The sequence below is a fragment of the Ambystoma mexicanum genome, chromosome 8, assembly GCF_040938575.1.
Source record: "Ambystoma mexicanum isolate Mex_15411 chromosome 8, UKY_AmexF1_1, whole genome shotgun sequence".
Taxonomy (NCBI): Eukaryota; Metazoa; Chordata; class Amphibia; order Caudata; family Ambystomatidae; genus Ambystoma; species Ambystoma mexicanum.
In genome coordinates, this window is record NC_090929.1 from 367,970,941 (window position 1) to 368,085,691 (window position 114,751).

The 114,751-nt window shown below is 47.4% G+C and overlaps 2 long non-coding RNA genes across 2 annotated transcripts; both read left to right on the top strand.

Annotated features, from left to right (window-relative positions):
• Window positions 1-24,890: 24,890 nt before the first annotated feature.
• LOC138473592 (uncharacterized) lies at window positions 24,891-77,334 on the top strand. Its single transcript, XR_011268801.1, has 3 exons — window positions 24,891-24,982; window positions 76,244-76,452; window positions 77,068-77,334. It is a non-coding gene; the product is annotated as an uncharacterized lncRNA (long non-coding RNA).
• Window positions 77,335-85,163: 7,829 nt separating this feature from the next.
• LOC138473593 (uncharacterized) lies at window positions 85,164-89,492 on the top strand. The gene is made up of 3 exons (XR_011268802.1): window positions 85,164-85,302; window positions 86,546-86,651; window positions 87,565-89,492. It is a non-coding gene; the product is annotated as an uncharacterized lncRNA (long non-coding RNA).
• The last annotated feature ends 25,259 nt before the right edge of the window (window positions 89,493-114,751 follow it).

The window sequence follows — 114,751 nt, forward strand, 5'->3', positions numbered from 1 at the left end:
AGTTCTATCACAAAAGGACCCAGTAACCAATCAGTTGCATCCCGTGGCATTTTGGTCCCGCAAATTCTCGCCTCCTGAAATCAATTACACTATTACTGATAAGGAACTTCTAGCTATCAAGTCCGCCTTTAAGGCTTGGCGGCATTATCTTCTGGGGGCCCGACACACCGTTACTGTGATTACAGATCACCGAAACCTGCAATATTTGAAAACCGCAAAAGCTCAATCCTCTAGGCAACTCCGTTGGGCACTATTCTTTGCCGAGTTTGACTTCATAATTACCTATCAACCTGGTACAAAAAACGGTAAAGCTGATGCCCTTTCTCGGATGGGAGTGGAAGAACATTTGATCAATCCTAAACCTGTACCTATCATTCCCGAACAAAGAATTCTAGGTGTAATCGCCACACAATCCATAGAGGAAGTTAAGGATAAAGCCAGGCTACTGGTAACTCCAGCAGACATACAGAATTGGCATCTGCAGGGAAAGGACTTTACGGTGAAGGACAACCTATTATATTTCCAAGAACGGTTATACCTGCCCAGCACAGATTTACAGAAAAAGGTAATCTCTTGTTATCACGATTCTTTAATGGAAGGACATGCCGGTATGACCAAGACCTCGGAAAAGATCAAGCGCTACTTCTGGTGGCCGTCTTGGAAAAAAGATATCAGAGACTTTATAATGTCCTGTGGAGTATGCGCCCAAAACAAGAGTCAAAAGGAAAAACCAGCCGGCCTCTTACGCCCTATTGACATCCCGCCTCGCCCTTGGCATACGCTTTCTATGGACTTCATCACCGATCTACCTCCATGCTGCGGATACAATACGATCCTAGTAATCGTGGACCTATTCTCCAAGATGGCGCATTTCATTCCACTCAAAGGCTTACCAACAGCAGCAACTCTGGCCCGAGAATTTCTCGAAAACATCGTCCGACTGCACGGTTTTCCTTCAGTTCTAATTTCGTATCGAGGTAGTCAATTTATTTCTCATTTTTGGCGAAGCTGCTGTCGGTCGGCTCAAATTGATGTGAGACTTTCGACCAGCCACCACCCTCAAACCGACGGACAAACCGAGAGGACCAATCAAACTCTGGAACAGTATTTGCGCTGCATGCTACAACAAACTGAAAAAACTTGGAAAGATATCCTTTGGATAGCCGAATATGCCTACAATAACTCTGTCCACTCGGGAACTGGGAAGACCCCGTTTTTTTCTTTTATACGGTAGTCACCCTCGAACCTCGGAGTTGGATCCACTCCAAGATCTTGGAACACCAGCAGTAGACCACCTGCATTCTACAATCACCCAAGCCTTTAAGGAAGCCGTTTCTCACCTTCAAAGGGCTAAAGAACAATACAAGAAAGGAGCAGACCAACATCGGAAGGAAGCCCCCCAATATCAAGTAGGAGATCAAGTCTGGTTATCCACCAAATATCTACCTCTATAAGGACCACGCACATTCAACCCAAGATACCTTGGTCCCTATTCCATCACTACCATAGTAAATCCAGTAGCGGTCAAGTTGGACTTGCCCCCTCACATGAAGATACATCCGGTCTTCCACGTCTCTCTATTAAAAACCCGTGCAACCTCAAACCCGACTAACTACATCTCCAAAACCTATTCTAGTTGATGGAGAACTCGAGTTTGAAGTCAAAAGCATCCTGGATTCCAAGATCTCCAAATCTAAACTATTTTACCTGATTGACTGGAAAGGCTACGGTCCCCAAGAAAGATCCTGGGAACCTGCAGAATATGTCCACGCGCCTCGTCTAATCAAAAGATTTCATCGAACATTTCCTAACGAGCCCAAACCCCCGGAGAAGCCCGGTTTGGGAGGGGCCTTGAGGGGGGGTGCTGTCATGATCTCTGCTTCCAAAAGATCAGGACTTGCCCGACTCCCTTGGAAGCAGACCCATAACCCCGGTTCCGAGTGCCAGCCAGTCCCAATTGGGACCTTTTGGACCCTGTCCTGGCGCCAGTGGCACCAGGCTCGTAAAGATGCCCAGTCCCAGCGCTGGAAGCGCCGGGCTCATAATGCTTGGGTGGACTTACCTGCAGCAGACCATGCTGCTTACTTACCTGCCAGTTGAACCCCTGATCCTCTTCTGTTTGGGACTACTTTTCCTGTTGGGTGGGGCAGGAGCCACTCCCTAGGTTCAGAACACTGGAACTCTTCTGGAAAGCAGGAACTCTTTTCTTACCTAGGCGTGGCTGTGGAAGGAGGGACCTAAGCACTACAGGAGGCTATTTAAACCACACCCGATGGATGAATCTTGTTTTGCGTTATTCTGCATTCTCTGCAGCAGAACGCTCATCGTGTCTTCTGCTTCTGATCCTGGGCCTAAGGGAACAAAGGCTTACCATCCTGGAATCCAGTCTTCAGCAGCACCTGTAAAGACAAAGAAAGAACAGGTTAGCACTACGGTCTTAAGTGGCAGCGCATCTCTTACCTGGTCCATCGGCTGTCACCAACGCCTCGCGCTGCATTCCGGCATCTGAAAGACAAAGGCTTACCTACTCTTCGCATGCTCCGGAGGTCTTCGCACTGCATTCCGGCATCTGAAAGACAAAAGCTTACCAGCTCTTCGCACGCTGCGGAGGCCTTCGGCGCTGCATCCCGCATCTGAAAGACAAAAGAAGGTGCGTTTAAAGACATTGGGCAACTTTATTACTCACGTGCCATTACTCCTTCCCACGCCGAATCCAGTGGGTATTCCAGCACCCTTCAGCTTCTCTAAAGCTCCGAACTTGTACCTGCAAGATAAAAGGGACAGTTAGTGCGCATCGTGAAGCAGGCTACAAGCGCTTACTTACGTGCTTCCAGGCGCTTCTATTCCTCACGCGGGTTCGATCCTCAACTCTCATCAGCCCGCCATCCGCCATCGCCGGAACCCTGCGAAACAAGAGATAGCATTACAAAAGACTTTTAAGACATTTGAAGTGCCCAGAATTTACCGTTCGTGCAGTTAACGACGGACAGCAGTCCTCTGAGGTCAAGAGGCCTGCACCCTTATCCAGTGAAGAAACTGGTTACGGCACCCTGCCCCGAGGCAGATGGAGAGCTCGGCGTTCACTTACCTAAGGTGAGGGTGCTAACCTTTGGGGTTCTACAGGAGAAGAGAAAGGGAAGAGGAGAGAGGCACCCAATAACCTCAGTTCATTAATCCCATATTTTCTATCTGCAGACATCTTACTCTTCGAGTCAGACATACAGTGCACAGAGGTCCAGCCCAAAGAGCCAACCGTGTGTTACACATCACCATTGAAGATACGGCATTCACCCAGTCAAGACCGGCGCCTCTGCGGGAATCAGGTGAGCGTTACAATCTTTCCCCATTTTGCAAATTTCATTTTTTTGTACATCTTCACCAGGCTTTCCATCAATGGAAGTTTGTCTGAGTCCAATTCAACAGGAATCAGGTCACAGCATTCCCCAGAATTGCTCTATGCTTTGTGATAATTATTGTTTAAAGCAAATCCAAGAGTAGAACCAATATTGCCACAACCTATATTGTAATAGTGGCTCGAACCCTGTCATATCACGATGGCATATGAAGGCAACACCCTTGTTAAAATGTGGTTGGTATCTGAAATATTCTTGCCTGCTTCAGTACGTATTTGCTATTGTAATGAGGCAGATGAATATGCAGTTAATACCCACTGCCCCTACTCAGATAAGTATGCAAGTACTGAGTCCAATCCCTGCCCCTTGCTAGTATCGTCCATGTGAGAAACGATGGATTGGGGTTGAAAGCCTGAGCCAGAAATGTTCAAGGGAGAAAAGACCTAAGATTCTTTTCCGAAATAACCTTCAGTTTTTTCATCCCGGGAACATTTCTCACTTAGCTCCCACCCCCCACCAGACCCCGCAACACACCACATCGCCACCACACCCCCACTCTCCTACCTAACTTACTGCTGACTCGCTGTGTCCCTGCAACATGTGTTCCCTTTCACTTCTGTGATCAGGAACCGGCACCGCAGGGTCATTTCCTTTTTTTTTCAGGAATGGCTGCGGGGGACACCCCACAAGCCCCTGCTCACAATATAGTGAGAAATGGTTCAGGGGACACTCTCGCAGTCCCCATCATGGAATGCAAGATTCGGTTGAACTATTCGGCCATTTGGGATTTTCGAACAGCCAAAATTCAGCTAAATCACGCATTCAGGCTTTTGAACTCAGTCACTTTGGACGATTCCAGAAACGATACCAGCTGAGATATCCCTACCATACTAAGAGTTTAGGGGTGGAATATGGAACCAACTGAGATCATACAGTTGTTGTTATGAATAGAATAGATGGTGTAACAAGTAGGGTGACAAGTAGTTGGTATTATACATATATAAAAAGATAGAGAATAACTTGATGACTATACACATACACACACAGTACACATAGCAGACATAAGTAAGTATAGAAATGAAGAGCCCATAGAGATGGAGAATACTCACATATAGACATGAAGGACATATACACCCACTGTCAACGATTATACTTTGTTGGACATAAATGAAATTTGCTCCAGGTGAACAAATAAGGAAAACAGAAAATCACCTACCTGAACTGAGTTAACGGAGAGCAATGTCCCCTGGACTGGTGATATCCAGTAATGAATCTCTCTGTGACCTTCCCTGCAGTAATTAGGAATTCCCCTGAAAACCCCTCCGGAGTCCGGCACAAAGGCTTCATCCCCGGGAGGTCCCCAGGGAAACCCTCACGGGGAATAAAACCCTGCGGAGAGCTGCTAGGGAGCGTTGTCTCCCCTAGATGTTCTTGCGCGGGATGTGATTCCGCCTTCTGGTGTTCAAGCCTTCTTAGCGAACGTAACTAAGGACTGGATATGAAGGTAAAGATTAGAGTAGGTTAGAGTAGGATAAGATTCCTTTCAAGCTGTCAGACCTCCAGTAATATTCTATTCTATATCTTACCCCCAGTTTGAAGAAAGTAAGGCGTCTTGGGTAATAGATGTGAAGGAAGGGGGAGGCTGCCTGGCGTTCCCAAGAATACTGGATAGATGGGCTAAGGAGAACAGTATAAATATAAACACGGTAGATGAGGAAAAGTTGATAAAACAATAGCAACAATCCAAAGGAGCAACAAAGAACGAAATACAAACACCTACCACTTTGTGAACAAGGGAAGCCACCCGGAGACTGCTCACGGGGGAGTGGCTGTAAGCCTGGAGTGTCGTGGTAGAAAGATTGCGCTAGAAGGAAAGCATGAAAAACGGAACAACAGATTACGGAGTACCCTAGAATTCAAATGGAAGGAGGATCAAGATGGGGCGTAATGTAATACCTTGTGAAGAGTGAGGATCCGAATACCGAACCAAAGTGAGACTGGGCTGAAACCGCGCTCCTAAAGGGCGTGGTTTTAATTGTCTGAGATCAGGTAACAATTTCTCTCAAACTGCCGTAGCGGTCTGCGGATCAAGAATAGAAGGAAGAGTTAGCAAGGTTATGAAGAGCGTCAGAAAGGGAGTCAAGAGTAAGGAAGTAAGGATAGGTAAATCACAAACAAACTGACTCACGTAGCGCTTGTATACTCCTATGAGAGTAGCAACGTACTGGGCTCTTGGAAGATTCTGTTGATAAGCTGTTTGGGAGGATGTGACATCAGTGAGTTGCAGTGTGTTCTGGGATAGAACATCTAGACTGTTGCGTTTGCAATGATCGCCAGATAGGGCGGCCATGTTGGAATACTTCCCGGAATAAGAATCTGCCATACAGAACATGACACCCACACATGAAGGATATTTGCATGTAGACATGAAAAACATACACATGTATATATGGAGCACAGAAAATTATTAACATGTATGAGATCAAGGCATGAAATGGAATAGGATGAGCCAAAGCGCAGCCATTTTCCTAACCGCAGAAGCCATAGCAGACCTAAAAGCCAACAAGGCATCAGACCAGATGCTGAATTCATTAAAGGTATTTATTGGGATGCTCAGATCTGTTTAGACAGTAGCTTGCAGCAAGCCCTAAAGATGGAATAGAATAGGGAGTAATAAATTAATGGAATGCAGGCACGAGATAACGGTTCCCATGACAAGCAGCAGTAGACTTTCCAGTTATTCATTTCTAATGAGTGCACAAATTACCATTGATGTCCAGGTTTACAAGAGTAGTAAGCCAACATACCTAAAATAAAGTAACTGATAAGCGCCATGAGTGGCCACAAAGAACAGAACATGCGCAGTAGAATTAGCTAAAACATCAATAAATATAAGGAAATCCACTCTCAAGCACGGTATCCTAACGCGTGACCTAGATATGGAAAACACTAGCCATTCATTACAAGCCAAACACAGATAGGACACGTGCAGAACTCCCTCTGCATACACACAGACACCAGACGGCACACATGGTTAAGTTCAAAGCACAGGGAAGGCCTCATCGCCTCTGGATGATTAGGAGTAGTCATTAATTGGAAATATGGCAGTCTACAGAGGTCTCTCCCCCCACTATGTCTCACTCATATCGTGATGTTTCATCAAAGTGCCCAAGGTAGGCAGGCCGGGTGCCAACTAAAGAGAAGTTCCCTTGCCATACTGTCTATGATAGATAGCGTTGAACAATTATCTGCCCTTATACTGTTGAAATAGAAATAGTGCTTGTTGTCGGATGTGCCCAGGTGGAGCCATCAGATAAGTACCCACCAATGGAGTGACTAACCCCTATGTATCCTATAGATAGTCTGAGCAATTAACCAACCCCATTGCCCTGTATGCTTTGTAAACTGATATTGTAATGTGGCATCATTTTTGATGTAATTGTGTAAGACAACTCGCTTGCAATTGCTTGAAATGTGAGAGCTATGAGATATGTTCCAGCTTTAATTAGTTGTTTGAATAAAGCTGGGTTTTGACATGTTGACTGATTGTGTGATACTGAGCACCACCTTTACACTATTTTAAAATATTTACGTTTTTGTACTTTTTTTAATACGCCAACAACCCTCTTCCGGTAATGTCAACAGTGTTAAAGAGGAACTGATGCCATCTGGGTCAAACTTCAAGTGACACCACTCCCTGCAATGTCATCAGGTCTGTGATGTTACTTCCCCTACCCTTGGCATTTTGGTGGCTTGACGTCCCTGGTTATTATTGTTTTAAAACAATTATGAAATGTTGGTGGGCATTAGTAAACAATGCCTAGCTCTATTCAATGTAACCCACACTTATCCTTCTCGCCATTTGGTTTTATCTTACATTTCCTTTCCAAATCCTCAAGTGCTTGAATAACTCTCTCCGCTTTCACGCACTGCACCACAGCCACAGCCGTAAGGTAGTGCCGTGTCGTGAAAGGCTTGTGTGTTTTGGTTGCCGTAGGCATTCCTAATCTACTTTTTTTGATAAATTCAAGCATTTGATCTCACTAGTGTGAAAGAAATTGTAGGAGTATTGCAGGGGTATAATAGACCCATTAAACTGTAAAAGAATAGGCCTTCAGAACTAATTACAATTCCCATAAATCTCCCTATTTTCTCCATAAATATGTAAAATGTTTTACAAATACTACAAAGTGTTTATTTTTACAAGAGAAATAAAACCATCCATGCTTTTCACAGCAGTGCGGTGTGTTACCTTCTGCAAATGAAATAGTGTGTGAAAGAAGGAACAGGCATTGGCAGCTTAAAGCAGGGAAATCTACTAAATAATTGAAATATTCCTTTTTTCGTTATGTCAGCGTTAAGCAAATGGGGAGGTAACTTTAGCTGAAGAAAAAATATATATTTTTGTTATTGATTTTCATTAGAATATGATGGGTATATAGTCATTACAGCAGTCGCTTGTTAAGGAAGAAAAAGGACATATTTCCTGAATACTATTTAGCGATGTTATAGAGAACTCTGCTCGTTACCATTCGAACAGTGGGGAAAGAGTAAAACAAGGCTGGGAAATGTATCAAATTCTTGATACCAAAAATCGAAAGCTGATTTCACTCAAAAATATATCAAATAATTCTGGAAATCACTTGTGTGAAGTAATTTATCAATAATACCCACGGCAGCTGGTTGATTGGCCACAATCAACAAGGGGACCACGTTACAGGCTCGAACAAAGAAAATACTTATGTGCAATTACCAGCCGTTCAATCCCACCACAATGGGTATTATTGCTTTCCGTACCCGGGGCAATAGAGTTTAATACAAAAAGAAACAGGTTTGGGCAGCATGGGATGGTAGCTTGAATTTGGTTGCCATGGGAATGAAATGAAAATGGAAGCAGTGTCTGAGTGCAGCCCCTCTTCTATTTCCATGGCATATGTGGGTTGATCTGGTGAAGGGCAGGACGCAGAGATCAGAGGAGAGTCACTGGGGTCTGAGAAGAAGGTGAAGTGGAAAAGAAAGTTATGTGAAGGGTGAGAGTGTGCGACAGGAGGTAGCAGGGTGATCAGAAAGGTGGCAGGGGCAGGAGAGGCAAAGGAGGTGAAAGGTGGCCAGTGTTGTGTACTTCTCTTACACAACTCTAATTATGATGTCATCATTAAATAATACCAGAAGACAGTCTGCATGTCTATAATTCTTTATTCATCCATAATAACTGTCCCTCCTCCTCTTTTCCCCATTCCATTCCACTTTCCAGTTCTACTCCCACTACATTCCACGTTCTACCATCCACAACATCCCCATCCTTGATTATCATATAAGTTCACCCTCCATCTGTCCAGCAGGATCACCTCTACATTTGCTCAATCAGACCTAAGGGCTTAGGAATAGTTTTTTGAGTCTGAATATTGGCCACCCCTTGAACTTCCTCATCAGTCACATAAGGTGGGGAATATCCACAGTCTTTAAGTGACATGAGACCAACAGGTTCTTCCTTTCCCCACCCCTCATGTGGTTCTTCATTCTGCCTTTTCTCATGTGTTTCTCTTCCATCTGAATCATCCTGGAACATTGCATGAGAGTACAAAGCATCCCCAGTTCCTTCACCACCCTCCCTCATGACAGTGACCATAGCCATGGGCCTTTTAACAGCCGTCACAGTTAGGGGTTCTGACTCGTCACTAGAGCCCATCTTCCTTAGCTGCCTCTGAAATAACAGTATACTCTCATCTACCCGCATCTGATGTTCTTCAGCTCTCCTCTTGCGAGCTGTCCAAACTTCGTCCTTCTTTCTTACTTCACTTTCCTTTTCACCAATGGCTTCACGGTCATAACCTTCATGTCATGAAATGTGGTCCTTCAGCTGATATTTGATCACTCTTTCCCTGGGAGCACACCCCATCACCTCATGGGTAATCTTCGATAACATTTTAGGATTTGTGAATTGTCCTGCAGCTCTTCCCGAGGCAGCCAACTTCTGTCTTGCAGCTCTTCCCGAGGCAGCCAAATTCTTCTTCCACGCATTAGTCTTTGATCAGTTGCGGCCACATCATTTTGCTCTCTCATTAGTGTGGTATGTATTGACCCACTCCGCTATACTATGTGGCCTCACTCTGCTATCTGTGGTGTGAGAAACAGTAAAATGTCGACAAAACCCTTGTGCGTGCCAAAACCGCATTTTTCACACACAAAAAGATTGCTGCACAACCTGCCACCCATGGTGCATGTGGGGTGGAACAGAGCACACACTGCAGAAAAAGTGCCACATGGGCTCCATGACAAGTAAACCTAGAGTGCAGAGGGATAAGCAGCGCTTTGCAAGTGAAACTCCAAAATTTGCCTGTAAATGACATGTACTTTCCTGCTGAAACTTCAAAATGCCTGTACATAACACTTTCCAACACTCAAAATCTGGCTTGGCTCTAAAATTCATTTGATCTTAGGAAGCACTGTGAATTTATAAGGTCCTGAAATGTCAGAGAAAAACACCTTCTCAACAAAACTAGATTGCATGTGAATGACAACTCCTGTCAAACATCTTTGTGCAGCCACACTGGGCTACCTGTCAGTGACAGCCTCTGTCAAATGGGCTCCCCTGATTAAACTTTAAGGTAGTCTAAACTAAAGGTATGCCAGATTAGCAAATATAAAAGGACTGGTGCTGAAAGGAACACGGATCACAGTTCTTTAGATCCTACAGGTTTAAATCAAGAATGTAAATTATATATGTTATCTGATGCAACAAGTCTTTTTTATGCTGGATTTCAGGTCAAGAAATTAAGAATTAACCTGGGCTGGCTGGGCCTACAAGGGGTTGGAAAACAGGTTTCCACCCAAGGGGAGGGCATTGCTCTCAGCAGATGCTCACTGACACATGATAATTGTGGGATATGCCAGACTTGGGTCTGCTGCCAGGGACTGAACAATTGCAGATTCTCCAGGCCAGGAAATGGATGTGTGAAGAGGTCATAAACTAGGCTTGCAAAAGGAAATCCCAAAGGTGGGGTCTGCTCCTTGCCTCCAGAGACAGACAAAAGGCTGACCAGTGCTGCTAAAGAATACATAATGAACATTTTTAGAGATTTGTAACTCGATATCAGAAGTGGTCAAAAATATAACGGGCAGATCTGTTCATCTAATTTTTGGCCCTACATTTGAAAAGTTGGTAGAACTGTGTAGCATATTCTGAACAGGAATGGCAATATATGTGGTTTATGGGAGCTGTATTTGGAGACATTTTGGAAAATATTTCATCGCGAAATGGACAAAATGCTGCAGAAAGGCGAAACAAGGTCTCACAGCTGTGGGATGTTGATGAACAGATACTCCATAAAATATGTAATCCTTGTATGTGATTTTTGTAGAGGTTACAAATGTATAAATATGTTTTTAGGACAAAATTACATTTTGATACTAGTGGCTAGGGGAGGTTTCTAAGTATTGTAAAAATCAAACCATAAACCTGACATCATCTGTCTTTGATCCAATCACCTGAATTCAAGGCAGAGATGAGGCTCTAATCCAATCCCATTTCACAGGGGCAAGTTTAGTTAAGCCGGCCCATACACCCATTTGGTGACGTTATTTGACAGGATAAATAGGGACATCTGACAACACATACACACTCTCTCTTCTGATTCCAGTGAAGCATTTTGATCCAGAATTCAACATCCAGTCTTCCACATCCCTCTAGATTCAGATGCCAACCACCAGGCCAAGCGGTAGCTGAACCATTTTCAGCTAGGCATCATCCCTCAATTAATCCTCACAACCCTGTGAAGAGCTGTGGTGGGGGGAAGACTCCTGAAACTATCTGGCTTGCTACCATAAAATGCTTGCCTGCTGAACTCGCCATCCCGCTGATCTGAAATATCCAGAGACAAGAAGGGCAGATCCCATGCAGTTCGGGTGACTGGCCTAGCTGATCTGCTGTCCTTCCCTGATAAACCCGATCCAATTGACCAGAACTTTGACGGTCCAAAAATTTTAAATCCCATTGGATTGTGAGTGTTAACAGGATGCTAGAGAACTATTGTACACCTTGCCTTACCTTGTTCCACCCTAATCTCTGAATTATCCTTACTTTCATAACCAGTAACAGTTTCAAAATCTTTAGTGCTATCCTATACTGTCTATTTGCTAAAGCGTCAATTTCATAGACATTTTTCTTTGTGTAACCTTTATCCATAGATCCCACTTTGAGTGTTTGGACTGGTTCCACCAGAGAAGGCGCTGGGGATCTGTTACTGAAGTCATGAATCAGTCTCAGAGCTTACTTTGTCCCAACCTGGTTGTCTAGTTTGAATGCTCTAGTCTTGAGTAAAAGCATAATCCATATGTTCTGGTTTTAAACTGAAGTCCTTGTCCAAATTCGTGTCTTTATTTTCAAAAAACACCTCTCACTAAAACCTCTATAACTCCATCTCAGTTTTAAAGATAGAAATGAAATTTCAACTCTCACTGTTACCTAACATCCTTAGCTATCTCCACAAATAAATCTGCATCGCGGAACAATGTATCTGACCCGTTTTTCTTCAATATCACATAGTAAAAGTTTGCCGCAAATTTGCAATTTCAGCCAAAGTACACATGTCTTTTGCCCATTTCAAAGTGCTTTTTCCATCCCATCATGATCTGAAGTGTATATTGTGGTTCATATTATAGTCCATGCATGTTAGGACCTAATTTGTGTTGCTTTCTTTAGAATTTGTCTCCATTTTAGTATTTTTACCATTTTGCAGTATTTCATCTAGCCATTTCATCTGTCATTTGCCAAAAAAGGTTTTCTCTCTAGTGTGGGAGGGAGGATTGCCTATAACTCTAGACATTGGCCCTCATCATGAGTCTGGCGGTAACCCTTAAATGCGGTGGTAGCGCTATTACCGCCGCATCTAAGGGTTCGCCAGATCATGGCTTTGGCGGATTTCCCCCCAGCTCTAATCTGGGGATAAAATCCGCTGCAAAATTGCAGATTTTCGGTGCGATTACCGCCGGCGGGAAATCCACCGGCGGTAATAGCACACATTTTCCCCATTGGGCCCAATGGGGAATGAGGAATTCCGTAATGGGCCCAATGGGGAATGGGCAATAACCCTTCGGCCAAACCCGTGATCCGGCGCTAATAGCGCCGGGGGGTTGGCGGTAGGGCTATTAGCGCAGGCGCTAATAGCGCCGGCGTTACCACCCAACTCGTGATGAGGCCCATTGTATTTAATTCCTGAAAACCTGATGTTTACTCACATTGGTGTAGGATTGCTCATTTGTATGTAAACAAAACTTTGCAGGGGGAACATTAACCTACACGCTGTGGAAACATAGAAATTGACATGAGGCCGGGAAGCCCAAAAGGAAACACACCAACACAGGTTACAAAGGACATACAAAGCGCTTTATTTCAAAGTTACAAAGTTACCAAAGTCAATTGACAAGCGAATAGCTATTCGGCCCTCTGACTAACACACGAACCTTCAACGTTAGGTTCGCACTGAAAGTGGGAGAGACCGATCATCGGGATGCTTGGGTTTTTATACATTTAGTACTGCATTGGCCAGCCCTCTTACGAGTTAACCATTTCTGGAACCATGGCTAGGGTTCGTAGCCAGGTTGAACACACAATTTCCATATATTAGATCAGTTCCGCTGATATGGTTACATATTTACACATAGGTTAAACAGAGGACAGGGTCTTAGTTCATGACCCTAACAAGTAGCCTGCAGACATATTATTCATTCACGTGTGCGGAGGTCACCATGGCCGAAGTCTTACTCGAAATGTCATTCGGCCTCCATTTTGTGATTCAGGGTGACTTCCACACTGCAAGAGTACCTAAAATGGCGGCTAGATTCAAGATGGCGGCTTACACAATTACATTAAGGTCAAGACCTTGCCGCGGAACCTATATACATAGTATCCTTTAGACAGCTTGGCGTAGGCCAACATACATTTAAACGATGCGATTGGGGTCATAATATTATATCGATTTCCACAGACCCTCCTTTTGGCCTATGCCAAGTGCTAAAACATTATTTCCTAATACTTGAAGGCATCAGCATCCATAGGTTCCACGTCATTGTCTGAAATATCAATAGCCATAAAGTTGTTCATAAGAACTTCTTGCAACATGAATTCTTTAGATGCTGTCTTCGGGGTATATATTCTACGCCCTATTGCGCTCATAACTTGGGCACAACATCCCCCTATCATTCCGCATATACTCGGGAGGCATTGAAAACAGCAACAAAGGAATAACAGAGTCCCTAAAATACCTAAAATAACAGAAAGCACCTTCCAGCCCCAAGATCGTAGAAAATCCCAAAACCAAGTACTAAGGCTCCAGTCTCCTACAGGGATATGGACTTCAGAACTAAGAGTGTGTAAATTCTGAATTGCTTTGAATATTGTCGGTGAAGAATCTGGTACGAAAACACAGCAAGCGGACCCCACTAATTTACATACTCCACCTCGTTCAGCTAAAATGACATCTAATGCCATTCGATTTTGAAGTGCTACCAATCTTATCGCCTTTTGCTCTAAGGTCATATTGTAAAGTATGTCCGTGGTCCGGTTGATTGTTTTCTCCAACACCCTCGCTAATCCCCTGATGTTTTCTGAATTTGCTATTTGTCCCCAGAAGGGAACTACTGATTTGGCTATATCCCCGAACACTTGTCCAGGGGTATCTCCATCATTATCCCGTCGCGGGCGAGCCTTAGATACCTCTAAGGTACTGGCTATAAATACACCTGGTAACAATATCCCTAAATAACAAGTCCCCTGCCAATCCTTGGGCAACCAGGGAAAAGCTAAACTACCACACACAAAATAAACCGGTCCCCCTACATACAAAGGCCTATTTTCCCCAGTCAAATTTACAATATTTATACAAGGCTCGAAATCTCCCATTGGCCTAGTGCCGTTTCTTTGTACACAGAAAGGGACAGAATCAGGACTATGATTTACAGAATAAGAAGGAGGCATGGCATCCTTATTGCCTATCGGAGCCATCTTGAAAGAAACTAGATTTTGAAAAGGAAAAGAAAGTTTATCAGACGGCCTAATAGAGGCAATATTAGGTCTACTCCTATTTGCGAAAAGCGAGCATCCCAGGGGAGTCAATTCACGTTTTTCAAATTCATTCAAATTAGTCCCATCGAAGTTCCCTGAGATGCTATCATTCCATCGGCCAAAAAAGAGTGCTCTAAGAGAGGCATAGCAAAAGGTTGTTAGAGGTAAGGGATGTATATACCATCCCAGTCCCTTGTTCCAATGTTGTGGTAAGTGCGTGCAGACCCAACAATTACTCCTATTAAAAATAGCATGCGTAGCATTCATCACTATCATCAAAGTGTTATTATAATATTTCTGTCTATGCCGAGAGTCCCTAGGGGACAGAGTGTGAAGGTGTACAGAGGGAGTCAAAACAGTTGGTACAATTTTGGTCGGTAACAGAGGCTTCAAAGGATAAATTTCTTCAAAGTACCAAAGTCCCACGGCAGCAGTTGCAAAACTAATAATAATCAAAACGAGAACACAACAGTACATTTTCGGGGCCCAGGCACATTGTCCATTGTTCGAATTGGTCACCTCTTTATCTAATAGTTCAATACGAGGAGCAGCGGTGAAGGCGGCAGGCATCATGGTTATCCCGATCGACGGCCCCAATGTTCGTTGCTGGCGGCACTTCGGCCGCGCGACTTCTTAGTCCTTCCCAACCCTAGCCAACAGAACCCTCCTTTTCTGTGTTCCAAAAAAGGGGAAGACAATAGTATTTCAATCACTCCTTTTTCTCCCAGATGCACGATACTCGTGCGGCAAGTCTATTTTCGTGGACGAAGGTTGTACCTGATGGTACCCAAGTATGTTGAATCCAAAAGCAAAGTATCGTCGCTCCCTGAGGGGAGCGTCGTATCAGTAGCGACGGAAGTCGCAGAGCTCGAAACAAAGTTTTCCGGAAGTGATTGATCACGGGAGTGCGGAGACAAAATGGACGGCTCCCCGAGCTCCTCAGGCTCAGAGAACTTCTCCGACGCACTCACAACGCTGCCTGCTACTCCGAGATCAGAGAGTGTAGCACCAGCGAGGGGTTCTGTTTCTTCTGTAACGTGTGGCGTCGGGTGAGGGATCTTCTTGATATGTGTTGCATGTATCCAGTTCTTCTTTCCTGCCACCCGCACTGCCGTCCTGGTGACCAATAAAACCTGGTAGGGTCCCCGCCAGCGAGGCGCGAGACAGGAAGACCTTTCGTAGGCCTTCACCAGGACCCAGCTGCCGGGCAATATATCGTGTCCTGGGCCCGTAAACCGAACAGGTAAGGCGGCATTCACCTGGTGGTAAATGAAATACAGATTTTTAGTCAATTGATTACAATAATCTATGAGCAATACATTCTCCACATCCCTTAGGGCTTTAGGTTTAGGGAGACCCCAAATATTAGCAGGCCTTCCCATTACTACCTCGAATGGAGAGAGCCCAGTTCTAGTCTGGGGTGTGGTGCGCATAGCTAACAATACAATAGGTAAATCATCTGGCCATTTTAATTTAGTGTCGGCACATGTTTTTGCAAGTTTGTTTTTCAAAATACCATTGTGTCTTTCTACCAACCCCGCACTTTGAGGGTGCCTAGCTGAATGAAAACGTTTCTCTATCCCTAAGGCAACACATATTTGCAACATTACGGCTGCGATGAAGTGGGGGCCGTTGTCCGACCAAATTATCCTCGGGAGCCCAAATCGAGGAAAGTAGTCTTTTACCAAGATCTTTGCGGTGGTCATGGCGGTAGCATCTTTGACGGGGAAAGCCTCGACCCATTTGCTAAAAGCACAAATGATAACAAGAACATATTTCAAGTTATTACATCGCTCCATTTCAATAAAATCAAGGTGAATGGTTTCAAAGGGGACAGAGGGGGGCCCGAAACTTCCCCTTGGAGTCACTGTCCCTTTACCCACATTGTGCTGCAGGCAAATCATGCAGTTTTTAACGTGTCGTTTTGCAGTTTCCAAAATTTTATCATTCACCCAAACCTGCTGTAATATCTTCGCAATTTGCTGGGCACACACATGTGTTGGACCGTGTGCCATCGTAACCATTGCTAATACATAAGAATCAGGAAGCAACCATTTCCCGTCAGATGCGTCCACCCAACACCCTTCGTCATCCAATTTCCCCATGCCTTCAGCCCATTTCCTAGATTCTTCAACAGAGGCATCAGTCTGAATATCTCGCACAGACCCAATGCCTTCATCTATTATACAACCCTCTCTCACTTCCCTCGAGGTGTACATGTCTGTGCTAAGGTCTGTAGCTGTTTGTCTAGCTATCAAATCTGCAAAAGCATTTCCTCTTCCCACATTGTCTATGACCTTGCGATGTGCTGCACATTTCATGATTGCTAATTGTTCAGGGAGTGAGAGCGCTAAAAGTAGTTGCACTATTAAGGGACCATGCTGAATCTTGGTCCCGTGTGAGGTCAGAAACCCTCTTTCCGACCACAGTTTTCCGAAATTGTGAGCCACCCCAAAGGCGTACTGACTATCCGTATAAATATTAACTCTATGCCCTTGGGAGAGCTCACAAGCGCGGGTCAACGCTATAATCTCTGCGGCCTGCGCGGAGTTATGCGGAATCCTTTTAGTTTCTACGATCTTGTTCAAAGTAGTAACTGCATAAGCAGCTGTAGATGTGCCATTCGGAAGTTTAAAACAGGAGCCATCACAAAACAGCTCCCCTTCCGCATTCTCCAAAGGAGTATCTGAGAGGTCTATTCTGCCCTTTGTTTCTTGTTCGGTGGCATACAGGCAGTCATGTGATCCGTCATCGCCGCAAGCAGTAGTTTGCGGGAGAGGCAAAAGTTCAGCCGGATTGAGAACACAACACCTTTTAATTTGGATATGAGGAGCAAATAGAACTAATTCGTATCTGGTCAACCGGGCAGAAGTAAGGTGTTGTGTTTGAGTTTTATTCAATAGAATATCAACAGAGTGAGGTACCATCAAAATTAAATCATGGCCTAGGACCATCCCCTCACTCTGTTTTACAGACGCAGCGGCAGCAGCAACAGCGCGCAGACATCGCGGCAAAGCGCATGCAACAGGATCGAGGGCGGAGGAATAATAGCCGCACGGCCTATTCTTCCCTCCATGTTCCTGTGTTAACACAGACAAAGCACATCCATTACATTCATGCACAAACAACACAAAGGCCTTATCGTAATTTGGTGTACCCAGAACCGGTGCTGAACACAGCGCGGCTTTGAGAAGCTCAAATGATCGTTGATGTTCCGATTCCCATGGCAATGGCAGAGAAATGCCCTTCTTCGTCAAAGCCAACATCGGTTTTACCACTAGGGCAAAGTTCGGGATCCACAGTCTACAGTAGGACGCCATCCCTATCAGGGCTCTGACTTCCTTCTGTGTTTTTGGGACAGACATGCCAGAAATGTGTTTTATTCGTTCAGGTGTCAATCTTCTCCCCTCCTTTGACAGGAGGTAGCCTAGATAGGCAACCTCCTGACAACAATATTGAAATTTCTTAAGTGAAGCTTTGTGACCATTTTCAGCTAAATGAACAAGCAACAACATAGTGCCCTTTTTACAAGCTTTCTCAGAGTCTGCAGCCAGGAGCAAATCGTCTACATATTGAAGCAGCGTGCAAGTAGGTGGTAATTCAAGGGTGTCGAGCTGCTCTTTTAAGGCTCTACTATAGATACTAGGACTTTCGGTATACCCTTGAGGTGCCCTTGTGAATGTGAACGAGCGTCCCCCCAAGGTGAACGCAAACAAATACCTGCTCTCCTCATGTATCGGAATACTAAAGAAGGCGTTTTTTAAATCTACGACACTAAAGTGTGTAGCCGTAGCAGGGATCATTGTTAAGATAGTTGTTACATCAGGCACGATTGGAAATTGTGGGGCTACCACCCGGTTAATAGCACGAAGATCTATTATAAACCGGTACGGAATTGCATTGTCGCCTTTCTTATATACCGGCAAGATCGGGCTATTACATAAGCTACCTGTAATCTCTTCGATCACTCCACGATGTACAAAATCGGAGACAATGCATTTCAGAGCGCGCTCTCCTTCAATTGAAATTTTATATTGCGGAATGCGCGGTAGCTTAACCCCATGTTTCAATATTATCTTAACAGGATCAATGTGCAATATCCCGACATCATTATCGTCTATTGCCCACAAACATTCTGGGACAATGTCAAATTCGGGAGGTAGAGGTCGGGTCAAGTATTGGGAGTTAAAGGGTTGCTGTGGTGAAACTGTTAATCTTATTCTGTCAGGGGAACAATGAATCACTGCATTCAGTTTCTTCAACAAATTCAACCCCAGCAAATTTTCTCCACAGTTTGAAGTAAGAAGAAAAGGGCACTGGTCTGTAAAAGGACCCAAAGAAACGGATACCGGCGCAGAAACCGGACAAACAGTTGGTATGCCAGAGAACCCTATAGAGACGTTTGTTTGCCCTGACAGTGGGATGTTTGGAACCCTTGAATGGTCGATGGAGCACTTTTGTGCTCCAGTGTCGATCAAGAACTGATGTTTCCTATTCCCCACCAATAATTCAACATAGGGGCCCTTCTGTATAACGGGAATAGGTAAAGGTTCCAAACACTGCTTCGGGCAATCCTAGTAAGGCAGAACTTCATCAAAGGGAAGTTCCTCAGAAAGATAGGCGGCGGAAGGGTGATCAAATATATTTCTCGAGTCCATACTCGGAGTCTGATTTTCCCGTGAAAAAGGTTGCTGGGGATCTTGTAGAAGCTGACCCCTATCAGGGCCCCCTGCTCCGGGGCGGCCCCTTGGTCGCCTACCCATACCTCCAAATGTGCCTCCTGACCTCTGACGAAGGGCAGGGCACTGTGCTCGCCAGTGACCTTCCTGGCGGCAATAAGCACACTGATTAATATTTATCGAATTTGGAGGAGTATTTCCTCTTGGAATATACTGACCTCTAGTCTGCGTCATACCTCCTCTGGGGTTTCTGACAATTTGCTGCAACAATACCTTAGTCTTTAGGTCACCCCTTCTTTTTTCGATTTTCTCTTTTTCATTATTAACCCGATTCTCATAATACTGAGCCATATGCAAAACCTCTGACTGAGATTTTGCCTGCCAAGCGCTCTCTGAGGACATAATTTGTGACTGGATGTCGGGCAACAATCCACGCACAAATTTGTCCACAAACAACCTCTTCCCTGACTCTGTACCTAAATCCTGTCCACTGAAGTCGGAGAACACCTGTTCGAATCTATTAAAGAATTCAGTAGTACCTTCAGTTTTCCCTTGGACGCAGGCCGTAAACTTGTCCCAAATAATCCTTTTTTCTGGGATTATAGTTTTTAATTTAGCAACTATTCTATCGGGTAAGGTAAGTATTACCTGGGGTGGTTTCTCACCAGCTAATCGTTCCCCATCTATTCTAATTAAGTTTACCCATGTATCCCCTAACCCCGGCACATCATCTATTGTTCGTACCTGTTTCCATACATAAACAGGTAAAAGCACCGGAAACAATAAATCCATGTCACTTAAGGTGAACACAGAAGATTGCAAAACGGATTCTATTTCTTTGTAAAACCCTGTCGGGTTCTTTCTGATATCAGGGACTGATTGTCTAATCGTGTTCACTTCCTGTCGAGAGAACGGGACGTGAACAAACTGCGATACGTAATGTGCAGGGATATCCACCGCGGCAGCACCAGTCGCCGCGTTGGCGGGGATTTCTACTTTTGGGACAAAGGTCGGAGGGACCTCTCTCATAGGCAACTGAGATATAGGGACCTCCAACCGCTTACTGAGTAATAGGGCCAAATCGAGCGCTAAAGCAGCTGTAGAAGTGTCGGGCGAAAAAGCTCTTTTACAAATACCCAATAACTCTATGGGGCAACCAACCTTCTTCCTTATACATTCCTCCTGTAAGTGCTGTACCATCACTTGGATTACCTTCCTTTGCATCTCTACCGTGTATTGACTATATGTGTCATACACCTCATCTGGCGGTATCGATGAATCCGAGATCCATCGAATCGCATCTCTAGTACAAATCTGTACTTCCTCAGGTGCTGATCTTTGGCACGAAAGGAACCGTTTCTGCATATATATCCTATCGTCCTCATCATCCTCGTTTTGTAACCTTTCAAAATCCCTCCTAAACTCAAACAATCTGTCAACATGTCCATATACTTTCTGCTCTGTATCCCTCGAAAGTGCCAAGGCATTCAGATCTCTCACCCCTTGTGGGAGATCCGAAGTCTGCAATCTACCCCACATTACACCTAAATGAATCCCCAGTCCTTCAATAAAAACGTTTTTCTCGGGAAAATCATGCAAATTAGATAATGTTGAAAGTACATCAGTTTGATCACCTTGTTCCATACAATGTTTAGCCCAAGCAAATAGTTCCTGTTTCCTGCCCGCAGGAACAGTACTACGAGTCACAATTTTCGACCCTGCACCGGGATCTGATTTAGTGAACACGGGACTCCCCAAAATCGGAGGTGTAGGTGAACCTAACAAGGGTGCAGGGGAAAGAGGTGATGTAATAGACGAAATAGACAGAGGAGCGACAACCAAAGAACTAGGGGCAGTAGGCTGCGCAGGAGGAGTAGGAATAACGATAGGAGCAATAGCAGGAACGGGCAAGGTGGCCACAACGGGAGCATACGGAGGTGGCGCTGAAGAATCAGGCCTCCGTTCGTTTAATATTTTCTCAATAAACTCCTCGGAAACATGGAAATCTTTAGAGGGGTAAATTTTCTGGACCCCGAGCGAGAAGGCTCTATCCATCTTCTGAGTTTCATCTAATCGTTTTTCCTTGTCATACAACAATGCCTTTTCGGCATTCGTTTTATGACGTCGTGCATGTTTATCCCTACTTTTAAGCTGCTGTAATGCTTCCTTTTTCCAATTTTGTAACACATCAAAGGCTGCTGGCCTAGCCTTCTTTTTAAGCAAAATCGACTCTAAGTATTCAATACGGGGGATCTCAAAGCTACCATTGATTGGCCACTGAAATTCGGAGGCATTTCTGGCCTGTCTGTGCCAAATGTCATTAAATACAATACTACCAATGCCATACTTACAGTACATAGCACACGCCGGCGACCCCTCCTGTGGTGCCGGACGGCTAAATTCCAAAGATTGTCGATCGCTGCGGAACAGAACCCTAAAGCAGCTAGACAATTTCCCAGGCATTTCTCAAAAAATTGGTGTTACCTGGTCCAATAATTGTGTCTGCAGATACAATACGCCAAATTCAAATTGTCAGGGTTAAATTAAGAGCCGGGTCACGACTGCACCTGACCAAACCTAAGGAGGACCGTACGGTTTACAAAGGACTTCAACTAACAAATTTTACCTGCGTTCGGTGGTTTCGGCAAATCTGCCCGCCTCGGAATTGGACCCTCGTCAAGATGCCGTGTCAGACCGCACGACTATCGCCCAAGGATCGGATCGTGCAGCGCTGCCGAGGTATCGCGTCTCGATCGGTCGGGCCCGCAGAATCACACCGTCCGATCCCGAATCGATAGTCTGCGTCAACCTTCAATGATCCGGCATCAATCTTGAGGGTCCCTATTCGGGCGCCAACTGTGGAAACATAGAAATTGACATGAGGCCGGGAAGCCCAAAAGGAAACACACCAACACAGGTTACAAAGGACATACAAAGCGCTTTATTTCAAAGTTACAAAGTTACCAAAGTCAATTGACAAGCGAATAGCTATTCGGCCCTCTGACTAACACACGAACCTTCAACGTTAGGTTCGCACTGAAAGTGGGAGAGACCGATCATCGGGATGCTTGGGTTTTTATACATTTAGTACTGCATTGGCCAGCCCTCTTACGAGTTAACCATTTCTGGAACCATGGCTAGGGTTCGTAGCCAGGTTGAACACACAATTTCCATATATTAGATCAGTTCCGCTGATATGGTTACATATTTACACATAGGTTAAACAGAGGACAGGGTCTTAGTTCATGACCCTAACAAGTAGCCTGCAGACATATTATTCATTCACGTGTGCGGAGGTCACCATGGCCGAAGTCTTACTCGAAATGTCATTCGGCCTCCATTTTGTGATTCAGGGTGACTTCCACACTGCAAGAGTACCTAAAATGGCGGCTAGATTCAAGATGGCGGCTTACACAATTACATTAAGGTCAAGACCTTGCCGCGGAACCTATATACATAGTATCCTTTAGACAGCTTGGCGTAGGCCAACATACATTTAAACGATGCGATTGGGGTCATAATATTATATCGATTTCCACAACGCTATCTGTGTGCAAAACAAGACTGTTCTTTTCCCTGTGTTTTCTATGCTGCCTCCTTATAAGTGAATTCAATTGCTTGACTTATATTTTTGAATTGTATTTTCACCCTTTGGGTGATTGCTGCCCCATATACATATCTATAGTAAACCTATGTGTGATTTGAATATTAAAATAAATAAATACATATTTACCTTTGCAAACCAGCCTGATTCCTGGTTCAGTGTGACCTGGGGGGTGTTTTGAGAAGGGTGTGATATGAGTGGTGTATCATTCAGAATGTAAATTTATAGACAAAAATAAATAAGGGTTTTATTTGCGCACTACATGCTAGGCGAGACTTGGGTGTGTGCCTGATTGAAATCCCTTACATTAACCTCTTCAAATCCCTCCGGCTCACCTCCCTGTTCTCTAAGTGTTCCGTAGTTATGCACTGCCCTCCATTCGATATTAACAGTGCATTGGATCTGTAGGTTGGTAATAAAGAGGCTCTCTCTCTGCACATGACCCAGAAGTGATTTCTAAGACCACATCTCATACACATTCGACCAATAGCCGGACACCGATCTTTGTGTTGAAACCCAAATCCACATCTATAACACAATCTTCCCGGTCGACTTCTGCTGATACCATTCCATGTGCATTGACGGAGTAATAAGCATGAGTATCGGGACTACCTTTGTACGTTAGCTCTGATCTCCGCTATTGTATCAAGCTCCCTCTTGTTCCATATTGGCCACTTGTTTCTCAATTCTTTCATACATTCTCGCTAATTCCAGAATATCTTTCAACAGGAGGGGTACTCTTAGAAGATGTTTCCGGAACTCTGACTATGTGCAGCTCTCAATTATTCTTAGCCTAATTGCCTCTTCATTACTAAAGTTTGCAAATTCACAGTATGTTGCTTTTTCTTGCAATCGCAACACAAACTGTGCAATTGTCTCCTGTGGCCCTTCAGTGCACTGGTTAAATGTGTAGCATTCATAATCTCTATTTAGAGGAACTATTAATCATTCACTTATGGCAGCAATAAGAAGCTGGTAGGATGTTCTCTCTTCAGTTGTCATTGCCTTGATGACATTCTTAATTACTTTTCCTACCAGATTTATAAATATGTCTAATTTGTTTAGAACATTTTTATTCCCCACTGCTCTTAGAAATTCCTCAAATTCCTCCACCCATTCTTGCCACCATCGTCCCTGGTCATCATGCGGCTCAAGGCTGAATGGGTTTGGGCGTCGTAGATAGCTGACCAGGTTTGTGGATATGGATGCTCCAAACATGCCTTAAAATGGGTTCACGTCTCCACTTGCATTGTCGAGAGACATGCTTGTTTATATTTCACTGTTCTGAAAATGTTATGCTTTATGTAATAAGTTCGTAGGAATGTTGTTTCAAAGCAATTGTCTTCCATGTATTTTCCTTGTGCTTTGCTTTGTATTTTGTACTTCCTTTCTTGTACTTTGTACTTACTTTGTACTTTGCTTTGTTTGAGTTTTGGGCCAGCAGGAACACTGTATTAATAAATTTACCACATTGAGATTCCTCTTAGTCATGTATATGTTCCATTTCCTTGTCCTCCAGCTTTAAGGTTGCCGTGTGCATTCATCCTTTACAGTACAGTGTTTACTTGATAATTCAACTATCCTGACTGTGGTATGCTAGTATCACTTGTCATTTCAAATTGGCTATTTTTCTTTTATTTAACTGTGGACGTTTCAGTGTTTTGACCTTGATTTGCTAGATGCCACACTGGATGACGCTATCCACTTGAGTGTTCACTGAGATCAGATGTACAGTTATAGTATTTTATTGTTCTTGCAGTGCGATTGCACTAGTTCATCTCTTTCGGTTTCATTTGCTCTACTTAACTCAGTTGCCATTCACTTCAGTTAGTCAATGTATTTCTAACTCTCCATCAAATTGTCATAATTATTATTACTTCTTCTTGTTCGTGTTAAATTATATGCTTCATGAAACCTCGTGTCACGAATGCTCTTTGTTGTTTTTCAACATAGCACTTCACTATTATTCCTTTCCTCCCACAGCCGACAGCGTGATTCACAGATTTGCATTTTGTCTTTTGTATGTTATTGTAACATTGCAATGTCTTTCAATCCCTTTTTTTATTTGATTCTCAACACTGCAACTATTGCGAAGTAATAGCAGGAATTAGTTTGAGTGCCGACTTCCTTGCTTTCACTGCGTTGCTATAACAACTTAATAATTCACTCCAGTCACAGCAAAAATGGCTGCACGTTTCTTCACGTTATCAGGTCCTTTCTTTTAACCTACAATATTAGGCGGCAGCTTTGTTACTTGGACTGCTGCCGCTCGAGCTTTTCTTTCGTAAGTCACCGTTTCATTACTGTTTCATAAAATGCTTTCCTGCATAGTTTCTGAACCTATATTTTAACCCACTTTTTTAAGGGAGTTTCAAAGTTGTGATTATCCAAATAATCTCTACGCAGCTTATACCGCTACTACCAAATCTTGCCTGCTTTCCGGCAGCGTTTTAGTGCTTTCATTTCGATTTCCATCCGGCTCCTTGTGCCTGCATTACGACCCCTTTCTCCAGTTATTCATCCGTCCCTCTAGTTTACTTTGTTTGCTTCTTATCCTGTACTCTTGTCCCCTTCTGCTTCCACTTCTGCTTCCATGCAGCCACCTCCTTATGCTGTCTTCTCAGCCTCACTTGCGGGATATCTGTAGCTTCCACTGCTATGGGTGGCTCGTCTCCTCGTCGCCAAATGTTGTGTACTTCTCTTACACAACTCTAACTACGGTGTCATCATTAAAAAATACCATAAAGCAGTCTGCACATCTATAATTCTTTATTGATCCATATTAACTGCCCCTCTTTTCCTTTTCCCCATTCCATTCCTCCTTCCAGTTCTATTCCCACTAAATTCCACGTTCTACCAGCTACAACAGGCAGGTGCCGGCAGCCCCAAGGTTGCCTCAAACGCAGACTTGGAGCAACCCAATTGGCTATTGCACTTGCCCAGTGTTCTAATATAGTCACGGTGACAGAGAGAAGGGTCCTTACCATGGGATAATGATCTTCAACCAGGATCACAATTATGAAAATGGTCATTATCGCTAGAGATAATGACCCTTTCCAAGGTTGATAAGTCAGTTAGCACATAGTGGTAAATGCAATATAGGTTTTGGCGAAGTTGTGGTGATTTAAATAAATGCAAGCAATAGTACAGAGTAAAGAAAAAAAATAACAAATGGGCTAGTAAATTTAAGAAAAATATGTTTATTTTGTACTATTTAAATAAGAAGGTTATCTTTATAAGGTAAGCAATTTAATTGTAAGCTTGGTTGAACTGGAACATATGAGACTGCATTTGTTGTACTGTAGAAGTAAATGATTTTCCACAGGCAATTTTAGCTTTCACTTTAGTATGTTAAACTGGATGTTGAGTCTCACGAGAGTAGAGTGAAAAAAGACCCTCCTTGAGAGAGAGGGTCTCATTATGAATCTGACAGTTTTTCCTGTGGATATATAGCCAAACTCAAGCACCGTTACCACATGCATTAAGCATGCAAGTAATTGGAAAGGCCTGCATGATGTAGAGGCATCCACGTCCTTCAGTTATTAATTTTTGGGAGTCCCATTTGACCCCCATTGTGGAAATGAGATTATACTTCATGCGCTAATACCACACGGGTAATGAACAATTTTAAAGAATGGGTTGCAAAACCCAAAACGTGCGGTACATGAAAATACTTCTTGCTTTGCCCGCTGTGCTGTTGTTTTACCAAAGTAAGTTATTCTTTTGTAATTTACTTCGACAGCAGAGAGAAATAGAACAATAATTAGAAGCAAGAGAAGTTTGTCTTGATATTTCTACCCCCTACTCAAAACATGTTGCATTTATTATGGTGTGCACATATGCGTTGCTTCTGGCTGTAAGTTTTGTAATATTCAGTTGGTTGCCATGCATATGTGTTGCTTCTTATCAATGTAATATGGCTCTATTCCATTAATCCTAACATACTTTTTCTAAACAAAAACACACGTGTTTTTTGTGAATAGGGGAAATAGTATTAAGTTTCAGAGGAATAGGGGAAAATACCTATATGAAAAGAATGTAAAGGAGAAACTAGATAGAGAAAGAAAGGGCAAACAAGGGGAATAAGAATCGAGAGCCGTAGCGGCTGTTGGGTGAGCATGCTGAGGCCAAGAACTAAGAGAAGTTCCGCAGAGAGTGGTGGCACTGGAAAAGGATGTCAGCACAGCAGGAGGAAGAAGAGGTGGGAAAAAGAGGCAGATGGAAGTGAAGAAGTGTAAAGTGAGAGGCAAAGTCAGAGGCAGAAAGAGAATTCAAGGATAAGTCGCGAGGACGGGGAGCCTAATATTGTTAAGATAGGAGAATAAAGGGCAAGGATGCAGGGAAAGAGAGGCATTGAGAGATTGGTAGTACAGTGTCTCAGCATGAACTAGCTCAAGGTTGCTGGTGGTGTGTTAAGAGAACAGACCAGCAAGATCAGAGCGAGGATGCGATTGCTCCCAGCGACATTCCGGTTTCGGCAAAGATTTGCAAGAGGATTGAATAAAGGGGTTCCAATAGGGTTGGGAAGGTTTTCGAGCAGCAGGAGGGAAAGAGGAACAGGGCGAGGGAGAGTCAAGTTGGCATAACAGAAGAAAGAAGAACAGAAGAAGCGTTCGGGTAAGGAAGAGAGAGATCAGAGAGGAATGGAAGGAGTGAATAGACCTTAGTACAAAATCAAGAGTAATAAAAGCTACGAAGGTTGCAATATAACACGTGGTAAAGGGGTGGGGGTGATGGGGAGAAGGAACAGCGGGAAAGAAACAGGTGGTAAGCAAAGGGGAAGGCAGGGATCGAAGAGTCAAAGAAATGATTAGCAAAATATGATCGAGAGATCTAGTAATCTGAGAGGCAGTGTGAGAAGTTAAAACAGGTAAACGGAGTCAGTATTGATATGATATGATCCTTTATTTATATAGCGCCTATACACAATGTGTTGCAAAGCACTTCAAGGCAAGGGAGGGAACACAGGAAAATACAACCACATTCTTACAGGCCATGGACAGTAAGGGTGTGAAATTAACTATCGTACTCAGCCTGAGAACATTTCAGATAGTGCAAGAGCTAAGACATAGATAAGGAAGGGAGGGGGAGAATGGGAAGGAAATGGAAACCGACAGGCGACTACCGTACTAGGCCTGACGACATTTCTGGTAGAGCCAGGGAAAAACAAAAGGTGAAGGAGATGGGTGCAGAAAGAGAGGGATGGAACAAAACAAGCGACTATCGTACTAGGCCTGACGACATTTCAGATAGTGCTGGAGAGGTGGTGGGGAGGGAAAAAAACAGTAATGGGAGGGTGGCGGAAACAGACGAGGTTGCTATCATATTAGGTCCAGCAACAATTCTGATAGAGTAAGTGCATAGAAGAAAGTAAGGGGAGGGGATAGGAAAAAGGGAGAGGAGAGCAAAGAGAGTAAGCAGTCAAAAAGAGTGGAGAAGCAAGAGTGGAGAGTGAATACAATTGCAGAAGCAGAAGGGACAAGACGCGTGAGTGGAGGGGAGCTGCAGATTAGAGTGCCCTAACAAAAAGAAACCGAATTCACACGGAAACAGAGAGGATACAGCATCGCTACCATCACTGAAAGAACAAAGGGACCAGGAGGGTGAACACGAATTAGAACGGAAAGTCAGGCGAGGTTTACCAAAGGGAGGAGGATGGCATTTCATGTATTGCCCAAAAACGTTTATCATTTCCTTGAACAAAGATAAAGGACTCGCTTTTTATGCGAGATGTCCAGAATGATTGCATCCATAGTTTGGCAACAGTCTTCTTAACCAGCAACCTATTACTAATACTTGAATGTATGCCTGTTTGGGCAAAGTGCAGACTTTAAAGATCTTCCGACCTAAGCAGGTCTCCAAGGAGTTTTTATGTTTTTTGAACGCTTATTTTTCCCCTACCCATTGTTTACATTCAGAGCTAAAAATAGGTTTTCAAACATTTAAACTATGCATTTAGCTGGGATGTGTTTACATTGCAATCACCGTGTTTAGATTTAAACTAATGTAGTCCTGCAGTGTTATAATCTGTCCATCAGCGTCCTGAGGGCTAAACATCCCATCAGCAAGGGCCACTCTTTGCATTCACGGAGGCACTGAGAGGAACTGAAGACATGTGAACACAGAGGGTTAGTGTGCAAATACTGTACATGTTCGCGCCCTGTTGCACTAACTGCGGGAGTGGGCGGAGCCTACAATGCTTCCTTATGGGAATGCAGGGTGAACATACACACCCTTAGCACTTACGGGTTTGGTGGTGTGTTTCTCGAGGTAATGCTAAGCAAGCATGCATCTGCCCCATCTGTGTACCTAGTTTCTTGTAATTGTTGGCATTGAAAACGCGCCATTACAGTGTAGTCAATTCGAAGTGAGACTTTTTCTAATAGTGTACACTCCGAAGTGAATCACATCACGGGTCTCCCAATGTTTGTCAGATAATGCACAGTGACATTAATAAACGTGATTTGCTCAGGACGTCACGCTTTGGGAAAGTGGCGGTGCTGAGTTTTGAACCCATTCTGCAAAGATGGCTCCTGACCATATATAATGCGAGCGTCTGTGGTATGTATATTTATTAGTCTTGGGATGCAGGCACTAAAATAACACTCGGTTTGATAAAGATTACATGAAATCTCTGCAAACCACATAATAAACTACTCTGATCATATATATATCTACTAAGAAGTTGTGAACAAAAATGTGATTGTAGCTTCACTGTCTCTATCCTGAATGGAATACTGTAAGTACCAGGTTACAAATATCATGAGCGTAAAAAAAGAAAAGAAAAAAACATCTCTCCTCTGGGTTTTACAGCTGAACTTTCAAAACTTCAAGAAACACTATGAAAGAAAGTGCATGAACATTTCACCTGCTTGAGGGCCTTGTTTCACACAGCCTTCAACGCGTTATACATCCCTCTCCATTCTAATCAACAAACATTGACACATCTAAGAGAAGAGTCCACACACCTCACTCTCAGTTATTTAATCACTGCTGTGTCTGTGGCCATCTACCAAGACGTTCATCCCATTGTTATTGCTGTGCTATGCACAGAATTCAGTGCAACACACTGCACTACCCTGTTTTTTTGTGTTTTAAATGCAAAACAAAAAAGGCAAACACGAGCATATCTCGTACAGTCCAAACTCAGATGTTGATCTGCGAGCACTGGAAACAGCGGATTCTGGGATATCAAAGCATCAACACCATAAGAAGCCTTTAATTCTGCTTTCCCCAAGAAAGGTTTTGGCATACATAATAATAACAATTCATGTCCTTATGTAGTGCTTAATGTTGGATTGCTCCCACTTCTAAGCACCACAAACGCTGTTAGTAGGACAATCTCTGGTGGTACTCAAGTTATCCATTTTAGAAGCATGAAAGGCTAAGGGCCTCATTACATGGAAGGCGGTGAACCATGGCGCTATTAGCGCCATGGTTCATGCCGGTAAAATACCGGCACCGCCTTGGTGGAAAGGGGAATTACCGCCCCATTCCAAGGTTGGCGGGGCGGTAATTCCCCCTTCCACCATTGCCCTTCCCCATTCCCATTTTTGCCCCATAGGGCTCTATGGGAATGGGGAAGGCGCTAATTACGGTACCGCAAATTGCGTTACCGTAATTAGCTCCACTGGTCCCTTTGCGGGTTGGTTTTTAACGCCTGCAAAAAGCAGGTGTTAAATTCCCCAACCTGCAAAGGGACCTCGTAGTAAGGCGGTAAGGATTTATCGGTACCGGTAAAATACCGGTACCGGTAAACCCTTACCGCCTACCGTGTAATGAGGCCCTAAGTCTATCCTATTGCGAGATTCGAGCTGGCAAAGTGCAGGTTGGCCGGATGTCAAAGACTGTGGGCCTCATTACACGGAAGGCGGTAAGGGTTAACGGTCATCGGCAATGCTACCGGTGACCGTTAACCCTTACCGCCTTACTACAAGGTCCCTTTGCGGGACCCGACAATAACGGCTGGTGTAGACCAGCCATTAAAGTAGGGACCCGCAAAGGGACCTTGGTGCTAATTACGGTACCGCAATTTGCGGTACCGTAATTAGCGCTTTCCCCATTCACATTATGCCCTATGGGTTAAAAATGGGAATGGGGAAGGGCCATGGCGGCATGGGGAATTACCGCTCCGCCAACCTCGGAATGGGGTGGTAATTCCCCATTCCGCTATGGTTGAATCGGTAAATTACCGGCATGAACCATGGTGCTAATAGCACCATGGTTTAGCACCTACCGTGTAATGAGGCCCTATCACTTTAAATTGTCATCTCTTTGCAGAGACATACCCATAAAATCAACCACATTGTCTTCAAAAAGAATCTTTTGCACTGGGATCTTGCGTCCCAGAAAGGGAAAAGGGAAAAAACCAATAAGTGGTGACAACTCTAACTTCTAAACATTATTTCAGCTCAGGCCAGTTTTTCTGTCATGGGCAGCACTTCTAAATTGAATGATTGAGCGAGGGACTGGGCACAGCTCCACTATGAAGCAGCCCAGCGCACGGCCCTTGTGATGAATCAAATTCCGGGGCACCAGTGGTGCACGGCTGAATATCGGTTTCTAACCTATCAATAAAACCCACATTTTCTAATACACAAGAATGAATCCAAACAGATTTGATTAAGCAAGCATACAATTAAAATGATAAACCTTTTTGTCCAGTTTTTGTAACTTGGACAAAACGGCAAGCTTACATCTTCTAAAGGCTGTGGATCGTTGGTTAATTGCAACACAGTGAAAATACAAGTATTACCCAGTGATAAAACGAGTGTCCAGTCAAGGTTGTATACAAATATCTACTTTATTATCACAACAGACAATCTAATAACACTACTAAATACAACCCACACAATGAAAGGAATGCAGAAAACAGACAGTTTCAGAGAAGGAAAAGGGATGCACTCTGGATACTGACAGGAGGGTAGTTGGTATTGTTAATAACCACCCTCGTTTTATTAAAGGGGACAGAACCTCTTGCTGTGTAGTGCTTGGTGCTCGACAGCGTTGAGTCAACTTCAGGGCAATTTTATTGCTTCTGCAACAGATTTCCAGACAGAAGTCAGTGGTGGTTATCAGGCTGCAAGATGGTTCAGCGAACACAGCGTGGTGAACGGATGCAGGCTGGCCTTCACGGGAACTCGGGGTCAGGAATCGTGGTCTCAGTGCTGATATGTGATTCTGAAGCACTGGTCAAGACTTCTCAAGTTCCTTCAGCGACTGCGGCTTGACACAGTAGCTCACAACTTGACGGCGGTGAACATTGCAGGTGGTTGCGCATTGAGGAAATAGACTGGCTCGAGAATGTCCTTTTAGGCAGTCAGTGGCAGGTGCTTGTCAATGGACTTCTCGCTGCCTCGTCAATGGGCTTGTGTTATCCTTCAACACTGGCGGCCTAGGGCTAGGGAGTGATTTGCAGGCAGCTGCCTTGTCCTTGGTTTTAGGTTTAGAGTCTTTCTGGCACTCCCTGTCCAGGGAACTTGCTGGAGATCCTAGCATGGCACACTGTTTGCAGGCTGGGTACAGGTTCTGAAGCGGCTGGAGGATCTTCTGAGATTCCTGGCAGAAATTAAGGGGAGAGATCTTGCTTCCCTCTTTGGATGATTCTGTCCTGCCTTCATTGGCAGTAGCTGTTAGCTAGGGTCCAAGGATGAGTTATTCTTCATGCTTCAAGGGAAGTCTTCAGATGATCTTCCTTTAAGAGTGGCTCCAGCCTTCTCTTAAAGCCAAGTGAGCCACAGTGATTGGTGTATGCTGAGCCCGTCTTAGTGAACAATCCTGGGGTCCCTAATAACAATTTTCTGTATGTTTGAGGTCATATCCAGAGTGGTTTGTAAGCATGTGCAGGTAAGGGTGTTCTACAGGATCAAGGGGTGTCCCCAGAACCAATATGTCTGAACCCTTCTCTCAACAGAAAGAGTTCTGGGCTCACTCACCTGTGATACTAGGTCCCACCCACCTTCTTGTCTGCTGTGATCAAAGAGCCTCCGATTAATGGTTCTCCCTGGGTGTTTACTTTTTAAAGTGGCAGATCTCAGTTGAAGATGCTGAGAGACCAGACTATCTGACTTCTGTAAACCATATTCTTGTATTTTATGAACGAGATCCCCTCGGTAGGGGTTACCTACTGCAAAAATAGACTCAGACATGTCAGTTCACTGTCATTGATATTGAGGGGCAGACGTGGCTTCAGTTTCACACAATGAAAGGTTTGTTGTGTGTCCAGTGTCCTTTGTTATCCTCTGCAGCCAGGTTGGGGGCCTGTCAGAAGTACACTCTATTGGAATGTTAATCCCCGCCACCAGCTGCAGGGCTAACAAAAGAGCCCTTGTCAGTTAATCAGGCTGTCCATGGCAGGGTTAAGCTCCCCCCTGCCTCCTTGGGATGAGGTTGTGCTCTCCTCTTCTGTCATATTCCAACTAACTATGACCGGGGTGGACTATACCTATAGACTGTGTCCAGGTCGTAGTACACACGTCTAAACATTTGTTGTGGTGTGTGCATAGGAAAAGGTCTGTGGATTAGCACCACACATTTTCCTGAGGCAAGTCTACCATCATCCTTCTGCTTACAAAAAAAAATCTAAAAGCCCAGGCGAGGCCACGCAAAACATGCTGATGGTCGAATTCCTCTCATGCCCCCAGCCTCAACATGTGAACCACCACCCTGCTGAGGTTCTAGTACATCCTCTCGGTGAAAGTACAGATCAAATTATTGTTTAAGCTTCTTTTTCTATGATGTCCCGGTTCTTTTCCTTTTTTGTCAATTGCCTGCTTACGTAGGTGACTGGTGCGCCACCCCTTGAGAGTTCAGCTGTGTTAAACCTGCTCCAATTCCAAAGTCGCAGGCGTCTGTCTGTATAATGAATTCCTGATCATAGTCTGGCACTTTCAAAACCTGGGCTGCAATTCCTGAAAGGAGGTTTGACAGGTGGGGGTCCAAGTTACCTTTCCTGGCATCTTTTTTTATGTTACATCATTCAGGGGAATTGGCAATGGTCACATACCTCTTGATGAATAACCAGTAGTACCCAGTGCAGCCTTGGAAGGCTCTCACCTGTGTATGTGTGGTGGGGATGTCCCAATCCCTCACAGCATGTTCGTTGGCTTCAAGAGGTTGTTTCTTACCTCCCCCAATCAGGTGGCCGAGGTAAGTCACTGTGCCCTGCGCAATCTGACACTTCATGGTCTTGATAGTCAGACCTGTATTCTGCAGAGCCTGAAGCACTTGTTTCAGGAGAGATATGTGGTCCTTCCAGGTGTGGCTGAACACAGCAATGTCATATAAACAGGCGAAACTGAAGTTTTCCAGGTGAGACAAAACCTGGTCAACCATCCTCTGAAAGATGGCAGGGGCATTCTTCAACCCAAAGGGCATAACGTGAACTGATAATGTCCTACTGGGGGTGTAAATGCATACCTCTCTCTTGCTCTGTTTGTCAAGCCGACTTTCCAATATCGTGCTATGAGATCAAAGGTACTCATGTAATGAGCTTGTCTGCATGAGGAATGGGTTGAGCAGCTGCCTCGTTGACAGAATGGAACACCCTGTAGTGCACACAAAAGCAGACTTCAGTAGTCCCACCACTGGTTTATTTAGAGACCAGTATCACTGGGCTAATCCAGGGGCTGTGGGGTGGCTCTATCACTCCTAGAGACAACATCTTGGGATCGTAGTTCTTTGATGGTGTCCCTGACCTTACTATCTCCAGTGTCCACATCATGGGAGGACCAATCTGCGTGACCTGGAGTCAGCGAAAACAGACTGGCAAACGGACCCAGTAAACAGTGGCAGTCTGTCAGTTGCTTTTCTGACAGATCAGCTTCAAGGTTGAACTCTTCAACTGACCCATCTGTGACTTTAGTGTGAAGGAGGTCTGGGAGGGGATCGGTCTCCTCCTCAGTCTCTCCATCAGTCACTAATGCCATGACCAAGTCATCCTGGCTATAATGGGGTTTTAGCCGGTTGATGTGAAAGACCCTGCACATCTGTTTAGGCCCTTTCACATCGATGAGACAATTTACCTCACTGACCTTTTCAAAAACACAGTAAGTCCCAGTCCACTTGTCCTGAAGGGCACTGGGTTTGACAGGTTCCATAGTCAACACCCACTGGCCTTGGAAATAAAATTTCAGTGTGGCCTTCGTGTCATACCAGTGCTTCATCAGATCCTGACTTGCCTTTAGATGTTTTGTAAAGTGTCCACGTACTTTGCCATTCTAGACCAAAGGTCAAGTACATAGTCCACCACATCTCGAGTTGGGGAGGAGAGGCTGCCCTCCCATCCCTCTCTCACCAGACTGAGGGCACCTCTTACAAGCTGTTCAAACAGAAGTTCAAAGGGGCTAAACCCTACTCCATTCTGTGGTGCCTCCCTGTAGGCATACAGTATGCATGGCAGGAGAATATCTCATCTTCTTCTCAGGTGCAAGCCACCTATCAGGCCTTTCAGGGTCTTGTTGAACCGCTTAACAAGCTTGTTGCTTTGTGGATGTAAGGCTATGGAGAACTGGTAGGTTTCTAAACATTCTTCCCACATAGTCTTCATATACGTTGATATGAAGTTTGTTCCCCATTCAGATACATCTTCCTTGGGGAAATCAGCACAGGATAACAACCCAATCAGATCCTTCACAACCGCAGGGACTTTGATGCTCCATAGAGGGACAGCCTCAGGGCACCTAGTGGTGAGGTCTAACACCACCAATATGTATCTGTTCCCTGAGCTGTTTTGGGGATCCAAAGGACCCACAATGTCCATGCCTATTCTCTCAAAAGGCCATCCAACCATGGTAGTGGAATTAAGGGGGCCTTTGTGGATCTGCTTGACTTGATAAAAGCTTTACAAGTCAGGCAGAACCAGACACATTCTTTAACATTTACGCCAAACTAGGGCCAGTAAAAGTATGCAGACAACCTGTCTGATGTCTTAGTCACTCCCAAGTGACCCGATAAAGGAATCTGGTTAGCCAAATCCAAAAGGAACTTTCTGTGCCATTGGGGAATCACCATCCTTCTGGTGCCCCCTATCTCAGTCTTTTGCCTCACTGAAGAGGAGACCATTGCCATCAGCCTGTTCCGTGCCTGATTCTGCAGGCCTAGCAGAGTGGGACACTCTTTCTGGGCCTTAAATAAGTCAGTCTGATCTGGGCCCCCAGCTGATGTAAACTCATCCACCTTGGGCAGGCCCTTTAGGTCTGAAACTACATGGTCCTCCACCTCAGGTTGCTGTGCTGCTCCAGGCAATGGTGAAGACACTGAGTCCCCTGATATCAAAGTTGGGTTCTCAGTGGCTGCTGGGCCCTCTCGCACAGGGGTAGGTGACCCAGAAGTCTATGGAAGTGGACCAGGAGCTATTGTCCGAGCCAGCCACTCGCACCAGCATTCTGGAAGCACTCCAGGCCCTAAGGCTCTGAGAGTTTACGATCTGGCAGGTTCTTTGGCCTTCCATATGGTGACTGGCGCAACTATCTCAGGGTAAGGAAGATCATTGCCCAACAGCCATAGGATACAGAGTGAGTTTTTCACTGCTGCACAGTGCTGGGCAGTTGCACTCCACCAACTGAACTCAACTATTGCCAAGGGGCACTTACTCTTTCTGTCAAACCCATTGACTCAATCACACCCAGAAACATACTGTCCTAGATGTACCCACTGCCGTGTGACAGCAGTGATGCTAGCTGCAGTGTCTCTGACAGCAGACTTTTGGATCCATTGATATATACTTGTTCTAAGAACAGTTGAGTATTGTTGGGAACTGGAACCTCTACTGCAGATCCGGGTACCGTTACCACTCAGTGCACACAGTCCACATTTAGCCTCTCCTTGGCCTAGTGGGAAGTCCTCTTCTAGGAGGCCCACACTAATGATTGCATCCTCCATGAGTCCAACATTCACTATGGCTTGCTTGGGTTAGCCCTTGCAAGCAGGATCCCCTTTCCAATGGCTCAGCTCCTTACACAAGAAACAACATTTAGGTTGTGAGAACGCAGATTTTCCCGTGCTAGGGGTGCCCTCACTCTTCTTTTTTGGGTGCACGACTGAACTAAAGTTGTGGGGTTTCCCTTCATGCTTTTGGGACATGCCTTAGAAGAGGAGCGGGTTGGACCTTTGTCCTTCAGATGATTTATCTTCTGGTTTGTGTGTGCTTGCATGAGGTTTTTTCTGAACGTGAGTACTGACAAACCTATTGGCAGCTTTGGCATTGACCACAAGATGCTGGTGTAAATCGGCCTTGCAATTCTTCAAGACATGCTCACGCGCAATCAAATTGTACATCCCTTTAAATGTTTCAACTTTGTTACCAGACACCCACTCACTCAAAAATTTCAATGACAAGTGTGGGACCGCTTCAAATGTCTGCCCACGTTTGTTTCTGAGCTCTCTGAAACTCCTGCAATACTGTATTGGGGCTTTACAGAGAAGGGCCGCCTTCATGCTCTCATAAATGGGTCTTTCTTCAGGAGTTAACTGAAGAATTGCATCAGTCTCCTCTGTCGTTAAGCGACTCATCAGAGCTGAAACCCACAGTACCTCCTCCACCTGCTGTAGCTGAAAAGCAGGCTTGAGTGCTTCAAACCAATCAAAAATGTCCTTACCCACTTCTTAAGTCTGCACTAACTCTTTGGGAATATGGCACCTGGGATTGTCCAAGGCACCTTGGTTTGAACCACTACTGTTGCCCTCGCTAGAGGTGGATCTGTTGACCTCCTTTTTCTCTTTGAGTCCCAGCTTGCGCAGCTCCATGGTGACCTTGTCCCACTGTTTTTGTTCCTCCAGCTCTAGTCTCCTCTCCTCCAACAGGAGCTTTCTAGCGGCTACATTGTATACAGCAGGAACAATTACTTGGCCACTTAGAGGATGTGCCAAGGCCTGGGACCTGTGGGATACCACACTAGTCCCTGACTTTGCTGAAACACTGGAGTGTTGAGAAACCAAACTTGCCTCCCTGAGGGGTAGTTACTGAGAAACACCACACATGTTGTCTTCCTCGCTATCTTCCACCACCACTTGTGGAAGGTCTTCTCCATTTGGGTACTCTAGGCCTAGCCCGTCCCCCTGTGTTTCTTCCCCAGCCACCCTATATTCTACCCAAGCGTGGAGGCTAATCAACAGCTCAGGTTTATTAAACCTAATGCTGTGGGGAAGTCCACTCTCTTGACAAAGGACACACCGGACATCTTTGCTCATGCCTTTCACAGTCTCTAAGTCAAGATGCATGTTTACTAAAAAATACCTGGCAGTATTCTAAATGTTAACTGCAACAGTACTTTTAACGTTGGTGGACTAAGCTGTGCGCCAGGCTCCAACTACATCTGACCGTCTGCCACCATTGTGCCAAATCAACTTCTGCGGTTCCAGTGGTCCAGGGATGAATATCAGTTTCTATACCATCATTCAGCTCCACACCTCTAATACACCAGAATGGATCCGAACAGATTTGATGAAAAAAGAATACAATTAAAATGATAAACCTCCTTGTCCAATTTTGGTAACGTAGACGAAACAGCAGGTTTCTCTCCTGTAAGGGTTGGGGATCAATGGTTATTTGCAACACAGCAAAAATGCAATTATTACCCAATGATAAAAGGAGTGTCCAGCAAGGTTGTATACAAATATCTTCTTTATTATTATCACAACAAACAATCTGATAACACTACAAAATACAACCCACCCTGTCTAGGAATACAGAGGACAGTTTCTAGCAAGCAAAAGGGATGCACTCTGGATAATGACAGGAGGGTAGTTGGTATGCTTAACAACGACAATAGTTGTTTAAAAGGCTTCTTGGCTTCAGCAAAAAGCAGGAAAGGTTATTGAAATGTTGCTAGGGGCCTTCTAGGAAGGACCAGGGGGACTGAACCACAATGTACCTATTGCTGTAGTTGTTCTTGGTGCTTGACAGCATGGAGTCAGCCTGAGGGCGCTTTTCAGACTTCTGCAACAGAATTCAGGATGTGAGTCAAAGATGGGTAGCAGGCGGCAAGACAGTTTGGCGAGCAAAGCTTAGTCTCAGGTTCCTTCAGCGATGTGGCTTGACACATTACATCAAGGTTTGCTGGCGGTTAGCATTGCAGGGAGTTGCGGATTGAGGAACTCGACTGGCTCAAGAATGTCCTTTAAGGACGATAGCGGCAGGTACTTGTCACTGCACTTCTCCCTGCCTCCTCAATGGGCTTGCGTTATCCTTTAAGTTGAATGGTGAAGGGGTAGGGAGCATGATGCAGGTAGCTGCTTTGTCATTGGTTTTAGGATTAGAGGCCTTCAGGTACTTGTTTCAGAGCCTAGCAGGGCATGCTGTGTGCTGGCTGGGTACCAGTTCTGAAGTGGCTGGAGGGTCCTCTGTGTTCTTTTCCCCCTCTGTTCTCTGGGAAAAATTAAGAGGAGAGATCTTGCTGCCTTCTATGGATGTTCCTGGCCTTCCCTCACTGGGAGAAGATGTGAGGCAGAATGTACCTTCAGCCAGGGTACACGGATTAGTTCCGCTTCATGCCTCAAGTGAAGTCTTCAGGTGATCTGCCTGAAAGAGTTGCTCCAGCCCTTTCTTAAAGCCACGTGGGCCACGTGGGCCACAGTGATTGATGCAGGCTGAGCCTACCTTAGTGAACCATTTTCTGTATGTGTGAGATCATAACCAGAGTGCTTTGCAACAGGAAAAGGTAAGGGGGTCCTACAGAAACAAGGGGTGTCACAAAACCAATATGGCTGTTCCCTTCTCTCAGGAGAAAGAGTTATGGGCTCTCTCCCCTTGTGATACTAGGTGCCAACCACCTTCTTTTCTGCTGTGATCATAGAATATCTGTTCAACCTGGGTGGTTACTTTGTAAAGTGGCAGATCTCCCTTGAAGATGCCCGAGAGACCACACTGTCTGTCTTCTGCAAACCACATTCTTGCATTTTATGAATGGGGTCCTTGTCTAATGCAAAAACTAGACTCTGACCTGCCAGTTCACTGTCTTTGATACTGAGGGGTGGGAGCTGGCTTCAGGTTGACACAGTTACATATGAAAGGTTTGTTGGGTTTCCTGCCTCCTTTGTTATCCTCCTCAGCCAGGCCTCATGGGGGCCTGTTTGGGGTACCCTCTATTGGTATGTTAATCACTGCCACCAGCGGTAGGGATAACAAAAGAGCAGGGTGGTTCCATGGAGCCATTGTCAGTTAATCAGGCTGTCCATGGCAGGGGAGAAGCTCACCCCACCCCTTGGATGATATCATGCTCTCCTCTCCTGTCATATGCAACTAAATTTGACAGGGTGGACTTTACATGTAGGCTGTGTCCATGCCGGAGTACACAGGTCCATTTATTTGTTGTGGTGTGAGCATAGGAAATTGCATGTGGATTAACCCCACACCTTTTCCAGAGTTGGGGCTACCATCATCCATTTACTTAGAAATTTCAAAAAAGCCCAGGCGAGCCTATGGTACAAGCCAATCATTTCAATGTTGGCCCATTATAGAGGACCCAAATGATACTTAATACGTCCAGCACAGTATTCCACACTTAAACATGCCACCACATTGGGTGAAGTATGAATGCCTGCTACATTGAATTAAATGGAGGTCCATATACATAGTTGATATGCAATATCTTGGAGGTATGAATGTAAATATCTTGGAGGGATGTGTTATGTGGGTTTTTTGTATGTTCTTCACTGGCTGACAATGTCATGTTTTGAAGAGACAGTGTATTCGGAGTGTAAGGTTATTCTCAGCTTTTGCTTAGTTGGTCTCTGTCAAGGTTTTAGAACAGGGCACACTCCAGCCAGGGACTCCTTCCCCTGACAATGAATGTGGTGCACAATAAAATGTTTTTTTATCTTGAATACCCCACAGGTTCTTTTATTTGAGCAGGCCTCCAACCCTTCTTGCACCCACCTTTACAAACACCCTGTGTCACTATGGAGTAGGAACCAGGCCGGTGTGAATCAATAAGATATTTATTAATTTATTATTTAATTAAAAAACAAAATCAAACAATTTGACAACAGCCACCAATGTTGTGGCACACAATACAATGTTTCCTACAGAACAATTGGTTCAGAAATCCTACCACAGTTCACATTATTAATAAATAGCAAACAGGAATAATAGAATTAAAGCATGTGATAGTACTAAGGTTATGCACTCCCTCTGCAACACTCACCCCAAAACATCAGCTAAATGAATTCCCTTTGGATGGAAGGCAGTGGCAAGGGGTAAGGATAAAGAGAGATAAATCGGATTTGGAATAGAGTCCACCACCCCAAGATGGGAAGTCAGAAAAGAAAATGAAAACCTGTTTTAGGAGCAAAACAGCAGAATCAGATTTTGCTTGTTATGCAAACGGCTATTGGACAGTCTGCAAGGGAATTTGTGTTACTCCACTTGACTAGATAGGGAAGCTTATAGACTACCAATCCACACAGAACAACATGGAAACAAGGAAGGAAATTGGTTTTGGGGAAGAAAGCAAATGCAAAAGAAAAATACACATGGCAAAGGAATTTCGTTTTTACACAGAACTGGAAATGACAGGCAGCTAAGGAAAGGGCTTACTGTCAAAATGGAAATTGGTTTTCAAGGACACGGACAGAGGTACATAACAGATAGGATTCTAGTCAAAAGGGATTGCTTTTAATGAGACTATAGTTCGGGTTTTCAATGGGACAAATTAAAGTTCAGAGTTCATGGGGCACACAGGACACGGGCAAATTCGGTTTTCAGTGACAAGGAGGCTAATCCTTAGAGACTATATTTGAAAGACTATAGTTATTAAAGAAAGGCACTAAGCACAATGGGGTACTTTCGAAATTTAACAAATTTACACTATGAATTTCCTGATAGGGGAATTAATTGATTTACTTCAAAATACACTAAGGATTTACACAGACAACTGAGAGATTTCTCACAGGGAATATGCTAACATACTCAGGCTAAACACATTCTTCCAAGGAAAGGTGAATACATTATACTGGCAATTTGGGACTTTCAATGGGATTTTCGATGGGATTTATATTACAAAAGAGAGGGGTTTATGCAATTTGGGACTGGGGTTGTTTGCTACTTACAAAGTAAGCCTTGGTTTGGGATTCTGGACAGCCAGCTGGATACCAGGGCCCCCTGGACAGCTAGGCAAGGGGTCTGGTCTCTGCACTCTCCTGGATAGGATTCTGGACAGCCAGGCTGGATCTCAGAACTCTCTGGACAGCTAGGCAAGGGGCTGGCCTCTGCACTCTTTTGAATGGGATCAGCTAGGCAAGGGTGTGGTCTCTGCATTCTCTTGGATGGATCAGCTGCCTCCTCTCTGTACTCTTTCTCTTGTCTCCCTGGATTCGTCTTTGTGTGTGTGTGTGTGTGTGTCCTCCTGTGCCTAATACAGTCCACTATTATAGATCCCAAATGACACCATTCATTTTACAATCTAGGGAAGTACTCTTAAATTACCCCTACCCCCAGGATTGGACAGTCTATCATTCCTCTCTCTGCCCCTGGCCTTATTGGTTATGGGGAGAGAATATCATTTGTCTGTTTTGTCATTTATGACAGTTCTTAGTTTCTCAGGTCCACTTTTTAGCAAAACTGAGTTATGCATCATAACTTCAAACTTATACTAGCCATCACCATAAGAAGTAGATAGGTGGTTTCAGTGGGTCGCAGGGAATTAGACAGTCCATTTGCCAACCCTGTGCGAGATAGCATAACCCTTTGGTGCATATTTGCTCTTTTCATGAAAGTGCATAACTGTTACAATTCTGCAATTAATTAGACATGTTCATAACTTCATTTCCCATCTGTTCACCAATTTTTCACTTGGTCCCATTTATACATCAGCCAGAAATGAGTTTTTACTGGCCATTTCCATCCACAAAGTGCTATAAACATGTACTTAGGGGGTAATTCATAGAATTCAGCGCACAAGTGGCGCACGCGGCTGGCGCACAGTGTGCGCGTGCGAATCCCTGCGCCAGCCGCGTGCGCCAAAATCCATTTCCGCGCACAGCGTATTCATGGATTCCAGCCACCAAAACCAGCCGTGGCGCACAGTAGCGCAGCGACCCTGCAGCAGCGCCAGTTACGCCCCCAAGAACGCCTCTCGCGCAGGGAAAAGCCATCAACATACCCAATCCAGCGCAAAGGGCTGCGCTAACCCTGTACCAGCACAGCAAGCGGGCTACGTGTATCACTGGGGTACGCGGGAAGTACCTCACGCGATTGGCCCCGTGCGAGCAGGGTACGCGTATTTCAGGGGTGCGCGGGAAGTTCCACACGCGATTTCATCATGGTACGTGTATTTCAGGGGTGCGCAGGAATTTCCACACGCGATTGGGCCCGTGCGAGCAGGGTACGCGTATCTCAGGGGTGCGCGGGAAGTTCCACACGCGATTCCATCAGGGTACGTGTATTTCGGGGTGTGCGTGAAGTTCCACACGCGATATCAGCAGGGTGCGTGTATTTCAGGGTGCAGGGGAAGTTACACACGCGATTTCTGCGGGGTACGTGTATTTCAGGGGTGCGCGTGAAGTTCCACACGCGATATCAGCAGGGTACGTGTATTTCAGGGTGCAGGGGAAGTTACACACGCGATTCCAGCAGGGTATGTGTATTTCAGGGGTGCGCGGGAATTTCCACACGCGATTGGGCCCGTGCGAGCAGGGTACGCGTATCTCAGGGGTGCGCGGGAAGTTCCACACGCGATTCCATCAGGGTACGTGTATTTCGGGTTGCGGGGGAAGTTTCATACGCGAAATCAGCAGGGTACGTGTATTCCAGGGGTGCGCGGGAAGTTCCACACGCGATTCCATCAGGGTACGTGTATTTCAGGGTGCAGGGGAAGTTACACACGCGATTTCAGCAGGGTACGTGTATTTCAGGGGTGCGCGGGAAGTCACACACGCGATCTCATCAGGGTACGTGTATTTCGGGGTGCGCGTGAAGTTCCACACGCGATATCAGCAGGGTACTTGTATTTCAGGGTGCAGGGGAAGTTACACATGTGACTTCCGCAGGGTACGTGTTATTCAGGGGTGCGCGTGAAGTTCCACACGCGATATCAGAAGGGTACGTGTATTTCAGGGTGCAGGGGAAGTTACACACGTGACTTCCGCAGGGTACGTGTTTTTCAGGGGTGCGCGTGAAGTTCCACACGCGATATCAGCAGGGTACGTTTATTTCAGGGTGCAGGGGAAGTTACACACGCGAAATCAGCAGGGTACGTGTATTCCAGGGGTGCGCGGGAAGTTCCACACGCGATTCCATCAGGGTACGTGTATTTCGTGGTGCGGGGGAAGTTCGACACGTGATTCCATCAGGGTACGTGTATTACATGGGTGCGCGGGGAGCACCACACGTGAATTGCACGTGTGGGCCCTCCCAGGTGTTCCCTCTACACCCTCCATGGCCCCTGCAGGTGGCTCACACCACAGGGGCCTACCCTGCACATGTCCTGCAGGCACCCCATCCACCATGGCCATGCCCCCCAGCCAACCCACATGTCAACTTGCACTACTGCCCACCAACGCATGTCCCCCTGCACCCCCAGCCACCAGGGGCACCCTCCACAGGCCCCCACCCATGTCTCCCACCACCCCCCAGCAGTGCAGGGGCACCCTCCACCAGGCCTCCACCCATGTCTCCCACCACCCCCACCCCCCAGCCACCAGGGGCAGCCTCCACCAGGCCCCCACCCATGTCTCCCACCACCCCCACCCCCCAGCAGTGCAGGGGCACCCACCAACAGGCCCCCACTCATGTCTCCCACCACCCCCAGCCACCAGGGGCAGCCTCCACCAGGCCCCCACCCATGTCTCCCACCACCCCCACTCCCCAGCAGTGCAGGGGCACCCACCACCAGGCCCCCACCCATGTCTCCCACCACCCCCACCCCCCAGCCACCAGGGGCAGGCTCCACCAGGCCCCCACCCATGTCTCCCACCACCCCCACCCCCCAGCCACCAGGGGCAGGCTCCACCAGGCCCCCACCCATGTCTCCCACCACCCCCACCCCCCAGCAGTGCAGGGGCACCCACCACCAGGCCCCCACCCATGTCCCCCACCACCCCCACCCCCCAGCCACCAGGGGCAGCCTCCACCAGGCCCCCACCCATGTCTCCCAGCACCCCCACCCCCCAGCATTGTGGGGCACCTGCCAGCAGGACCCCACCCATGTGCAACTCATGTACCCCTGCACCCCCACCCCCCAGCACTGTGGGGCACCTGCCAGCAGGCCCCCACCCATGTCCAACTCATGTTCCCCACCACCCCACCCCCCAGCACTGTGGGGCACCTGCCAGCAGGCCCCCACTCATGTCCAACTCATGTACCCCTGCACCCCCACCCCCCAGCACTGTGGGGCACCTGCCAGCAGGCCCCCACCCATGTCCAACTCATGTTCCCCACCACCCCCACCCCCCAGCACTGTGGGGCACCTGCCAGCAGGCCCCCACCCATGTCCAACTCATGTTCCCCACCACCCCCATCCCCCAGCCACCAGGGGCAGCCTCCACCAGGCCCCCACCCATGTCTCCCACCACCCACCTCCCCCCAGCCACCAGGGGCAGCCTCCACCAGGCCCCCACCCATGTCTCCCACCACCCCCACCCCCCAGCCACCAGGGGCAGGCTCCACCAGGCCCCCACCCATGTCTCCCACCACCCCCACCCCCCAGCAGTGCAGGGGCACCCACCACCAGGCCCCCACCCATGTCTCCCACCACCCCCACCCCCCAGCCACCAGGGGCAGCCTCCACCAGGCCTCCACCCATGTCTCCCAGCACCCCCACCCCCCAGCACTGTGGGGCACCTGCCAGCAGGCCCCCACCCATGTGCAACTCATGTACCCCTGCACCCCCACCCCCCAGCACTGTGGGGCACCTGCCAGCAGGCCCCCACCCATGTCCAACTCATGTTCCCCACCCCCCACATCCCCCAGCCACCAGGGGCAGCCTCCACCAGGCCCCCACTCAAGTCCAACTCATGTACCCCTGCACCCTCACCCCCCAGCACTGTGGGGCACCTGCCAGCAGGCCCCCACCCATGTCTCCCACCACCCCCCAGCAGTGCAGGGGCACCCTCCACCAGGCCCCACCCATGTCTCCCAGCACCCCCACCCCCCAGCATTGTGGGGCACCTGCCAGCAGGACCCCACCCATGTGCAACTCATGTACCCCTGCACCCCCACCCCCCAGCACTGTGGGGCACCTGCCAGCAGGCCCCCACCCATGTCCAACTCATGTTCCCCACCACCCCACCCCCCAGCACTGTGGGGCACCTGCCAGCAGGCCCCCACTCATGTCCAACTCATGTACCCCTGCACCCCCACCCCCCAGCACTGTGGGGCACCTGCCAGCAGGCCCCCACCCATGTCCAACTCATGTTCCCCACCACCCCCACCCCCCAGCACTGTGGGGCACCTGCCAGCAGGCCCCCACCCATGTCCAACTCATGTTCCCCACCACCCCCATCCCCCAGCCACCAGGGGCAGCCTCCACCAGGCCCCCACCCATGTCTCCCACCACCCACCTCCCCCCAGCCACCAGGGGCAGCCTCCACCAGGCCCCCACCCATGTCTCCCACCACCCCCACCCCCCAGCCACCAGGGGCAGGCTCCACCAGGCCCCCACCCATGTCTCCCACCACCCCCACCCCCCAGCAGTGCAGGGGCACCCACCACCAGGCCCCCACCCATGTCTCCCACCACCCCCACCCCCCAGCCACCAGGGGCAGCCTCCACCAGGCCTCCACCCATGTCTCCCAGCACCCCCACCCCCCAGCACTGTGGGGCACCTGCCAGCAGGCCCCCACCCATGTCCAACTCATGTTCCCCACCCCCCACATCCCCCAGCCACCAGGGGCAGCCTCCACCAGGCCCCCACTCATGTCCAACTCATGTACCCCTGCACCCTCACCCCCCAGCACTGTGGGGCACCTGCCAGCAGGCCCCCACCCATGTCTCCCACCACCCCCCAGCAGTGCAGGGGCACCCTCCACCAGGCCCTCGCCCATGTCCCATCCATGCCCCCCTGCACCTGGGTCCCACCAATCCCCAATCATGTCCGTAATGGCCATCCTCCCCTGCCAAAAGGCCCAACCAACTATCACATCCACCCACATATCAAAGGCAATTACATGTTACACACCCAATGTAAATAATGCAAATGAACACATGTCTGTCACACACAATGGCTGCAAGTGAATGTTAAAACACCCAACATGACATGCATGAAAGCAATGAGATGATACGACACATTGAAGGATGAAAATATAAATGTATTTAAAATCAACTTGAATGGAAATGAAATGAGAAAAACCACAAAGCAAAACAACCAAAAGAAGATGAATGTCCATGAAAAAAATCAATAACACACAGCACAATCAAAATAAATGGTGTCCAAAGTCACAGTCAGAAAAGAAATCCAAGGGTAAATGATAAACAAAAACCATTGCTCCATGGCGATGAAAAAACTCCATAAAAAAGAAAAATCCATTGAAGAACTATTTACAAGATAATCCCGGGTCCATGAGCCCAACCAAATGAAACCTAACTATGACAACTAACTAAAAACTGAACTACATACAAAAACGTGGCGCATTGTCCAATCGCAACCAAATAAAAAAAATAAATAAAGGAAACCTAACACTAACTATATAACTATATACAAAGGCGGCGGGCTAGTCCAGCGGCTCACTCTGTGGTGTTCTGGGCCAGGGCATCATCGAACTCCTGTTCGATGTCCCGGAGGCGGTCCTGTTCCATGGCCCGAGGGTCCGCAGGGACGACGCCGTCTCCTCCTCCAACCCCCTGCGGATTGCCTCGAGGCACTCGGCCCGCCTCAGGGCCCTCCGCATGGAGTTCTCCGCCCTGACCATTGTGAGCCACGCCTCTTCCGCCCGCCGCCGCTCTGCACCTATCTGCTGGCCCAACCGCTGCCACACAGAAGACACACCCCGTCCTGGGTCCACCTGCCCTCCGGCCGATGCCTGCCCCTCCGATGTTGAAGGCCCTGAGCCTTCATGGCTCCCACCACATTGCTGCTGCTGCTGTGCCTCTGCCCGTGCACTGCCACCTGCTGCCTGCACATCCTCCGCCGACTGGGGTGCAGTTGTTGATGTGGCCACCCCTGCTGGACGTCCGACTCCCGACTGTGGCAGGGATGCCTCCTCCACCAGCCTGGCCGCACCGTCAGAGGCAGCTCCACAGGGCACCCAGGTGATTGATGGGTGGGAAGATGGCACAGAGGACGACTGGCGCGTAGGGGGTCCAGTTGAGGAGGGGGTCGGAGCAAGCCCCATCAGACGGATGAATCCGGCCTGGGTGACCTGTCCCAGCAGGCTGACGTGGTCAACGAGCTATTCGAGATGATGTGCAGTCTCTTCATGAAAAGACTGCAGGTCACCTCGCATGGCCCATTGACGCAACGCCACACCAGCCAGGACAGGCTCAACCCGGACCTGGATAGCCATGTCCGCAGGCAGAGGAAGGCCAGTTGACGTGAGCTCATCCCCTGCCTGAAAACGGGTCTGGACGTAGGCATCCCTGCTGGTGCAAGATGATGCAGGGACAGGATCGGGGACAGCATTGCACACAGGCACCTCCGCGGCGGCCTGTGCTGCCTCCTGTCCCTGGTCCTGCACTGCACCACTAGCACCAGTGGGATCCCCACCTCCAGACCCCGTCTCTGGTGCTTGCACGGCCTCCTCCTCCACCAAACCCCCCACCAACCTGGATGACTCTGTGCCATCTTCCCCTGTTGGGCCCTGTGGGGTCCCAGCTGCCCCTTCTGCTGCCGAGGAGTCCAACTCCAACCTCCGCCTCTTGGACCTCCCCCCGGCAGCTGCGGCCTGGGACGCGGCACCGGACTCCTCACTCCCCGACGAGATGACAACCTGGGAGGGGAGCCGGGCCTTGCGTCTCCAGCTGGCGGTGGGATCCTCGCCGCTGTGCTCCACAGCACCTTCTCCGCCCTCTTCATCAGTTGACGCTGTAGACAGGGAGAAACAAAACACAGGCATCAGGGCACTGTACAATGGACACATACACACATGACAGTTGTACATGAGTGGCATTGGCAAACCTCAGACATGTCATCACAATCCCCAACACACATGTCATTACAACTCGCACACATTAGCCATACCACAGCCATATCGCAACTGCCACCACCATCCATACACATACAACAGCATGAGCAGCCAAAGGTGAGCCAGACATCACATGCAACACAGGAAGTGCACCACACATGTACACACACCACCACACTTGCATGCATGTGTACACCTCTGCCAAGTGTCGCACTGTTCAGACGGGCATCCATGTCACATCTGCCAATCAGGCTTCCACATACCGCTGTCACATGCATCCATGTTGCATCACTATTGCACCCTTGTCAAATACACACACATGCACATGTACACAGTGCTGATACATGCAGCCGAAAACAACATACATGCGTGACATCACGGACATGTCTACTTACATACACATTCATCCAAACATGTGTGCCCACACAACTGCATTTGGCATGCAAGCCTACACACACAAGCACCATCCATGTCTCACACATTACAGCCCTCGCATGTGTCAGCCCCACGGCCCTGTACATCCCCACCCATACTCGACCCCATACAAACAGATGTGCAACCTGCACACTACTGAATAATCACCACACGCACTGCTCACAATCAAGACGCATGTACACTCACCGCTCGACTCCAGACGGGTCTGCTTCTCAAGGACCTGGACGTGGAGCGCTGGACCAGGACCCTCATCTGTTCTTCCGACAAGTGGCCCCGGCGCCCCTTGGCATCCACTGCCTTCAAGAGGCGCCGGGCCTTGTTCAGGGTCCTGGACCTGAAGTCCTCCCAGCGCTTCCTGACATGTTGTAAGTCGCGGACTGCCACCCCTTCCGCGTTGATGGCAGTCACGATGTCAGTCCAGATCCGAGTCCGTCCTTCCTTGTCGGCGCGGGAACTTCCGAAGAGGGCATCATACTGCCCCAGGACTTGCTCCACCAGGACACCAACTTCGGTGGCACTGAAGCTGGTGCCCCTCTGCCTCTCTGGCCGGGGGTTGTCAGTGGTCACAGATGGTGTTTGCCCCGACATGACAACCCCAGAGGCAGGAGTGGGTGGGCAACTGGGTACTGGGGCTGGGCTGTGGAGCGATGGAATCCCAGTCGGGAGTCTTTGGTTCCAGCAGGGGTGGTCACAGCAACAGCACCCCTGGCTGATGTGCAGGCAGCAAATGGCAGTGCACGTGGGCAGCAGGCAGTCAGGCAGCAGCAGATGGCAGGTGGGAGCGTGCTCGGGGCTCTAGGGGGCAGTAGTTCAGCCTTCTGGGCAGGAGCGTGGTCTTCCGTGTGCTTACGCGTGGCCAGCTTGATACGGAGTGATTTGGCACGTGAAAAATCTGCACGTCAGCGTGTAATTCGAGGAAAGGCCCTTAGCGCGTAAGCGCGTCTGCACGCATACGCATTTTCATTGGACAGAAGGCCCCTCAAGCGCCCCTGTGACGTGACGCGTACAGACGTGCCTGGGCATTTCAGCGCGCGTGAAAAACTGCACGTCCGCGTGTAATAAGAGGAAAGGGCTATGCGCGTAAGCGCGCGTGGAAACTGCACGTTCGCGTGTAATACGAGGAAAGGGCCATGCGCGTAAGTGCGCGTGGAAACTGCACGTCCGCGTGTAATACGAGGAAAGGGCCCATGCGCGTAAGTGACGTGACGCGCGCGTGCGTTTCCCTCAGCACTGGTTAAAGGTGAGCGGGCCCAGCAGTTCGCTGTACGTGCCTTTCGTGGAGACCGACGTGTGTTTCTGCTTCCTGTTGTTTCGCGTGCCATCACAACTTCACAGCTATCAAGGACGTATCTCTTCTTTTGGCGGGGGTATTGGCTACGCGTGTTTTTCTGCATCGCGCTAGTCAGACGGTGAGTCGCACACGCTCTTTTTCCCACTGCGGGTGTCCCTGTGTATCGCACCCATTTTCAATGTCATAGTAGCCTGCGTGTCCCACGCGTACGCGTTATTCGTGTTACTGGGTGCCACCGCGTTCTGCGGGAGGTTGAATCCACGCACGTAGGCTGCAGGGTTGCGTGCACGATTTTACTGCAGTTTTGGGGTGCATGAGCGTTGCGTGACCCATCACCCCATCACCGGGGTCACATACAGCCTTGCAGGTGCAGGGGGGCTGTTAACATCTTGCTTCCCACCCCCTTCACCCCAATTGCCCAGGTCAATTGTGGTGTACACCTCCCATTTGCACCACTCCATCTGTGCCAGCACTACTACATCTGTGCCATGGTTGGGAGGCCACCAAAGGTGAGGGGCGCCTCAGCTGGGCGTACTCCTCGTGGCGGGCGTGGTCGGGGACGTGGCCGTGGTGACCAGGGAGTAGGGGGACTCCAGGGTGTCCAGGGCAGCCACAGAGGGGGAAGAGGCAGGGGTGTGCCACTTGAGCACAATGTTGTGCCATGTGTCGGTGCAGCCATGCCACCACCCCCTGTGGTTCCGGGGGATGCAGCTCCTGCATCTGGCACTGGCACCCATATGACCCGGCAGTCCGTTCCATCGACTGCCACGGGCCCAAGGGTAGTGGTAGCTGCAGGTGCAGCAGTGGACACTGCCACCCAGGCTCAGGGTCTGCCAGCGCAGGCTGCGTTGGCACTTGAAGAGTCCTTGGTAGATCTCCAACAGGCCAGGGGGGAAACCATAGGGGAAGGCCGGGCTGCTCAGACCAAGACACGTGTCCCTGGGGCAGTCATGCCATCTGCTGCCCCGAACAGCCGGGTGTTGGCAAGTGCAGGGGCAGATGCACCCAACAGCACCCCGGTTGTGAGTCTGCCAACCAGGACCGTTGCGGCCAACGACCCTGCCACAGCTGATGTTGCTGCGCAGGGTCCATTAGTGGGCACCCAGCTGCCACTGACACAAGTCAGGCCTTTGGTCATCCCTCCACCTGCCACTCCCTTGGCTCAATCCACCGAACCCACTGGCCATACTGGTCAGGGCAGCATTAGCCAGCCAGGGTCTGCGCCACAGTCCAAGAGGAGGAAGGTTGCACCTGCAGCACAGGCTGGGACCCCACACACAGCCACGACCTCCTGCACGTCGAGGAAGAAGCCTTTCTGTAAGCAGGAACTGGACTTCCTCGTGGACTACGTGCGGGGCCACAGCCGTGACATGCTAGTGGGTGCCAATAGTCAGACCACGGCTGCCCAACGTGACACGCACTGGAAGCATGTTGCGGAACATGTCAGTTCATTCGGCCATGAGGTGCACACGGCGCAGGAGTGCAAAAAGCGTTGGAATGACATCAAGCGCAGCACTAAGGCCAAGCGGGCCTCAAATTACAACTTGACTCTGATGACTGGCGGTGGGCCTGCACCAGAGGAGGAAGAACTCACTCCGCATGAGGCTCTCGTTGCGGAGTTCATACCACCTGAATTGGTCGAAGGAGTGGGAGAGAAACTGGACTTTGATGCCCAGTCCAGTGAGTGTTGATGCGTGTTTGTTGAGGACGTGTGTGTTTCACTTGTGGGATGTGTTGTGCATGATTGCTGCTACATGTGACGTGTACATGGTTCTGATGTGTAAGTAATGCAATGCTACCCTCATGCATGTCTCCTCTGCCTGCATGCGGGACTCCATGTAGGCATGCTCCCTTGCCCCTCCTCCGCCACTCTGCACCCCAGTTCCACCTTTGCACTGGTCTGCTTCAATCTTGCCAATGTGTACTTTCTTGTTCATGTGTCCGGTGTAGATGCTAACTTCCAGCGTAGAATCTGCCAGACATATGCCGTGTGGTACAGCCTTAGTACTCGATGCAGGGTATCTCACTTGTACTGTGCATGGGTCAGATGTCCCGCAGGGATATGAGTGCCCATTCATGCTCCATGTGCATTGCACGCATGCCCCTATGTGTCCTTGACTGGATGATCACTGTAATATAAATCCTTGGTTACATACATTGCCTGCCATCTCATCAGCCTTCCCATGTCAACTGTGGCTCAGTCCTGCGTTGCACACATGTTTAGGCTCTGACAATCTGTGTGGCTCACAGGCCTCAGCCTGTTCAATGGCCAATGACTCTGTCCAACTCTTGTTGTGTCTTCTTCACACGTGGGCGGCCTCCGGAATTTCCATCATGTGTCCTGCCCACTGTCCCAGCATCATTTGCAGTGTTGTAATTTGAATCACATTAAGCTGTTGATGCCAGTCAACACTGCCTGTCAATACACAGGTGTATGGTCAGCCTTTTGATACCATGCTAGGCATCCCTGCTTTGGTACTGGGGTGGAGGGGTGCTTGGCTTCTAGACATGGTACACATTGAATGCACAATGCACGTGATGTCTGAATTTGACATTGCACTGCCTTCACATTTCCTGGCACACACCATGTAGTGCTTGTACATGTAGGTAGTGAGTGGCGTACACATTTTCTGCACTGCATAGACCCACTTCCATGGAAACTGCCACCTTTCAACAGGTCTGATCACAGTAGCTATTCAAAGTATACCCAGCATGCATGCCAGGTCATATGTTGTGTGTCACATGTCTGCCGGATGCCTTTGCTGTCGGTGTGTGTGTGTGTCGTGTGCTTCTGACATGTGTATTGACCTTTTTCTCTCTATTTTTCAGGTGATGACGCAATGGAGGCAGAGGATGGTGTTGTCATGCCAGACACATGGTTGGTAACGCCACATCAACCCAGCACTAGTGGGGGTGGTGGGGGGGTAGGCCACGAAAACCCCCAAGTGCTGCAATCCATCTTGTCTCTGGCTGCCTATGAGTCCAGCCTTGATGACGACTCTGACGTCCATGTTGAGTTGGATGAGCATCAAGTCCATGTGTCAGGGGTGAGTGATTCTGATGTGGACACTCCTCTGTCTGCGAAACCTGCACTGAGGGATCAGACAGTCTTGGTTCCTCCGCCCGTGGTGGATCGGGACGCAGGGTCACCCTCCACACCAGTCACTGATGTGCCTGGGACATCACGTCGACGGGGGCATGTAGTCGTGCAGCCGCAGGCGGTGCCAACACAGCGAGGACCCCCGGTCCTTGGGTCCCGCAGGGGTCAAGCCCGGCAACGCGGTCGCCGCGCGCAACCGCTGTATACTGAGTGGGAGCAAGACATGACTGCCAATTCCGAACGGCAGGGGGCAGCAATGGAGAACATCAATGAGAGCATGGAGCGTGTGGCCCGATCTGTGCTCCCCACTGCTAGGCAGGTGGTTCTCCAGCAGCAGGCGGCACGGTCCACGGCCCGCTCGCTCAGGCTGGGCATGGCGGCCTCAGACAGGGCACGCCAGGCTGAAATGTCGTCTCTGCGTCAAGCAATTGCTGCTCACGCAGAGGCGCACATGGATGCCCTGAGGGAGGAGTATGCTTCCCTCAGATCCACTCTGGGTGTCCTTATGATGTCCCAGAGGCAGCAGGCAGAGGAGAGGTTTGCACAGCTTGAGTGTACCATCTCGGCTGAGCTACAGGCTTGCCGGGAGGTGCAGCGGTTGTCCAGCCAGGCCTTGCAGGAGGAACTCCGTGTTACACATGCTACCTTGCAAGAGGAAGCACGTGTATCACGGGAGGTTCTGCATGCAGACCTACATCACATCGCCACACAGAACCAGGCTCACCCATCCGGCAGACTTGCTGCCGACGAGGGGCAAGCTGCGGCTAGGCGTGGCCAGGCTACTGTGCCACGTCCTCCTTTCCAGGATGAGCCAGACTCGGACGACCATCTATCTCCCACATAGGTCGTGCTGTGCAGGTGTTGAGCCCATGGAGGATTTTTTTTTGGCTCAGCATCATCGCATGTGGATGTTGAGCAGCACCCTGTACCTCCCCCCTCCTGGGTGCCTCCCCACCCCCCCGGGTCGTATGTGGCCATTTTTGATTTTTCTTTTAGTTTAGTTAGTTAAGTTTCTGTTTGATAGTTAGTTTAAATAGGTAATGTAGGTTTTCCATAGTTAGTGTAATTAGTTAATAGTTGATTTAGTTTAAAATTGCTAGTCTTTTGTGCTTTCATGTGACGGTGCGGTGCTTTGTGGCTTTTGAAGGCATCCACTGTCTGTTCCAGCTGGGCCCTTCATGGTTGTCTTGTGTATGTGTTTGCTGCTTGGGTTCCTTGACTCACATATGCCACTCCTGCCTCCCTTATCCATGGGCTCGCAAGGATGGTTCGGTGTTACAGCATTTTACACAAGGGCTTTGGACTGTCATATCTGTGGCATGTCTGGTGCTGTGTGACTTGTGTTGACACCCCTAGTGGGGATGATTTAGGTGTCATTGTCCACTGTTCAGCCTTTGCTAGATGGGGTGTGTCATGATTAATGTGGACATTGATTGCTATGCATTGTGTAGTATGTTTCATATCTTTCCTGTACATGTGCTTGTTGCAATTCATGCTGTAGATAGTGTTCCACACTTTGGAGGTGAAAGACGGACTGATGGTGTGATTTGTGATGTGACTCTCTGACATGGTCAAGTAATGAGATGCCTGATGAGACACACACAGATGACTGTGAAGCATTAATCATGTGTTTCATGCCCTTTCTGCAGGGGGATGAGCCTCCAGAGCACCTTTGCCAGCAGACATGGCCCATTGGACGACGGAATTCTGGACCCGTTTGTTGGTGCCCACATGCACATGTGTGCAGAAGCAGAGGCACAGTGTTTGCACTAGAACTGCTGACATGTTCCAAAGAACTCCAGGCAAGGTGAGCATCACAGGGGGGCCACGACACAGCAAAGCTTGCACCAGGCGAGTTGCACATGCAGGCTTAGTCACAGCACTGAGGGTGAGCTTAGACGAATATTGGTGTTGAAGCACACAATGCAGCTCAGATGTGTTTGTGGACTGATGGCTGCTGATAGTAGGGTTGTCTGGGACACATGCAGGGGCAGTGGCACATACCCTCCGGTACACCAAGGTCCATTGAGCCACTTGTATCAACCATGTAGCCTTCCGAGACATGGAAAGGGGCAGCTCACAGGGACATACAGCAAGGGACATACTCGGGTGCAGTGCATGTCTTTTCCACGTACTTCATGATAAATGCACTGCCAACTTTGTTTCGGTCATGGTGGTACGCAATTTGCTCTGTAGTCATGGCTTGCTATATGGGTCTGTCTGCTTACCCAGGGAACATTGCATGTTGTGTGAATTGTGACACATTGGTGTTCCATTTGCCACGCACCCAGCAGCGGCTGCCTTACTGCATTGACTGTGTATGACCCGTCACAGGGGTGATGTTATATATGGGTACGAAGCATCAACCACAGATTGTCTGTTTGTAGAGTAGTCTGTTGCTATGGGGCATGTTTGGTGTTGTGTTTTTGTGCAATTGGCACGTACAGGTTGTTGACTGTGTCTCTCTTTGCAGCATTGCAGTGCTCCTGTAACCGGATCTGAGAGTGCGCAGGCAGGAGGCCAGCACTCAAAACCAGAGCTAAGTGTCTTGTTGTTTTTCTTACGAACTGCTCTGCATAGGCTTGCTGGGGAGTGTACTGATGCATGGATGTATGTGTGGTTCAATTTGGTATGTTTTTTTCTCCCTAATCACCCGTGATCCTATGCAATTTTGAAACCTGTACCCTCTACCCGGTATTCCTGCTTCCCGTGCCTATCCAAGCAACGTTCCCTGACCCTCTTTCCCCACTGGGGTTGCGGATGCCTGTGTAAGCCCCGAACTTGCAGGCGCCAAAACCCTAGAGGGGGTGGTTGGTTCGTACCACTCCTGAGCCTGGACTACAGAAGGCCATGACAATGATGTCCAAGTTTGTTTGGATTGTGTATGTGTTCATGCAGGTTGTACATTTTCGTGCATTCCCTAGTTTCATGTGTCATTCCTCCTCCCCTCTCCTGCTGCTCATTCCAGTCATCCAGTGTGTCAACACCTGTCCCGACTGCATATCCCTGAACCTCATTCCCCACCAGGGTCTCAGGGGCCTGTGTGAGTTTGACCTTGCAGGCACCGGGGACATGGTGGGGGTGGTTGTTTCGTGACACTCCCGCGCCTGTACAGGGGACCTGTGACAGTACACATCCATTCATGGTGCATCATCCTATGTCATGTACCACACATGTCTCACATCCTGTCGTGACATTGTTTTGCTGTGCTACCTTGGTTGTTGCATCATTGTGGTAGTACTTGGCCTTTGTGAGGTACTGCTACGTCAAGTCATCTACTGGAGGGTGTTCGGGTTCGTTTTTATGCCTTCGATTTTGTGATTTTGGAAATGAGTGTGGATTCTGAGGGTTCAGGCATCTTTTTACACACAAGGTGGGAGATGGTGACGAAGGGTAAAGGTGATCCTGTGGCCAGGTGGAATTGAGGTTTGGAGGCTCCATGACCCAGGTGCAGTTGTTCAGTGGGTCATGGTCATTTGTGAGGGAGGGGGGTTGTTGTTGATAGTTGCCTTGCCCTGCAGTGTGATGGGAACTCTGACATAGTAATGGTGGAATCCTATGTACATGTTGTGTTCTGCTGATCAATGCCTGTTCATGTGTTGTGTTTTCCTTTCAGGTGCGAGGGGATAGTTGTGGTTTGACATGCTGGGGTGTACACATGGTGGATGTTCACATGTGATGTGTAGGGAACACTGATGGTCACTTGAGTGCACATGCATATGTGGAGTGCATGTCCTTGCAGAACCACACACTTGCACTCTGATGCACTACATGTACTCCGACCCTTGCATATCCACGTGTACACTGTTTGCCTTCTGGTGCCCACTGTGTCCCGGCAGCACTTGTTCTGTGACCGATCATGGATCCAGTACATGCCTAATTTGATGTTTGACGTGGTCTGTCACTTAGATGTGATGCTCAGGGTGTGCATCACACAAAATGGCTGTTCACTGTGCTGTGCGCTGAGCAGTGTGATGCAGGAGTAGGACACTGCACACATGAGCTGCAGTGTTGATTTTGCAATGCATAATGTGCATGTAGACAGGCATTCATTGTTATGTTACATCTACGACTGTTGTAATGCATTTGGAAATGACTTATTTTGGGTGGGAGGTTGTTGGTCTGTCATTTCATCTGATTCTGGGTCAGGCAGCAGTGTCCGATGCCACTGTGCATTTAGGGCATGGCAATGTGTACCTTATCGTTACTGCATTGGTGTATGGGTATTGCGTGCCATGTCATGTTGATGTTTGGGAGGGTTTGAGTGACATGACAGTGATGGCCATGGCCTGGTTTGCAGGTGTGTGTGATGCACACCTTGCATGTCTGTGTCATCCGCTTCTCAGAGCAACTAGCTGGGGGTAGATTTCTCTCCGCAGCAGGGCCCTCCCCCTGGAACAGACTTCCGGCCTGACTTGAACTTGAGGGGAATCATCTCCAGTTCTGGAAGCACCTCAAGACCTTCCTCTTTGCTTCTGCTTACTGTCTGCCTCTCCCTTGCAGAATTCTCCACTGGAACTGCACAGGAGCTGCAACTGGGCCACTCTCACCGACCTCGGTCCCTGGCCCAGCCACTCTCCACTTGCACTGCCTCCCTGGAAACCCCTGCACTGCAGTACTGTCTCTCTATCCCTACAGCCCTCCCTTCCGAGCACTTGTCTGCACTTACCTTTGTAGGTGCCACCAGGCGACCTATGTATTATTTTTTTGGGCTACTTCCCCTGTACTGGACTCCCCCCCCACCCTTCCCCTTGCACTTTTCCCATTCCCCCTACCCCTGCACTTGCACAATCCCAATGACACCTGGCCTAGTAGTACCGTTCTCTGTGTTCCCTTGTTCCCCCCTCCCTGCCTCATTGCGCCTTGGAATACTTGTGTATGGCCCATATCATGTCATATGTCATATGTGTGCCTTTTGGTCACACAGGATAGCTTGTGTTTAAGTAGCTAGGGATGCAGACGATGTGGCACTTCCATGGCAACTTTCTCAGGGTGGTAGGGTTGTGACAGTTAACTGTCTCTTTGTCATCATCGATTGTCACCTGGTATGTGCCAGGCCTGTGTGCACTCCGCAGGGGTGGGAGTTTAGGTGAAAAATGTGGCCACAAGCTGGGTCCGGGCTTCCTCGCCACGTGCCCTGTCCCCTCCCATGGGCAGCGCCTGTGCCTGTGGTTGGGGATGTGGGGGCACCACCATGTCCACCGGGACGCCCTGCCGTGTTGCAACATTGTGCAGGAAACATGCTGCCACAATGATCCTGCACACTACTGGTGGTGCATAGAGTAGTTGCCCGCCAGAGCGGTGAAGGGAGCGGAAACGTGACTTGAGCGCTCCGAATGTGCGCTCCACTATGCCCCTGGTTGCAATATGGGCGGCGTTGTATCTTACCTGGGGTGGTGTGGTGGGGTTCCGGATTGGCGTCATCATGTGGTTGCTCAGAGGGTAGGCACTGTCCCCTGGGGAGGTGATAATGGTTGAGATTATTAGGGTTTGGATATTTGTCTGTGTGTGACTTGCATGCATGTGCAAGGGCATTTGTACTGACCTAGGAGCCATGTGTCGCCATGCTGCCCAGCTTCCAGGGCCCGGCTCAGGGGGGACATTCTGTATATGAAACTGTCATGGGTGGAGCCAGGGTAGTTTGCATAGACAGAGGTGATGATTCCCTTTGCATCACATACCACCTGTACATTGATGTAATGCCAGTGCTTGCGGTTTCGGTAGATGTGCTCAATGGCCCTAGGTGGACGTAGGGCCACATGGGTGCAATCTATGGCACCGAGCACTTTGGGGAAGTGTGCCACCCTGAAAAAATCCAGGACAACGGCCTGCCTTTCTGCGGGTGTTCTGGGCATGTATATGTGCGGGGCGCGCTGTCATGATTGCCAGTACCTGGTGTAGGCAGCGTGACTGCGTGGCCTATGAGACCCCCCCACTATGGCAGTGGTCTGCTGAAATGACCCAGTGGCCAAAAAATGCAGGACATTGAGCAGCTTCTCCAAGGGGCTCAATGCTTGGGAGCAAAAGGTGGGGGGATGTGAGGTCATCTTCCCACTCCCTGACCAGGTCTAGGATGATATGGGGTGGAAACCTATACCTGCCATAGGCCTGGTCGTCAGGCATCCCAAAAAGGCTTGTCCGTGGTGCGAAAATGCGTGCCCTGGCTATTCTCCTCCTGCGGTGTCCCACGAACAGTGCAGCGACAAATGGGGCATTCATCATAGCTGTATATACGCGTTTGTTGTTTGCGCGCACTTTTAAGCTGTGCGCGGGGACGCTTCCGCCTGCCTTCGTGTGGCAGACGCGTTGACGCCTGTGCACGTCTTTTGCCGTGCGCGGGTTTCCCGTATTCGGATACGGTCCGAGTGTCATCGCGTGTGATCGGAGGGGAGTGAGCGTACACGCAACTGGCCTGGGTACGTGTGTTTCGGGGTGCGCGGGAAGTTCCACACGTGATTAGCCTGGGTACGTGTGTTCCGGGGTGCCGGGAACTTTCACACGCGATTGGTGGAAATCCACGTGTGTTCTGTCATCACGTGCAATGAGGGAAACACCTGCGCGCGTCACGTCACAGACGCGCTCACGCGCTAAGGGCCTTTGGTCCAATGAAATCGCATATGCGTGCTGCCGTGCATACGCGGTAAGGGCCTTTCCTTGTATTACACGCGGACGTACAGTTTTCCACGCGCGCTTAAGCGCATGGGCCCTTTCCTCGTATTACACGCTGACGTGCAGATTTTTCACGTGCCAAATCACTCCGTATCAAGCTGGCCATGCGTAAGCACACGGAAGACCACGCTCCTGCCCAGAAGGCCGAACTACTGCCCGCCAGCGCCCCGAGCACGCTCCCACCTGCCATCTGCTGCTGCCTGACTGCCTGCTGCCCACGTGCCCTGCCATTTGCTGCCTGCACATCAGCCAGGGGTTCTGTTGCTTTGACCACCCCTGCTGGAACCGAAGACTCCCGACTGGGATTCCATCGCTCCACAGCCCAGCCCCAGGACCCAGTTGCCCACCCACTCCTGCCTCTGGGATTCTCATGTCGGGGCAAACACCATCTGTGACCACTGACAACCCCCGGCCAGAGAGGCAGAGGGGCACCAGCTTCAGTGCCACCGAAGTTGGTGTCCTGGTGGAGCAAGTCCTGGGGCAGTATGATGCCCTCTTCGGAAGTTCCTGCGCCGACAAGGAAGAACGGACTCGGATCTGGACTGACATTGTGACTGCCATCAATGCGGAGGGGGGGGCAGTCCGCGACTTACAACATGTCAGGAAGCGCTGGGAGGACTTCAGGTCCAGGACCCTGAACAAGGCCCGGCGCCTCTTGAAGGCAGCGGATGCCAAGGGGCGCCGGGGCCACTTGTCGGAAGAACAGATGAGGGTCCTGGAACGCATATCCCCAGCGCTCCACGTCCAGGTCCTTGAGAAGCAGACCCGTCTGGAGTCGAGCGGTGAGTGTACATGCATCCTGATTGTGAACAGTGCGTGTGGTGATTATTCAGTAGTGTGCAGGTTGCACATCTGTTTGTATGGGGTCGAGTATGGGTGGGGGTGTACAGGGCCGTGGAGCTGACACATACGAGGGCTGTAATGTGTGAGACATGGATGGTGCTTGTGTGTGTAGGCTTGCATGCCAAATGCAGTTGTGTGGGTACACATGTTTGGATGAATGTGTATGTAAGTAGACATGTCCGTGATGTCACGCATGTATGTTGTTTTCGGCTGCATGTATCAGCACTGTGTACATGTGCATGTGTGTGTATTTGACAAGGGTGCAACAGTGATGCAACATGGATGCATGTGACAGCGGTATGTGGAAGCCTGATTGGCAGATGTGACATGGATGCCCGTATGAACAGTGCGACACTTGGCAGAGGTGTACACATGCATGCAAGTGTGGTGGTGTGTGTACATGTGTGGTGCACTTCCTGTGTTGCATGTGATGTCTGGCTCACCTTTGGCTGCTCATGCTGTTGTATGTGTATGGATGGTGGTGGCAGTTGCGATATGGCTGTGGTATGGCTCATGTGTGCGAGTTGTAATGACATGTGTGTTGGGGATTGTGATGACATGTCTGAGGTTTGCCAATGCCACTCATGTACAACTGTCATGTGTGTATGTGTCCATTGTACAGTGCTCTGATGCCTGTGTTTTGTTTCTCCCTGTCTGCAGCGTCAACTGATGAAGAGGGCGGAGAAGGTGCTGTGGAGCACAGCAGCGGGGATCCCACCGCCAGCCGGAGACGCAAGGCCCGGCTCCCCTCCCAGGTTGTCATCTCGTCGGGGAGTGAGGAGTCCAGTGCCGCGTCCCAGGCCGCAGCTGCTGGGGGGAGGTCCAAGAGGCGGAGGTTGGAGGTGGACTCCTCGGCAGCAGAAGGGGCAGCTGGGACCCCACAGGGCCCAACAGGGGAAGATGGCACGGAGTCATCCAGGTTGGTGGGGGGTTTGGTGGAGGAGGAGGCCGTGCAAGCACCAGAGACGGGGTCTGGAGGTGGGGATCCCACTGGTGCTAGTGGTGCAGTGCAGGACCAGGGACAGGAGGCAGCACATGCCGCCACGGAGGTGCCTGTGTGCAATCCTGTCCCCGATCCTGTCCCTGCATCATCTTGCACCAGCAGGGATGCCTAGGTCCAGACCCGTTTTCAGGCAGGGGATGAGCTCACGTCAACTGGCCTTCCTCTGCCTGCGGACGTGGCTATCCAGGTCCGGGTTGTGCCTGTCCTGGCTGGTGTGGCGTTGCGTCAACGGGCCATGCGAGGTGACCTGCAGTCTTTTCATGAAGAGACTGCGAGTCATCTCGAATGGCTCATTGACCACGTCAGCCTGCTGGGACAGGTCACCCAGGCCGGATTCCTCCGTCTGATGGGGCTTGCTCCGACCCCCTCCTCAACTGGACCCCCTACGCGCCAGTCGTCCTCTGTGCCATCTTCCCACCCATCAGTCACCTGGGTGCCCTGTGGAGCTGCCTCTGACGGTGCGGCCAGGCTGGTGGAGGAGGCATCCCTGCCACAGTCGGGAGTCGGACGTCCAGCAGGGGTGGCCACATCAACAACTGCACCCCAGCCGGCGGAGGATGTGCAGGCAGCAGGAGGCAGTGCACGGGCAGAGGCACAGCAGCAGCAGCAACGTGGTGGGAGCCATGAAGGCTCGGGGCCTTCGACATCGGAGGGGCAGGCATCGGCCGGAGGGCAGGAGGACCCAGGACAGAGAGTGTCTTCCGTGTGGCAGCGGTTGGGCCACGCCATAGATGCGGAGCGGCAGCGGGCGGAAGAGGCACGGCTCACAATGGTCAGGGCGGAGAACTCCATGCGGAGGGCCCTGAGGCGGGCCGAGTGCCTCGAGGCAATCCGCAGGGGTTTGGAGGTGGAGACGTCGGCGGCCCTGCGGACCCTCAGGGCCATGGAGGAGGACCGCCTCCGGGACATTGAGGAGGAGTTCGATGATGCCCTGGCCCGGAACATCCACAAGTGAGCCGTGAAACTAGCCCGCTGCCCTTGTACATAGTTTCTAGGTAGTGTTAGGTTTCATTTTTGTTTTTATTTTATTTGGACCTTTCGGACATTGGCCACATTTTTGTATATAGTTTATTTTATTAGTTAGTGTAGTTAGATAGGTTTCCTTTATTTTGTTGGGATAATGGACCCTGGATTGTTCCCATGTACATTGTTGACAGTTGGATTGTATTTTTTTTTCTATTTTTAACCATGGAGCAATGGCTTTCTTTTTTATTTCCCATTGGATTTTGTTTTGTGGACATTGACTTTGGACATTACTTTGGATTTTTATTTTTGGTTTTGCTTTTTTTGACAGACATGCTTCTTTTCATTTTTGTACATTCACGTTTCTGTTTCTTCATTTTTTATTCTATTGATGTTTCCTTTAATACATATTATTTTTGGTGAACTTCAATGTGTGGTATCTCATTGGTTTCATGCATTTCATGATATGTGTTTTGAGATTCACTGACACCCATCGGGTGTATGTGAGGGAATTGTGTTTGTTTCGGAACTTGCAATTGGTGTTCTGTGATGTAATTGCAAATTATGAGTGGGTGGATGCAATACTCGGGTGGGTGTTTTGCATTTGGAGGCTGACCATAGGGACCAGGGATCTAGATTGTGATGACATGTTGGCTGGGGAACATGAGTTGCACATGGGTGGGGGCCTGCTGGCAGGTGCCCCACAGTGCTGGGGGGTGGGGGTGGTGGGGAACATGAGTTGGACATGAGTGGGGGCCTGGTGGAGGCTGCCCCTGCACTGCTGGGGGGTGGGGGTGCAGGGAGACATGAGTGGGGGCCTGGTGGAGGCTGCCCCTGGTGGCTGGGGGGTGGGGGTGGTGGGAGTCATGGGTGGGGGCCTGGTGGAGGCTGCCCCTGCACTGCTGGGGGGTGGGGGGTGGTGGGAGACATGGGTGGGGGCCTGGTGGTGGGTGCCCCTGCACTGCTGGGGGGTGCGGGTGGTGGGAGACATGGGTGGGGACCTGGTGGAGGCTGCCCCTGGTGACTGGGGTGGTGGGGGTGGTGGGAGACATGGGTGGGGGCCTGGTGGAGGCTGACCCTGCACTGCTGGGGGGTGGGGGTGATGGGAGACATGAGTGGGGGCCTGTTGGAGGCTGCCCCTGCACTGCTGGGGGGTGGGGGTGGTGGGAGACATGGGTGGGGGCCTGGTGGAGGCTGCCCCTGGTGGCTGGGGGGTGGGGGTGGTGGGAGACATGGGTGGGGCCTGCTGGCAGGTGCCCCACAGTGCTGGGGGGTGGGGGTGGTGGGGAACATGGTTGGACATGGGTGGGGGCCTGCTGGCAGGTGACCCACAGTGCTGGGGGGTGGGGGTGGTGGGAGACATGTGTGGGGGCCTGGTGGAGGCTGCCCCTGGTGGCTGGGGGGTGGGGGTGGTGGCAGACATGGGTGGGGGCCTGGCGGAGGCTGCCCCTGCACTCCTCGGGGGTGGGGGTGCAGGGAGACATGAGTGGGGGCCTGGCAGAGGCTGCCCCTGCACTCCTCGGGGGTGGGGGTGCAGGGAGACATGAGTGGGGGCTGGTGGAGGCTGCCCCTGCACTGCTGGGGGGTGGGGGTGATGGGAGACATGAGTGGGGGCCTGGTGGAGGCTGCCCCTGCACTGCTGGGGGGTGGGGGTGGTGGGAGACATGGGTGGGGGCCTGGCGGAGGCTGCCCCTGCACTCCTCGGGGGTGGGGGTGCAGGGAGACATGGGTGGGGGCCTGGTGGAGGCTGACCCTGGTGGCTTGGGGGTGGGGGTGGTGGGAGACATGGGTGGGGGCCTGGTGGAGGCTGCCCCTGCACTGCTGGGGGGTGGGGGTGGTGGGAGACATGGGTGGGGGCCTGGTGAAGGCTGCCCCTGGTGGCTGGGGGGTGGGGGTGGTGGGAGATATGAGTGGGGGCCTGGTGGAGGCTGCCCCTGGTGGCTGGGGGGTGGGGGTGGGGGTGGTGGGAGACATGGGTGGGGCCTGCTGGCAGGTGCCCCACAGTGCTGGGGGGTGGGGGTGGTGGGGAACATGGTTGGACATGGGTGGGGGCCTGCTGGCAGGTGACCCACAGTGCTGGGGGGTGGGGGTGGTGGGAGACATGGGTGGGGGCCTGGTGGAGGCTGCCCCTGGTGCCTGGGGGGTGGGGGTGGTGGGAGATATGAGTGGGGGACTGGTGGAGGCTGCCCCTGCACTGCTGGGGGGTGGGGGTGATGGGAGACATGAGTGGGGGCCTGGTGGAGGCTGCCCCTGCACTGCTGGAGGTTGGGGGTGGTGGGAGACATGGGTGGGGGCCTGGTGGAGGCTGCCCCTGCACTCCTCGGGGGTGGGGGTGCAGGGAGACATGAGTGGGGGCCTGGTGGAGGCTGCCCCTGGTGGCTGGGGGGTGGGGGTGGTGGGAGACATGGGCGGGGGCCTGGTGGAGGCTGCCCCTGCACTCCTCGGGGGTGGGGGTGCAGGGAGACATGAGTGGGGGCCTGGCAGAGGCTGCCCCTGCACTCCTCGGGGGTGGGGGTGCAGGGAGACATGAGTGGGGGCTGGTGGAGGCTGCCCCTGCACTGCTGGGGGGTGGGGGTGATGGGGAACATGGTTGGACATGGGTGGGGGCCTGCTGGCAGGTGACCCACAGTGCTGGGGGGTGGGGGTGGTGGGAGACATGTGTGGGGGCCTGGTGGAGGCTGCCCCTGGTGGCTGGGGGGTGGGGGTGGTGGCAGACATGGGTGGGGGCCTGGCGGAGGCTGCCCCTGCACTCCTCGGGGGTGGGGGTGCAGGGAGACATGAGTGGGGGCCTGGCAGAGGCTGCCCCTGCACTCCTCGGGGGTGGGGGTGCAGGGAGACATGAGTGGGGGCTGGTGGAGGCTGCCCCTGCACTGCTGGGGGGTGGGGGTGATGGGAGACATGAGTGGGGGCCTGGTGGAGGCTGCCCCTGCACTGCTGGGGGGTGGGGGTGGTGGGAGACATGGGTGGGGGCCTGGCGGAGGCTGCCCCTGCACTCCTCGGGGGTGGGGGTGCAGGGAGACATGGGTGGGGGCCTGGTGGAGGCTGACCCTGGTGGCTTGGGGGTGGGGGTGGTGGGAGACATGGGTGGGGGCCTGGTGGAGGCTGCCCCTGCACTGCTGGGGGGTGAGGGTGGTGGGAGACATGGGTGGGGGCCTGGTGAAGGCTGCCCCTGGTGGCTGAGGGGTGGGGGTGGTGGGAGATATGAGTGGGGGCCTGGTGGAGGCTGCCCCTGGTGGCTGGGGGGTGGGGGTGGGGGTGGTGGGAGACATGGGTGGGGCCTGCTGGCAGGTGCCCCACAGTGCTGGGGGGTGGGGGTGGTGGGGAACATGGTTGGGCATGGGTGGGGGCCTGCTGGCAGGTGACCCACAGTGCTGGGGGGTGGGGGTGGTGGGAGACATGGGTGGGGGCCTGGTGGAGGCTGCCCCTGGTGCCTGGGGGGTGGGGGTGGTGGGAGATATGAGTGGGGGACTGGTGGAGGCTGCCCCTGCACTGCTGGGGGGTGGGGGTGATGGGAGACATGAGTGGGGGCCTGGTGGAGGCTGCCCCTGCACTGCTGGAGGTTGGGGGTGGTGGGAGACATGGGTGGGGGCCTGGTGGAGGCTGCCCCTGCACTCCTCGGGGGTGGGGGTGCAGGGAGACATGAGTGGGGGCCTGGTGGAGGCTGCCCCTGGTGGCTGGGGGGTGGGGGTGGTGGGAGAAATGGGCGGGGGCCTGGTGGAGGCTGCCCCTGCGCTGCTGGGGGGTGGGGGTGGTGGGAGACATGGGTGGGGGCCTGGTGGAAGCTGCCCCTGCACTGCTGGGGGGTGGGGGTGATAGGGGAAATGAGTGGGGGCCTGGTGGAGGATGCCCCTGGTGGCTGGGGGGTGGGGGTGGTGGGAGACATGGGTGGGGCCTGCTGGCAGGTGCCCCACAGTGCTGGGGGGTGGGGGTGGTGGGGAACATGGTTGGACATGGGTGGGGGCCTGCTGGCAGGTGACCCACAGTGCTGGGGGGTGGGGGTGGTGGGAGACATGGGTGGGGGCCTGGTGGAGGCTGCCCCTGGTGGCTGGGGGGTGGGGGTGGTGGGAGATATGAGTGGGGGCCTGGTGGTGGCTGCCCCTGGTTGCTGGGGGGTGGGGGTGGTGGGAGACATGGGTGGGGGCCTGGTGGAGGCTGCCCCTGCACTGCTGGGGGGTGGGGGTGGTGGGAGACATGGGTGGGGGCCTGGTGGTGGGTGTCCCTGGACTGCTGGTGGGTGGGGGTGGTGGGAGACATGGGTGGGGACCTGGTGGAGGCTGCCCCTGGTGACTGGGGGGGTGGGGGTGGTGGGAGACATGGGTGGGGGCCTGGTGGAGGCTGCCCCTGCACTCTTCGGGGGTGGGGGTGCAGGGAGACATGAGTGGGGGCCTGGTGGAGGCTGCCCCTGCACTGCTGGGGGGTGGGGGTGATAGGGGAAATGAGTGGGGGCCTGGTGGAGGAAGCCCCTGGTGGCTGGGGGTTGGGGGTGGTGTGAGACATGGGTGGGGGCCTGGTGGAGGCTGCCCCTGCACTGCTGGGGGGTGGGGTGGTGGGAGACATGGGTGGGGGCCTGGTGGAGGCTGCCCCTGCACTCCTCGGGGGTGGGGGTGGTGTGAGACATGGGTGGGGGCCTGGTGGAGGCTGCCCCTGGTGGCTGGGGGGTGGGGGTGGTGGGAGACATGGGTGGGGGACTGGTGGAGGCTGCCCCTGCACTGCTGGGGGGTGGGGGTGCAGGGAGACATGAGTGGGGGCCTGGTGGAGGCTGCCCCTGGTGGCTGGGGGGTGGGGGTGCAGGGAGACATGAGTGGGGGCCTGGTGGAGGCTGCCCCTGCACTGCTGGGGGGTGGGGGTGCAGGGAGACATGAGTGGGGGCCTGGTGGAGGCTGCCCCTGCACTGCTGGGGGTGGGGGTGATGGGAGACATGAGTTGGACATGAGTGGGGGCCTGGTGGAGGCTGCCCCTGCACTGCTGGGGATGGGGGTGATGGGAGACATGTATTGGACATGAGTGGGGGCCTGGTGGAGGCTGCCCCTGCACTGCTGGGGGGTGGGGGTGATAGGGGAAATGAGTGGGGGCCTGGTGGAGGAAGCCCCTGGTGGCTGGGGGTTGGGGGTGGTGTGAGACATGGGTGGGGGCCTGGTGGAGGCTGCCCCTGCACTGCTGGGGGTTGGGGGTGCAGGGAGACATGAGTGGGGTCCTGGTGGAGGCTGCCCCTGCACTGCGGGGGGGTGGGGGTGGTGGGAGACATGAGTGGGGGCCTGGTGGAGGCTGCCCCTGCACTGCTGGGGGGTGGGGTGGTGGGAGACATGGGTGGGGGCCTGGTGGAGGCTGCCCCTGCACTCCTCGGGGGTGGGGGTGGTGTGAGACATGGGTGGGGGCCTGGTGGAGGCTGCCCCTGGTGGCTGGGGGGTGGGGGTGGTGGGAGACATGGGTGGGGGACTGGTGGAGGCTGCCCCTGCACTGCTGGGGGGTGGGGGTGCAGGGAGACATGAGTGGGGGCCTGGTGGAGGCTGCCCCTGGTGGCTGGGGGGTGGGGGTGCAGGGAGACATGAGTGGGGGCCTGGTGGAGGCTGCCCCTGTACTGCTGGGGGGTGGGGGTGCAGGGAGACATGAGTGGGGGCCTGGTGGAGGCTGCCCCTGCACTGCTGGGGGTGGGGGTGATGGGAGACATGAGTTGGACATGAGTGGGGGCCTGGTGGAGGCTGCCCCTGCACTGCTGGGGATGGGGGTGATGGGAGACATGTATTGGACATGAGTGGGGGCCTGGTGGAGGCTGCCCCTGCACTGCTGGGGGGTGGGGGTGCAGGAAGACATGAGTGGGGGCCTGGTGGAGGCTGCCCCTGGTGGCTGGGGGGTGGGGGTGATAGGGGAAATGAGTAGGGGCCTGGTGGAGGCTGCCCCTGGTGGCTGGGGGGTGGGGGTGATGGGAGACATGAGTGGGGGCCTGGTGGAGGCTGCCCCTGCAATGCTGGGGTGTGGGGGTGGTGGTAGACATGGGTGGGGGCCTGGTGGAGGCTGCCCCTGCACTGCTGGGGGGTGGGGGTGATGGGAGACATGAGTGGGGACCTGGTGGAGGCTGCCCCTGGTGGCTGGGGGTGGGGGTGCAGGGAGACATGAGTGGGGGCCTGGTGGAGGCTGCCCCTGCACTGCTGGGGGTGGGGGTGATGGGAGACATGAGTTGGACATGAGTGGGGGCCTGGTGGAGGCTGCCCCTGCACTGCTGGGGGTGGGGGTGATGGGAGACATGAGTTGGACATGAGTGGGGGCCTGGTGGAGGCTGCCCCTGCACTGCTGGGGGGTGGGGGTGCAGGGAGACATGAGTGGGGGCCTGGTGGAGGCTGCCCCTGGTGGCTGGGGGGTGGGGGTGATAGGGGAAATGAGTGGGGGCCTGGTGGAGGATGCCCTTGGTGGCTGGGGGGTGGGGGTGATGGGAGACATGAGTGGGGGCCTGGTGGAGGCTGCCCCTGCACTGCTGGGGGGTGGGGGTGGTGGGAGACATGGGTGGGGGCCTGGTGGAGGCTGCCCCTGCACTCCTCGGGGGTGGGGGTGCAGGGAGACATGAGTGGGGGCCTGGTGGAGGCTGCCCCTGCACTGCTGTGGGGTGGGGGTGGTGGGAGACATGGGTGGGGGCCTGGTGGAGGCTGCCCCTGCACTGCTGGGGGGTGGGGGTGGTGGGAGACATGGGTGGGGGCCTGGTGGAGACTGCCCCTGGTGACTGGGGGGGTGGGGGTGGTGGGGGACATGGGTGGGGGCCTGGTGGAGGGTGCCCCTGGTGGCTGGGGGTGCAGGGGGACATGCGTTGGTGGGCAGTAGTGCAAGTTGACATGTGGGTTGGCTGGTGGGCATGGCCATGGTGGATGGGGTGCCTGCATGACATGTGCTGGGTAGGCCCCTGTGGTGTGAGCCACCTCCAGGGGCCGTGGAGGGTGTAGAGAGAACACCTGGGAGGACCCACACGTGCAATTCACGTGTGCTGCTCCCCGCGCACCCCTGTAATACACGTACCCTGATGATATCACGTGTGGAACTTCCCGCGCACCCCTGTAATACACGTACCCTGATGGAATTGCGTGTGGAACTTCCCGCGCACCCCTGGAATACACGTACCCTGCTGATGTTGCGTGGGATACTTCCCCCGCACCCCGAAATACACGTACCCTGATGAGATCGCGTGTGTGACTTCCCGCGCACCCCAGAAATACACATACCCCGCTCAATCGCGTGTGTAACTTCCCGCGCACCCCCAAAATACACGTACCCCGCTCAATCGCATGTGTAACTACCCGCGCACCCCTGATATACACGTACCCCGCTCAATCGCGTGTGTAATTTCCCGCGCACCCCCGAAATACACGTACCCCGCTCAATCGTGTGTGTAACTTCCCGCGCACCCCCGAAATACACGTACCCCGCTCAATCGCGTGTGTAACTACCCGCGCACCCCCGACATACACGTACCCCGCTCAATCGCGTGTGTAACTTCCCGCGCACCCCCGAAATACACGTACCCCGCTCAATCGCGTGTGTAATTTCCCGCGCACCCCCGAAATACACGTACCCCGCTCAATCGCGTGTGTAACTACCCGCGCACTCCCGATATACACGTACCCCGCTCAATCGCGTGTGTAACTTCCTGCGCACCCCCAAAATACACGTACCCTGCTCGATCGCGTGTGTCACTTCCCGCGCGCCCCCGAAATACACGTACCCCGCTCGATCGCATGTGTTGCTTCCCGCGCACCCCCGCAATACACGTGCCCCGCTCGCACAGGCCCAATTGCTGTATGTTGCCACTTTTGTGATGCGCTGGGACTCTACCGCCTGCCTTCGTGTGGCGGACGTGTTTCAGCTTGTGCATGTCTTTGGCTGTGCGTGGCTTTGCCCTATTCGATTCCACGAATACGTGTGGTTCGAGTGCGTGTGGGCGTTCCGTCTGCTTCCCTGCAGTACATCCCCAGTTACGCCCTTATTTTCGCGCGTTGTTCCCCATTCCGCGCGTTACGCCACTCCCGCCCACTTTCTGGTGTATGCGCCGAGGTTGTGCGCTTTCACTGTGCGCGTCGCGCACGCCTTTCGGGATGTTGCAGTGACTTGTGCGCCATGCACGGCTTTGGCGCACATCCCGAGGTGAACACGCGCAGGGTCTTCCAAGAATCGCACGTGTGCGCGTGCGCCTGTTTCTTTGCGCTTGCGCCTGCTTGCGCCTGCTTGCGCCTGCTTGTGCAACGATTTTCGGCGCACGTTTGTTCCATGAATCGGCCCTTTAGTCTCTTAACATCTGCCTGAAAATTGCATTTAAATTTAACATAAAACGACATTTTCTTCTTATTCTGGGTGCTGGGAAAAATGACTAAAATGCATCAGTCCTTCAATGTCTATTTGGATGATCTGTCATATATGGGGGGCAGTGCCTCACCCCCCACAGCAAACTGTCTCTCCCTGGCGCAGGTTGCAACAAAATACTTTTATGGCACCCTTTGAAGTTTGTCAGTTTGTCCTTCAGAGTGAGTGCTGGAGGAACTTGCACTTCTTGGTCAAACACTAGCCCCACTGGCTTTCTTTGTATTCTCTGCTAGTTCTGCCCCCTAGTCTGGCAGAACAGGTAATTATCACACCATCAGCCAACTCATATGTCATTGCAGAATAGTTCACTTATAAGTGTGACATCCAGGGGGAGGCAAGAATGCCAATTGAGTTTTTCCTGCCTGAGCCAAACTTTTTACTGGTATTCCTGAGCCTCTGCCAATTTGATTGAAGTCTTGTTGGGGAAAACATAATATACATGGCTTTGTCAGCCCCCAACCCCAACATATTCACTGACAATTCTGTACAAGCAAAGCTACCCATACACAGTGGCTTTTCAAAGTGATTTTCCTTTTTCCTCTTTCACACGTGTGGAAGTCGGATTTCATCCCATGTTTAAAATGCAGTTGTGTAAGTAAGGGGATTCTTTTGATTTATCCTTCTTGAATGGGTTTGCATTTGTAGTTGGTCCGTAGGCATGTAGGGGTTGCCCCTCTGCACAAGGTTCTTTTGATTTGACATGGAAGTAAAAAACAAACTAAGCCGTTTTCTTTCATTTGCAGTGTTTCAGAGTGCTGCCGCTTACATGAAAGGGAAAACAAAAGCCGTGTCGGTTGCAATGTGAAATTTTTGCCCCCCCATGTGAATGAACAGTAAGACAAGGCTGTTTTCGGATGTATTGCCTAACTTTTTGGCATCCAGATGAAATAAAGCAAACACAGGGCTGTTTTTCGATGCAGCGCATTACTTTGTGTTATTTCAGATGAAGAAAAACAAACGCAGGGCCATCTTGAATGCAGTGCCCGACTTTGGTATTCCGATGACAGAACAGCAAATGTAGAGCCGTTTTTCAATGCAACGCATAACTTGGTGGTTCAGATGAAAGCAAAGCAAACGTAGGGCCATTCTTCAAAGCAGTGTTCAACTGCTTGCCACACATGTGCAAGGGAACAAAGCACAGTCATTGTTGGTAAATGGTTCAAATGCTTGCCACACATGTGCCAAGGAAGCAGAGGACAGGTGTTTTTCATGGCAATGTTTAAATGTGGTTTTGAGGTGAAGGGGATTTCTGCTTAGGGCCTTAAATGCACCCCACATCTTAATGCTTAATTTGTAGGGTTGTTTGCCAGGGCTGAGCTCCAGCACGTATTATCTCAGACTCAGTTGTATTATGTTGTTATGCTTTGGCAACTTTATTTTTTTAACTGCCATTCCATCTTAGTCACACAACATGCACCAACAGTGGGAGCCACACCGGTGATGCTGCGCTAGTTATCACGTTTCATGAATAACAATGTGATTGTCATGCCAGCACACTGCCCTAGTTAGCCTAGCTGACTAGCAGCATTTATGCAGCAGGATGGGTGACTTCAGTGTGTGTTATTCACAACCATGGTACCAGGTGTAGATCACTAGTTCAGCAGCCGGGCTGGCATGTACATGTATATGTGCCATGACTCTAGCTTTACTGCACCTCTACATTTGGGGCTCTTTAGCGTGTACATTCCGGGCGCGCACATTCAGGGCCTGGAAAATATCTGGGACCTGGCGCTTCTCTATTTACAAATTAAGCATTGGTTGGTCTCCAACTTTACCCTACACATTTAAGGACCTAATTCAAGAAGGATAATCGATAGAGATGAATGTGGCTGGATTGCAGAAGTGGTGCGCGGTGCTACACGCAGTGCAGAGCTTCCTTAGCACATGAGCTGGTGCCCGCGCAGCCGCAATTAGTGTGTGGCAGTGCTTGAAATGGAAACACAAAAGGCCAGGGAGGCACTACCCAAGAGTACCTGCTTACTGTTGAGACGTACCGGTACTCCCGCATGAAAAGTATTGGCTTCCAAGAAGTACAGGTACTCACTACCGGCAAGTACCTACTCATTTAAACCACTTCTGTGTGTAAACATGTCCTACATTTTACACACCCGTGAAAGCTTTTTGCTACTTTTTTCTCTATTAATACCATCCCAGGAATGCTGACTCGACAGCTGTCATTCCTACCTGCCAGGCAATGTCACTCCCCTGGTAAAAGGTGTGTGGCTAAATGGGATCGACGTGTTGGTTCCAGATGTAGAGAACTGGTGTGATGTTGTTGGGCCATGCCCCAGTGAATGGGAACACCATTTCTCTATTTCTGTTCCACCGCGTTGTGTTGCCAGATCGGTGCGCGCTCGTGCATGACTCGACGCCAGCATTTCCCAGCAGATGGAGCAACTAATTATTGCTTAGTCTTCATTGGTATTGAACTATTTGGCTGAAATGAAAAAAGAGAACCACATTTCAAAATGGACACCAGTGCATATAACGCGCTCCAACACCAATGTCTACATCTATTTATATAAGTATTGCCATTATAGAGCCTATACTGGACAGTCCCACTGCTGCTGCTTGACATACATTTATAAACCTTCATTTTCTTTTGCTGCCACTCTCTCGCTCTTATCAACGGCACGAATCTCTGCAAGAGAATTCTGTATCCCCCACAGTTTTCATTTAGATCCACACAAAAAATACTGCAGGGCAAAAGCATGCAGGAGGCTGTTGCCAGATGTTCTTGGCTTGTGTTTTACAGAATGGGCTAGTAAACAATCTGGACTGGAATGGTAAAGCTTGAAGTTTAAGACAAATAAACCAACCCCCACTGCGCCCTCCCAGAGTACTACAGTGAGAGCATACTTTAGATGCACTGTGGCCGAGTGCCCACTCAGCTCAACCGAGGAAGCTTCGAGACTTCCCGCGATTTCTCGCAACTGCAATTGGCACCTCACAGCCATGGGCAAGAGTCTTCCTGTTCAGGAGCACCCGATGAGCAGTGTGGGTGCTACACTGATAAGCGTAGTGGTCCAGTGGGTTACTTTGAGTAGACGAGGATATGGACAACCTGAGCACTCTCAATTCTTAACTACCAGGAACGCCTTTACCACATTAGCTGGCACTACGGGAGAGGGTGTCCGGGAGCACAACATACTTATGTAAGCACATTAGTAGGACACTGATTTTAAACCATGTGTCATGCAGAATGATGAGTGTAGACCCATTGGACCTGATATCTCGCCAATTACCAAACTAGGAGTGAGTGTAAAAGGCTATAATGTTACTACATGTGTTATACCTGGAGCATCATGAGAACAAGCTGTCACACGTTTAACAGCCAATTGGAATGGATTCCTAGAGCACCCATTTGGTAAAATAGGATATGAACTCAATGGTTCCTCGAGCCAGCTTGAGGGAAGTATAGCATTTCACATATATCTCCAAGGTACTATTTTATGGCCAGCATAAATCAGGTCAGTATAAATGTGCTCACAGAGCCCATAACACACCTGGCAAATTGCACCAGATGGATAAAGGGAAACCAAACCATTGCACCTTTTGCCTCTTGCCGCAGGGCTCCTTCCTCCCTTTGACATTTCAGTGAGTCAAACAGAGTGCTGGAACAGAGAGCGGAGCAAATTGAGTAGGAGTCAAAATAATAGGAAGCCAAATTAAGAGGATTTCATACTGAGAGTGTTTCAATTAGACATTGTGATAGAGACCTACCGAAACCCAGAAGGACCCAGAGAGAAACCCAGCGAGAACATTTGAGAGATAAACAAGTAGAGACGCTCCCACACATAGAGCGTCAGAAATCGAGATGCTGGTAAATGAAGAGGGGCACACGCAGAGAGGTACATAAGCGGAAGGTGTGCCAACTAGAGAATGAGACAAAAGCCGAGGGTCATAGATAGAATGAGACCTATGAGGATAAAGCATATAGGGAGGGGGCCAATTAAAGAAAGGGAAAATAGAGTGTGACAGATAGAGGGCAACACATAGACAGGAAGTCAAGTATAATGGGTGTCATATACATATTTAGAAAAAAATAGAGAAGACATTGAGACTGAGTTAAATGGAATATTATTTGCCCAATGAATTGGGCATGTATTTTCGAGCATAAATTCGTCAATCCGAAATTCTTTCCAAAACATCTTACCTTTGATTTTTGGACATTTACACATGCGGAAACTCGCAGATGGGATAGCGCCATCTTGTGATAATCTTATCTGTTGATCCATCACTTTAATTTCAAGTACCCTCAGGGCAGTAAATCAGATCACCCGCCACTCAAGCTGACATCATTAGACGCTTATGCCCCCACAATGCCAGTGCAGATCTCTTTTGAACGTCATCTGTGCGCAATCAATTGATTTACCTCCATCGGAATTGCAAGACGCCTCTTTCCTCGATAAGTATCAACAAACCCTTTCTGAACAGACAACATTTAAATTTCTGCTGCATTGATGTTCATTTATTTCATTACAAGCCCCCATGACGTCTTGTTGCTCTGTTCAGTTACCTCACAGCTATGACAAATTCAACTGAAGAAGGTACTTACACTAGCTCAAATGAATTTACTCTGTAAGCGCTTTCAATGAAAATTATTATTGCATAATTGGCAAATGTCTTTACTAAACCATATTTAAATCATATATTTACATCAGTTATTTTTTCCCTGTGCCAATGAGCACTTTCCAACGTATGGTCTCCTCCTGTTGTCTTTGCACTATGTGTTTTTAAAGCCTGCCTGCTTCTTCTCCAAATTTTCTTTTACGTGTCATTTTAAAATAAAACCTCAATTCCTTATTTTATACAAATAGCTATTTTTTTTATTTTTCTTGCACAGTTGATTTTCTACTTCTTAAATCCTCAAGGAAAATAGCATCCCTTCAGCCCTCTCTTTACAAGCTGGAGTACAACAAAGAGGACATGGTTGAGAGAGAAAGTAGTCAAACAGACAGTGAATCAAGTGAATGTCGTGGCAATCACTCCCAGGATCCTGATCCTCGTCGCTTGGAAGATGTTTCTGCTTGGTGTACCTGCCATCGATGTGAGGTAATGCCAACTTTGGTGGAGAACTGTTGTTGCTAAGAAAACTCTGGCTGCTTGGCCAGAGCTTTCACCAATATACGTTACCCAGCTGCATGACTTCAGGGCAGCATGCCTTACAAGATTTGTGTTGAGAATGCTGATGGTGAATATGCACAAACTTATAGCAACTGTTTGCCCTTTCTCTCCTAGTAATGAGTAAATGTTGTGTCTATATGTTTTGTTTGAGACATCCTTGCACTAGAGCCTTTTATGTTGTTCTTCTAGTACATTGTGATATCATGGGTTCACTCACAATATATATTTAGATATATTTGAAAATGTATTTTATTTGTTCATGCAAAACTATTTTATCTTCTATTTTGTGACTTAGCAATACAATTGCATTTACTTTCAAGCTATTAAAAATTAATGTTCCAGTTTTCTTTTATTTTTCAAATGCGTACATACATGTCTATGTTTACCTTGCTTCACTTCAAAAGTTTTGGACTGTGACTTCTTTACTCAGAAAGTATGTTTTTGAATTCATACCAATGCCTTGTATTTTAGAAGATAGGCCACACAAGATAAATAGAATTATTGGATTCATTCAACAAAGCTATTTCTCTATCTTTTACGCAGATGGTACAGGCTTGTGGCCTATCACACGTTTACATAGAAGATTCATGGAATACTTGGATTCCGCGTTCGACATATCATACCTGCCTGTGTGGTTCGAGCCATTCGTGATCAATTTCTTAGTGCCTCCGGACAATACAAGGGATTTTTACAGAGAGTATGACAACCTGATCAGTATAATTTGTAGTTGGTATATACCATCAACCTTTTGTTACAAAACATGCATTTTATCAAAATGTTTTACTTTCAATAAAAAATATATGTATCTAATGATTTTGCATTGTTTATTTTCTAATTATTTTAAATTAATGTGTTTCATTTCAAGTTTTTAGTTTCCTTGCATATTTTCTCATATTTTCAACAACATACAAGGCACAAACCATAAAGTCAAAACTAAATACTCAGAGCTTGCATTGTAAAGGCAATTCAATTTCTTATTCTTTTTGTTTGTGCACATGTTACTTCCTGACTCAAGTACTCTAGATTTCATTTTATTATATTTAGGAATACACAACTCTTTTATTAAATGTTAACGATAATCACACTTTGACAGTCATAGAAAATAAAAGCAGTGAAGTAATATGATGACAATTGAATGAAAGTGATTGTCCAAGTCACCAACACCGCTAAGTATACTAATGAAAATAGTATGCTATATCATCAAGATCCAAAAAGAACAATGCTACTGCCTTCAATACTTTTTCAATATCATTCTCAGTCGATCATGATGTATACAAAAACACTGGTACCTTATTACCTTTATATTACTATTCATTTGTTTTTGGTTTTAGGCCAGCAGGTTCAACAGAGTGTAACTGAATGTACAACTCAACTCAGCTACTTTGGAGGATGGTCTCCGGCCTGTCTAGTCACATCAAAGGGCTCTGATCAACCTCTGTCCTGCCTATACTCCAAGCGGTTGGACATCCACCTTCTTCTTCAAGCCTATCGTGCGGAGCCGGCTTTCGAAGCCGGCCCCATAGAAGGCCTCCGTTTAAGGCACCCAACCCCTGTCTGAGCCTGTCCAGGGCGAGAGGGGCGCCTGCATCTAAGTTACACTATGTATTTTTTGATTCTGTTCACTCTATTCTGAGCCTGTTTGTGCTTACCCTGCCAATCATTCTGCACAGAATGGCTGTACCTATGTAGATACCATAGTCCCATAGTCCCAAAGTATTTCCACTTTTAGAGCATTTCCGCTTTTTTTATTTCTCTTGCTCATTTGTGTGACTCAGTGTATGGGGACTTGGCGCTCCGGGGGATTTCTCCCATGAGCCCCGATATGATTTCTGCACTATGCCGCTTACCTGCTTATGGGATTATGCGCGCTGATCCTATATTCTAGTCTATCCTCACAGTGTCCATATGGTGCCTGTTCGTACATCTCTGATGCAGCCCCCATCGTCTATGATTGTGGCCTTTCCAGAGTGTGTGCATTTGGACATCCCCCTCATTGGTATCCATTATACACTTAGTTCTTATTTCTGCATTACGGCATCGTGCCTGCCTGTTCCCATTCATACACTTTGACATTACCATTTTGCACCTCTTCTCGTATTTTTGATGTGGCCCCATCTCCTATGGTTGCAGCCTTTCAGGAGTGTGCCCATATTATCCTCATCATTACGTACCTTCATGAATGCCTTCATATGCCTACCGCATGTGACCTGCTGCTGTCACATTATGTCTGTCTCATTTGTTTATATGCACATCTGTTGTAGCCAGTGGCGTCGCTAGGAGGGGGGCTGAGTGGTCCGGAGCCCTTTCCTGTGAAACCCTGTGCCCCTCCTTGTGCCCCCCTACCTAAGACGAGCAGTGACCATGTCCTCCCCCTACATTTGTCTTTGTCCCCCCTACTTTTGTCTTTGTCCCCCTCTGTGCCCCTCCTAAATTTGATTCCTGGCGACGTCACTGGTTGTAGCCCCCTGCAGCATGAGGTGAGGCTTTGCCTTGTGTGCACATGTACCTACCTTGTCTCATTTGCTTGTATTGACATCTGATGTAGCCCCTGTACCATGAGGTAAGGCTTTGCCAGTCTGTATGCATGTACCTACTTTGTCTCATTTGCTTGTATGCATGTCTGATGTAGCTCCTGCACCATAAGGTGAGTCTTTGCCAGTCTGTGTATATACATTATTGTTTTTTTCTGTAACCCACATGCTTCTCCAGCACTTCTTGTAATGCACCAAGCACTTTCTCTAACTAGCACCTAGATATCTCAGGGTTTTGTGCGCTGATATAAATGCAGAAAAATAATTGTATAATTGAATAAATAAAATAAACATGTTATTGCGTCTATCGACAATAATCCACCCAAGACCTGGTGCCTCCATACTCTCATTTGAAGAGCCTGTCCCTGCAATGAACATATCTCTGTGTCCTTTGAAAAGATGCTAAGCCTATTGCGCTAGCTTCCTCCACATCCATCCCCATGCGGTATCAATGGCAGTTCTCAATTGGGGCTATACTCTTGCAATGGGGGTGGGTGGATGGGAACGCGCAAGGTGCCCAATACCATGTACAACTCAAAGGAGTCTTTTGCATGGGAACCATTGGGCACATGACTATGCCAGACCCGGTGTCTCCATACTCCCCTTTGAAGACCTATCTCTGCAATCAACATATCTCTGTGTCCTTTGACAAGTTTCGGGGACTATTAAGCTAGTTTCCTCCACATCCACCCCCCTCCCGTATCAATGGCAGTTCTCACTTGGGGCCATGCTCTAGCAATGGGGGCGGGTGGATGGGAACGCACAAGGTGCGCAATACCATGTACAACGCAAAGGTGTCTTTCACATGGGGACCATTGACCATATGGCCACCCCAGAGCCGGTGTCCCCCCTTTGAAGACCCTATCCTTGCAATCAAGATATCTCTGTAACCAATTATGATTCCATTTGCTCTTCTGCTTGCTTCACCCTTATACACCTGCGCCATTATCATAGGCAGTTGTCACTTGGGGCCATGTGCTCACAAGAGTTGTTTGTAGGTTACCAAACTCTTCTGTGAAATTTGACTTCATCAATCCTTCACCTCCATCAATCTTTACACATACCCAAATAAGGGACTGTGCGGTGTGTGGGGTACCTGAAACGGTGGGACATTTTTTGATTAGGTGTGAAAGACATGTTACGGAGAGAGAATTGATGAGGGTTCGGTTGAATGCGTTGGGAGTGGCTGAGCTGAGTGAGAGGATTATACTGGGAGGTGATGGGGAGAGAGGCAGGAGGAGGAGTAGTGTGATGTTGGATTTTGTGAGACAGACGGGGAGGTGGGAGGAGTTGTGAGCTTAAATGGAGCCAAATAATAATTAGTGGGTACGGTGCACATCATCCTATAGGATGGGGAAGCGCCTGCGTGGGTCCGCCCACGCTTCCGATAATTAAGAAGAAGAAGAAGAAGGCTATGTAACGATACTAGATCACTCCCCTAAAAAAACAACCAACAAGATTTAGAAGTCCTTCCACGTGACAAATTCCCATACACACCCACTTTTCTAGGTGTTTGTAAACACATTCAAATCTTTAAGAAAACATCTCTGCCATCTCCTATGGATATCACCATCACACAAATTGTTATCTTTGTTGCTGATTCATCTTGTTGTTTTTCCCTATTGCAGGAAATTGAACTCTTGCTTATTGTGGTTTTCTCGTTTTTAGCATGGTACATTTATAGTGTGTTTTACTCAATTTTCATCCAAATTGTATTTCCATAGATCTCTATGACTTTACCATTATCAATCTTTCTATGTATTATTAGATATTGAATTCCTACATCACATGATAGGGTCTTTCTTGAATATGCAATGTTTTGTCATCCCAACATAGTTTGGTCTTCAGAACATGAGAAATTCACTGAGAAAGTGGTTTGTTAGTTAAGGTTTATTGATGAATGGTTGGAATGTGTTCAAATTTTAAATGCCATTGAACTGAAACTGCACTTACTAAAACCCATAGTAAATCTAAAATTGTTTTTCTGGATGTTGAAGACTGTAAAACCACAGAAGGCGAAGTCTGTAAAACCACAGAAGTCATAAACACCTCACTGCATTGCATATTACATATACAAACTATGCAGATGATACGCAAATACTCATACCTATCACAGGTTGTTATGACACTGCCGCCAATAACCTTAACAAAATGCACCTTGCCATCCAGGCCTGGATGGCTCAAAATGAATTATGCCTCCACGATGACAAGGCTGAATTAATCCTAATAGGAAACAAATCTAAGTTAAATAACCTATCAAAACAATACAAATCTTTCAACATTAATGGCAACACTATCAATGTCGCCAATAAAATAAAAACACTGGTGGTCTACATGGACTCATGCCTCACCCTAACCAGACAGGTCAATGCCATTGTCTCGTCGGCAGCCTAAACGTCTAAACTTATTAGATCTAGTAGACCTTTCCTCTCAACAGATAACAGCATTACCCTAGCAAGAGCACTGATCCTCCCAAGGATAGATTATTGTAATTCTCTATTTGCAGGATCTAGTACTAGAAACATCAAGCAACTCCAAATAAAATACTGCTATCAGAGCTGTGTTGAATATACCCAAGAATTAGCAAATTTTGTCAATCAGATAACACATCCACTGGCTTCTGGTCCAAGATAGGATAACATTTTAAATCATTACTCCCACCCACAAATGTCTCACCAGAAATTCACCAGCTTACCTTAGCAACCGAATTGTCAAAACTCAATCTAACAGACTTAATGGAGCCTCATACGCTAGCATCATTGCTACACCAAGATTTAAGAGACATGTGGGTCTAGCTTCCCAGTAGTAGCAGCCACACTGTGGAACACCTTGCCACCACAACTAAGAAATGACCCATTCCTCTGGTCATTACGAAAATGTCTGAAGACCAGACTGCTCAGCCTAGATTCCCAACAATGAGACACCAGGCCTAGGTTAGACAGTCCACTCCTAACCAACTACCCAATCCCATAAAGAGGAGTTGTAGGCACATCTATCTACTTATCAATGTCTGCAACTCCCAGCACCATTTGCCATGAATAATAATTACTTTTTCAGTAACTAGCTATAATATATATGTCATGCCTACATTTTATATCTGTATATCTGTATTCTGTACTTTATATGTTGAAGTGCAACTGTACTTGCTGAAGTACTCTCCTGTAACCAATCTCTTATGCTCTAGCACCTAGATGCCTCTGGGTTATGTGCACTTTACAAATGTCACAATATCTAAATTAAAAACCGACTGGTTCCAATATCACACTTCAGGCAAGTAGCAGCCACCTGGCTGCATGAATCAAAAGTATGCTATATGGAGAATTCATGCGGTTGAGGCATAACTGTTCCACCGTGGTAGAATTTGATGTAGAATGTTCCAAAACTGCTTAAAGATTTCTCTGGAACTCTGAATAGGGATGCTCTGTTAAACAAGACTAAAAATATTGTTTTTGAGAAAGATACAGAAATTAGACTGATATTGACATATGGTTCAGAATCATCAAAAATGCAACACATTATTAACAAACATTGGCATGTCCTCAAGCCAAATAATTATTTACGTCAGGCATTATCAAAACAGCCCAGTGTTACATCTTGTAAATCTATGTCAATTAAAGATAAACTTGCGACTAGTTTTATGCCAACTGCGAAAATGTCTGCAAGCAATAGGCTTGCGAGAACTTGTTTGGGATTCTATAAATATCACAGATAGGCAACTCCTCAGATAATGTTTATACATCATGTGGTGAAGTCTGATTACATCATTCGGCAAGAAATTACTTCTGAAACAGAATTTGTGGTTTGCATTCTATTCTGTCCATGTAAGAAGTGGTATGAGGGAAGTATCATTTGTAAATTGAAAATAAGAATTTGATACCATATTAGAATCATTAACCATGGAGATTGTTCACACCCTGTAGCAAACACTTTTTTAAATATAATGGGGGAAAATTGGATGGCTTCTAATTTTTTGTTTGGACCCGACCATGTACCGAAACACCTGTATCTAAGAAACCAAAAATAATCATAGACTTGAAACCAACATTCCCCTGGGTTTGAATGTAGACGAGAATTAAATACATTAATGGGACAATGATGTAGTCTGTTGCTTATTGAAATTTAATATGGCAGCTGTATTCAGTAGTGTTCTTACATTTGTTGAGGTGAAAATGATAAGGACTTATGTGTTTCTATTTTAGTTTTACACAATAGATGTCCTCTGATAATTTGGGTGGATTTAATGGGAAATGTATCTTGATTTTGTTGGGTATAAATATTGTGTTCCACTCATTGATGGACTAAACTGTACCGAACATTTATTGAATCCAAGAATATTGTATAATGATTTAATGATGTGGCCTTCTCATTATATCATTTTTATGATGAAATATGGATCTTTGTGTCTATTTTTATTTATCTTTGTTGGAGGATTCACTTTACTTGTTTTTGTCTTTTTCTTTCTTTTTAGAAAGTGAGGCAGAGGAGTTTATGGTTTTGTTGATTGTTATGATTTTCCATACATATTTAACCATTATTATTGAGGATATGATTGTTTGTAATAGTGCGGGTGGACTAATGTATAGGTGTTATATCGCAGAGTGCATTATTATGAATATGTGCTTGTTTTAATTGTCTTAATGATAGTGTGTGTATATACTGTCTCTTATGTTGTGATCAATATTGTACTGGTCGATGGTTCTTATATCTCATTAAGATTTCAGAAACTATGTTTACTTACGGTATGACTTACAGTATTATACCAATACCATGATTATGCTAAATTAACTAAACAATATATTTAATGGTAATTGTGGTTACCTATTAATATTCAAGTGGATGGAATAGTAACTTATGCGATGAATCAAATTCACTAGTAATTTAAGTGAGATATGCGTTTACAACTAGCATGAATCAAGTGCATCCAGGGCACATGCATGTATGGTGGTATGGAGATGTTGGTTTTTAGAGGTACTGTAGTATTAACAACTTACTACCTGTATGCATAAGTCACTTTATTGGAGTGTAATGTTTACAATTTGGATAGTTGAGTTTGATTGGTACCTAGAGTTTATTATTGGTTAGTTTCTATTTGAATGCATATATGCCACTTTAATGCAGTATTATGTTTCCAATATGCACTATTTCCAAGCACTTTATATCAGAAGATATTGTTGCCACTTTTTAACAACTATTTTTTGCGGTAATTCATATAACAATTCTTTCATGCATTGGTTATTTTTCTTATTTATTTATTTACAATCTGTACTGTAGATTAGCACTTTAATGATTTTTAAAGATGAATGATAATATGACACTTGTGGAAAGTCAAAGCATTTTAGGAGGCAGCACCATGCACTATGCAGAGATTGACGAACGAATATGGCGGTGAACCTGATTGTGGTATAAAACTGCAATTTAAGAACATGTTAAAATGGTCATGCTGTGAGCAGGCGTGTGAGCAGGCTTCTATGGTTGTTGTGTTTTGAAGCCTTACAGGACCTTGTCACATGCCAGTTGTGGATGTTGTGTTTTTAAAATAGTGAGCAACAACCCTTTCTGCAAATATTGTGTGACCAAGCACTGTTTGGGGCATGAAACGTGCTACTTGTGTGGTTTTAAAGCTGCCTGTAGGCTCATTTATTCCTAAATAAAGTAACACGTTTTCAAATAATTTTCTGTGTGTTCCATATATATGACCATATATATTTTTCAGAGGAGCAGAGTTGGGGAGTGGTGCCCTGGAGCCTTTGGACACATCTATTAATGTTTTTGGCGTCAGGCTAATGACAAGGTTTCAAGCACCCGGATAAGGACTCTGGTGCGCAGCTTTTTTAATTATGTTTGTTGAAATATATATGTATATATTTAGAAATAAATTGGCACAAACTGGATTGAACTTGTCTGCCAATAGATAATGGGATGAAAGGATTGGAGTTTTTGTGTTTTATTTGTATAGATATTTTATTGTCAACTTTTCTATTGTGTTACGATTTACACATGTATTTTAATGTTACACTTTGTCCTTTAATACATTTCTACTTTTGGGATACATAAAAAGTTCACTGCAATGTACGTCGTTCTAAAACCTTGAATAGCAGTATCTATCAATTGGTTATTTTACAAATGTAATGATTACAATAACTGTCATTAGGTAGACCATACCAATGGAATTCAACACTGCTACCTCGGAGGAAACAACAGACACTTCAAATATCCAAATCGTGATCCCTTCTGACATGCTCGTAAGGTGATTTATAGTGTGTTGATTTGTCTATTTTTATGACTAATGTATCTTTTTGAATAATCATTGTTATGAATATATACATTGAATAACGGAACAAGCTTCATCATCAACACGTTTTCTGGAATCAACATTAAACTCACCACCCTTTCAGGTCATTTTATTTTAAATTCTAAATATACTATAGATGTAGAAGTTCAAGCTCAACTTTTGAACACATTGATAATTGCTATTGATTATATTTAATATTGATTATAATTAGAATGTTGAATCTTACAACAATATCTACTCTCTTTTTAATTTAATTTATATTGCTAAACTTCTCCTAGAGCAATATAATTGTTAAAAAAAAAATGATATCCAGGAGGATGACGTTACTGCAGCAACATTGTCTTCGGTATGTATAAGTATACTGTTGCTGGACATCTAACGTGCAAACAATGAAAATCAACATTATAATTAGGTCTTCTTTTTAATGGTATTTCTTTTTCTGCCATTTCTGTCTGTATTTATCCACATTTATTTTTGGGCCTTTGTTCTGTATTTATCCACATTTATTTTTTGGTTATATACAAAGATAACTCACAACTAGTATTTATCTGCCTTTATTCTAATAAAAAATGCATTTATTAGAGCAGACATGCAGCCATATAGGAAAGATATTCTGTTCCATTTTTTCCATAACAACAAACAGTTGCTCCTGTGACTGCTGCTGCCTTAGGATATTTGTCGTCAGCGATTTGAAGAAATGTAATGCTATTTTTTACAACCATTACACTCTTCATGCTGCAAATCTGTAATGTGATTGGCCTGCAATTTATAAGTGACAACATAGAGAACCAGACAAAAAAACCTGTTTTTCCTCTTTATCCCATTTTTATAAATAAATACAGACAGAAAATAGATTGATTTCCATCTGTATTTATGTGTTAAAATCAGTAAAAACTGAACATGGGAAGCCTTAATTATAATACAGCATATTGTTGGTGTCAATAATGTATTCTCTTGAATTTTGAAGGATGACAGTATATTGATAACTGTAACACAAATTAATTATTGTCAACATTTATAGTTACTTACAATGGTCTACTTTCTTTTTTATAAAAAATACATGTTTTTCCTATTGAAAAAATAGCTTCTTTGACAGTATATTTACCTTTTTTTGGATAACTTGTTGTAATTCTACAATCATAATAATTGGTTATTTTATTTCATAATTGGTTATTGATAATGCGCTTAATACCCACAGGTTTCTAAGCATGGATCCGGGATATCGAACCTGTGTTGCTCCATGCTGTCTTGCTTCCAAGGTGAGCGCGTTGCCCCTGAGCTATCTTCCTGGCCCAAGTTACAAGGTAACTTATCTAGATATAATCTCTGTTACCAAAGAAGTTAACATTACATTGTTTAATTAGTATCTCATGTTTATCGAATGTGTTGTTATGTACAAGGAGTCTGTTACTGAAGTAGTTGAGATGGAAGACACACATGGACTACATGGATACACATAATATTGATAGTCATCATTTATCATCGATTGGAATTTTAATGTTCCATTCATTGGGCCTCATTCTGAGGTTGGTGCTAGTCATTGCGTTATTAGCGCCATGGCTAGCACCATTACCGGTACCGTGTCCGCCCTGGTTCAATGGGGACTTACCAGTCTAGTCCGACCTTTGCGGGACCGGTAAGTCCCCATTGAAAATGTCAATCCCCTTTTCCATTTGAGCCCCAATGGAGCTCAATTGGAATGGGGAGGGTGCTAATAACGGTACCATAAATTACGGTACCGTTATTATCTCTGAAGTCCCTTTGCGGGTCCCGTCCTTAACGCCTGCTAAAACCAGGCGTTAAGGAAGGACCCGCAAAGGGACCTCGGAATAGGGCGCAAAGGGATTACTGGCACCGGTGTCATTACCAGTGCCCGGTATCCCTTTGCGCCCGGGTCGTAATGACCCCCAATGTGTGTAAAGGGTTTTTCAAAGTGAAGCAGTGTAAATGTTGTAATTGTATTTATTTGTCTTGCCATGTAAGAGATTTATGGTTCTTTACAACTTTTGTGAATGTTTTGCTACAGTTGGAGGATAAACTAGGCACATCAAGATTGACGGTATAAAAATCCACTCTGAAAACTAGGGTTAATACGATCCAGTCTTTTACATATTTTGAAAAGTGTTGATTTGGAATTTTCTGTCATTGGTATTAAATTGTAAGCTTGATAGCCATATGTTCTGTAAGTGTGAAAGAAACAATGCTTGTTTTATTAAGGAATTAGAGGTCTAGGAAGAAGAAGATCAGGAAGAATCAGAGCACACCACTAACAAAGGATGTCGCCTTGTGCAGTAGCCGGAATTTGAACCAGCGAGCCATTGAAGGTAATAATGGACATTGTCACAGCACACAACTTCACCGAAACTGACGGACAACACAGACTATGCTTCATCATTACTGCCAATCATCTGATCAAATCCATGGCTTTGAAATATTTTCTGCCAATGTTCCCTGTTTCCCCAATACACTCTGAAAATCCAGACATATCACAGATTGAAATCATTGAGGCATCCTCAGAATTAATCAATGACTATATGGCATGACCCTGACTTCATCAAGGGTTGTGCAGAGGAATTTTCCACCACCTTCAAATCTCAAACCACTATATTGTAGGATGGTTGGCTACTGAGGGAACCAGAATACATTGTATTTGACATCTGCCTGCTACAGATTATGCAAATGATTACTTGTGACTATAGGATGCATTGGAGGCTTTGTGGGAAGCCATTGGTGAATTTTACTCGAGCACTCAAAGGCACCAACCTAAAGATCAAGGGGAGTAGTGTGCACAACCATTTCTCTTTTCATGGTCCTCACAACACATTCTTGGAAAAGTAACAGCTGGGAATGTACTTTGTTCTTCTGCTCTGTTGTTCAGTTGTTCAACGTTTAGTAAGATGCACATTTTTAGGCCGTGAGGTCCCTGCTAAAACTGCATAGCAGATATCAGAGACAGTTATTGTTCCTGGCTGTTAGTCAGGTATGTAATCTAGAACAGCTATCCATAGACTATGCTCTTGCAGGCAGAAGGGTCAGACTTGCTGGTGATGGACAGTGCAACAGTCCTGGAACTTTGTCCAAGTATTGCACTTACCACTTCCAGGACATGGTCACACAAAAATAGACATTTCTGTAGTGGTGCAAGTGTCAGAATGTACATCCTCTGTTGCCGTGAAGTAATATGGTTTCATTAAATCCATTGAACTTTTGCAACAAATGGGATTTCAAATAGAATTGATAGTCACTGACAGGCCCCCACGAAATAGCAACGGTCATGTGAGAGTCATTCCCACACATAGAGCAATAGAGCATTAATTTGATGTGTGGCATGTTGCAAAATCTATTTCCAAAATAATTACAGATGCTGGTACAAAAGGGGGTCAGAAGACATTTTAAAATGGTCACAGTCCATAAGCAACTATGTTTGGTGGTGTTCAAAGACTTGTGACGGTTCAGTACAGATTCTGGCAGAATAATGCTCCATCAAAGTTACAACATACTCATGGGAGCATAACAAGCATGTTCACAAATGTACACATGGACCTTTCAGTGAAGAGCACACACTTAGGAAAAGGGGGTTTGTGCATGGCCCTACAAAAGATTGTGTGTGACAAAATGCTTACCAGAGATTTTAAGGGCCTAACAGAAAGTTGCCACACAGGTGATTTTGAGGTTTTCCATAATATGTGCCTAAAGTACAGACCTAGGTTGCATTTCTTAATAGATGGTATGGAGGCTAGATCAAGGATGGCTGTGCTTGCTCACAATGAGAACATTGGAAGGAAGGGAACAAGCAAGGACAGGAGGTGCTTTTGGCATGCTTCGTTACACCATGACCTTTACAAAAAGAAAAAATGCAAGTGGTTAAGCCAATATGAGAGCAGATAGAATTTAACTTTGTGAAAGATCTGACTTTGACTGTGCTCGCCATGCAAATACAGAGACTGCTAGCAGATTTCTTTTCAAGGTAGCAGTCTAGAAGGCTGACTTCAAGATTCAAATGAAATTTTGTGATCGTTAAATATTCTTCCTATACAATTTTTATTTCTTTTTCTCAAAAACTGTAATCATATCAAATTTTCCTTTTTAAAAAGTTCAACAGTACTTGTTTTCCATTTTATGTGTGCACATTTCAATTAAATAAATGTCTAGCTTTCAAATAAATGTGAGTCAAATTTTCTTCTTAAATGTGTATTTATATTACACTTTTGAATATTGTATGTCCTAAATCTAATCTTTAAACTTATAAAAATAAATGAAAATGGAAAACATTTTGTGACTGGAATATGTATGCTAAATCATTACAAAGTTTATTGATCATTAACATTCATTATTTTGGGTGTTATTTTATGTTTTAAATTGTATTTCTTTATTTTGCAAAGTGGGCAAAGAGAAAAGGCGCAACACGACAATGACATCACTACCACATTAGAATCATAAGTGTCAGACAGTTGAAAGTTGTTCATTTTTATAATGCACATCTAAATAATCAAGGAAGATGTTTCCCACATTGAAATATATATATATATATATATATATATATATATATATATATATATATATATATATATATATATATATATATATATATATATATATATAATGTTAATCTTATGAAAGGCTTGGACCCCATAATTCCTGCACTGATAATAAGGTACACTAAGTTTTTCAGGTTTTCATGTAAAGGATTTAATGAATTATTTAGGTAGGTCAGCTGACACATATCTGGACCCTTAAGGCTCTTTCTCAAGGCTAAATTAATTCTTGGTTGCCCATGGTTGATGGGTTTATGGCTTGCTGGTTGGACAATCCCATTAGCAATGGCAGAGACAGATTCCTTGGCTCTGTTGGGTAATTGAAGATTGGCCTTAGCTATTTGTGGCTTAGTAATCCTATGGGTGTTGGCCCCGGCGAGCTTGCTGTGCCTTTCGGCTCCTGTTCTCCTTGGCTGGTCTCTAGATAGTGACTGTGCAGTCCCTAACCTCCATAACAACTGCAATGAATAAGGAATGCTTCACCACGCTCACATTACAAAGTATATTGAAGACAGAATGGAGGCTGACAGGACAAGAATTTTTACTTGAGTTTTTGCTAGTAATTGTGGGTCTGTGTCTGCCTTTAGACAATGCAGAGGAAAAAGACTGAGGCTAAGTTGTTTTATCATGAAACTAACAGGCACTTGATTGTAAAGTATGCTGATAATTGCAGTTTGTGGAAGCAGAGGTAACTGTGACTGGAGTAGACAATACACATGTTTAATGAAGATGAATGAAGATCGACATATGATACTTATTGGTATTTTCAATGATGGTAGGTGTATGTGTGTGCAACATGAACATATTCAAAAACATTTTACTATACTAATCAGAAAGTAACACACATTGGGGTCATATTGAACATTATATGAAATGTGTTTGTGGAATGAAGTCACCATTGAGCAATACTTTAAAAGAAACTATTGACAAAGACATCATAAATAATGAAAAGCAGAACCAGCCAAACATGAATGAACTATGTGATGAATCCTGTGGAGTCCTCACAAAAACCCTACCTAAAGTCTCCTCCAGGTGGCCAGGGAAAGGTAGGCACTTCCTGATCTTGACCCTGGTGGCGGTATTAGCTGTGAGGATCAGTTGGGAGGAGAAAGGCCCAAGGGGAACAGGATAACTGCATGGGATGAGACACAGTATTTGTCTTCCTCACATAATGGAATATAATTTATACTGAAATATATAATGGCTTGCTGTTAGAGCTTTTATTTTCTTAACCTAATCCGTCAGAATGTAGGTGAAGACAATCATAACCAGTCATTTATTGGGAGTAAGAACAACCCTGTTAAAGTCACTGACATTCAAAGATATGAAAGCTTTTATAAATTCCAGGGAAATAATAAAGAGAAGTCTTTAAATGTTGCCAATGTAGACCCTGAAAAACTCTATTCTTATGTAAAGCCAAATACTTAATTGAATCCTTATTATTCTCCTTTAGGGAATATGTATAAGGAGAGACTAGAACTTGGTGATGATAATTTCATTAAGAAATCAGAGTTTTATATTGTGAACTCCAAGTCCCATAAGTACTGGGATGAAGAAGAGGACTGCAGAGGTACAAGACTGCAAGTTGCAGCCAATAAGGCTAATGGCCCGCACCTTAGAGAAACTAGGAGGCCCCCTCATGTGCAGACTATTGAGAAGAGCACTAGCAGAAGGGGGAGTCCTTTCAACACATCCACGTGGCAGCAGAAGCAGAAGTTTGATGAGACCCAAGACGTCAGGACCACTGTGGTGTTGAAAACAGAGGCAGATACTGAGAGAGTCTCTTATACTCGATACCTTGACTGCAGAGATTGAGCAGTGGGAAGCATTCGGAGTGACGACTCTCCCCCTGAGGATACAGCTGCAGAGGTCATGTAGCTGAAACATACTATTTAAGAGTTTTCCCCGTTGTCAGACAAGCGTCGGTGGTAGGCAAGCACCGGAGATCTGTGGGAGACAAGAGAGCTCCTCTGATGACAGACACAGGCCGTGAGAAGTCTCGAAGGAGAGGTTGCCAGGCCGTGCAGGAAAACAGAATCAGATGATCTGGAGGCAACGAGGCTAACGGACGAGCACAACAGACCCGGTGAGTTCACTGTTAGATTGTGACCTTGCAGCACTCCGAACCCGCCCGCTGGCCAAGTCCAGTGGCCATAACCTCAGAAATAATATAAACAAAGTGAAGTTGAAGAAGAGGAAAGTTTTTGAATACCATGTAAAGCAGGCTAATTCTTCTGTTGCAAACCAGGCTGATTTAAAAAGGAGCAGATGGCAGAAAAATAAACAACATCTCCTGATGTTTCGTTGGAGCCCAGAGCAGCTGATTATTGGTTTCATCTGAAAATGTGATGTTGGCCCACTGTCTGCAAGCAGCCAATTTCCAGTGGGCCAATAGTGATGTGACACCAAGTTCTAATCTAATGGCATCTACCAGCGTGTCACAGGGTACACAAAGTAAAGATTGTAAAATGTTGCCCTCCAGGGGCCGGAGCAAATTCCTTGCATTTTCTGGGAAAGCCTCTTGGGTATATATTTTGACTGGTACCACTGCAATCTTGTACGCTTGTACCATCGCCTCGATTTAGCCTATTAATGATTTTTCTTAGGACCAGCCATTTCTTGCAAGCTTTGGATTTAATGCTTTCTGAGAGGGACTTAAAGAAGTGATCGTTAGATAACAACATGCCAAGATACTTGTATGAAGTCACCTGCTCAACTACAGAGTCGCCTACCCGTCAAGCAAAGCTTTTGTCCTCCGCTGCTTGCTTGCCAAAAATAAGAATCTTGGTCTCAGCTATATTGATAATCAAACCATTATCTGTTGGGTGTTGGTGAAACCTATTCATGGTATGCTGGAGGCTAATTGGGGGTCTAGCGATCAGGACCTTATTGTCTTCATAAGTAAGATAAGGCAGTGGTTTTGGACCATACGGCGGTGAATGACAATTCAATTCCTTTTCCAAAACACTGGGAAAATCTGAAACATATAGATTGTAAAGCAGGGGCGCAAGAGGGCAACCCTTTGTCAGCCCCTTGTTAGTGGGAAGGATTCTGAGACATCACCCCTTTGGGAATGGTGGATTTGTGTCTGAATGCAGCTTCCTAAGGAAGTACAAGAGTGACGGGTCAATACCCAAGTCCCTCAACTTCCTCCAGAGTCTGCTCCAACTAAATGTATCAAAAGCGCCGGTATAGTCAACAAAACGCACATATAGGCAAGACTCCTTATGTTGTCAAACATCTGAAATTAAGGTCTGCAAGACCCAGATAGGGTGGGAGGTACTGTACCTCTTCATAAATCCTGTTTGGGTATAATGAAGCAGTCCCATCCATGTGGCCCAACTAGCCAGCACACCCAAAAGAATGCTAGAGGACATTTTAGAGGAGCTGTCCAACATTGCCAGCAGTCAGAAATTAGATGGAATATCCTGAGGACCTGACTAGTGAGCCGGCACCAGGAATGATTGCCTCCATGAGCCCGAAATGAGACTGGTTCCACCAATGTGCAAATAGAGCGATGAAAAAACCAAAGTCCACAGTGTGGGGTCCTCTTTAAATACCACATTACTCAATCCATCGGGTCCTTTGGCCACAGAGGATTTCAGTGAAATAATTTTTGCCACCAGGTCTGTTTTGGTGAAGCATTGCCATACCCGTGTGTCTTTTATTGGTAGTGTTTCATGGACTCCAACATCGCCCCATCTTCCCAATAAATACTCTTTATATGTGACACCCAAGACTCCTCCAAGACAGCAGTGACCTGATTTGCAACTGAACCGGCTGCCTCTGTACGTATAATGTGCCAGAAATTCTTGCCATCATAAAACAAAATGAGTCTGTTAATGTAATACCAGCTAGCCATGGCTGTACTGCATCGATGGGTGGCCAACAAAGATTTGTATTGTTTTAAAATACGTTGGTGTTACAGTTTCCTTCCACCCCAGTCCAATCCTACTTGTTTGTGGAGCAAACTAAACTCTCTGGTTCTCTCCCTTTTCTTGTTTGCAATCGCAATGTCAAAAGGTCTCAAATGGGCATCGCTAGCTTTAACATTTAGGTGGTGTCTGGGATTCGATGGACCCAATATTCCTTGCCAATCATTAGAGGAGCAATTAAATGATTGAATTTCTTAATCTTCATAGCAGATCAACAAAGGCGATTGCCCTGTAAGTTTACTACTGGGTTATTCTTAAGTATGACCTCCCTAGTCGAACCCACTTGAGTGTGCCATAGTAAGAATAGCGTGATCGCTCAGGTAAATAGGCAGTATTTCAGCCACTGGATTATGCTGTAGAATGAAATTGTTTATGAAGATAAAATCGATTTGGCTCGAATATGTGCCAAATGACCACATGGGTATGAAGCCACACCAAGCACTATAAGGGGATTGACATCAAATTCCGTAAGTAAGCCACTCCAGTCATCCCCCACCTCAAAAAGAATAGGGCCAATCCCCCCTCCCTTGGCAGCCAGACAATCAACGTTGAAACCCATGGCCATGACTATTTTGCACTTAGGGAATCAATGACGAGATATCAGTTGAAACAGCTGATGGGATATTCCCAGATCATATAAACAGATGACGAGATATCAGATAAGCATATGATGAGATATACACTGGTCACAGAAACAGATGATGAGATATTAGATAAATAGATGAGATACCCACGGGTCATAGAAACAGAGGATGAACTATCAGTTGAAACAGCTGATGAGATATCCTCTGGTCATAGAAACAGATGAGGAGATATCAGATGAAACATGTGGGATAACAACTGGTCATAAGGAGAAATGGGCCCTGAGGGAGATATTCAAAGAATCCTATAAAGAGATCACAAGGAAAATATTCGAGGAAAGTGTGAGAAATTAAAAAATAGAGCACATGGAAGGGACCATAAGAGAGAAATGTGTATACAAGAGAAAGCCTAAAGAGTGAAGGTGAAAGGGAAAGCATAAAGACTCACAGAAAGAACAGTAGAGACCATACAAAGAGGTAAAGAAAGGATCATGAGTCAGTGGAAATTATTATTTTCTGTGCATGTTTTTTGCCCACCGGGTGTGGTATTATGAAAGCTTGGACTTTCATAATAGTACTGCGGCCTACGGAATGCATGTGCATATGCCCTGCAAAGTATTTTCCGCAAAGCTTCCATAATTCCCGCCTAGGTTTGTGAATATATGCACTTCTTTTTTAAAGTTTTGAGCATGGTGCGCCTCTCCGATGGAGTGGCTTTTTACTTGTTCAAGGGAAGACAGCTCTTCATGCAGGTACGAGTGGGCGTGTCTAACTGGCTAATGGCTTTACCAGCAGACATGCTGGTATCACTAGCAATGGTAGTACAGGCACATATAGCTGCATTTCATCATGAAATGTTAAAAATAAAACACCCAAAACATCCAGCTGATCAACCGAAGTTTTAGAAAAATTCCAGCAACCCGCAACCAAAATAAGTGTGTGTGTTATATTACTACGGTCCTGAAGAAAGCATTCATCGTGGCCACCCCCATTCTAAAACTGTCCCTTCGAAAAGCGCCGCACGACATTGCATGGACAGTGATAGAGGCTGGGTTAGGTTTTCCAGTAGGACTGCAGGCTTGCTACACTACACTTCTTCGACCTCTACTGTAAAAGTGTGTTGAGCTGGGACATGCTCACCCGGCCCTCAGTACCTGCACTTCTTAGTTTTGTGCATTTGCGTACCTGCACTTGTCTTAGCCTGAAAGAGAGTACTGGTACTCAACTATTTTGCGAAGTGAAAATGAAAGATTTTCATTTCACTTTCTCGCAATTTAAAGGACTAAGCTTCTGCAGTCTTTGCTGGGGAAAGCAGCGCCCTCTACCTCCTCCTCTTTCCACCACCCACGGTGTCCATATTGTCTCCTTCAGGGCACACCCCGCTGAACAAAAGGAGGGCCAAACATGCATCCACTGTGCTCTCAGCACACTAGGAGCTGAACACTGTTTCACTAAGTGGGCATTAACTGGTACCATTGGTGGCCTTTGATGGAGTAGGGATTGATTTGGAAAGCCTGGGAAATTACTTTTTAAATATTTGTTTTGTGAATAACAGTGCCGAATCTAATATGATAGTGTTTAAGTAATTGGAGTTGTGATGGAAGGAACGTTTTCGATTGAAAACTCACACACAGCTCAAGTTACCTACCAAATATCTTATTGGGCAATGAAAGCGAGCAATAATGAAACTCCCCTTCTAAAGCTTAGTTTACAGCTATGAGATCTGGTAGTTTGATACGCAAAAAAGAAAGTATAATTTAATATAGATATTCACACTTTCTTAGCACATTGCATAACAACAAACTGTACGTTTGGGTGCAAGGAACTCAGATACACTGCTTTACCAAAATGTGTGCCCCTCGGCACAGAATTTAATCTCACTCGGCATTGCATGCAAACAAATGGGTGTGCCTAAAAGGCACCTGTGCCCAAGGTGCTGCGCCAAAAGGGCCGGCGCTGAAAGCGCTGTGCCGGAATGTCCGGCTTCGTAGCTTGGTGAGTACCTGCACTTCTTTTTTTCCATTTAAAGCACTGGGCATGGCTGTGTTGCCCGTATGAGCTCTGCCCTTCTCACTCGGATAATTGTTGTAGGGTAAGAAGGTGCAACTCGATCTGAGATTCTCTGAGGTAGACAAACTCTCCAGTGGCCTTCCTTGGCAGGCTGCCACTTTATAAACAGCTTTACTCATAGCACCGGCTGAAAATGTTACGGAGCACAAACTGTAAGTAAGCCTTATAGACCAGGGGAGAAGTCATCATCATAGGATAATGACCGCCCCTAAGTATACCCCTTGGTGACATAGATTAGAGGGACATAAATTGGGGAACGGTCAAGCAATGATGCCTCCTACGGAGGTATATGGCACTGGCGTAACAGGGGCCAACCCAACCCCCACAGTGCGTGGGGCCCTGGGACCACATGTTCCTGAAGGGGGCCCCACTTGGAGTTAAAAAAAAAGGTTATTTTTTCCAAGCATTTTTTTTTCTTTACATTTTCTTTTTGAATTCAGTCTGCATTTGTAAAGAAATGATGGCAGAGTGAATACAAAAATCCGGGGCTGCCACCACCCCATGACATGAAGACCTTAGGCTGGAGGCCTCCATGTCATGCGGCGGGGGAAGCCCTATGACTTCAAAAATGAATAGTTTATTTTTGAAGTCACTCTGCCTTCATAAAGAAATTATTTCCATTGGTTCATTCCTTAACGGAAATAATTTCTTTCTGAAGTCAGAGTGACTTCAAAAATAAACAATAGGGGTCATTACGAGTAGGGCGGTAAGGGGTACCAGGCACCGGTAAGGAGACCGGTGCCGGTAATCCCCTACCGCCCTATTCCGAGGTCCCTTGGAGGGAACCGTAAGGGACGTGTGGTCTGACCACACGTCCCTTACAGGTCCCACTAAGGGACCAGGGCGCTAATAACGGGCTTGTCATTCGCGAGCCCGTTATTTGCCCCATTCCCATTGAGCCCTATGGGGGCTCAAATGGGAATGTGGAATGGTTTGTCCAATGGGGACTTACCGGTCCCGCCAGGGTCGGACTGCACCGGTAAGTTCCCATTGAACAACACCGGTGCCGGACCCGTTATTGGAGGCAGTTATGACGCAAATAGCGCCATGACTACCTCCAATCTCGGAATGAGGCCCAATGTATTTTTGAAGTATTATGGCTCCCCTCAACCCATCACGTGTGCATGTGTGAGTGTATGGTGAAAGAGTGCACACAAATGTATGGGTGGCTGGGTATGAGTGTGTGCGTGTACAGTGAAAGGATGCAAACTTAAATGTATGGGTGGCTGCCTGGGTGAGCCTGTATGGCGAATTGTCCACACTTAAATGTATAGGTGACTATCTGTGTGAGGGTATGTTGAAGGGTGCACACTTAAATGTATAGGTGGCTGCCTGTGTGAGTGTATGGTGAAAGGGTGCACACAAATGTATGGGTAGCTGTGTGTGTGTGTACACTGAAAGGATGCACAATTAAATGTATGGGTGGCTGCCTGGGTGTGCCTGTATGCTGAAAGAGTGCACACTTAAATGTATGGATGGCTGGGTGTGCGGGTGTATATATGGTGAATGGTGTTTGTGCTTGTGTTCAGGGGCACAACAAAACCTACATTTCAGGGGGGCTAACCCTTCAAATGTTGTGAGAGGAGCTAACTTTACATGTGGTGGGGAGGAGCAAACTTATTTGTGTGGGGGCATCTAACTTCTTTACGCATTTTAATGAGACTATTCTAGTGCAGTTTCAATGTTACAAGCAGTTAACTCTCTCATTTAGGTCTGAAAGCACCCACTTATGGGCTGCTGTGAGAATGACTGGTCCCCTGTTTCCTCGCTCCCCTTCCATTCACTCCCCTGGCATGCAAGTATAAAACCCACATCACAATTTCAATTGCTTAATAAATATGGCATTTGAATGCAGGTACTAACAGTGACATGCTGTACATTAGTAATTGCTGGGCCGGGCCCTTGTTATCAGCAAAACCCAGGTGACATTTAACATCGGTGTCCTTTTCTGTCGGCAACTGCTCTGATTTTGGAGGTTGGGTAGGGGATGGGAGGGAGAAGGATGTGGAGGGGTGGGGTTGTGCAATAAATTGTTATGGTCGTCCATGTCCATGCTAAGCAGGCATGATATGTGGTATAAGTGGCTAGAGAGGCATTTTGGTGCAGCCAGTCTAGTCATTCCTCAGTTTGGTATGGCTTTTTTTTAACTGGGCATTTCTGATAAAGCAGTCCTGCTAAGTGTAATTACCTGGCTAGACTGGCATTTGGTTTCTGCCAGTCTAGCCGTTTCTTACTGCGGCACTGTATATTTTTCTGGGCATCGGTGATAAAATGATATGATATGATATAAGTCATATATAACGCACCTGTACATAAGTGTTTTAGGCACGACAAGACAAGGGAAGGAAAACAGAGGGAAGACAAGACAAATGATCTTACTAAATCTTGTGTCATTCAGATTGTGTAAGTGTGAGAACGAGAAGTGCAAGTGAGAGGGGAGGGGAAAACAGGGCAGCACCACTCTGAGTAAGTGCCGCCCGGGCAGCGCGGCTCTGGGTAGTGCAAGGAGAACAAGGGACTGTAGGGTTATAGTTACAGCCCCTAACTGCGTGGTAGGCCTGTAGGCAGTGCAAGGGTGACTGATCAAGAAAGAGCCTGGACTCAGTGAGACAGAGGGTAGCCAATCAACTAGTTGGTACAGCGGACAGGTAGGTCCGGTAAGTCAGCAGGGGAGGGAGAGTGAGAAAGCAGAGAAGAGGAACGTTTTGAGCTGCTTCCAGAACTTCAGGTGGTCCGGCTCAAGTTTGGGAGGGTCTGGGAGGCCACTTCAGAAGGAGCACCTGCATGCAGGGAAGAATGATCTACCCCTCCACTCTCTGCCTGGAGAAGCATCTTACCCTTAGGGCTCGAGAAGAAAGGTATTTTGGAAGGGAGCATTGGATGTAGTGCGGATCACAGCCCCAGAAAGCCTTGTGGACAATGAAAAGGGTCTTGAGTGGGACTTCTTGGAGCCATACGAGAGGTGAGGAGAGAAAGAGAAAGTGGAGTTGAAGATGACACCAGGAATGAGCAAGAAAGGAGAGTAGGCTGAGGGGATCCTGAAGGAAAGCTGAGTGTCACCTGCATAACACTGTAAGTTAGAGGAGAAGGTAGAAATCAGGTGGGTCAAAGGGGCCAAGTAGAGATTGAAAACCCAGGGTGAGAGGATAGAGCCCTGGAGAATGCCACATGTAGAGAGAGGTGGTGGAGTGAAAAGGACCAAGTTGGACCTGGGAGGGGCGGTCCAAGAGGAAAGAAATAAGCCATTCCAGGGCCTGATCCATGATGCCCAGGTACTCACTGAGTCAATTGATCAGGATGGTGTGGTTGACCGTGTCAAAAGCAGAGGAAAGTTCCAGGATGATGAGGACAGAAGGAATGCTGGAATCAAGGTTAGAGATCAGATCTTCACAGGGGTTCAGGAGAGCAGTTTCCGTGCCTCTGGCAGCTCTTAAACCAGACTGATGGTCATGGAGACAACCAACAGATTCAGTGTGGAGAGTAAGCTTGTAGTTGGCCAGCCTTTTCAAGAGTTTGGGAGAGGGGAAAGTTCAAGTGGCAAAAGATTGATTACAGAAATCAGCCAAGGCTGAATCAAGGTTGTCCATGTGGTCCTTGATGGTTCTGGAGGAGCAGGCGAGCACCTGTTTCAAGGACACTTCCATAGATGGGACTTATCTAGAAACCTTGTCGGGTGTTAGAGAGAAAAAGGAGAAAGGAGAAGCAGAGGGAGAAATGGTCAAAGGGGGCCGAGAGAGGAAGAGGGAGAGGAAGAGGACATAGAGGACAGGATGTCCTGAGTTTTAGCGGAGAAGCAAGACGCCAAAGCCATTCAGAGGGCCTGTTGAGGGAACCGGAGAGGTAGAAACCGCAACAGGATCGGCCAGTTCCCTGCAGATTTTAAAGAGTTTGGCTGTGTTGTTAGAGGCCGCAGAGACGCAGGCTTGAATGTGTGCTCTCTTCTTGATGAGTCTTATTGCTCCGACTGGCATTTTGGTGCAACCAGTCTAGGTATGTCTTAATGTGGCCTGGCATGCTTTACTGTAATGTTATTATGTGTCTACACTGGTGTACATTGTACAGCCAGTTGCACATGTTTTCATTGTGGCATAGCATTTTTAATAGCAAAGCATTAATGTTCATGTGCACTGTTGGTGACTTGCATGTATTGAATTGGTGTTACCCTACACAAGAATAGCGAACACTGTGGCTTATTAGCCAATTTTTCTCAGAAAGTGTGCTGTATATTGCACTAAAACACATATTTATATCTTTCTCCTGGTGCAGTATGTGGCATACCCCTTCAGCAACACGTCTGTGCGTATTGCGCAAGTGTGGTCATATAGGCCAGCCCAGAGTGTGGCGCAACTTGTGATTTGTTGCTGAGTTGGGGGGCCCTCAGCATGGCTCGCAGGGGGGCCCCGAGATCTTGTGTTATGCCACTGTTATGGAGCTATTAGCACATGGAGTTGTGCAAATAAAAAAGTGTTTTTTACGGGGTAAAATTGAGCACAGATTAGTAACTTGTAATGTTCATTTCAGGGCCATCATTTTGGGGTCGACAGGGGTAGCAGCTGCGTTCCCTGAGGTCTCCCTTGCTTGCTCCCGTACAAATGTACAAATATTTTGTTTTCCTTTTTTTTTAAAAAAAATTGGTCTTCCTGGCATGTGACCAGCACCATGTGGCTCTTTGTTTCTGGAGTGGCTGGCTTTCTTGTTCAGGCCACACACAAAAAAATAAAAATAAAAACAAGTGTAACACTTTGAGGTTTGGGAAAAACAAAGTGAGTTTAAGAAACAATCCAAGAGAGTTCTTGAGTGTAAAAGTGTTCCACAGAGACTGCCATCAGAACAGCAGCGGGGGTATTTTGGTGAACATGTGCCTGGAAGTGATGTATAGTGTGGGCAAAAGCAGGGATGTCATTTGGGGGTCTCCAGGGGTTGCAACTGTGACCGCAACTGTGACCCCTGAGGTATCCCTCGCTATCTATATGGTCTCTCTTGCTACCCCTAAAAAAAAAAATTATGGAAGATCCTCGGCTGTGGCCAGCACCATTTGGCTCTTTGTTTCTGGAGTTGCTGGCTCTTAAAAAAATGGGGTTCCACAAGTGGAACACTTTGAGCAGTGACAGCGACCCTAAATAAGAAAGAATAGGAATAACAAATAATTCGTTTTTCTGGAATTCTATACAATAATTGCTAGATTATTGAAAGGTTTATTTCAGGCACACTTCATGGGGTGAGTCACTGATTTAGTCTGTTCTTAAAAACCTCAAATTTTCAATGCAGACAAAAACTTCCAAAAAGCATTTAGAGTAGAATAAGCATCCATTTCGGACTGTGGGCCAAATTATGAGTTTGGAGGCAGCCATAGTGCTATAAGCACCATGGCTGCCTCCAAACCGGGCTCTATTACCGGGTTCCTTCAATGAGGAATAGCTGGGTCATTCTAACATTGGAGGACCCAGTAATTCCTCCTTGAAGGAATCATTCTCCATTCCCATTTGAGCCCCCTAGGGCTCAATGGAAATGGGGAGGGAGGTAATAATGGGCACATTACGAATGGCCCGTTATTACCTCCCTCTTCCCCTCCAGGGACCCGGAAAAGACGTACCAGACGTCTGATCTGGGCCCCGCATAGGGAACCTCGTAATAGGCGCTCCCGTAATGAAGGGTGCTGCTCCTGTACTGGCACCCTTCATTACGGGAGCACCACCCTTGTAATGAGGTCCTATGTATTTTGCATTTTTGCAAGTTGCAATAATTTTTTATGCCAATGGCTCTCATTCCGAGATTGGTGGTAGTCATGGCGCTATTTGCGCCATGACTGCCTCCAATAACGGGTCCGGCACCGGTGTAGTTCAATGGGGACTAGCGACTGGTTTGCAGAGTGAGGCTTTTCTCCTCCAGACGCCGCAGCGAAGGAATTACATGGCGGTTTTTCGCTCGCCTACATTATTCAGCAGCCGGCAGCATGTAGAAATACACAGCCGCCTTTTAAGGTGCAACTTTTCCAGCACCTGCAACATTGAGTGCGGGCATACTGGGAAGCGGCTATGAGCATGCATCTGCCTTCTGGCCCCCCGCCCTGGCCTGGAATACCACCACGCAGAGGTTCTTTCCACATCCCTAGGCAAAGTGCAGCACATCAAACTCGCAAAGCACACCTTGTGTCTCAGCTACCTCGCCGCCGGACCGTCCGGGCAACCGGAGCTAGCGCGCAGGTTCAGTCTCATGGTCATGGAGACTGCTCCACAACCGCACTAGATGAGAACATGAAGAATGTTTTTTTTCCTTTCTCCTACCATAGTGGGGGCAACTAGCACTCCAGTGCTATACACAAAACTTGTCAATGGTTAACTTTATAGCAGACTTGATACAAATAGATAACTCAAGCCTGGGACTTGCCACCCAGTTTTAACTTGTGATTTTTAGACTAGAATTCCAATCTATTTTTTCTTCTTTTTTTTCTTTTTGTCCCCCTTTCACAAAAGGGTACCATGATTCCGCCCTGAAGAAGGTGGCAGCTCTAGACCACCGAAACGCGATTAAGTTTAAGGGGATTCCACCTCCAGTGTTTGGACAGATGAAATATTTCACATTTTTGGGGAACTAACAGACTATCTGGAAGCTGTGTTTCTCTTCTCCTGCTCCTTTGAGAGCAATCCCCTTAACACGCATTGACCCAATGGGGGATTCCTGATAGAATTCTTGGAGTCAATCTCTTTAAAATTATGGACATTCACGCATGAGCAGAACATATCAAACCAATAACAGTTGCAAGAACAATTGATTTGTTCAACTATTCATTAACTTAAATTTAGTATTTATACTTGTGAAAATTGAACCACCCTGTATTACACAAGACAGGGCCGAGATGTATACACTTTAGAGTTGTAGTATACACAGAGAAACCTCTGGCGTATGAACCTAATACCCAGAGTTGTTACAGTTATTGCTAAAATTTCTCTTTGATAAATAATTATTTTATTTTATTTTTAGTTTCTCACTCAATTCTTTGGTGGAAGAAAACAAAATTTTATTTTTGATACCAAGTCTTCCAATTTTAATCAACAACATTTTTGCATTAATCGTTTCCTTTTGACCTGACTTAACTCAGGGATGCTTGCCTTTTCATACACTTTCACTCCTACTCCTTTTTCCCTCCAGCACTGGGTTTCTGTTCACCGGCATTATTGCCCTTTCTAGGTCTGGCTCTTTACTATTCCTCCTAAACAACAGGAATGTGCAACGAGGTTCTTTACCTCATTTAGTGTACTCACATTTCATGTCTTGTATATCAAAACTTCCATGTGTATATATAATTTTTCTTTTTTATGCAAATTGCAGTGTGCCAATATCACCTTAACCAAAATGTTATGGCTGTTGTGGCATTTATTTTCTTGATTCATGCACAAATATGATGCGGCTCGGGGAAGGAGTAGATACATTTGCCCCGACTAAAAAGGTATCTCACTAAGTTAGCAAATATTGAAGGTGAAGAATACCAGTTCCTATGCAGCGTTTATTGTTGTTTTTTTGTGTTGTTCAATGGGGACTTACCAGTGTAGTCTGACCTTTGCGGGACCGGTAAGTCCCCATTGAAAATGCCATTCCCCATTCCCATTTGAGCCCCCATAGGGCTCAATGGGAATGGGGAGGGCGCAAATAACGGGCTCACGAATGGCAAGCCCGTTATTTGTGCCCTGGTCCCCTAAAGGGACCCGTAAGGTATGTTTGGTCTGGCCAAACGTACCTTACGGGACCCGTTACGGGACCTTGGAATCGGGCGGTAGGGGATTACCTGCACCAGTCTCCTTACCGGTGTCCGGTATCCCTTACTGCCCCGACTCGGAATGAGGCCCAATGTTTCTGTAAGGATCATCACAAGACATTCCATCTCGTAGCCCATGGTCAAAATCCTTGTGCCTAAAAGCTGGTGTACATTGTAGAAATGTTTGACCACAGCACATAAAGTGACCCTTGATTTATTTGTGCCACAATTAATGGTAAGGTGTTATGTGTCTATCTTTCCTATCTCCATGGCATGCTGATCAGGATGTCTGTTTGCATGTCTGAGGTGACGAGTGCCAGAGTACGGGATGTCGTGTGAGTGTGCTGCTTTCGCTGTGCTACTGTACATTCTTTAATAAACAGTTATGAACCCTCCAATGATATGTATTTTTCCACCATCTGAAGCCTGTAAAGTAAATCCATGCAGGCTTGGCATGTGACCAATTTTGCACCAGACCTGCAGATGAACTGGCCTGCTTTTAAATCTCAGTTATCAGTTTAATGGTATCCACTACATAGCGCAAGTTGCTTTCTGACTTTGAGGACATTCATACATGTAATTGCTCATTTTATTATAGCCGGTAAGATAGCTATAGCCGGTAAGATAGCTCAGTGGGTTTTGCGCTCGCTCCTGTGATGTGTTTGAGATATTCAGGTTCGAATCCCGGCAAGACCAGCTCAGCCTTTCACCCTTCCGAGGTTGATAAATGAGTGCCAACGCCAGTTGTGCGCTATTGTATGTATATTTGTTCTATAGAAAGCACTTAAATGTAATTGGTATACAATAACACAATAAACCATCATTATCATTTGGCCTTGAATGTTTGCTTGTATTCACAGTAATTTGGTAAAATAGGCATAGACACACTGATATTTATGATACATATGGAGCTCCATTATTGCATGTAATATATATCAAATTACAGTGATATTGTTACCACATTTTATTTAGTAGTGTACCTAGGAACAATGCTATGTAATGCCACTTCCTGTTTTCTCAAGGGGTGAAAGGTCGTGTTCTATCACTTCCTGTGATGTCACTTCGGGTTGGGGTCAACTGACATCACTTCCTGTGATGTCATCAGAGGTCAAGGGTTGTGTGATATCAGCTCCGCTATCCCTGCATTTTGGCGAAATGACGTCCCCGGTTCATTTAATAAATACAAAACAAGTACAAATAAAATGTTTTTCATCAAACATTTTGTGTTTCATCATCATTGCCAACAGCTTTATTCAACACAATAGTTTATAGGACAAAAGATATATGATTCATTATTATTAATAACTGCAATGAAAATACTCTAAAAAACAATTCACCAGAGAATACAAGTTATTGGTAACGTACAATAGTGGCTAAAAACATGTAACGGTTTATTGAGAAGCCACCATGAACAAAGGGAGTCTCTTCCCTCCCCACTCAAGTGGTTATTCAACAGACTGTTTAACAGATTCTTTTTTTAGCCCTATCTCAGACACATGTCATGCCCTTTGGATACCTCTCCCCTGAGCTGCAATGAGCCAAGAACCAGGCCATTGGACAGGAAATATATTGGTATTTATTTAGATTAAAAGTAATAGAAATTATCACGAAAATATCAAAAACACCACTTTATCCTTGGCACAACACAATCAGCTTCGCTCAGCATAAATAAACACAAAAGTGAGTTAAAAAGAACAAAGACACTTCTTACTTTTTGCAAATTTCACTTCACAAAATAATTACACTGAACAATTGTACTGTTGTGCGATTTTGATTTTCCTACAAGCATAAAAGAATATAATAGGATTTCAACATTGGTTCAAATACATATGGTAAATATGATTTCACCCACACTTTTGGTTTAAAATAAACACAGACTGCTTTATCGCATTGTTTTCCTTGCTTTGGTCTATGTTGAGAAGTCAGACAGAAAAATTGGAATGATTTTTGGAATTTTGGATTTCAGAGCCCCCCTTACTCAAATATCTGTGTTGAGGAAGATGGATAAAAAGGTTGGATTGATTTAAGAAAAAATACATCCCTCTTGCTTATCGAAGTCAGGTTAGGCTGGATAACAAGCATTAATATGCGTTATCGAGCCAGTAATACAGGCTATTGTTTTCAGCACCCACTGGGAAGTGAGCTTGGTTAATTTAGAGTTTTAACAACATTCACCCCGTGGTGTTCTGCCAAATGGGGAATTAATTAAATTAATATTTTTGGTTACATAGGCTAAGGATCTACATAGTTCTGCACCATAACCCACTATAAAGGGAAAGGATTCAAGTCAAGCAGAATCCCCCCCCCACCTTTTGGTTTTACAGGGCTTAATTCTACTTGGGGGTGTTGCTAGGTCTGGAAAAGATCCAGGGCTACACTAATGTCAGAATATCGAGACTCAGGGCTAGCTAATCTTTTGATTGTAGCTCCTGAGATTCTATCCGGGGCTACAACCAAATGATCAAGGGCTATAGCCCCCTCAACTCCCCCTAGCAATGCCTCTGATTCTACTTAGATAGCAAGCCTCTGTTTAAGGTTTAAGGAAAGCCAGCTGCATCTCAGGACACTCTGGAAAGATAGGGCAGGGGTCTGGTCACTCCACTCTCAAAGATGGCCTCCCGCTCTCCAGCACAGGACCCAGTCAGCTTTGAGGCCTTCCTAGAAATAGACAGCTGCACCCAGATGCACTCTCAGCAATCTCCTCTGGTGTCTCCTTACAGCTGTCAAATAGTAAGTTTCAGCAGCCTTCCTGTCTTTCTCCTTTTTCTGTCACCCATTTATTGTTTGTGTGACCCCTGTCCTAGTTCAGTCCCCCTTATAAAGCAGAAATGGCATCACAGATTTTACAATCTTGGGGAAGTACCTTGCAATGATCCATGCCACTAGGATTGTACAGTTACTCCTCTCTCTCCTTCCAACCCCCGCCTCCAAGTCAGGATTGGTTTAGGGGTTTGGAGCAACCTATGGCAATTGCTATTTGTAATTGCCCCTTTATTCTCTTTTCAACTTTTTGGAAAAATCTAGTTATGTATCACAACTAATGTTACTAGCAACTGCCATACCAAACATATTTTCTATTTTAGCTGATCAAGGAGAATTCAATAAGCGGACCACCAAATCCGTACGATGTAGCACGGCCATGTGGTACATTTCTGCCATTTCCATAAAATGTACAACAGTTATGAAGATGTAAGTTATTAAGTATATCCCTAATTTCATTTTCCACCCACTCACCAACTCTCATATTTGAAACATGTTCAGATCAACCAGAAATCTAGTCTAACTGGCCATTACAGTTCCCAGAGTGACAGGTAGATCACATTGCCTGGCAATTGCATAAAAAATGGTACAAAAATGAAATCAATCCAAAGTATGGTTGTTACAAAAAAGGCCTAAATGATAATAGTCCTTTTAAATTAATTGTGAATGTTCATGTTCAGCAAATGGAAGGTCTGCTTCATCCAGCACAACCATCTGTCTTCCTGGGCCAGCCTGTGACCAGATGTTTTTTTATGAGTCTCTTTGAAGTTGGTAGTTTGCTCTTTGAAGTGAGTGCCCCCATTTTCAAATATATTAGTCATGCTCCAACCAAGAATGAATTTCCTTGAAGCCCCTGCTTCTACAGCCAGAAGGTCTGGAAGACACTGAGCTTTCAAAACCTTCTGCAGAAAATGTTATTGGGGGGGTCATTAGATGGGAGATGTGACATCCAGGCTTGAAGTGGCAGATTCCTTTGTGAAGTTTTGACCACAGGCAGAAACTGGTTTTCCATGAAGATAAAGTGGCTCGTTAAATGACACTGGAGTTTTGTAGGTGAAACATAATATACATTGTGTTTGTCAATCCACACATCATGTTTTGTTTTGACATTTTCTGTGAGCAGTGATATTTTTCCAGTTTAATTTGTTTAAGCTGTTTATATTTGCACACAAATGTGCAGGTCTTTTTTGCTTTCAACGTTTAACAATCATGTTTTCTATGCCACAGGGATCTTTGATTCCGTCTTCTTCTGTAAATTAAACTGCTGCTTGTCCATTGGTAATGAAAGGTAGGCCCTTTCGACATGGCTCTTTAACTTTACTTGAAAAGCAGAAGCCAAGCCGTTTTTGTTTCAGTGTTTAAATGCCTGCAATCCATGTGAAAGGGTCTTCTGTTTGGGGCCTTTAAATGCACCCGACAAACAAACTAGTAAAATGCTGCAATTAATGGAGATCAACCAGAGGAATATCCAGGTTATGACTCAAAAGAGGGAGAACAAACCATCACAAAGTACGTAACGAATAAAGTTCACAGATGGAAATACAATGATGACATGGAATAAAGAAACTCTATTACCATGAGCCATTCTCCAGGGGGCGGCTAACCAGATCATTTCTGCTAGGCCATGCTCGCAAGATACATTTCACCACCTAGAGTACATCATCGAGATAAAATGTTATCTGCAGTGCTGGAAATGGAGATATTTTTTTGGGGGAACTGTCACCTCTTTGCAGGGGCGGGGCTCTGGGAAGATGGGGCATGGCCAAGATGCCTGGCCCCCGGCCAGGTTGTGCAACACAGAAGCTCTTCATAGAACCCAATCCTAGCGATTTGCATAAAAGCAAAGAGCATTATGGGAACATTAAATGTCAACAAGTATTTGAGGCATTGGACGTTTATTTTTTCTTACGTTATAGAGGAAACATGTATCTCTATGCCATCTCTACATCACTTTTCCTCTATTTCAATAGCTTGAAGAAAACATTTCTTTTTACAGATGAAAATGTTGATTGTTCGGTAATGATTTACCAAACAACCAAACAGGAAACACAAGTGCGATCTCAAATAATTCTTGAGAGCACCAGCATTTACAAAACAATATAAAGGCAGATGAGAGGGTAAACATGAAAGTTATTAGCTGTTTACCCTCTCGTCTGCCTTAATATGGTTTTGTAAATCCATTTAACGGACGCCGGTGCTCACAAGGATTATTGTCATTTCTTCCCAAGGAAAATAATCCTTGTGGGCACTGGCGGGAAGAAAGGAAAATAGGTCTTACCATCCCTGCCTGTTAAAATGTGAAACATAAGTACATTACTTTCTTACCTTGTCAGTCTGAAAAAACAAAAACCCCTAACAATCGCCTTGCCCCCCCCACCCCCCTTGGGCAAGCACGCTCCAGTCTCAGACAATCTTTGACAACCTCCTACGGGGTTATGGATCACTATACCCTCCCTTGCTGCATTCGTATCTCAGGCCCTATGTGCACTGTGTTACTCCTATCTTACTTCTAGTAACAGAATAACAAATAACATAAGACACAACACAAAGATAACAGATGAATCGATTCGATTATAACAACAAAATACATTTATTTATGATCACACAGAACGCAGAGCATAACAATGCAGGCAATCCTAATGCTATGTCTAATTTGCACCTTTTATGCTTCTGGTGCAAAGCAAATCTATGCAATAACTATAAGCCTTTCAGGTTTCTAATGCATGTGTTTCTAATGCCGTCTAAAATAAAAGCCTATCGTGCAAGCGTCAAAATCCAACAATCCTCTCCTTCAAACAGAATCAAACCTCTCTTCAATCCACACAATGCTTCAACAATCCCTGTCTGGTTTCCCCTTCTCCCCTTATATGAGTGTCTGTTATAATCAATCAGTTAGTGTAGGCTAAAATCATACTTCCCATTCTGCATGTGTTTCCAGCTCTGTCTTTGCAAGCACGACTTTGCAATCAGCCAGTCAGTGGCAGGCCTCAAGAACTGCCAACTGCCAAGCTCTCGATCTCATCAGAGCCAACGGATTCTGCTGCACCAAGACACCTCTCTCTCTCTCATCTCGTCTTGCACCATCTCTCTCAGCAACTCTCTCAAACTCCCCTTCAGCAACCAACTTCTTCGCAACTCCTCAGCAACTCTCTCTGTGGCTCTCTCCAACCCTCATATGGGCTCTCCTCTCCCCCTTGGTTATAGTCTCCCATGACGCACATATCTCTATGGTTACATACATTCTATAAGCCTAAGAATGTCTCTCCCTTCGTGTCAGCATTTAACAATGCCTGCCAGTCTGCTTGCGTGTTCCTTTTGTGTCCTCTTACTGTGTGTGCTGTCAGCGTGACATTTGAACATCATATCTTCTTTCATGGCCATTCTGTGCTCATTGCAAAACATCATCTATTTCCCCATTCATACCCATTCTCTCCACTGTAGGCTCTGTTGGCATCACAAAATGCTCTCTCTGTCCAGTCTCTCTCTCATGCAAAAGCACTTTATCCCACCTCTCCATTGTGCTCATGGAGCAGCCCCAACCCTCATGTTGTCTCCGTGAAGCACACCAGCCAAGCTGATAAGCTTCCTTCGCTCTCTCCACTGGGACAAGGGTGACTTCTTATCAACCAGTGTTCCATAACAATCTTCGCACAGAGTGGCGCTTCTGTGTCTGCCATGAGAAATGGCTTTCATGCTCCTTAGGCCTCGTGCTAAATGCTTCCTAGCGTTTACGCAAATCCAAGCACTATAATGCAAACTCATTCTAAGTACATACCCAACATACATAGATACATACATGACAGTCTCTAAATGTGTCTCTACAAAGCATACATGTGTACTAAATGGCTCTTCATGTCATTTAAAATATGCCTGTATGTGTCATTCCAGGCCTAATTCGTTCTCTTATAGTGCAAGCAATATGTTTCTCTCAGCCTAAGCGCTATTTCTAATGCAAACATAAATGCATTGTAAATCATGATGCAAATATACTGTGTCTCTAAAGCACTACCATGGCACTTCAAATACGTGCATGTGTCATTCTATTACAAATGGCAAAGTGTCTAGCATGTTTCTCTCCTAATGGCAAGCACTATATGCAAACATATCATTCTAAAAGCAAATTGCAAATGCATACAAAGGTGGCAGTCTAATAATGTGGATAGTGTCTACTTCAGCAATGTACTACTAGGCAAGCTGCAATAATGTATAGTAACTGGATTCCTAAATGGGATAATACTAAACAATGGTTCTCTACCAGAGGGTACAAATGGGTCTTATGATTCTTCAAATGATAACAATCCCAGGCTTCTCATTTTCACCAATTTCACAACCTAAAGTAGCAGAAACTATAGAAGACTCAGCAGTCGGCACAGCAGGGATGAGCAGTAGAATATGGCGACAGTGCGTCGGGGCAGAGGAGGATCGTATCGAGGTAAGTATGGCACTTCACTTCTTCAAGCAAAATGATTGGCCGCTTCTGTTCTTTCTTGTTATTGGAAATTGAAGCTGCTATTCAGCTTCAGGCCAATCATAAGGATTAGCAAACAGACAATCATTGGTGTGGAATGATCCAGCCAGGCGGTGCTTAGTCCAAACGCGCTCTCCTAGTTCACGGAGCATAGCATCTGGCTCCTTAAGCATTTTTTTTGCAAAAAGCAAACAGCCCAGTGGCAGAGGGACGGTTTTGGAGATGGGTCTAAAGGAGCGCTGCTCTGGCAAGACAATTTTTGCCGGAGCAGGGCTGTCTTGTTGTGGCACAAATCCTCCCTTGGTCATCTGGCATAAAAACAAAGCATCCATTGCTCTACGAACGCAGGCCTTCTTAAACAACGGGACCAAGTATAATGCCATCAAATCCTTGAATAAATCGCAAAACAGCATAAAGTGCATGGTGGTTTCTGAATTGATACCACACAATGGTCAAACGTCTGTGTTAGGATGCTTCCAATTACTTGTAAAATTAGCATCCCTAAGCGAGTTGCTCCTAAACTCGACAAAAACTGCACATGCGTAGGCTAGGGATATCAAATCCAAATATTTTCCAGTCTACCATCGTTTTTCACAGTCAAATAGTGCACACCCAACTTCAATCGTAAGCAGAAATGTTCTATCTGCACCTGCATAACTCGCTTAGCTGCGAGTTTCATCTCACACTTACTACTTTTAGTTAACATCAATGGGTTGGAGCCATATGTTGCTTAAATTAAAAGCACTTAACAGCCCTTCGATATGTTTCACTTACAGTGATTTCCCACCCACAGAGCCCAATATACACCCCAACGCCTCTCCTATACTTGGAAAGATACCTTATTCCCAGGGTTAAATAGAAAAGGAAGGCAATCTGCCTGCTGTGGTCGCTGAGACCTGGCTAGTATCAAGTGAGCATGTACATACTGGGGGATGAGGGTGGGCGGGTCTTGGTAAATAGAGTGCCCCATCTGCCAGTTGTGGCCTAGCAAAGCAATGGAGTGGCAGTCCCAGGGCATTTGGGGGAGAGGTTGGGCGCCACCTGGGAAAGATTGCTGAAGCTGGAGGTGGAGATATTACCACCAAGGTAAGTAGTTTAGGGCTTTGGAACAGGGGGGGCAAGGAGGCAAGTTGTGCGGGCCGCAGGGCTATCAGCGCAGCTTTCCCAACGAGAAGGGGAGCTCTCTCCTGGAAGGTTACTGGGGGAGTCACACAGCGCTCCCTCTCATTGACCAATTTCCGGGCCGTTTATTAGATTTCCAAGCCATAACGGTTCATAATGCCAGGAAATTTGCCAATGCAGGAGTGCCACATCTCTCCCCCAGAATATAATTAAGCAATGGAACCCGAGTGTCGGGGGCATTACTAACGCGAGGGTTCTGTTGCTATTAGTACCCCGGCCCACAAAAATTGCGTGACCGGGGCACTAAACACTGCAGCGTTTCGGGAGAAAAAAATAAAATAAAAAAATGGCCGCCGCCATGGAAAGGGAAAACGGAGTCCGTTTTCCGTTTCCATGGCGGCCATCGGGAGCAGACGCGCTGGGAACACAAGTGTTCCCAGCGCGTCCAATCCCGAAAAAGGATCAAAAAGAAGGTAAGTGGGGTTGGGAGGGCGGGAGTGGGACAGGGGAAGAGGGGAAAAAAAGAGGGATGGCCCCGCTCAGAGTCTCCACACGACTGGAGGCTTCCCTCGTCCCCAGCCAGGGACGCAGGGCCAAGAAGGTGGTAGGGAGGGAGGGGCGGGTGGTAGGGAGGGAGGGGAATTAAAAAATAAAAGACTTACCCGAGTCCCTGGTGGGGGGTGAAGGCAGCCTCTCAGCTGCGGGGAGGCTCGGAGCGGGGATGGCCCACCTTCGAGCCTCCTCATTGGCTCAGGGGTTGCCACGCCCCCCGCCGGGGACAAAGGCCATGCAATCCCGACGGAGGGATTCCCGGCCGAGTAGGGACCTGGCAAGAGCCAATCAGAATGCTTGTTGCATTCAGATTGTCTCTCGCCGGGTACTAATATCAATTAAACAAACATAGGCTTTTAAAATACAATCCCACTGAGCTTGTCATAGTGAATGACAACTAGGATTGAGACACAGGCCAATCTCCAATCAATGGGGCTTGGTTATTCTGTTATATTGGTTATGCTGTTCTGTTTATAATCATGATAATTAAAATAATAAAACAAGATTGGAAGCAAGCGGCAGAAGTTCTCTTGTACATGCGATCTTATTCAAACATGCTTTTCAAAAACTAGAGAATAAGGGCGGAAATCATAGAGAATTTTCCGATGGTGTTTAGCCATTTTAAAAAACGTCTGTGAATTAGGCCCTAAATATTAATAGCAAGCTGTTGTAGATGAAGTGACATTAGGGAAAAGTTATACAAAATCCTGATTATTGAAGTCTCTGGATTCCTGATGCCAGTGTGGACACTCGTTTAAGATATCTGGTCTTTTGAATTGGCATTGTGCTTACCCAGAGCACAATGTTTTAGAATTACTGCGAGTTAAATATGCAATTATTGCTTTCATGAACATGCCTCTCTTCAGCAGAACCTAAGCAATGCAATCCTTAGTTGTTCGATAACCTCCCTCGGCCCTGACACGGCTCTGCGAAAGGTCAGCTGAGGAGCGTTTCACCATTTCCAAGTGTGGGCTTGCAAACATCTCACCCCTGCTTCAGATTCTCTGCATTCTGTCAGCCAGAGCCCATGTTCCCCCTGCAGCTGTCTTCCCAATGCCAGCCTTCTTCTGAGTAATTATCTGAAAGGCAAACTGGATGGAGTATCCCATCTAAAGGCATTACAGTTTTGGGGTTGAGGGAAGGCGTGGTTTTTCAATGTACCCTACAGAATGAATCATTTGTTTTTTTTAAAGAATACATGTGATTTTTGCAATACATTTTTGTTTAACTCTTTACGCGTGTCAGTTCTACCTTTCTTGCCCTATGATAGGCAGAGATCACATGACATCGAAAAAGGAACATTTGGCTATGCCCTGTCACAGGATACCATCAAGTATTAAGCGGTGAAAGCAACAGTTTTGCTACTTTCTGACGGACACCTGCACAGGACGCTCAGAAACAAGGTGATGTTATGGGGCACTGTTGTCATTTGCATGGTCTATTGTTTTTTTAGAGTCTGCAAGTGAGGGAAACAGGTGTGGTCTGGTTTGCAGGGAAGGAGGCAATAGTGCAAGATTGCTTTGCTTTTGCAATGACACATGCATATAGGAAGGAACCGGGCTGTATGTGCTGTTGTGTTTCTAGTTGAGTTGTGCCAATGGCACTTCCGGTGTGTGTGTTCAGAATGG